This window comes from Cervus elaphus, chromosome 15 (assembly GCF_910594005.1).
Source record: "Cervus elaphus chromosome 15, mCerEla1.1, whole genome shotgun sequence".
Taxonomy (NCBI): domain Eukaryota; kingdom Metazoa; phylum Chordata; class Mammalia; order Artiodactyla; family Cervidae; genus Cervus; species Cervus elaphus.
This window is the reverse complement of record NC_057829.1, coordinates 75,098,860-75,229,854: the sequence shown is the minus strand read 5'-3', so window position 1 is coordinate 75,229,854 and position 130,995 is coordinate 75,098,860. Positions and strand designations below refer to the sequence as shown.

Genomic DNA, 130,995 nt, shown 5'->3' with positions numbered 1-130,995 from the left:
CATGGATCTTTAGAAACTTAACACTAATTCACAGACTTGCCCTCTAGGATCCATGTTTGGGTTGACTGGTTTTCCTTTTCAAAAACTTCATGGGGAGCCTTCTCTTACCCACTGTGCTACTTGTGACTTCTTCCTCGCTCCCTGACAAAGTCTCACAAAGTCTGATATCCGTGTAACTGTGCCAGAGGTGGAGTGAGTTTCATTTTCCTTACTGTCTATGATGAGTTAGTATAGACCTACAGGCCAGTCCTTCTCTCAGGTAGCCAGAGATGGGTGAAAGTAAGGAGCAGCAGAAGAAAAGAACCTATATAGTGATCTTGTCTGCTACTGCTACACAACTGTGCAACTGTAACCACATATCACTTTGTTCTCAAACGCCTATGTGCGCTTGGTGGGTACCAGGTACATCAGATACATGGCACACAGACAGTCACTTCCCCCTCTGTATGCATGCCAGATTCACTCATCAGGAAACTCTTCCCCTTTGACCTCAAACAAGGCCTCAGAAACATTATCAACACTGTACTTCAGACACTGTTTGAATCAGTTGGAATTAGCATATGAGCTGAAACCCATTCAGTTATCTGCAGGATAAGCAATTGGATTGCTTCTTAGACAGAATGACATGGTTGGAACTAATGCACTTCTCCTATGTAGCATTTATCATAGTGTGACTTCAGATTTTGGAATGAACCTCCTTCATCAGAATGAAACCTCTGTCAAGGCAAGGGTTATATCTGGGTGCTTGCTTAAAATTAAATCCTTAGCTCCCAGCACAGTAGCTAGCCAATAGTTGATTTAGAAAATATTTTTTGAATGAGTGAATGACACAAAGATGTTTTTTGGAAGAAGCCAAAGGACATTTCAAACTGAAAAGCAATTGCGCTCAGACACAAACCTCTGTTGAAGGGTATTATTCTGGATTTCTTTGTTGTTGTTGCTATTTGGTTGCTAAGTTGTGTCCAACTCTTTTGAAACCCCATGGGCTGTAGCCCACCAGGCTCCTCTGTCCGGATTTCTCAGGCAAGAATACTGGAGTGGGTTGCCATTTCCTTCTTCAGGGGCTCTTCCTGACCCAGGGATTGAGCCTGTGTCTCTTGCATTAGTAGGGGGATTCTTTATCACTGAACCACCAGAGAAGCCCTCTGGATTTCTATGTGAACTCAATTCAGTTTGGCTAGTTAGCATATAACAACCTGCTCAGATTCCTCCTGAAGCCCTAAAAATGTGTGTCTCTGATTTTCCTTCAGCCAGCTCTTTGCAGTCCGTACTAGTTCTCAGTACCTGGTATGATTACAGCAGTCTGCAGACATCTTTGTTTAAGTGTTTCTGAAGAGGGGATCATTTCCACATTGCATCAGAGTGGTTTCTGGTACAACTGTAGTGTATGTACCCACCAATGTTCCCCCTTTCCTCTAAGAACCAAATAGCATCCTGAGGTGGGGGAGGAAGTGTTTCAAAATCCTGCAGCCTGGTTAGCACTCTCCTACAAAATGCATGCTGGACGTTGTGATTAAATGTTTTAAATGGTCTCATGTACTAAATTCTAAGTAGTCCTGTTTTTCTGTTTTCCCTGACACTGCGTATGTGGATCCCATTTGTTTAATAAACTGGATGAACATGTGTTTAAGTCTAATTCACATCTCAGTGAATACATTGTGCTTTTCTGAACCTAGAGAATTACAATGTCTGTGTTCAACATTTGGGGAAAATTGAAAACTTGGGAAGTTACAAAGGTAGTTTCTACTATTCCTATAAAATAGGCACTCCAACTGGTTTTAAAGACTAAAAGGTAGGGTAATTCCTGGCAGTCCAGGGCCTAGGACTCCATGCTTGCATTGCAGGGGGCACGGATTTGATCCCTGATTGGGAAACAAAGATCTTGCAAGTTGCGTGGCATGGCTAATAAAATAAATACATTTTAAAAAAGACTAAAAGGCAATAGTTTTGATTAAACAACTAATAAATCATGGCAGAATTCCCATCTTATCATCTATCATTCATTATTTACAGAGGGGAATTAGAGCAATAAATTTGTGTTGCAGACTTTCTGTGTATGGTAACGGCCAAAAAAGAAAACCCTTTTGTTAGATTAATCAATCTTTTGATTAAAACAAAACCCTCTCATTGGATTGATCAGTCTTTTGATTTCTGAAATGAAGCTCTTTGCTTGTACAGCCAGAGGGAAATGGTAATGAAAATGGATTTCTTGATCAATAGCTGCAGAAAATGAAAGTGTTACACTCAGTCATGTCTGACTCTTTGTGACCCCATGGACTGTAGCTTGCCAGGTTCCTCTGTCCATGGGATTCCCCAGGCAGGAATACTGGAGTGGGTTGCCATTCCTTTCTCCAGGGGATCTTTCCTACCCAGGGATCAAACCCGGGTCTCCTGCATTATAGGCAGATAATTTACCATCTGAGACACCAGGGGAGCCCAATAGCTGCAGGGGGAAAGGCAAAAACCTTGAGCAATGTACACACATAGTTATAGTCTCATTGACCAGTGGCTGACCAGTGGTTTTCTAAAAGCCATAAACTCAGGGCTGTGATGGACCCAAGAAAAAGGGATTCAAAAATTCTGAAGTGCCTGTTTTTCCTTTCTTGAGTCAGAGTTTTCAGGGATGGAAAGTAGAAGTTAGATGATTTCAGAAGGTGCAGGTAGCTGGCATAGCAACCTGGGCCAGACCACATTGGACATCATTGGCCGCAGACATGAGAAATAGAGAAATACTAGGTAAGAGCTGAAGTGCTCTACAGACTACAGGGGTAGATACTTAATTATGGGGAGTTTTTTGTTGATTTCTTAAAATTTTAGTGAATGAATGGAGTCTGCATTATCCAGGCAATTCAGAGCCAGTCTGCAAAGACAAACTCAGTGCTGCCTGCTATGTGAAGCTATCTCAGATTTCCTTCCTGGGGACTATGAACTTCTGTTGTCTGCATCACATATACTGTATACTGCTGTGTGTATCTTGTCTTCTTAAACTGAGAACTTGTAGGTCTTTGTATTTCTGGCAAAACAACAAAAACAGTCATAATGGTAATTTATTGAGGGATTATGATGTCAGGTTCAGTGCAAGAATAGAAAGATAGAGATCAGGCCCAAAATCTGAGGAGGTCTTACAAACACTGAGAGAAGAGGAGAAGCAAAATGCAAAGGAGAAAAGGAAAGATGTATCCATTTGAATGCAGAGTTCCAAAGAATAGCAAGGAGAGATAAGAAAGCCTTCCTCAGTGATCAGTGCAAACAAACAGAGGAAAACAATAGAATGGGAAAGACCAGAGATCTCTTCAAGAAAATTAGAGATACCAAGGGAACATTTCATGGAAAGATGGGCACAATAAAGGACAGAAATTTTATGGACCTAACAGAAGCAGAAGATATTAAGAAGTGGTGGCAAGAATACACAGAAGAACTATACAAAAAAGATCTTCATGAGCCAGATAACCACGACACTGTGATCACTCACCTAGAGCCAGACATCCTAGAATGCTAAGTCAAGTGGGCCTTAGGAAGCATAACTACAAACAAAGATAGTGGAGGTGATGGAATTCCAGCTGAGCTATTTCATATCCTAAAAGATGATGTTGTGAAAGTGTTTCACCCAATATGCCAGCAAATTTGGAATACTCAGCAGTGGCCACAGGACTGGAAAAGGTCAGTTTTCATTTCAATCCCAAAGAACGGCAATACCAAAGAATGTTCAAACTACTGCACAATTGCACTCATCTCACACACTAATGAAGTAATGTTCAAAATTCTCCACACTAGGCTTCAAAAGTACATGAACCGTGAACTTCCAGATGTTCAAGCTGGTTTTAGAAAAGACAGAGGAACCAGAGATCAAATTACCAACATCTGTTGGATCATAGAAAAAGCAAGAGAATTCCAGAAAAACATCTACTTCTGCTTCATTGACTATACTAAAGCCTTTGACAGTGTGGATCACAACAAACTGTGGAAAATTCTTCAAGAGACGGGAATACCAGACCACCTGACCTGCCTCTTGAGAAAGTTGCATGCAGGTCAGGAAGCAACGGTTAGAACTGGACATGGAACAACAGACTGGTTTCAAATTGGGAAAGGAGTGTGTCAAGGCTGTATATTCTCATGTTGCTTACTTAGCTTATTTGCAGAGAATGTCATGCAAAATGCCGGGCTGGATGAAGCACAAGGTGGAATCAAGATTGCCTGGAAAAATATCAATAACCTCAGATATGCAGATGACACCACCCTTATGACAGAAATAGAAGAGGAACTAAAGAGCCTCTTGATGAAAGTGAAGGAGGAGAGTGAAAAAGCTGGCTTAAAACTCAACATTCAAAAAACTAAGATCATGGCATCCAGTCCCATCACCTCATGGCAAATAGATGGGGAAACAAAGGAAACAGTAAGAGACTTTATTTTCTTGGGCTCCAAAATCACTGCAGATGGTGACTGCAGCCATGAAATTAAAAGACATTTGCACCTTAGAAGAAAAGTTATGACCAACCTAGACAGCATTTTAAAAAGCAGAGACAAAGAGACACGTGCACCCCAATGTTCATCGCAGCTCTGTTTATAATAGCCAGGACGTGGAAGCAACCTAGATGCCCATCAGCAGATGAATGGATAAGGAAGTTGTGGTACATATACACCATGGAATATTACTCAGCCATTAAAAAGAATTCATTTGAATCAGTTCTAATGAGATGGATGAAACTGGAGCCCATTATACAGAGTGAAGTAAGCCAGAAAGATAAAGACCAATACAGTACACTAAAGCATGTATATGGAATTTAGAAAGATGGTAATGATAACCCTATATGCAAAACAGAAAAAGAGACACAGATGTACAGAACAGACCTTTGGACTCTGTGGGAGAAGGCGAGGGTGGGATGTTTTGAGAGAACAGCATCGAAACATGTATATTATCTATGGTGAAACAGATCCCCAGCCCAGGTGGGATGCATGAGACAAGTGCTCGGGCCTGGTGCACTGGGAAGACCCAGAGGGATTGGGTAGAGAGGGAGGTGGGAGAGGGGATCGGGATGGGGAATACATGTAAATCCATGGATGATTCATGTCAATGTATGATAAAACCCACTACAATATTGTAATTAGCCTCCAACTAATAAAAATAAAAAAAAAAAAAAAGCAGAGACATTAATTTGCCAACAAAGGTCTGTCTAGCCAAAGCTATGGTTTTTCAAGTAGTCATGTATGGGTGTGAGAGTTGGAATATAAAGAAAGTTGAGCACTGAAGAATTGATGCTTTTGAACTGTGGTGTTGGAAAAAAACCCTTGAGAGTTCCTTGGACTGCAAGGAGATCCAACCAGTCAATCCTAAAAGAAATCAGTCCTGAATATTCATTGAAACAACTGAAGCTCCAGTACTTAGGCCACCTGATGTGAAGAACTGACTCATTGGAAAAGACTCTGATGCTGGGAAAGATTGAAGGCGGGAAGAGAAGGGGATGACAGGATGAGGTGGTTGGATGGCATCACCGACTCAATGGACATGAGTTTGAGGAAGCTCCAGGTGTTGGTGATGCACATGGAAGTCTGGTGTGCTGCAGTCCATGGGGTCTCAAAGAGTTGGACATGAATGAATGACTTAACTGACTGAATATAATAGAAATTCATTTCTTATGTAAAGTTTCAGACCATTATTTCCAGTTGGTTAGTAGTCTTTCTGTGACTATCCACAGAACTGGGCTTCTTGCATCTCATGGCTCGGTTCTCTGAGACCTCAGAGATCTCTGTATTAAGCCAACAGATAGAAAAAGAGTATGGAGGAGCTCCAAGTGGGGATCTGTAAAGGTCAGGCCTGGAAAGAGCATACATCATTTCTACTTACAGTTTATTGACTAGAACTCAGTCACGTGGCATATAACTTCAGCTGTCTGCCCAGGGAGAAGAGAAAATGGATTTTGGTGAACAGATAGCAGTCAAATACATAGAGCTACCTTTGGGAAGAGTCTGTGTATTTGACTGTCTGTCTATCTGTCTATTTTTCTTTCTATCTACCTACCTATCTTTCTAGCTATGAGTGGGTTTTACTATTCTCATTTAGCAGATAAGAAGACTGAAATCTGGGACAATTATGTCACTTGCTGGAGTAAATGCTGGTGCTTGAATGTGACCCATGATTGTCTGGTTCTACAGTCATCACACTATATTTGCCTATTAGTGGGTTTATGCCAATATTTCAAGGTTCTCTATGTGCCCTGTCACCATTTTTATTTATGCCCCCAACATCCTAACTTAATTGCTAGAATAGCCTCATCTGTATTCCTTGATATCTGTCACCAGGCAAATTTTTGACAGATCAATCTCCTTAAGAGAGAACTCCAACCTTATCAATTTATGACCTGAAAATCTTTAATAAATGCTCAGAAACTATTGGTTAACTGACTGCCTAATGAGCACAAAGCAAAGGCCTTGGACTTGGTTCAAGGCCCCCAGTTAGAGGATTTTGGGAAATAAGCTGAGATTATGGACTGGGTCTTAGACAGTCCTACCTTCTGAAAGGCTGCTTTCATAAGCCCTGATTCTGGGTTGTTAAAGAATGACTTCTTTCCTGATCGCATTCTAGAAATGGTTAGGTATCTTACTCCCTGAAAATCTTCAGGTTTGGCAGACAGCGAGAGAAGAAATCACCTTCGGACATGCTACACTGTTCTTGAATCCACTGCCCTGCAGATCCTCAGTCAGTATCAGCCTTGGCACTGGTTCTATGCAGGGAAATGCTCACAGAAGGTTCCTGAGCCTGACTAGAGGCTCTGCAGAATGAACCCAGTGATGCACCAGGAAGAACTAGCTTATACACAGTGGTGGCAAATTTTCTACAAGGAAAATATTCAAAGCAGCAACTTGTTGAGAATGGGATGTTTTGGTGATGGGTAACTTACAGAAGACTGAAAAATCTCAGTTGTTCATTTTGAAGACTGAAATGGTTGATGCGGATTACGGGTAAACTGAGGTCTCCCTATCCTCTCTAGTTGTTTGTACATCTGTCCAGGAAATGGATGTGATGCTGAGATTCCCTGCCCTTCCTTCATCCCCTATGCCCACCTCTGCTTCCTTTAGCAACATCGCAAGGTTATGCCTGTCAACCCAGGCTGCATTAGAAGTGCCTGCTGGCGGCCATCTCCTGGGCTCTGGCCCAGCAGAACTGCAGACAGTGTGATGGCTTTTTGATGGCAGCCGACTGTGTGGGAAAAAAACATCAAACAAATCAACTGAAAAGGTCTCATTTTTCCTTTTCTCCCCTCCATCACTGAAATCTAAAGAGCAGGCAGGCCCCACAGAGATAATGAGAACCCGGTTCAGTAGAAAGACTACACACATTTCAGAGAGGCTTGGCTTTCTGAGCAAAGCAGGCAAGCCTCAGGCCTCAGAGTTCAGGCTGGTGAACTCTGGCCTTTAGGGGACAGAAGAAGTTGGGGTCCTGGGCTGGAGGTGTCATGGGGCTATCAGACCTGGCAAAGGTTTTGATGATCATCTGGCCAGAAGAGTAAATCTTGGCACAATGCTGCCACATCTCCTTCTAGTTCCCAAGACATTCTGGCCACCTGCTCCTCTGCTTGCAGAGCCCTGTGTAGATTCCCGGACAATCTCAGGAGAAGACATGATTGGTCAGCTAGTTCCTTATTGGTGGAGCTCTTTTGCTGGGCCAACTGTCTCAGTGGTTGCAAACTAGCCCATACAGTGACCAGTCTCTGGTCCAATCAGTGGAGATAAGAGAGTCAAGTTCAAATTGGTTAAAATATGGTGATCAGGCATAAGGCAATGTTGCCTTCCCTTTCCTTCAGAAGAGGGGTTATAAGTGGAAGGCCCTCAGATTGTTATGTCCAGGATATTCAACAGGCCCTTTAATGACTGGCTTCCTTATCTTCAAAGTAAACATGCTATTGAAAGGGATTTATTTTTGAAGCTGAGTGATGTTAGTTAGTAAGCTATTTTATAATATAATCCCAGCTTATAGTTATGCCACATTTATGAGGTTAGCACTATTATAAACACTTTTCATGTGTTGACAAATTTATTCTTTGCAACAACCCAATGAGGTGGATATGTATATTTATCTCCAGTGTACAAGTGAGGCTATTGAGACCCAGAAAGATTAAGAATCTTGCCTACATCACACAGTTAATAATGAAAGCCTAACAATGACCGTGTGCTATGTGACTCTGAGGGAGGCATTAACTAAAGTGCTTATGAATTCAATTCAATTTGTAAGATGAAAAGGAAAGCAAGAAATTCTGTAGGTCTTACTGGCAAAAGTAGTACTTAATAATGATCATATTGGGCAACCAATAAATATTTATTATATGAAGAAAATAGAAGAAGTGAACAAAATATAGACACCTTGGAATGGCAATACTTAGGTATTTAAGTGGTTATTTCTGTCTTTAATAATTTTATTATTGACCACATAGATCCAAGTCATCAGTTCTCAAAAGTTTTGGTCTCAGGATTTCTTCACGCTCTTAAAAATTGTTGAAGAGCTTTGTTTTTGTGGATTATGTCCATTAGTATTTTGCCATATTAGAAATTAAATCTGAGAAATTTTAAAAATATTTAAAAATGTATTTAAACATAATTTGTTGTTGTTTAATCTCTGAGTCATGTCCAACTCTTTTGCGACCCCATGGACTATAACCCATGAGGTTATAGAGGAGCTACACCACGTCCAAGGTAAGGAGCAGCAGCTGTGCTTTGCTGGAGCAGCCATGAAGAGATAACTCACGTCCAAGGTAAGAGAAAACCAAGAAAGATGGTAGGTGCTGAGAGAGGGCATCGGAGGGCAGAGAGACTGAAACCACAGTCACAGACAACTAGCCAATCTGATCACGCAGACCACAGCTTGTCTAAATCAGTGAAACTAAACCATGCCATGTGGGGTTTAGTTTAGGACGGATGGGTCATGGTGGAGAATTCTGACAAAACATGGTCCACTGGAGAAGGGGACGGCAAACCACTTCAGTATTCTTGCCTTGAGAACCCCATGAACAGTATGAAAAGGCAAAAAGATAGGACACTGAAAGAGGAACTCCCCAGGTCGGTATGTGCCCAATACGCTACTGGAGATCAGTGGAGAAATAACTCCAGAAAGAATGAAGGGATGGAGCCAAAGCAAAAACAACACCCAGTTGTGGATGTGACTGGTGATAGAAGCAAGGTCCAATGCTGTAAAGAGCAATATTGCATAGGCACCTGGAATCTTAGGTCCATGAATCAAGGCAAATTGGAAGTGGTCAGACAGGAGATGGCAAGAGTGAACATCGACATTCTAGGAATCAGTGAACTAAGACGGACTGGAATGGGTGAATTTAACTCAAATGACCATTATCTCTACTACTGTGGGCAGGAATCCCTTAGAAGAAATGGAGTAGCCATCATAGTCAACAAAAGAGTCCGAAATGCAGTACTTGGATGCAATCTCAAAAATGACAGAATGATCTCTGTTTGTTTCCAAGGCAAACCATTCAATATCATGGTAATCCAAGTCTATGCCCTGACCAGTAATGCTGAAGAAGCTGAAGTTGAACGGTTCTGTGAAGACCTATAGGACCTTTTAGAATGAACACCCCCAAAAGATGTCCTTTTCATTATAGGGGCCTGGAATGCAAAAGTAGGAAGTCAAGAAACACCTGGAGTAACAGGCAAATTTGGCCTTGGAGTACAAAATGAAGCAGGGCAAAGACTAATAGAGTTTTGCCAAAAGAACGCACTGGTCATAGCAAACACCCTCTTCCAACAACACAAGAGAAGATTCTACACATTGACATCACCAGATGGTCAGTATTGAAATCAGATTGATTATATTCTTTGCAGCCAAAGATGGAGAAGCTCTATACAGTCAGCAAAAACAGGACTAGGAGCTGACTGTGGCTCAGATCATGAACTCCTTATTGCCAAATTTGGACTTAAATTGAAGGAAGTGGGGCAAACCACTAGACCATTCAGGTATGACCTAAATCAAATCCCTTATGATTATACAGTCGAAGTGAGAAATAGATTTAAGGGACTAGATCTGATAGACAGGGTGCCTGATGAATTATGGACAGAGATCTGTGACACTGTATAGGAGACAGGGATCAAGACCATCCCCAAGAAAAAGAAATGTAAAAAAGCAAAATGGATGTCTGAGGAGGCCTTACAAATAGCTGTGAAAAGAAGAGAAGCTAAAGAAAAAGGAGAAAAGGGAAGATATACCCATTTGAATGCAGAATTCAAAAGAATAGCAATGAGAGATAAGAAAGCCTTCCTCAGCGATAAATGCAAAGAAACAGAGGAAAACAATAGAGTGGGAAAGACTAGAGATCTCTTCAAGAAAATTAGAGATAGCAAGGGAATATTTCATGCAAAGATGGGCACAATAAAGGACAGAAATGATATGGACCTAACAGAAGCAGAAGATATTAAGCAGTGGTGGCAAGAATACACAGAAGAACTATACAAACAAGATCTTCATGACCCAGATAATCACAGTGGTGTGATCACTCACTCACCTAGAGCCAGACATCCTGGAATGTGAAGCCAAGTAGGCCTTAGGAAGCATCACTACGAACAAAGCTAGTGGAGGTGATGGAATTCCAGTTGAGCTATTTCAAATCCTCAAAGATGATGCTGTGAAAGTGTTGCACCCAGTATGCCAGCAAATTTGGAAAACTCAGCAGTGGCCACAGGACTGGGAAAGGTCAGTTTTCATTCCAATCCCAAAGAAAAGCAATGCCAAAGAATGCTCAAACTACTGCATAATTGCACTCATCTCACACTCTAGTAAAGTAATGCTCAACATTCTCCAAGCCAGGCTTCAGCAATACGTGAACCATGAACTTCCAGATGTTCAAGCTGGTTTTAGAAAAGGCAGAGGAACCAGAGATCAAATTGCCAACATCCGCTGGATCATCAAAAAAGCAAGAGAGTTCCAGAAAAATATCTATTTCTGCTTTATTGACTATATCAAAGCCTTTGACTGTGTGGATCACAATAAACTGTGGAAAATTCTGAAAGAGATGGGAATACCAGACCACCTGACCTGCCTCTTGAGAAAGCTGTATGCAGGTCAGGAGGCAACAGTTAGAACTGGACATGGAGCAATAGACTGGTTCCAAATAGGAAAAGGAGTATGTCAAGGCTGTATATTGTCACCCTGCTTATTTAACTTATATGCAGAGTACATCATGAGAAATGCTGGGTTGGAGGAAGCACAAGTTGGAATCAAGATTGCTGGGAGAAATCTCAATAACCTCAGATATGCAGATGACACCACCATTATGGCAGAAAGTGAAGAGGAACTAAAAAGCCTCTTGATGAAAATGAAAGAGGAGAGTGAAAAAGTTGGCTTAAAGCTCAACATTCAGAAAACTAAGATCATGGCATCTGGTCCCATCACTTCATGGCAAGTAGATGGGGAAACAATGCAAACAGTGACTGACCCTATTTTCTTGGACTCCAAAATTATTGCAGATGCTGATTGCAGCCATGAAATTAAAAGACCCTTACTCCTTGGAAGGAAAGTTATGACCAACCTAGACAGCATATTAAAAAGCAGAGACATTACTTTGTCCACAAAGGTCTGTCTAGTCAAGGCTATGGTTTTTCCAGTAATCATGTATGGATGTGGGAGTTGGACTATAAAGAACTCTGAGCACAGGAGAATTGATGCTTTTGAGCTGTGGTGTTGGAAAAGACTCTTGAGAGTCCCTTGGACTGCAAGGAGATCCAGCCAGTCCATCCTAAAGAAGATTAGTCCTGGGTGTTCATTGGAAGGACTGATGTTGAAGCTGAAACTCCAATACTTTGGCCACCTGATGCGAAGAGCTGACTCATTTGAAAAAACCCTGGTGCTGGGAAAGATTGAAGTCAGGAGGAGAAGGGGATGACAGAGGATGAGATGGCATCACCAACTTAATGGACATGGGTTTGGGTCAACTCCGGGAGTTGGTGATGGACAAGGAGGCCTGGTGTGCTGCGGTTCATGGGTTCACAGAGTCAGATACGACCGAGCAAGTGAACTGAACTATTACTCACCAGGCATCCTCTGTCCCTGGGATTTCCCAGGCAAGAATACTGGAGTGGGTTGCCATTTCCTTCTCCAGGGGATCTTCCTGACCCAGGGATCAAGGCTATGTCTCCCGAATTGACACGCAGAGTGTTTACCATTGAGCCACCAGGGATGCCCAAATATAACAATACTAAACACTAAATGTTAGCATAAATAATGTATATTAATGAAAAGTGAGCATATTTTCAAAAAGAAAACAATTTCATAGCAGTTCTGTTTCAGATAGTCGTAAGTCTCCTTAATATCTAGCTTTGTAGAAGATCACTGGATTCTTGTAGCTGCTTTTGCATTCAGTCTTTTGTGATGTGTTGTTTTGGTTGAAATATAAGAAGATAATCTGACTTCACAGAGGTTTACAGTTAGAAAAGAGAGGAGTGTTTTGGTTTTTTCCATTTATTTTTATTAGTTGGAGGCTAATTACTTTGCAATATTGTAGTGGTTTTGCCATACATTGACATGAATTAGCCATGGATTTACATGTATTCCCCATCCCGATCCCCCCTCCTGCCTCCCTCTCCACCCGATCCCTCTGGGTCTTCCCAGTGCACCAGGCCTCAGCACTTGTCTCATGCATCCAACCTGGGCTGGTTTTCTGTTTCACTCTTGATAATATACATGTTTCGATGCTATCCTCTCTAAACATCTCACCCTCGCCTTCTCCCACAGAGTCCAAAAGTCTGTTCTGTACATCTGTGTCTCTTTTTCTGTTTTGCATATAGGGTTATCGTTACCATCTTTCTAAATTTCACATATATGCTTTAGTATACTGTATTGTCTTTATCTTTCTGGCTTACTTCACTCTGTATAATGGGCTCCAGTTTCATCCATCTCATTAGAACTGATTCAAATGAGTTCTTTTTAATGGCTGAGTAATATTCCATTGTGTATATGTACCACAGTTTCCTTATCCATTCACCTGCTGATGGACATCTAGGTTGCTTCCATGTCCTGGCTATTATAAACAGTGCTGTGATGAACACTGGGGTGCACGTGTCTCTTTCAGATCTGGTTTGAGAGGAGTGTTTTAATAGAGTCTTTAGATAGTTGTGTATATTCTTTTCTGATATAACACCAAAACTCGATGAATTGTAATTTCCTATAAGTTAGTTGCAACATGGGGCTTCCCTGACAGCTCAGTTGGTAAAGAATCTGCCTGCAATGCAGGAGACCCCAGTTCATTTCCTAGGTCAGGAAGATCTGCTGGAGAAGGTATAGACTACCCACTCCAGAATTCTTGCGCTTTCCTTGTGGTTCAGTTGGTAAAGAATTCACCTGCAATGCAGGAGACCTGGGTTTGATCCATGGGTTGGGAAGATCCCCTGGAGGAGGGAAAGGCTACCCACTCCAGTATTCTTGCCTGGAGAATTCCATGGATTGTATAGTCCATGGGGTCGCAAAGAGTTGGACACGACTGCAAAAGAGTCACAACATGGAATCTGAAACCTATAAATGAATTTTTTGTACTCTGCAACACTGAGTTCATTGGTCTACCTTACACTTCAAGAGATTTTTACTTATGCGTGATTTATAACATTTTGCATTGGTCTTTTCAAATATCTTAGTTCACGGAGTTTGCAAATTTTCCAGATGTTGACACATTCATTATAACTGTTTTTAAAAAATCACATTCATTAAGATCACCAACATCTCTTCTGAAAACTCAGTTGCTATCAAGAAGCTGTTGAGATCCTGATGGTGGATAGTAGGTTTTGGAAATTCTACTTTTCTAGCAGAAGTTCAACTTTTATCATTGGCAACAAATATTATCAGTTATTTCCCTGTAGTGATAAGCTCACTTACTTTGTTTTAGAGAAAATGCCTGCCAAAGATCCAAGTCTGAATAACTGTAGTTTGCCTGCCAGTTGTTCATTCAAGTAAAAGTGCTATTCCCTGAGAAAGTGACTAGTTCAGCTTTTCTTCAAAATAATCATTACACTTTGGTAAGTAACAGAAGTGCTTTATGCATGCCTCCCATTCTGTTATATACAATATTAATTTAATGTTAAAAAGTTAAGTACTTAAGTGTTGATTATTTAAATTAATAATTTTCACTGCTTCATTAAGTATAAATTATCCTTTAGTGAAAAACGGCTTTTTTCCAAATCTAGGAGAGTATTGCTTTGACAATTACAAAGACTTTTGATATTGTTGGGTGCTATGGCCTTGGTTCTTGCTAAGGCACCAGCATTATCCACCATTGTTTTTGCACTATTAGTGTAAATGTCAGCTCAGTGAAAAAAGCAATTAATGCCTTGGTATTATCGTGAAAAGGATTTTCGGTTCATTTCAGTCACTCAGTTGTGTCTGATTCTTTGCATCCCCATGGACTGAAGCATGCCAGGCTTCCCTGTCTTTCACAAACTCCCAGAGCTTGCTCAAACTCACATCCATCGAGTCAGTGATGCCATTCAACCATCTCATCCTCTGTCATCCCCTCCTTCTCTCATCTTCAATCTTTCCCAACATCAGGGGCTTTTCCAAGGAGTCAGTTCTTCACATCAGGTGGTCAGATTTTTGGAGCTTCAGCATCAGTCCTTCCAATGAATATTCAGGACTGATTTCCTTTAGGATTGACTGATTTGACCTTCTTGCAGTCCAGGGGACTCTCAAGAGTCTTCTCCAACACCACAGTTCAAAAACATCAATTCTTCAGTGCTCAGCTTTCTTTATAGTCCAACTCTCACATCCATACATGACTACTGGAAAAGCCATAGCTTTGACTAAATGGAACTTTGTTGGCAAAGTAATGTCTCTGCTTTTTAAAATGCTGTCTAGGTTGGTCATAGCTTTTCTTCCAAGAAGCAAGCATCTTTTAATTTCATGGCTGTAGTCACCATCTGTAGTGATTTTAGAGCCCAAGAAAATAAAGTCTGTCACTGTTTCCATTGTTTCCCCATCTATTTGCCATGAAGTGATGGGACTGGATGCCATGATCTTTGTTTTTGGAATGTTTTCACCTCACTTACTCCCAAAAATAGTCTTGGGAGCTCAAAACGGCCTGAAAAAAAAAATCCCTTGCATCATCATTTCCTACGCACTCTGAAGTATCAAGGGTGTGCTTTCACAATCACATTATTGTTTCTTGTTGACCGCTTCTCGCTCCCACTCTACTGTAAGTGCTGTGAGGGCAGGGGGTCCATCTCTGGATTATCTGCAGCCAAATTTTCATTATCTGGTGTCTTGCATTCAGCTAACTAAATATGTGTTAGATGATGACATAAAATACAGTGATTGCTGTCTAAGTCTCATCCCGACTGGGAGAAAGCAGCCCAGCCTGGGTACCTGAGCATGATGTAATTGTTCCAGAAGTGATGGGAGGGGCATGTTGATAGGAACGTGTGTGTGGTGGTTAGAGCCAGGGCACGAAAGTGAGAGAAACCAACTGTGTGTCTTTGGATACAATTCTTAACCTCTCTTTTCTCCTACCTCCTGCATTTGGGAAGTGATGGTAATCCCAACACCTGCCTCCAAAGAGTGTCATAATGACAAAATGAGAGAAAGTAGATAAAGACTTTGGCACCCAGTAAGCACTCAATAAATGGCAGTATTGCTGAAACATTATCACTGTTTCTCTAAGTCCTTGTAGGAGGGCAGTTTTATCTGGCACCTTCTTTTATGGAGCTCTGTTCCCTTCATTTAAAGGACATCTTTCACTGCAAAGAATGTGGATGGACCTAGAGTCTGTTATACTGAATGAAGTAAGTCAGAAAGAGAAAAACAAATATTGTATATCAATGCATATGTATGGAATCTAGATAAATGGTACAGATGAACCTATTTGCAGGGAGGAATAGAGATACAGATGTAGAGAACGGACATGTGGATACACAGGGGAAAGAGGAGGGTATGACGAATTGGGAGAGTAGCGTATATAGCTAGTGGGAACCTGCTATATAGTGCAGAGAGCTCAGCTCGGTGCCCTGTGATAAACTTGAGGGGTGGGATGGAGAGATTGGGAGGTTCAACAGGGAGGGGATATATGTATACATATAGGAGCTTCCCAGGCAGCACTAGTGGTAAAGAATCTGCCTACCATGCAGGAGACATAAGAGACACAGGTTTGATCCCTGGGTCAGGGAAGATCCCCTGGAGGAGGGCATGGCAGCCCTCTCCAGTACTCTTGCCTGGAGAATCCCACAAACAGAGGAGACTGGCAGTGTATGTAGTCCATAGTGTGGCAAAGAGGTGGACACGACTAAAGTCAGTCTCTCCCATCAGGAAGCTTCCATAAGCCTCTTATCATTATCCATTAGAGAGTAGACAGAATGAAAACCACAATCACAGAAAACTAATCAAACTGATCACATGGACCACAGACTTGTCTAACTCAATGAAACTATGAGTCACGCCGTGTAGGGCCACCCAAGACGGATGGGTCATGGTGGAGAATTCTGACAAAACATGGTCCACTGGAGAAGGGGACAGCAAACCACTTCAGTATTCTTGCCTTGAGAACCCCATGAACAGTATGAAAAGGCAAAAAGATAGGACACTGAAAGAGGAACTCCCCAGGTCGGTATGTGCCCAATACACTACTGGAGATCAGTGGAGAAATAACTCCAGAAAGAATGAAGGGATGGAGCCAAAGCAAAAACAACACCCAGTTGTGGATGTGACTGGTGATGGAAGTAAAGTCTGATCCTGTAAAGAATATTGCATAAGAGACTGGAATGTTAGGTCCACAAATTAAGGTCAATTGGAAGTGATCAAATAGGATATGGCAAGAGTGAACATCAACATTTTAGGAATCAGTGAACTAAAATGGAGTGGGTGAATGTAACTCGGATGACCATTATATCTACTACTGTGGACAAAAATCCCTTAGATGAAATGGAGTAGCCCTCATAGTCAACAAAAGGATCCAAAATGCAGTACTTGGATGCAACCTCAAAAATGACAGAATGATCTCTGTTTGTTTCCAAGGCAAATCATTCAGTATCACAGTAATCCAAGTCTATGCCCCAACCAGTAATGCTGAAGAAGCTGAAGTTGAATGGCTCTATGAAGACCTACAAGACCTTCTAGAACACACACCCAAAAAAGATGTCCTTTTCATTATATGTGACTGGAATGCAAAAGTAGGAAGTCAAGAGATACCTGGAGTAACAGGCAAATTTGGCCTTGGAGTACAAAATGAAGCAGGGCACAGGCTAATAGAGTTTTGCCAAGAGAACGCACTGGTCATAGCAAACACCCTCTTCCAACAACACAAGAGAAGATTCTACACATGGACATCACCAGATGGTCAATATTGAAATCAGATTGATTATATTCTTTGCAGCCAAAGATGGAGAAGCTCTATACAGTCAGCAAAAACAAGACTGGGAGCTGACTGTGACTCAGATCATGAACTCCTTATTGCCAAATTTGGACTTAAATTGAAGAAAGTAGGGAAAACCACTAGACCATTCAGGTATGACCTAAATCAAATCCCTTAGGATGATACAGTGGAAGTGAGAAATAGATTCAAGGGATTAGATCTGATAGACAGAGTGCCGAAGAACTAAGGACAGAGGTTTGAGACATTGTATAGGAGGCAGGGATCAAGACCATCCCCAAGAAAAAGAAACGCAGAAAGGCAAAATGGTTGTCTGACAAGGCCTTACAAATAGCTGTGAAAAGAAGAGAAGCTAAAGGCAAAGGAGAAAAGGGAAGATATTCCCATCTGAATGCAGAGTTCCAAAGAATGGCAATGAGAGATAAGAAAGCCTTCCTCAGTGATCAGTGCAAAGAAACAGAGGGAAACAATAGAGTGGGAAAGACCAGAGATCTCTTCAAGAAAATTAGAGATACCAAGGGAACGTTTCATGCAAAGATGGGCACAATAAAGGACAGAAATGGTATGGACCTAACAGAAGCAGAAGATATTAAGAAGTGGTGGCAAAAATACACAGAAGAACTATATGAAGAAGATCTTAATGATCCAGATAACCATGATGACGTGATCACTCACCTAGAGCCAGACATCCTGGAATGCAAAGTCAAGGGGGCCTTAGGAAGCATCAGTATCAACAAAGCTAGTGGAGGTGATGGAATTCCAGTTGAGCTATTTCAAATCCTGGAAGATGATGCTGTGAAAGTGCTGCACTCAATATGCAGCAAATTTGGAAAACTCAGCAGTGGCCCCAGGACTGGAAAACGTCAGTTTTCATTCCAATCCCAAAGAAAGGCAATGCCAAAGAATGTTCAAACTACCACACATTTGCACTGATCTCACATGCTGGCAAAGTAATGCTAAAAATTCTTCAAGCCAGGCTTCAATAGTATATGAACCGTGAACTTCCAGATGTTCAAGCTGGACTTAGGCAGAGGAACCAGAGATTAAATTGCCAACATCTGCTGGATCATTGAAAAAGCAAGAGTTCCAGAAAAACATCTGCTTTATTGACTATGCCAAAGCCTTTGACTGTGTGGATCACAACAAACTGTAGAAAATTCTGAAAGAGATGGGAATACCAGACCACCTTACCTGCCTCCTGAGAAACCTGTATGCAGGTCAAGAAGCAGTAGTTAGAACTGGACATGAAACAATAGACTGGTTCCAAATCAGGAAAGGAATACATCAAGGCTGTATATTGTCACCCTGCTTATTTAACTTATGTGCAGAGTACATCATGAGAAATACTGGGCTGGATGAAGCACAAGCTGGAGTCAAGATTGCCAGGAGAAATATCAATAACCTCAGATATGCAGATGACACCACCCTTATGGCGGAAAGCGAAGAACGGAGGAGCCTCTTGATGAAAATGAAAGAGGAGAGTGAAAAAGTTGGCTTAAAGCTCAGCATTCAGAAAACTAAGATCATGGCATCCAGTCCCATCACCTCATGGCAAATATATGGGGAAACAATCAAAACAGTGACAGACTTTATTTTTGAGGGCTCCAAAATCACTGCAGATGGGTGACTGCAGCCATGAAATTAAAAGACGCTTGCTCCTTTGAAGAAAAGTTATGACCAACCTAGACAGCATACTAAAAAGCAGAGTCATTACTTTGCCAACAAAGGTCTGCCTAGTCAAAGTTATGGTTTTTCCAGTAGTCATGTATGGATGTGAGAGTTTTACTATAGAGAAAGCTGAGCACCGAAGAATTGATGCTTTTGAACTGTGGTGTTGGAGAAGATTCTTGAGAGCTCCTTGGACTACAAGGAGATCAAACCAGTCAATCCTAAAGGAAATCAGTCCTGAATATGCATTGGAAGGATTGATGGTGAAACTGAAACTCCAATCCTTTGGCCACCTGATGCGAAGAGCTGATTCCTTGGAAAAGACCCTGATGCTGGGAACAATTGAAGGCGGGAGGAGAAGGGGACGACAGAGGATGAGATGGTTGGATGCCATCACTGACTCGACGAACATGAGTTTGTGCAAACTCTGGGAGCTTGTGATAGACAGGGAAGCCTGGCGTGCTGTAGTCCATGGGGTCGCAAAGAATCTGACATGACTGAGCAACTGAACCAAAAGTGACTTAGCACACACAGTTGATTCACGTTGGTTATAGTAGAATCTAACATAACATTATAAAGCAATTATACTCCAATAAAAAAATAAATAAAGGACATCTTTCTTCTGAACCCTTGGAGCTTCCACTGGATAGGCTCAGAGGTCCCCACGTATGTGGATTTGTGAGTCTCCTTTGCATGACACCTACACCATTGGGCGTCTTCAACAGTCTGGGAGCTTCAGACCTCAAGATACATCTAGCCCGCAGTCTAGTCTTTCTGACATTGAGTTCACTTGTAAACCCCATCCTAAGGGACCATTTATCCACCAACTCTGTCTTGTCAGCCCACATCTCCTCATGGGTTGGGAAATTGGGTCAAAACAAAAGAACATGCAGGGTTAGAACTTACAGGATGAATTTAGTCCAGATCCCGACTACCTCTCACTTGCAAGATTGGGACACCAATGAGCTGTCTTTCTGGTTTCATTACCATATGTTTTTACTGTCACTAGCTGTCTTTATGGAGCCAACTGATTTAGTGATTTTTGTGGTCACTGAATATTTCTCCAGCTGTGAGATATTTTATGGGAACATGTAGTGCAATAATATATATTTTTCCTTTGGAAAACGAAAGAGTAGCTCAGTAAGTTGAATTTGAGCAATTTGGACAGTTGCATGGTCAGGCCTGCACTCGTTTCAAGTACTGCAAATGCTGAATAGTTCTGTGGCTTCCTTCCCTGACCTTTGCGCCCTATGGCTTTCACTAGTTACCTCATACTATTTACACAGCTTTAGTTTTGGGTTTGCAATCAACCCTATTTTCTTACATCTTACATTGGATTAAAAAGCTGTGGACATCTATCCTCCCCAGTGGACTTAAAAGATGGTTAAAATCGATAGGAAATCCATTTGCAACTCTGTGCACACTCCATGGTATCCACAGGACATCGTGATCTGCCCTAGGTCTTGGGAAGACTGAGGTTCCTCCAACCCAGCCCCCATCCTCAGTTCGGTTCTGCTCTTTACTCTCTGTGCATCCCTGGGCAAATGACTCCATTCTAAAAACTGTAAGTTCACACACACTACAGAGATCACCATTTCCAACACTAAAGCTGGCCTTGTGGCTGGTGGTGTTTTTATCTTGTGGAAAGGCTAGACTGTTGTGCACATTACAGTTTATTGAATGTGCAAATAGCGATAAGGCTTAAGTAGTGACTCTGAGCTGGAGCTTGCACACTTGGGTTAGGTTAAAGTTAAGTTTAGGTTAGGTTAAGACATGGCTCTTAGCTTCCTCTATTGTCCTCTTCTTTCCAGTTTCTTACCTTCATTCTCCCTCCCCTTTGGCTTCCTTTTCACTTGTTCTTTCTATAGAAGTAAGATTTTCTCTTTGCAGAATATCTAGAAAGTCTATAAAATATTAAGCTGAGAAAATGCATAATTCTATCCCCTTGAGGCAACTCCTACACTATTCTCTATTTTCTTTCTTTTGTTGTTGTTATTACTGTTTTTAAGCTATGCATTTAAAAAACATCATTGAGTCTATTATTTATGAAATTTTGGTATCCTGATCTTTCTTACTTCTACTGTAGTAGAACCTTGATAATCTTTAGGAATGGATCTCAGGAACTTCTTTTTTATTTTTATTTTTATAATTTATTTATTTATTTTTTCAGTGGGTTTTGTCATACATTGACATGAATCAGCAATAGATTTACACGTATTCCCCATCCCGATCCCCCCTCCCACCTCCCTCTCCACCCGATTCCTCTGGGTCTTCCCAGTGCACCAGGCCCGAGCACTTGTCTCATGCATCCCACCTGGGCTGGTGACCTGTTTCACCATAGATAATATACATGCTGTTCTTTCGCAACATCCCACCCTCACCTTCTCCCACAGAGTTCAAAAGTCTGTTCTGTACTTCTGTGTCTCTTTTTCTGTTTTGCATATAGGGTTGTCGTTACCATCTTTCTAAATTCCATATCTATGTGTTAGTATGCTGTAATGTTCTTTATCTTTCTGGCTTACTTCACTCTGTATAATGGGCTCCAGTTTCATCCATCTCATTAGAACTGGTTCAAATGAATTCTTTTTAATGGCTGAGTAATATTCCATGGTGTATATGTACCACAGCTTCCTTATCCATTCATCTGCTGATGGGCATCTAGGTTGCTTCCATGTCCTGGCTATTATAAACAGTGCTGTGATGAACATTGGGGTACACGTGTCTCTTTCAGATCTGGTTTCCTCAGTGTGTATGCCCAGGAGTGGTATTGCTGGGTCATATGGCAGTTCTATTTCCAGTTTTTTAAGGAATCTCCACACTGTTTTCCATAGCGGCTGTACTAGTTTGCATTCCCACCAACAGTGTAAGAGGGTTCCCTTTTCTCCACACCCTCTCCAGCATTTATTGCTTGTAGACTTTTGGATAGCAGCCATCCTGACTGGTGTGTAATGGTACCTCATTGAGGCTTTTGTGAATTGCCGGCTTGAACTGTGGGAGAGCAGGGAAGAGAGAGAAAATTGACCGGCCCGAACTCGCTGCCGGCCGTTCGCGGAACGGGGGCACTGAGAGAGTCCGGAGAGGGGCTCGTAGACTGCGGGCTGGCCCGGACCCGCCGGAGGCGGGAGCAGGTCGCGGCGAGACACAGCGCGCAGGCACCCGACCGACGCGGGAGGGGACTGGGGCTGGGGCCGCAGAGGGCAGAGAAGGAACTTCTTTTTTAAAAGATATTTACTTACTTATTTATTTGGCTATGCTGGGTCTTAGTTATGGTAGGCAAACTCTTAGTTAGCATGTGGAACCTTGTTCTCAGACCAGGGATTGAACCCAGATCATCTGCATTGGGAACAGAGAGTCTTAGCCACTGGACTACCAAAGAAGTCCCCCACACCTTCTTGAATCCCCATTTTGATAATACTTGCATAGAATATGATTTCCCCAATAATGATAAGAGTAGTATCTGACTCTTTGCAATCCCATGGACTGTAGCCCTCCAGACTCCTCTGTCCATGGACTTCTCTAGGCAAGAATACTGAAGTGAGTAGCCATTCCCTTCTTCAGGAGATCATCCCCACTCAGGGATTAAACCCAGGTCTCCCACATTGTAGGCAAATTCTTTACCATCTGAGCCCCCAGGGAGGCCCTATTCACTTTCACCTTTTAAATAAAACTTCTCTATTTCACCAGCAATTGACTCTCTGTTTAAGGCACTTTCTACAACTTGTCATTAACTAGTACACACGTGACAATAAACTGCATTGCACTGTGACCTGTTGATGGGGCTCCACCACTAACTATGGAATCAGATCCTACAACCTAGTCCCGCACAACTTGAAACTCAATTCACATGACTAGAAAGAGCAAATGACTCCATGTCTTGGACTTTCAGGATCACTTGTGAATAGTTTCAACCTCAAATATTCCTCTGTGTCAAGGGTGCCCCCATCCCCACACCACTGAGTAGGAGAGGGGCAGTACCAGATTCTGTTTCTCATCTCTCAGGTGGAGTTGGGGAATTGGAGCCTTGGAGAATCACCTCACTTAGCCTCATAGCCATCCAGGGAGTGGGGGAGCACACATCTTTATTTTCCAGCTGGTGAAAGGGGTTGAGGTGGGGATAACAGCACTGTGACTGTAAACTACATGCTTGAATCTTTCATCAGGGTCCAGGAGAGGGTCCCTATCAAATGGCCACTGGAAAAATTGCAAATATCAACCTCTCCCCTGTGCCCCTGAGCTTATCCTGAGCAGGGATCAGAATTCTTTCCTTCGCATCACTCAAGCCCATGACTTCGCGCCAGGGCCTCCTTCTCTGAATACACTGAAACCATTATCCTGCTGGGCAATCCCTGTTTTTCTACATTTATGGTTTCAAGGGAGCCGATGGCGTCATCCCCATTGTCCCAGGCCTTTCGGAGCCCGTATTAAGTAACTCCTAGGTGGCCCTTAGAGGCGGCTTACACATTGCAAGTGAGAGAATGACCAGAAAGTGGCTTTTGGGAAAAAGAACAAAGTCAAGTCGGCAAGTTTGCGCTTGGGTTTCAGCTGTGCCTGTACTGCCAAGGGGGCTGTAGCTTCCACTGCTTTCCTTTGATTGTAGTCTACTGGTTTAATTAAAGGGAGGGAGGCAGCTTCATCCTTCAGAAAAGGAGAGTCTAGGGATGGCCAGCTTTTCAAAGATCTTTCTGCGGGACAATGCCAATCATTTTCTTGCTCAAACATATTTAATGGTTCCTTGTGAATTTCCAGGATCAAATAAAATCCCCAGATATCAATATTAAGGTCCCTCCTTGACCTCCCTTACCTTATGCTTCTGGTTTTATTTCCTTCTTTTCCATCCCTCTTAATAAATTAATCACAGTTCCTCCATTGTGTACCATGGACTAATAACCCCCCAACTCTTGCTCAAGTGTTTCCACTCTGTTGATAGTTGTTCCCTATTTTCTTTCCAGGGTCACTTCCCACTACTTACCTAATCTGTAACTATTTACAGAAGAGCATTCCCTAGATCACAGGTCATGAGCAGGCAGGCCATTGGCCGATTTAGCCAGCAGGTGATATGACTTGTTTGGCTCTCATAGGGCTTTATGAATTTGAGCCCACATTTTAAAATAAGAATTCACATAACAACTTAATTTTAATTTGCAATACAGTGCCCAGAGTGGTAGTGGTGCACAGAAGTGTGGTTGCAGAGATGCCCCTGCCCCCTGTTGACAGGTCACAGGCTCTTCAGTTGTCACTGCCACTCACTGAGAGTCTCTACCTGTGCTTCCACTTGCTTCTGCCTCTCACATTTCTATTTCCCGTCTCGACTCTGAAGGCATTTGTGTTTGCAACTCCTGCTTTAAATGAAATGATAAAAATTTGAAAATAACATATAACTAAGACACACTCTGTCCATGGAGTTCTCCAGACAAGAATACTGAAGTAGGTAGCCATTCCCTTCTTCAGGGGATCTTCCCACCCCAGGGATTGGACCTGGTCTCTTGCATTGGAGGCAAATTCTTTACCATCTGAGCCACCAAGGAAACCCAAGACACTCAGGATATCTTCTAAAGAATTACTAAACACCTAGAACATGATTTTGCAGACTTGGAGGAGATGTCTGGGTTGAGATCTGGGGAAAGCCTGAATCTTCCCATTCTGGCCAGGGCCCATCAGTACTTACGTGGGCAGACTATGTGGGATGAGATGAGGAGTATGAAAGGCAGAGAGGACTCCAACTCTAGGAGGTTGCCCAGTGTGGACAAGATTTGTCTAGCCTAGAAAGAGACCTAATGAAAGGTCCCAGGTTCTATGGTCTGTTGCAACATGGGAAAAGGCTGCACTTCAATGAGGGAGGCACTGGAAATTCATTGAAAGTAACTGTTATACCATGTCCCGCCCAAAAAGAAATCAAGTTGATGACTGGAGGCTTTTCTTGGTCAAAAGACAAATGGAACTAAAAGGGAAGGAACTGAACAAGGTGCTCCATTGTTTTTTTCAGCCCTCTTGGCAACAGCAGAGAAGGCAGATAAGCTTGATCTCTAGCCACCAATGCCAGTATTGGCTGTATAGAAAGCTGTGTTGAGAAAGATTCTCAGATTAGTAGAGGCAACATTTGGATGAAGTGCTGTGACTGATTAGTGATGTCTGCTATAAGAACTGCATTGGAAGTAATGAAATGCAGGACACACATTTGTATTGTTGGGTGAGTGAGTGTATTTGGTTGTCAGCAAACTATATCATGACCTCAATGGAGACAGAACACTTTACTGCAGAATGTGTTGACTGTCACTCTGCAGTTTTTTTGTATTCCTGCCTTTTATGTTTTTCCTTAGTATTCCAAAGGTTTTTATTTGTTTTCTTTTTAAGTGAAAATGCCACATATTTTGACTGTGCTGAAAGGAACTAAAGAGAACCAAGACTTTTATGACCACTCTGGGCCTGAGTGTTAAAAGGGTTTTCCTGGTGCTCAGATGATAAAGAATCTGCCCACAATGCAAGAGACCTGGGTTCAATCCCTGGGTCAGGAAGATCCCCCAGAGGAGAAAATGGAAACCCACTCTAGTATTCTTGCCTGGAGAATTCCGTGGACAGAGGACCCTGGAGGGCTACAGTCCATGGGATCACAAAGAGTCAGACACAACTGAGTAACTTATACACACACACCTGCTGGTTCTCAGGGCAGGGGTGACACAGGAGTTGGGAACCCAGCGCCGTGGTCAAGGTTGCTTGCATTGTGAGGCCTTCCTTCCTTGCTCTTGTTCCAGCCAGGAGTTTCTGGTTTTCATTTAAGGGAAGTCATTTCCTTCTTGTGCCTTGTATCCAACCAGTGTCAGCCAATAGCTGTCACCATTTTGGGGGTCTCAACCCTTCACCTTCCTCTGCCTCCTCTTCCCAACCCATCTTCATAGAAGCTCAAACCCAGAAGCTCCAGGTCTTGACGTCTCAGAGTCAGCTTTGCTCAGAGGCCTGAACAAGGGGCTTCATTCAGAGGCTGGAGGTACATTAGCCTGTGATTTGGCTCATGGGTTTGCCAACCTTTAAGAGGTCTTAGGACACATCTTTCGGGCATACTCCTGGGTGAACTTTTCTGGTGGCTTTGTTCACCAGATGCCTTCAGAGAGCATCTGGGGGAGCGGGGGAGAAGGAGGAAGGGGTTGAGGAATCAGGCTTACTGTGGATTCTCACCAGAGTGGCTGGAGGAGGGGGGTTTTATGTATTGGAACCATGGGGGCAACTTTATCTCTCCACCTCGGGAGGTTTGGAGGGGATGGAGTGGGAGGAGTGAGAGAGCAGACTTTCTTTGGAAGAGCCCCTAGCCTAGATCATTCTGGTGAAAACCCTCTTAATTACTTTCTGTCTGTCAGAGTCTAAAAGTTTCCCCCTAGTGCCATTCCTTAGCAGTAACTCCCATGCTTACCCTTTAAAAGACACTAGGGTTCATAGGGCAGGTTTCTTCTCAAATGCCCGGGATCAGAGAGAGATTGCTGGATTGAATTTTGACTCTCCCCACAGGCAATCTGAGTCCTCCCTTGGATTTCCGTTCCCTCACTTGTGCAGTGGGAGGATGGCGCTCAGAGATCCTGGCCCCACCTTCCTTTCCCTCTGCGTAAAATTAATTCTGAACCCTCCTATTTAGGGCAACAGGGGAAATCTCCATGCACCTTCCTCTTCTCCTCCCGCCACCAGCTTCCAGCACTTTCCACAGCAGAAGGTCCATGAAAATATCACTGCCAGCCTCTTGAAGGAGGAACACGTCACAGAAAGTCAGCATGGCCCCCTCCCCCCTGCCGAGTGGGTTGTGGACGTGACTGTTTGAGGCTGGAGGCAGGAGTGCAGTGTTTGACGTAGGAAGAACCGAGGCCTGGTGAAGTGGTAAAGAACAGGCTGTGTTAAGACTGCAGGGCTTGAAGACCTAAAGATCTTGTGTCACCTCGTCCTATTTGCAATTCAAATATAAATACTAAACAGCAAAATAGATATCAAGAATCCAACGCAGTTTTGAATTTTTAGTGTTCTTTTGGAAATACATTTTTTTAAAAAAAGCAAATTCTTTCAAAACTCTCTCCGGGGGTGGTGAGATGGCGGAGGAGGCGTGTGCATTGCCAAGGTCACTGTCACAGCCCTGGCCTCCTCCACAATTGCTGAGGAGTCCCCTCCCTCCTTGGCCACCACGTCCACATCTGACCCTGAAACAAGGCACATCTCCTGGTGTCTCCATGAGCAAAACAAGGAATTTGGAATAAGGTTTCTCTAAAAACACTTGATAGAGTCGATGTTTTATTATTTTACAAATAAATCTGGTGCTTTGGCTTGGTTTTAAAAGTCTACCGAGGGAGGAGGAGTCTGCCTTAAAACGAACATATGCAAAAAAAACCCAAAATGCCTGGCAGTGTTTTGTATGAGAAGCAGTCTGGTTTTCTGCAAGCCTATCCTATCTGCCCACTTGGGGAGGAGCTGAGGACCAGGAAGTGTGGTGAAGAATACTACAATACTACTCTTGGGTGTTTTTCTTTTTTTTTCTTGCAAATGGATACACTTTGTGGGGCAGGGTGGAGGGGAAATGTGTGAGAACATATGGAACATTCCAGTCTGGTTTCACCTGGCTCCTGTCCCAATATTATGAGAGGGATCTGGTAACAGTTAAAGCGTTGTTCCAAAAGGCTTTCTGTTTTCTTCTGCCTTTCAAAAAGCCCCCTTTTAACCTCCCAAAGTGGTGGGAGAAAGAGAGGGTCCTGAGGGAGAAGCTGACTGGTTTGGCCTGTTCCCTTGTCCCAGTGTGACCACCCCCTCCTCCTCTGTCCCAAGGCCAAAATAGAGAAAGGTGTGCATTGGCTTCCAAAAGAAAAACTCTTCTCAGGGTTGGGTGGGAGGGCAGGGGAGCTTTGGGGTAAAAGTGGCCATCTTCCAACTTCTGAAACAGCCTCCTGTGTTAGAAGAAAACATGAGAAACTGGAAGGAAGGAAAATGCGATTTTTATCCGATTTGTAAAAGCGCTAGAGGGTGAATGAGGGTGGTGTAGATGCGGGGGCTGGGGGAACACGGTGAGCATTTCCTCTTGGCTGGTTGCAGGGCCTCCTCTACACTGGCTGCTTCCACTTTTTCAGGAAGGTTGTGAGTGACTGAAACATGCAGGGAAATGGTGAGTTGGTTCAGCAACTGTGGTGCTGTCCTCCGGGAAAGCGCCATTGGAAGCTGAGTGTTATGCCTTCTCATTTCTTACAGATGTCATTTTCCTAAGGAGCCATCTGGGTAAAGTCCTCGGGCCTCGAGGAAGGTGGTCACCTCCCTGGGATGGTCAATTTGGGGGCTCAAAAATATCTAAGGAGCAGCATCTCTGTCTCTTACTAGTTAGAAATAAAACCAAATCTTTTTTATTTTTTTCCTGAAAGCAGATTGGATATTTCTGGAGACCTTTGAGAAGGCAGAATATTTACATGGAAAAGTGCTCATAATTCAATGCTTAGTGAAAAAGTAGGTTATAAAACATTAGGTATAGTATGATTACAAATTTAGATTGTACATACACATATATGTTATATATACACATATGTATATTGTATATGTATACACTATATAAAATGCTAACAGCTGTTATCTCTGGGAGAAGAGATTGTTATGGACTATATATGTTCCCCTAAAATTCCTATGTTGAAATCCTAACCCCTCCAGTGTGTTGGTATTAGGAGGTGGGCCCTTTGGGAGATGACTGGGTCATGAGGATTCAGTCCTCAGTGCCCAGAGAACTCTCTCCCCTTCCACCACATGAGGACATAGCAGAAAGATAGCCTTCTATGAACCAGGAAGTCACCCATCACCTGACATCAAATCTGCTAGTGCCTTGATCTTGGACTTCCCAGCCTCTCAAACTGTTAGAAATAAGTTTCTATTGTTGTAACCTACCCTGTCTCTGGTAGGACTTCCCTGGGGGTTCAGTGGTTAAGAATCCGCCTGCCAGTGCAGGAGACGTGGGTTTGATCTCTGGGTCAGGAAGACCTCCTGGAGAAGGAAACAGCAACCCTCTCCAGTTTTCTTGCCTGGAAAATCCCGTGGACAGAGAGGCCTGGTGGGCTACAGTCCATGGGGCCGCAAAAGAGTCAGACACTACTTAGCAACTGAACAACAGTCTTTGGTATTCTGATATAGCAGCTTAAACTGACTAAAACAGGGGTTGTGGGTGACTTTTACTTCTTTCCTATACTTTCCCATACTTCCCAATTGTACATAATAAAATGAATTGCTTTCCTATACTTCCCAGTTGTAAAACGAATTGCTTTCAAAATGTAAGCAGTGCCTAGAAATGGTAGGACTTCTGTCATCCTTGATGCTTAGTTGACTTGTGAGCTTTCTTTCCATGACAACATTTATAGCTTCTGGGTTTCCTTTCACACACTGTAAGAAGGATGGACCCATTCCCTACCTGCCTTCAACATCATAAAGGCACCTGCCTCAGGCTGTGGGATGTCCACGAAAGCACATCCAGGGCACAGAATGGAAATGTTCCCTTAGGATCCTACAGGCTGGTGCCAGGAGCATTTAATTTGTCAGCTGTCCCTGCTTTGGTTGCCTTTAGAGCTAATTCTTTTCAAGGTGAACTCAAATCTCCCCTCACCCCTACTCCCCACCTCCACCACCAGCTTTATATTTTAACGAATCTGTTTGCTTTTAGTAAGCTCTGACAGTCTCAGGCAGGCCTGGACCTGACAGAGATATGCAACCACAGGAGATTTGAGGGAGATTGTTCTGTCTTGTGTTTTTCAAATTTTCTCCCTCACAGTGGAATACGTGCATGGATTATGCCTCCTCCCCAGTCTTAAACAGCCGTAAAAACTTTTGACACTGTATTATGTCTCTGTGTGTTTTCTTTTTTCTTTTTTTTTTCTTTTTTTTCATTGATATGAATCAACCATGGATTTAAAAGCAAAACTAAGGTTTTATATAGCCACTTTAGAAACTTAGCATGAAAAATTAAAGTTGAAAAATAAATTAGAATAAAACTGGTATCTCAGGAGGATGAGTTGCTTGCCCTGTGCCTTTGGGTGTCCTCAGCTCCTGCCATATTCCTGCAAGGATACTGGTCCCTTAATTTGAGAAATGAGGGTTTGTAGCTACTTAATTCTATCTGTAGGGTGTGGAAAGTCTAGACAGTGTGTTCCCTTTGTGGGCGCTAGAGGGCTGAAGGCAGACCTTTCCTCTCCTTCAGGGAGAAATAGCTGTAAAGAAGATTCACTTAAAAATATTGGCCCGTTTTCAAGTAGCAAATCTTTGTTGTACCATTTTGCTGACAGGGTTTCTGTCTCTTTCCCCCATTTTAAGAAAGACTCTTCCCAAAGTAACTGGGAGCCATGCTAGAGGCAGGAGGTGAGGGAGGCCAACATATGTCTTCTTATCTTGATCTAATTTAACTTTCTCATCTTGATGACTGTGAAACTGAGGTCCAGAGAGGGGAATAGGAGGAGACAGGCACCAAAATTCATTTCTGTGGGCTGAGCACAGGACTGTGTAGTCATTTCCACACCAGTCTTGGTTACTCCTCACAATCCTATGAGTAAGGCGCCATCATTGCCATTTTTCAGATGAAAAAACCAGAGAAGTCACTTAACTTCCTGAAGTCACACAGCCCCAACATCAAACCTGAAACCTGAGATGTGCTCTCCTAGTGACCTGACTATACAGTCACAGTCTCTCCACCCACACACATTGTGATTCTTTAGCTCTGAATGCTCACAGTCTGCTGGAGGGATATCATATGAGTTTGTAACACACACTCACCCACGCACTTGCATCTGGAAACAATTAACTTTTAAATTAAATTGGGAGGAAGTTCTGTTGCTCACCTTCTCATATCCTTTCTTGGATAGGAACAAAAGGAAGGACAGAAGTGGGTGAGAAGCATAGAGACCTGGAAGGATGCAGGTGTGTGGTGTCATAAAGACTGTTCTGGAACATATTGTTAATGCATGCAGAGTGAGTGGGAATTATTGTCATATTTTACTTTCCTATACATTAAAAAAAAATACCTGTTTTCCAATGGGAAAGTCATCTGTCATTTGGCTGTGGCAGAATACAGGTTCAGTTCAGTTCAGTTCAGTCGCTCAGTCGTGTCCAACTCTTTGCAACCCCATGAATTGCAGCACGCCAGGCCTCCCTGTCCATCACAAACTTCTGGAGTTTACTCAAACTCATGTCCATTGAGTCAGTGATGCCATCCAGCCATCTCATCTTCTGTCGTCCCCTTCTCCTCCTGCCCCCAATCCCTCCCAGAATCAGGGTCTTTTCCAGTGAGTCAGCTCTTCACATCAGCTTGGAGTTTCAGCTTCAGCATCAGTCCTTCCAATGAACGCCCAGGACTGATCTCCTTTAGGATGGACTGGTTGGATCTCCTTGCAGTCCAAGGGACTCTCAAGAGTCTTCTCCAACACCACAGTTCAAAAGCATCAATTTTTCGGTGCTCAGCTTTTCTCACAGTCCAACTCTCACATCCATACATGACCACTGGAAAAACCATAGCCTTGACTAGATGGACCTTTGTTGGCAAAGTAATGTCTCTGCTTTTTAATATGCTATCTAGGTTGGTCATAACTTCCAAGGAGTAAATGTCTTTTAATTTCATGGCTGCAATCACCATCTGCAGTGATTTTGGAGCCCAAAAAAATAAAGTCTGACACTGTTTCCACTGTCTCCCCATCTATTTCCCATGAAGTGATGGGACCAGATGGCATGATCTTAGTTTTCTGAATGTTGAGCATTAAGCCAACTTTTTCACTCTCTTCTTTCACTTTCATCAAGAGGCTTTTTAGTTCCTCTTCACTTTCTGCCATAAGGGTGGTGTCATCTGCATATCTGAGGTTATTGAGATTTCTCCCAGCAATCTTGATTCCAACTTGTGCTTCTTCCAGCCCAACATTTCTCATGATGTACCCTGCATATAAGTTAAATAAGCAGGGTGACAATATACAGCCTTGACATACTCCTTTTCCTATTTGGAACCAGTCTGTTGTTCCATGTCCAGTTCTAACTATTGCTTCCTGACCTGCATACAGGTTTCTCAAGAGGCAGGTCAGGTGGTCTGGTATTCCCATCTCTTGAAGAATTTTCCACAGTTTGTTGTGATCCACACAGTCAAAGGCTTTGGCATAGTCAATAAAGCAGAAATAGATGTTTCTGGAACTCTCTTGCTTTTTCGATAATCCAGCGGATGTTGGCAATTTGATCTCTGGTTCCTCTGCCTTTTCTAAAACCAGCTTGAACATCTGGAAGTTCACGGTTCATGTATTGCTGAAGCCTGGTTTGGAGAATGTTGAGCATTACTTTGCTAGCGTGTGAGATGAGTGCAATTGTGCAGTAGTTTGAGCATTCTTTGGGATTGCCTTTCTTTGGGCTTGAAACAAAAACTGACCTTTCCCAGTCCTGTGGCCACTGCTGAGTTTTCCAAATTTGCTGGCATATTGAGTGCAGCACTTTCACAGCATCATCTTTGAGGATTTGAAATAGCTCAACTGGAATTCCATCACCTCCACTAGCTTTGTTCGTAGTGATGCTTTCTAAGACCCACTTGACTTCACATTCCAGGATGTCTGGCTCTAGGTGAGCCATCACACTATTGTGATTATCTGGGTTAAGAACTGCCATTAATCACCTTGCTTTCAAGGATTTACCTTTGGCCACTCTGACTGATTAAGCAACAACTTTAATCAGAATTCAGGTTTCCCAGTTTCCAGTCCAAAACTTGTGTAACATTATCACTTTTAAGATTTGGCCTGTGAGTGTTGATTTACATGATACTTGGACAGAGAAAAAGAATTTGGTCACCTAGGAGAACCCCAAAGTCTTTACCTGACACCAGTGAAATAAATAGTCTGTACTTTGCACACTTCTCTTCCTTTAGCTATTAATCCAGGTTGTCATTGTTTAGTTGCTTAGTCATGTCCAACTCTTTGTGATCCCTCCATGCACTTATAGCCACTCCAGGATCCTCTGTCCATAGGGTCTCCCAGGCAAGGATACTGGAGTGGGTTGCCATTTCCTCCTCTAGGGGATCTTACCAAGTCAGGAATAGAATCTGCATCTCCTGCATTGGCAGGCGTGTTCTATATCTCTGAGTCACCTGGGAAGCCCATTAATCCAGGTAGAAAATGGTTATTAAGGAAGTGTTCATTCAGCAGCAGTTAGATGGATGACTGAGCACATTGTACTGTGTACTTAGGGAGGGGGGTCTTCATCCACTCTGGGAATCTGAGGAAAGCTATAAATTCTTGTGGTAGACAAGTGAACATCCTCAAAAATATTTACAGACATTTTTAAAGGGTTATTAGACCTGCCAAAGTTTGTGCATTGAGGTCATGGATAAGGGCTCAACCTTGAATCAGATGGTTTCAGCTCTCAAGTCACTCTTAACCTGAGTATTTACGGCTTAACTGTGAATTTCAAAGCCCATTTCATCTCAGGATTGACAACAACACTCTAAATGAAGTAAAATGTGCTTCTTATTACAGTTCCCATGGTACTGAGAGGAAAGTTGTTCATTCTCAAGCTTTAAGAAAGAGGTTTTAAGCCAGGTGCCATGGGGGGGGGAGGCAAAGATGGACCTCAGACAGTCTCTGCCCCGAGGTGTCCTTGTCTCTGAGAAAGTATGGACAGTGATACTGAAACAGAGCAATTTCAAGGCCTGGTGAGTGGGACAGCTGGTGAGAGGGAGGGTACATGGTGGGCTCAGGTGAGAGGAGGCGAAGTTGATGTCAAATCTTTGCTGTTGGTTCCTGTGATGAGACTCAGAGCAGGGCTCATGTAGGGTAGGTGCTCAAATAATGTAGCTGTTAGACCTCAGCCCTAGGACCCAGCATCCAATATTCAGTTCTGTTCAGTCTCTCAGTCGTGTCCGACTCTTTGCAACCCCATGAACCGCAGCACGCCAGGCCTCCCTGTCCATCACCAACTCCCGGAGTTTACTCAAACTCATGCCCATCGAGTCAGTGATGCCATCCAGCCATCTCATCCTCTGTCATCCCCTTCTCCTCCTGCCCCCAATCCCTCCTAGCATCAGGGTCTTTTCCAGTGAGTCAGCTCTTCATATCAGGTGGCCAAAGTACTGGAGTTTCAGCTTCAGCATCAGTCCTTCCAATGAACACCCAGGACTGATCTTCAGGATGGACTGGTTGGATCTCCTTGCAGTCCAAGGGAATCTCAAGAGTCTTTTCCAACACCACAGTTCAGAAGCATCAATTCTTCATTGCTCAGCTTACTTCACAGTCCAACTCTCACATCCATACATGATTACTGGAAAAACCACAGCTTTGACTAGAGGGACCTTTGTTGGCAAAGTAATGTCTCTGCTTTTTAATATGCTATCTAGGTTGGTCATAACTTTCCTTCCAAGGAGTAAATGTCTTTTAATTTCATGGCTGTAATCAGCATCTGCAGTGATTTTGGAGCCCAAAAAAATAAAGTCTGACACTGTTTCCCCATCTATTTGCCATGAAGTGACGGGACCAGATGCCATGATCTTAGTTTTCTGAATGTTAAGCTTTAAGCCAACTTTTTCACTCTCTTCTTTCACTTTCATCAAGAGGCTTTTTAGTTCCTCTTCACTTTCTGCCATAAGGGTGGTGTCATCTGCATATCTGAGGTTATTGAGATTTCTCCTGGCAATCTTGATTCCAGCTTGTGCTTCTTCCAGCCCAACGTTTCTCATGATGTACTCTGCATGTAAGTTAAATAAGCAGGGTGACAATATACAGCCTTGACGTACTCCTTTTCCTATTTGGAACCACTCTGTTGTTCCATGTCCAGTTCTGACTGTTGCTTCCTGACATTACTAGAAATAATTACAGAGTGATGGGGGGGGGGATCATGGAGCCAGGGGGGCCTGGGTGGGAATCCTGACTCCACCACTGCCTGGGTATCCTCAGGGCAGTTCCTTAATTTCTCTGAACCCCTATTTCCTATAAGATCATTTGAAAAATTAGAAATAAGATGTAATACCATAGACATGTGGCTGCCTAACAGGTTAAGGTGTGTTAGTTTTCTCCCCTTAGTAACTCAGGGGCCAGGGTGATGTTAGTTCCTTCAACTTGGCCCAGCTTCCCAGGCAGTCACTCATTCCTTCCAACCCATTTCACCAGACAGCTTTAGAAAGGAGGAAGGAACAGGGCATCTGGAAACTAGAAGTTCACTCCCAGTCTTCACTCACTAGCTTGTGAATAGCTACTTAACACCCCATTCCTCAGTTTCCTCATCTTTAAAATGGGGATATGATATCTGTCTCACAGAGAGCTGTTCTGAAGATTAAATGAGAGACTGCCTGTTGCAAAAAACCAAGCCATTGTGTTGCAGTTGTTCAGTTGCTCCATTGTGTCTGACTTTGCAACCCTATGGACTGCAGCACGCCAGGCCTCCCTGTCCACCACCAACTCCCGGAGCTTGCTCAAACTCATGTCCATCAAGTCGGTGATACCATCCAACCATCTCATCCTCTGTCGCCTCCTTCTCCTCCTGCCCCCAATCCCTTCCAGCATCAGGGTCTTTTACAAGGAGTCAGTTTTTTGCATCAGGTGGCCAAAAGATTGGAGTTTCAGCTTCAACATCAGTCCTTCCAATGAATATTCAGGACTGATTTCCTTTAGAAAGGATTGGTTAGATCTCCTTGCAGTCCAAGGGACTCTCAAGAGTCTTCTCCAACACCACAGTTCAAAAGCATCAATTCTTTGGCACTCAGCTTTCTTTACTGTCCAACTCTCACATCCATACAAGACTACTGGAAAAATCATAGCTTTGACAATATGGACCTTTGGCCGCAAAGTGATGTCTCTGCTTTTTAATATGCTGTCTAGGTTTGTCCAAGGAGCAAGCATCTTTTAACTTCATGGCTGTAATCACCATCTGCAGTGATTTTGGAGCCCCCAAAGATAACGTCTGTCACTGTTTCCATTGTTTCCCCATGTATTTGCCATGAAGTGGTGGGACCAGATGTCATTATCTTAGTTTTTTGAATGTTTAGTTTTAAGCCAGCTTTTTCACTCTCCTCTTTCACCTTCATCAAGAGGCACTTGAGTACCTCTTTGCTTTCTGCCATAAGGGTGGTGTCATCTGCATATCTGAGGTTATTGATATTTCTCCCAACAATCTTGATTCCATCCTGTGCTTCAGCCAGCCCAGTATTTCACATGATATACTCTGCATGTAAGTTAAATAAGTATTGTCAGTGATCCACAAAAATGCCTGTTGACATCATGATGGTTTCACTGAGCCCAGGAGGAAATGTACAGACCAAGGCAAACTGGCCTGGCCTGTTATCTCTGAAGAGAAGATGAAAAAGAGATCAGATGGAGGCCAACGTTAATGATCTGGTGTACTCTCTCTTTCCTTGGACTCATCCAAACCAACCATGAGGGGCCCTGAAAGGGAGAGAATGAATGTTTGCCAAGAGCTTGCTCTATATCATGCCCTGAGGGAGGTGCTTTGTGTATATGAGCTTATTTCACCCCAAGAGGTCAGTATGCTTATTGCATTTCAGAGATGATCTACCTGAAGCTCAGGAGACCCTTTCAAGAAACTTGTAATCAAGATTGCCCTTGAGTATGACCGAAGATGGTCTGTTCAGAGGGAAGAGACAGAAAGCAGAGACAGGGCAAGTGGAAGAGGAGAGAAGATGCAATCCTGAATCTTTCTGGCATCCTCTTTACAGAGACTTAGATTTCACAGGAGATTAATAGTTTCAGAGCTAGAAAGGAGCATATGGAGATGATTAAGATTAGATGCTATTTTGTAAGTTGAAGTTCAGAGACTACAGGGGACTTGTGCAAACTCATGGCTATAAAGTATAGGAGGCTAGACTAGAATTTAACCCTCTGGACCCTGAATCCTGCCTTGCTCCATTGCTCCATCATTCCATACTTCTGTGTGTGCCTGCGTGTCTGACTAGGGAAGAAGAATCTGGAGAGGAAAAGCCTCTTTTGAGAGCATCATTCAAGGAGAAGCTCAGAGAGCACTGAAAACATATTAGACTTTTCAACATTGCTGAGATTATTGTTGGTAACCCTTGATGGGTTGTGTTTATGTCTAGGACTTCTTTTTCTGGGTCTGGGGTAAGTAGAGTCAAGTGGGCTCTGGGACAGTTGGCATTCACACGAGCTAAGAATGCTTTACTACAACTACACTTTGCTGCTTGAACATTATTAGTTGTGAAAGATGTTCTCTGGTCTCAGCACCTGAGTTAAACTTGGAACTGATAGTCAGGTCAAGGGAGTGAAATGCAGTATAGATACAGTGAGCTATGGGTGAGACCCACTGATTATTCATTCAGCACGTGTTTGTCAAGCACCTGTATTTACTCTTGCCAAACTCTGCTGTAGCCCTTTCTAATGGAGGGAGATGGTTATAAATGAATAAATAAAATATATAATAGTGATACAGAGAAGGTGACAGGAAGTTCAGGAGATGTGGAGTTTAGGGTAGGCCTCACTGAGAAAGGGACATTTGAACAAAGACTTGTGGGAGGCTGGAGAAGGAGCCACATTAGTGACTAGGGAGGAGTTATTTGGTGCAGAGGGAAGAAGCAGCACAAAGTTCTAGAGACAAGAGCCTTCCTGGCAGATGGAGGACTAGAGAGGGCAGTGTGGCTGGGTCAGTGCCTTAGGGACAAGTCACAGGATATGAGGTAAGAGTGGTTGGTACCAGGGGCCATAACATTGCAGGGACTTAGGGCTTGACCAGAGTGATAGCAACTGGGGTGGGAGAGAGAGTCTGATAATGAATGTATTTTAAACTTATCATCCAATGCAATTGTTGTTCAGTTGCTCGGTCATGTCCGACTCTTTGTGATCCCATGGACTGCAGTACACCAGGTTTCCCTGTCCTTCGCTATCTCCTGGAGTTTGCTCAAACTCATGTCTGTTGAGTTGAAGATGCCATCCAACCATCCCATTCTCTGCTGCCCCCTTCTCCTCCTGCCTTCAATCTTTCCCAGCATCAGGGTCTTTTCCAATGTCAGTTCTTCGCATCAGGTGGCCAAAGTATTGGAGCTTCAGCTTTAGTATCAGTCCTTCCAATGAATATTCAGGATTGATTTCCTTAATATTACCCCAAATATTAAATATGTGATGTGTGCTTTTAACATTCAAGATAAATACAGTGCGACTCTGAAGCACTCACCATGAAGATGAAGTGATAAGTTAAAAAACAGCTGCAATATGAGGTTGTGTAAGTTAAGCACCAAGAGGAGCAAATCACTAGGGGGAACCACTCTTGTTCTGGCCAAGGTCAGGATCAGGGACAAGGCTTTACTGAACTATGTAAAACTTTTAGCCCATGAGGAGCCCTGTTCTTAACAGAGGTATCTTGGTTAATTCACTTGGGGCCTGAAGGATGCTGCTTTACCCTCATCTATAGAAGGGTGATCGGAGAAGGCAATGGCACCCCACTCCAGTTCTCTTGACTGGAAAATCCCATGGATGGAGGAGCCTGATAGGCTGCAGTCCATGGGGTTGCTAAGAGTCAGACACAACTGAGCAACTTCACTTTCACTTTTCGCTTTCATGCATTGGAGAAGGAAATGGCAACCCACCCCAGTGTTCTTGCCTGGAGAGTCCCAGGGAAGGCGGAGTCTGGTGGGTAGGCGGAGTCTATGGGATTGCACAGAGTCAGACATGACTGAAGCGACTTAGCAGCAGCAGCACAGAAGGGTGATAATAATGACGATGGTTCATTGTTCTCCGAGTTTTCTCTTTTCCTTTCCTTTTTCTTCATTTCTTTCTTTTTGTCTTAAAATAACACAAATTTATTGTCTCACAGTTCTGGAGGCTAGAATTTCAAAAATCAGGCTGTCAGCAGGTGTACAACAGAAATTAACACAGCATTGCAAATCAACTATACTTCAAAAATTAAGAAAAAAAACCTACTTCTTTGATTTTGTGTTAAAAAAAAAAAAAAAAGATGTCAGCTAACCGTACTCTCTCTAAAACCTGTAGGAGAATCCTTTATATTCCCTGCCGCAACACCACCCCTGTTCTCCTCACATACTACCCTCCCTATCTGTCTCCTTCCTTGACTTAGGTTTGCCCCCAGCACATATCATTACTTAACATCTGATGTTCTTCCTAATCATCTGTCTTCCCCACCCTAACATCAGCTACATGAGAACAGATTTTGATCTTTTGAGTTTATTAGTATAGCTCCAGCATCCAGAAGCCTTTATAAGATGTTGTGAAAGTATCTGTTGAATGAATGAATGATGTAGAGGATGGGGAAAGCCTATACTGTCTGGCTTGTCAATATTCACTCTCTACTTTGTGGGCTCAACCCCAGTGGGGATTTCCCAGCCTCTGAGATGCCAGGACACCCCGCCCGCCCTCATCTTTCCCATCCCCAGATCTTTAGATGTCTCATCGTTTCCCTTCACACTAAAATTCAGCTACTTTGAATTTGCATGCCTCACACAAGGAGGTCAGTCAAAAGGGGCCTAGAGTTCAGGAGAAGGCAAACTTTACAAAACCTTTTTTTTGTTTCTTCCTGTCTGCGTAAAGGGCAGAGGCCTGAACAGAAGGGCTGATGGCAGTCCCGCCCACAGAAGGTGCTCACAAGCCTGCTGGGGGAGCCCCTAGAAAAGAGGAGTCAGAGGTGTTACCTCAGCTCACAGCTCGCTCTCAGAAGTGAGGTCCCGTTCCAAAGTCATGTTTCAGAATCTGAACACACCCTGTTCCACCTTCTTTCAGATTTTAAAAGCTCATCAAAGAAGGAAGACATAGAATCTGGAGGAACTGGGATGCATGTAGGCAGTGTGAATCCCTGCTCATCCATCTACCTCTCCAGGGCAAACCCTGAAGGGTGTTTATAATGTGCAAGGGAGTCTAGTAGAGATTTTGACACAACACACAGAGGGCGAGAGCTTTGTCATTTTCTCCTGCATGTGGCACTATTGCTTAAACATGCTAAGGCAGGAAGAGGCATAATAACTTAAGATGCTGGGTTGGTTAGGGACCTGAGCAGCAAGCAGTCTAATAAATTGGGACTGGTTTGTTCTAACTCTCTACTCATCTCCAACTTGCTGTGTGACCTTGAATGACATCCCTAGCCTTTCTGAGCCTTAGCATGATCCTCTGTGCAGATCATCCATTTGCAAATTACAATATCACGTGGTTTTCAAAGGCTGGGCTACTGCTTGGTGCCTGTATAAGGAGATGCCTGGGACATACAGGCCTTTGTGTACAGTGTGCCTGAGACCTAAAGCGGAAGTGAGAAGCAGCTGCGTGTCTGGTGTGTAAAGTTCTCAGTAGAGATGTAGACATCTTTTGCAAAAACTTCAGGCTCTGATGCTTCCTGGGGGTGTTGCAGATCTGAATACCCAGCTCAGTTCTCCCTTCTCAGTGGGGACACCTGTGGACTCACGTGAGGAAGCCAGACTCTGTCCTCAACCCTCTTCTCTGTGCTCACGTCTAATCACTGTTTTGAAGCAATTCCCTGTCCTAAATTTCCTCCAAGTCACCTACTTGGCTCCATTTCCCCGGACACTGTAGCCCAACAACCCCCCCCCCCATGCCCTGGCTCCTGCAACAGCCCCCTCTCCTGCACTGTCCCTGGTTTGTAGAGCAGTTAGAATGATGGTTGAAGTTAGACTAGGATATTGCCCATCCACCCAATGTCCTGCTGCGTAAGCCCTTCAAAGACTATTCACTGCTGTCCCGCCAAGTTCCAATTCTTCCCATGACCTTCACCGCCCTCTCTGTTCATGTCTCCAGCCTCTTCTGCCCCCCTGCACTTTATAAACTCAGCTACATGGAATCACTTGCCCCCTTTCCAACTCCTAGTCCTCACAAGGGCCCTGCTTCTAGCTGGGACCACTATCTCTTCCAGCTTCACTTGGGAAACTCCCATCTGATCCTTAGGCCACTCTATTTGGGAGGCACTTTCTCCCCCCAGTTTCCCTGACCCACTATCTCTGGCTTAGGCTGTGATTTCTCCTCCTGTGCTAACTCTGATTAACTGAAGGCATCCGCCTGGATGCTGGTTTGAGAAGGTTTTGGAGACCACAGTGAATAGAAAAGAGAGCAGTGAAGGGGTAAAGGCTTTTGCAGTGGAGGGAGGGGCATGGGTGCAGCACAGTCTTCACCGTGGGATTGATCTTCCCCTCTCCTGTCACCCCACCCCAGTCATGAAATCCTCTGACTGCTTCTGCTCACATTGATCTCAGTATCTCCAGATGCTTTTGCGTAGAACCAGAGCCACACAATTTGGCCCTAAATTCTTCCATAGTTGTGTTAGGTGTCATTTCTTCCTCCTAAGACTGGATGCTCCTAGGAAATAAGAAACTTTTTATCAAAAGTCTTCTGTGTTCCCATTCAGCAGGGCTGGAAAATAGTCGCTGAGACCTGGATGGCCGCTTGCAACCATTCACTCTGACTCCCCACTACCCTGTTTATGGACGCTTGTCCTCCCCACTATAAGACCCCATGCTCCCAGGACTCTGATCTCACCTCCGGCTGCAGCCTGTCTGTAACATGCTTGAGCTTCTCACGGCTCCCCCATTCCCACTGTTCAAGTTCAATTGAAATATCATCTCCTGAAAGACGCTTTCCTGACCACCCTGCTTCTTTGTGACTCTCTAGAAACTTGCCCTGCTTTATATTCTTATATGGTGTGAATATAGTTCTTTCTATTTCTTATGAAAGCATGTGTTGCTGTGTTTCCTGTTTTCTTATTGTCTGGCCCTCTTCGCCCCTGTGCCCTGCAAACACGAAGTCCCATGTTTTGTTTGTCTTGCTGTTACTGTGTCCCCAGACCAGGCACTGTCGTTGAATGTTCGGATGGAAGAGTGAGTAGATGAAGGAATGAATGAATGCCTGAGGAATGGGCTGTCTGTCATTGAGATGGAGCCAGTGGGGGCAGGACTGTTAATTTCCCAGGCCTTTGGGATTACAGCCTCTGCCTCTGCATATTCAGGAGAGTTGTAGATGGCCTTTTGCTTTCTGGGAGAAAGCAGTAAAGAAAGAGAGAGAACCAGAGAGAGAAGGGGATGGCTGCTGGATTTGAATATGGATGGGGCCATCTGAAGGGCAAAGGAGCTGTCAGCCCTCTTTCTGCTCGCCAGCTTCTCCTGCTCCTGGGAAGAAAGGAGGCTAGGAAAATGTCCCTTCCAGTGGCCATATTGGTTGAAAAACAATCCGCCATGTTTCACAACTGATGCACCAGAAAGGAACAGACATCCCTCTGTCGGGCTCTGAGCCTCGGACTTGAGAATCCCCTGAAGATGTTAAGAGGGTTTAATATTTCTCAGCAGAAAGTGCTTTTGGAAAAAGGAAAAGGGGAGTGAGGGAAGCTTTTTCCTGTATCCTTTTTGGTATAAACAAACCAGGCTTGTTCCTCTGGTGAATGCTTTTTTCTTTTTTTTTTTTTGGCTGCAATTTTCATTCGCAAAGCCTGTTGTTCAGTGATACGCAAGGCTGTCTTTCCTTCAAGACCAGGCAGCGAACTGCTTAACCTGAGATAGCTGTTTGTTTCTAGTATTTTTTACTGTGATTCTTTTGGAAAATGCAAAAAAGCAGAAAGAAGAAAATTAAAACAATCCATATTCCCAGCATTCAGAGAAATCTCCAGGCTTTCACTTCTCTCATATACATATTATTTACTTCTCTCATATATGCTTAAGAAAATTGGGAACATGTCATATACTGCTTTTTCATTTGACTATGCCATAAACCATCATGAATATTCTTATTTAAGAAATTTTGTTTTGTTTTCTTATTGTAAAATAATAATAATAAAATAACTAGAAAAAATAAAATGAAATAAAAACCCCAGGTAGCACAAAGAAATTTTAAAAATCTGTGGTTTCACAATTCAGAGATAATGACTATAAAATATATACCTAACAATCTTTAAAAAGATACTCCTAAAATATAATTAAGTCTAAAAGTTATTTGTAATAAAAATTCCAATAAAAATCGGGCCATGTTGCACATTTAGTGAGGCCAGGGAAATAATCTCTTATAATACGACCACTTAAAATTCAGTGTGTTTCATACATAACGTGATTATTATGTGATAGAATATGGAAGATACTATTGGCCCAGTGAAACCTATTTAAATCACCTTCTTCCTTGCTTTTCTCTACTATGGAACCTGGTACATGAAAGCTACTGTTTCCCTTGCTGCTGGGTGTGAAAGTGAAAGTCATTCAATCATGTCTGACTGTTTGCGACCCCATGGACTATACAGTGCATGGAATTCTCCAGGCCAGAATACTGGAGTTGTTAGCCTTTTCCTTCTCCAGGGGATCTTCCCAACCCAGGGATCGAACCCAGGTCTCCTGCACTGCAGGTGGGTTCTTACCATCTGAGCCACAGGGGAAGCCTGCTGGGTGTGGTCATGTTATTTATTTTCATCAAGAGAATGAAAGCAGATATCTGAGAAAGGCTCCTCTTCCCAAATAAAAAGAAAATAAAAAGAGAATACTTTTGCTGTTTACACTACCCTTTCTTTTTCCTTCTTGGAATGTGGATGCGATGCCTGGAGTGTAGCAACCATTTTGAAAATACAAGGACACATCTACAAGCAAGTAGAAACTGATGATAAAACATCATGATAACTTCTCCAGCTCTGAGCTGTCTACTTTTGGAATTCTTATCTAGTGAGAACTTGTTTAAATCTTTATTGTGAGTTTTACAGCCATTGTTTATGATTGCCCTCCTAACCGATTTGAAATTCATGTAGAATTCAGTATTAAATAAGTCTGTCCTTTATCTCTCCATGCTCCATGCAAAATTACCAACTCTCATTTTTGAACTTGGTGGGGCCATGTTCACAATAATATGCTTAATCCAGGAAGGTACCTATTCACATGTTCATTTCAGTGGGAGTTCATAACATCTGGCTATTTTCACTCAATGATTTCTATGTAGGTTTGTGACTTTTACGTCTTTAAACCCCCTTCAGTGACCAACTCACCATCCCCAAATCAAGAGCTGAACTTTATATTTCCGTGTATCAACTCATAGTACAGTGCTCTGTGAAACATAGATACTCAGTAAATTAGTGGTTTGATTGTCTGATTTTAACTCTCTGATCTCTTGGTTACAGAGTGTGTCAGAATTTCTGAGACTGTTGATTTAGAGGTCTTCACAGAATGCATGAACACAAAGCAATGTTTGTTTTCTAAAATGTTAAGCAGAGTGGTCAAAATGACACTACAGTACTCTTTCACTTAAGGAATATTTTCAGCTGCCCATTGTTATTACATCATCTATTGTTATTACATCATCCATTGTTATTACCTCATCTCTCAGTCCAGTGGTAAGATTAACCTTTTGAAAGAAAGGTTTTGTTTGAAAAGATCTGGAAATGATTAGTGAGGAGGCTATGGTTCTGCTCATGTCTGCTAACAGGAGGTGGTCAATTAGTTGAACTATGCTTGGTGATGTGGTCTCTTATAATTGAGAAGCTGGTGTTCTTGCCTGTCTGAGCAGGTAGTGGGTCATCAGGGAGTCTCATGGCAAGGTAGAAAAAGAGGGGAAAGGGTAGTATGGTTGCCCAATAAGTCTTCCAGTCACACTGACCTGAACTGTTTGTGGTTCCAAAAGTCACCAAGTGCTTGCCATGTAGTTCTCCTTGGCGTGTCATTGCGCAATGGTTGGGGGTGGGGGTGGGAACCTTGACCTCTGCCTGGCCACCTACAACAGCAGGATGAGAGCCAACTGTTCACTGAATGTCTGCAGTTCATGCCTTGTTTGCCTGGCTCAATCCATGTTCTTCAACCATGGGGAACAGCACAACCAGGAAGAACTCTCTTGAGAAGATTAATCTTAGCTTCCGCTTGGTAGGAGACTAGAGGTCTAACAGCCAAGGCCACTTGCTGACTGTAGGAACTGAAGGGGCTTTGACCTCTCAGCCCATCAGATGAGTCACTTGAGCAAGAGAAGAACAAGGACAGCCAATGACCGGGCTCCAGGAAGAAGTGCCAGAGAGGAGGGTGGAGCAGGAGAGAGGGCTCAGGGGTTAGTTGAAAAGAACAGAATAGAGAAATCAATTCTGTTATGCTCCTTCATCCCCCAAACTAACTTTCCTTAAGAAGTAAAAGTTCATGTTCAAAAGATTCTCCTTTCTTCAAAGACCACATTACATTAACATCTTAAGTCATTTTTCCTATAAGGCATCAGGAAAGGGTCCACAAGAAGTAAAAGAGGAAGATACTGGCTGGGGTAGATAGGATCATAGATGTTGGCACTTAAAGGGATTTGGAGGTCATTTAGGCCACCAATTACCTTTTCTGATATGGAGATGCTCAAGAGAGTGAGTGGTGTACCCAGGGTCATATGGGTTTAGGGTGCAACCTGGATGCCAGGCATGGTGAAACTTCCCCACATCTCTTCCAAGCCTCTTTCTATATTTCCAATGAGAAACAGCCCCCCCCCCCCCACTTCCCTCCAACCTCTGGGTTCTAATTCCTGTGCTCTGCAAATCCCTTCTCCTTCCCCTCTCATCCTCTGGCCACTGATGGCCTTCCTTAACAAGGAAAAAGGAAATAAATATAGAGCCCAGAGGTGGCTTGGTGCTTGAGGAGTGGTGAGTAAAGAGCATTACAGGGAAGTGAAAATTACCTAAGATTCAGGTTGCTGATGTGGCATCCAAGACAGGAGTGTCTCCATCTGGAGCCTAGACATTTATTTCAACAGGAGGAAGATCTTCTTAGCCTCACTTAAAGAAGAAGAAGAAGAAACTGAAGCACTGTGAGGTAAAATGCTCTGCTCAAGGTCTCCATGGTCACGTGTAACTGAATAGGGAAACTTGATTCACTGTACTGCAGCTTGTGACTTCAGCATAGAAAAGAACAGCTTAGTGCAGTGTGCGATATATTTAATTTATTTGCATTGATTCTGATGTCCCTGGGAGGTCAATAGCATTTTTCACACATGTATGGAACTGTGAAAGTCCCTGGATATTATCAGAGCTCAGGTACTTTGAGTCCTTGGAGAAACCAATGCTAAAGGAATAGATATGCCAGAGATTTATTAGGGGGATGCTTCTGAAGGATAAAGGGGGAAGGAGCAGACATAGGCAAGCCTTGGACCAGGATGCAGGTCTGAGCCCTGTGGCAGGAGAGGGGGAAGGTAATATTCGATAGGAAGAGCCTCGGACCACAGAGCAGCTTTGGAACATCACTGCTGAGCCGGTGAAAGAATGTCATAGCGGGTAGGAAGGGACTGGCTCTAGGGCCCCGCCATGCCCAGCCACTGGCCAGCAGTAGCCCAGCAGAAGTGCGGCATTGGTGGGAACACGGCGTGGTCCAAAGGGGTGGCACCTAGAGGCTGCCAGTCAACCACGCTCCCGCAGCAGGTTCTCCTGACGTCGCAGCTGAGCTGTGCACCTCTGTGGCTGCCATGATATGCAGTGTTTGCCTGCGCCCCCTGTGTCAGGCTCCATGCTCAGCCCGGAGGCTACAGGGATCTGAGGAACGTGGTTCCCATCCCTCGGAGCCCATTGTCTAGCTGGGAGGACCAAACATGCACACCTCAGCGAGGGAATGTGCATGAAATCGTGGCCAAGGCAATAACAACAGAAGAGTGATGGAGCAGTGTGAGACTGTGGGGGGATGGTGTGTGCTGGTGGTTCAAAGAGGGGTCCTCGGAGGAGAGCTTAGGATGTTCCCATTAAGCAATATGATAGGTGTGTGTGCCAAGTGTTCTGCATCATTTCAGCCTGCCCCACGCCCACGTGTTGCCTCCATCCGTTGACATTCACCGAGTATCTATCAACTACCAGGCTCCATGCCAGGTACAGCAATTAGGTGGATCATCAACAAGCTTACAATATTGAAGGGCCTTGTAGACTGATGAGTCTTTAAAAAAAAAAAAACCAATAGAGGCATGTGAGACTGTGTGTGGGGTTCCTAATGACTGGAATCCTGCTAATATACATGGTGGGGTACAAACAATGGACGAAGCTATTCATTTCATTACCATATATCTGTTAAGCTCTGTGAAGCATGAGGTAGTAGTGGGAAGTCTTTCCATTTATCACACACAAAAAATAGGAAAAAAACTACATAGAAAAAACATGAAAAAATAGAATAACATATCATATAATAGATCATCAACACACTCATAACACAGCTTCAACAATTATCAACTCACTGCAAATTCTGTTTCACCTTTAGCCTCATCCAGCTCCCACATCTTGTATTATTTTAGAGCAAATCCCTAACCTCCTATAATTTCACTGGTGAAATCTCTGAAGAATAAGGACACTGTTCTTCTTTTAAAACATATCCACAATACTATCACACATTTAGATTTCCTGAGCCTCAATTTTCTTATCTGTCAAGTGGGCATAATGATATCTATTCTGCAGGGCTGCTAGAGTTTTATATAGAGTGCTTAGCCCAGTAGCTATCTGCAGTCATGTTCATATTATGATGCGGAAGATCTCTGCTAGGCAATGTGGAGGAAAATTGAAGAACGCTAGAGCATGATTTCTGCCCCCATACTTTCCAGTCTAACTAGAAAAATAAGAAATGTATTGGTTGTATGTGTTTTCTGTTTTCACAGAATACACAGGAAATGATATTTCATGCATTTGGTTTTCTACCATGAAATGAAGTGACATTTTCGTATGTTCAGAATCTATTAATATGTCAAGGGAGAAACGCTTGCTTAAATAACTAGGTGACAAAAGACCAAACAGAGTACCAATTCTTGAATTGCCCGATTGTTCCAGAATTAAATTATATCACCTGATTTTTTTTTTAACATGTACACATGCAGTCTTTCTTTCTTGCACAATCTATACATAACATCACACAAACATACAAAATCTGTCTTGCACAGACACAGACCTTGCATCTTTTTTTGCACTTTAGATTTGGAGATGGCGGTAGTTTTTATTAGTTCCAATTATTGGCCTTTTGAGTTGAATTTTGTCAGTCTTTTCAGTTTATATTATTACTAACATTCTTATGTCTCAAGATCTGTATTAATTCCCTCAGCGTTTGGCCATTTGTATAAAACTCCCTGGACATCTATTTATCAGCAGGAAGTGTTTTTCTTTTGGTGGCAAACACTATTTCATGCTAATACCCTGATGTCTCAGAGTTTATACAAGTACAAAGAAGGAAAGGCACTGAATTCAATAACTTGGACTTTCTTTTCATTTTCTGTCAGCAGTTTTAAGAAATTGGTTTTTTCCCTGTAAGCTATTTGGAAAACAAGCAGTTTTTGTTTTCCGAATGTTACCAAGCTCCAAATAATATAAATTACAGAGGTCAATGCTTAGGAATCATGATGAGAATTAAACAACAAATAAGCAAACAACCTGATTTAAAAATGCTTAAAGGGCTTGAATCGACATTTCTCTAAAGAAGATATACAAATGGCCAATAAGTGCATTCCCAGCATCACTAATCATTAGGACAATGCCAATCAAAACCACAATGAGATACCATCTCTCACTAATTAGGATGGATACTATAAAAACAAAACAAACAAAAACTCCAGAAAATAACAAGCGTTGGGGAAAATGTAGAGGAATTGGATCCCTTGAGCACTGTTGGTTGGGAATGTAAAATGGTACAGCTACTATGGAAAATAATATGGCAGTTCCTCAGAAATATCAAACACAGAATTGTGACATGATCCAGAAATTCCATTTCTGGGTATAAACCCAAAAGAATTGAAAGAAGGGACTCAGTGAGATATGATATATCCCTGTTCGTAGTAGCATTATTCATAATGGCCAGAGACGGAAGCAATTCAAGAATCCATGGATGGGTGAATGCATAAACACAATGTGGTCTATATATACAATATGGTTCAGCCTTAAAATGGAAATTCTGACACATGCTACAACACAAATGAACCCTGAAGACATTAATGCTAAGGGGAATACAGTAGTTGCAAAGGGACAAATACTGCATGATTCCACTTCTGTGAGGTCCCTAGAATAGTCAGACTCATAGAATAGCACGATGAATTCTAGGGCCTGGGAGGAGGGGAGATGAGGCGCTGCTGTTGAATGGGTACAGAGTTTCAGTTTTGCAAGATGAAAAATGGTTCCACGTGGAGAGGATGTGATGATGTTTGCACAATACTGTGAATATACTTAATCCTACTGATCTCACTTAAAAATGACGATGAAGGAGGGAAAGGGGGGGCAATAAGGGTAGGAGATTAAGAAATTGTTGTTCAGTCAGTTGTGTCCAACTCTTTGTGAGCCCATGAACTGCAGCATGCCAGGCTTCCCAGTCCTTCACCATCTCCTGGATGCTCAAACTCATGTCCATCGAGTCAGTGATGCCATCCAACCATCTCATCCTCTGTTGCTCCCTTCTCCTCTTGCCCTCAATCTTTCCCAGCATCAGGGTCTTTTCCAATGAGCCGACTCTTCACATCACATGGCAAAGAGGATTAAGAAGTATAAACTATTATATTTAAAGTAAGCTATAAAGATATATTATACAACATGGGGAATGTAGCCAATATTTTATAATAACAATAACTTGTGAATTAATATATTGTACACCTGTAACTTATATAATATTGTACATCAATGATATTTCAATAAAAAATTTTTAAAATAGAAATGATGCTAACTGATATGCAATAACTATTTTACCACAATTAAAATATTTTAAATTCTACAGTAAAAATAAGAGTCATGACAATAATACTAATATAGACCTTAATATATGCTAGGAGCTGTTTTTAGAACTTTTTATAAGTTAACTCATTTGATCCTCACAGTGATCCTATAAGCACCATTATTATCCCCATTTTACAGATGAGAAAGCTGAGGCACAAAGAGGTAGAGTGGTGACACTGGGATTTGAAGACTGGCCATCTCTCTCCAGAGTCTGTGGTTTCAGGGACCCGATCCCAGGGCGTGGACACACTACCGAGGCACTGAAAAGTTCATATTCAAGGCAGGACTATTCCATCAACTGTTGAAATGATAAGAGGCTAAAATCAGAGTGCAAACTCTCTCCTGTGAACCAAAGCTTTCAGAAGGAGTTGTGAATGGATAAGGAAGCTGTGGTACATATACACCATGGAATATTACTCAGCCATTAAAAAGAATTCATTTGAACCAGTCCTAATGAGATGGATGAAACTGGAGCCCCTTATACAGAGTGAAGTAAGCCAGAAAGATAAAGAACATTACAGCATACTAATGCATATATATGGAATTTAGAAAGATGGTAACGATAACCCTATATGCAAAACAGAAAAAGAGACACAGAAATACAGAACAGACTATTGAACTATGTGGGAGAATGTGAGGGTGGGATATTTCAAAAGAACAGCATGTATACTATCTATGGTGAAACAGATCCCCAGCCCAGGTGGGAAGCATGAGACAAGTGCTCGGGCCTGGTGCACTGGGAAGACCCAGAGGAATTAGGTGGAGAGGGAGGTGGGAGGGGGGATCGGGATGGGGAATACGTGTAACTCTATGGCTGATTCATGTCAATGTATGACAAAACCCACTGAAATGTTGTGAAGTAATTAGCCTCCAACTAATAAAAAATTAAAAAAAAAAAAAAAAAAAAAGAAGGAGTTGTCTGGCCCGACTACTACCAGATGGGTTGGCTTGAGAAGCTGAGAGCCACGGCTTGAAGCTCCATGGGCAGATTTGTCAGGAGTCTCCACTGGACCTGAGAGGGTACGTTGTCAACATGTATTGTGAGCTTGGCACATGGTGTGCTCTCTTCTAAGAACTTACATATCTTAATGCAGCCAATGCTTACATCAACCCTATGAAGCACCTCTGTTTTAAAGATGAGGAGATAAGGGAATTTCCTGGTGGTCTAGTGGTGAGGACTCTGAGTGTTCACTGCTGTGGGCCGGAGTTTGATCCCTGGTTGGGGAGCTAAGATTCTGAAAGCTGCAGTACCCAACCAAAAAAGAAATAAACAAATAAAGATAGTAGAAGGGTGGAGTGCTTAAGAACTTGCCCAAGATCACATAGCTTGGTGCAGAAGTTAGGAGCCCTGTATCTGAGGTTAGTAGAACCATTTCACTGTGGACCAGTTTCTGCCTTTTGCTGGTTCTAGGTTTGGGCCAGGATTCTCTGATGTTTCCTTGTTTGTTGAAAATTCTGTTTTTGAGAATCTTAAGCCTGAGTGTCAGGTTCAGAAACCCTTAGGAAGCCCCATCCCAAGACCAGGTCCTCAGACAATGCCTGCAGCAGGGAACCTGCCCTGGTCACAGGAGCCAATTTCTCTGTTCGGCATTGCTGTTGTTCAGTGACTCAGCCGTGTCGGACTCTTTGCAGCCCCATGGACTGCAGCACGCCAGGTCGCCCTGTCCTTCACCAACTCCCAGAGCTTGCTCAAACTCATGTCCATTGCGTCAGTGATGCCATCCAACCATCTCATCCTCTGCCGTCCCCTTGTGCTGCCTTTAATCTTTCCCAGTGTCAGGGTCTTTTCCAACAGCTGACATCCATTCAGGCATCTCAGGACAGACTTATCCACAGCCTCAAGGAAGTTAAAAGAAAAGGCACTTGTTCCCTTCCAGGAAGGCAACGGAACACACATAGCTAAAAGCAAGGAGGCGTACATGTGGATATGTGTACACAGACATATATTCTCACAGATACGTATGAATATGAACTTAGGTGCATATATGTTATATATCACATGCACACAAATGACTTGGGAAGTGCTAGAAAAATCACTGAAGGAAGAAGGGGAATAAGTGGCAGCTTGTCAGAGACAGAAAAAAATGAATCTAAGAAAAGAGTGGTGACAAGAAATAGAAAGATTATGGGCTTTGGAGTCAGATGGACTTAGGCTCAAGTTCCTGCTCTGCCACCCATTGTGTGTGACCTCAAGTGAACTAATTAATCTCTCTGAGCTTTCCTTTTTCATCCTGTCAAAGTGTTTATTCCTCAGTGGTGTCTGACTCTTTGTAACCCCAGGGACTGCCCATGGAATTCTCCAGGTAAAAATACTGGAGTGGGTTGCCATTCCATTCTCCAGTGGATCTTCCCGACTCAGGGATCGAATCCGGGTCTCCTTCATTGCAGGCAGATTCTTTACTATCTGAGCCACCAGGGCAACCCTCTATTCTGTGAAATAAGGATACATATTCCTACCTTATGCATGCGTGTATGCTGAGTCATTAAGTTGTGTCTGACTCTTTGTGACCCCAGGGACTGTAGCCTGCCAGGCTCCTCTGTCCATGGGATTTTCTACGCAAGAATACTGGAGGTGGTGGCCATTTCCTTCCCTGGGGGAATCTTCCTAACCTAGGGAATGCATTGCCTGCATTGGCAGGTGGATTCTTTACCACTGAGTCACCTGGGAAGCCCATTTCCACCCTATAGGTTTTTGTAAAGAGAAAATGTGACAGGGAAAGTGTCTACTGGGACCTGGCCCATGATGCAGACTTTTCAAAGATAGCCCATCATTTTCCAGAAGTGGATCTTGCCGACGGCTCAGAGATTTGAGAGTCCTGTGACTAGTTTAGGTCTGCTTCCTAACCTTAAAGAGATTTTCTAACCCACTTTTCCTGACAGTGGTTTGCCTGCTAGGTACTGAAGTAAGTGTAAGTAAGTGTTAGTCGCCCAGTCGTGCCCGACTCTTTGCGACCCCATGGACTGCAGCCCACCAGGCTCTTCTGTCCATGAGATTTTCCAGGCAAGGATACTGGAGTGGGTTGCCATTTCCTTCTCCAGGGGATCTTCCAGACCCAGGGATCAAACCCGGATCTCCTGCACTGCAAGCAGATTCTTTACCGACTGAACTAATAGTCCTTTTCTGTGTAATGAGTTCTGCAGGTAATGGGCCCAAGGAAACCAAGTATAGTTGGCATGGTCTTGGTGCAATGAGTCAAGAGCCAGAGCCATGAGATGCCTGGTTGGTTCCAGACCTCTGGCATGCCCACAGCCCTGTCGTTCATGCCGTCATCCCTACGTCACCCCTACTCCCAGGTGAGAAGCACTTTGCATTGGAATCTCCACCTTGGGGGGAGGTGAGCTGTGTCCAGCAATTACCTGTGCTCACCCGGCCTGTTTGACCTCATCTCTCCCCCATAGAGATCTTTGCCCACCTGCTCCTCAGGGAATCCCTCTTGGGTGGTACATGGCTGGGCTCTTTGATTGGGACTGGACAGGGGATGAGAAGCTGGATGGATTCTCTAGCTCTGTCCCTGGTTGATATTTTTCCCACACTGGTGCACTCAGAACATCTGTTCATATTGTTTATCAAGTGACCGCAAGGGTTTGGATGAAACATTCCTGGCCATGGGACAAGCTGGGAACTTGGCCAGCCTTTCAGCTGGACTCGCTCCACATTCTTTCTGGTTTGCTTTTCTGCTCTTCTCTCCATAGTTGTCTTTTCTCTGCATCTTCAGACTCTCATGTTCTTTTATCCCCTTCTGCACTCCCTTCTGTGTATGGCCTCTTTATCACCCAGGCCCACCCTCACCTGCAGTGCTCCTTCCAAAGTTAATCCTTCTTCCCACCTGAATAACCAAGAGCTCTACCACTCTTGGTTAGATGTTAGGAAGAAAAGAAGCTAATCCAGCCTGTGTTTGGAAATCACGTAGCTGCCTTTAAATCAGCGATGGCTGACTCACTAGTTCTGTGCCTTTAGATAAGATATTTAATCTTCCTGAGCTTTAAGTACAAATTTTTTAAATGCAGACGATGACAACTATTTGTTGGCCTAATTTCCACTTTCTCCATAAATAATGCCAAATCTCTTTTTCTTTCATTTCTCTTCTTCTTCCTCTGTACCCCCACACCCTTGAGCTATGCATCTTGGAAGCCAAGTCTGAGTATATAAAAGAAGAATAAAGCCTGTTTTGTGTGAGAAGAGCTGGAGTAGAAAGAACAGAGAACTCAATTCTGGTCCATTTCTTTACTGGGTGACTTTTGGCAAGTTACTCAAATTTTCTTATTCTTTATGATCTTATCTTTAAAATGGCAATAAAAATGAAACCTCCCTCATCCCTAGGATTAGAGAGAGGACTACACCAGAGAGAATTGTGAAAATTCACGTGTTGTGAAAATGTACACAGATAGGAGGCTTAGCCACTGCTGTGCTATTCCACCTTCCAGTTAGAGAGATGTCTTTCAAAAGCTAGTTCTCTCACTTGCTTTGTTTCCTTTTATTTCCCTGGTATGAGATTGTGAATTTGAGGGAAAAAAGGGAGTGGAGATGTGAGCATGAATGTCCATAGCAGCATTATTTGTAACAGCATAAAAAGTGGAAACAATCCAAATGTCCATCAATGGATGAATGGAAAGACAAATTGTCATATATTCTTACAATGGAATATTATTTAGTAATAAAAAGCAATGAAGTGAACCTTGAAAACATCGTGGCAAGTGAAAGAAGCCAGTCACAAAAGCCACATAGTGTATGATTCCATTTATGTGAAACGTCCAGAATAGGCAAATCCGCGCGAGACAAAGTGGATTGGTGGTTGCCAAGAGCTGGTGGAGGTGGGAATGGAGGGCAGGGATGGGGAATGACTGCTAATGAGAAAAAATTTCTTTGGTGGGGGTGTGTGTGATGAAATGTTCTAAAACTGATTCTGTACAGCTGTGTGAATATACTAGAAATCATTGAATGATATACTTTAAATGGGCGAATTGCATAGTATGGGAATTATTCTTCATAAGACTGTATATATATGCTGTGCTTAGTCACTTCAGTTGTGTCTGACTTTTTGAGACCCAAAGGACAGTAGCCCGCCAGGCTTCTCTGTCCATGGGGAGTCTCCAGGCAAAAATACTGGAGTGGGTTGCCATGTCCTCCTCCATGGGATCTTCCCAACCCAGGGACTGAACCCAGCTCTCTTGCATTGCAGGTGAATTCTTCACTGTCTGAGCCACCAGGGAAACCCAATATATATAAAACAATCTTTTTTTTTTTTTTTTTTTTAAAGGAGAGAAGATACAATTTTGCTTTTCCTCCCCCCCCCCCCGCCCCCAGTCTGATATCTGCAGGAAGTTCCCTTGGGGAAGGTTGGGCTGCATGGGGCCCTCTGACTTGAGTCCATTTCCCTTGCACCATTGCTGGTTTCTCCCTTGTTGCCCTGGGAGGGGAGCCGATCCTCTGTGACAAGCCCCCTTTACTGCCCTGCTGTTGGCTCCATGCACTGAGGACTCTATTAAACTCCTGCCTCCTATGCTGTAACATTGTTTCATGAGGGTGGAGAACTCACCCCTGGTGTTCCTCCAGTGATAGATGCTGAATAAATATTGTTGAGTGAATGGCTGATGGGGAGGCTGGGGGAGGGGGAATGACTGCTAGTGGAAAGGGGTTCCTATGGGGGGTGATGAAATGCCCTAAAATCGATGCTGTGTTACTTACTAACAAAAGGGTTCTTGGGACTTCCCTGATGGTCCAATGGTTAGGACTTTGCCTTCCAACACAGGAAGTACGGGTTCAATCCCTGGTGGAGGAGCTAAGATCTGACATCCCTCTAGGTTGAAAAACCAAAACATACAACAGAAACAATACCGTAACAGATTCAGTAAAAACTCTTAAAAACTGGTCCGCATCAAAAAATAAAAACACAACAAAGCCAAAGAGGGTGCTCCTGGAGTTCCTTTAGATATTAACCTCTCATATAACAGTACTACTGAAGGGTTTGTTTATACCTCCTCAGGGCCTGTAAGAACCTCACAGTGGCCTGGAAAAGAGCTGGAGGGCCATTATTCACTCCCAGGCCTGTTAAGTGTCCAGAACCCACCCTCTCTCTATATATACCTCTGTGGCCTAAGCAAGCCCTGATAGCATTGGAAGGGGAGGGTGATTGGGAAGTCTGGAGGATGGAGAAAAGCTCAAAGTCACTGCTAACAAAGGGCCCCTAAGAAATGCCTGTGAAGCATCTCCAACACATGAGGATGAGTCACAGGAGTCTCTACCACCTCTTTGGGTCACGTGAGTTAAATATGCTCACCCCCTGCTGATCCCAGCTGCTCCCCAGCTGCAGGGAGGACTCTCTCGGGCAAGGTGGGAGCACCAGCGTGGGAAGCTGGGTGTCATGTGATCACGTGGGGTCCTCAGCTGCAGCCCCTTGGCCGGGTGCCTCCACTGAGAGTGAGGTTCCTGAGTTGCAAGCTTCACTTCCTAGTCAGAAAGCCCCGCCAGGCAAAGTCAAGAAGACACCAGTGGCAGCATCATTAAATTATAACAAGCCCTGAAACTCACTCCTGGGTGAGTGAGAAGCCTGGGTCTGTTTGTCCTTGCGGTGGGAAGGAGGTATGTGATTGGCCGGCTGGGCTCGGCCTAGCGGGCCTTATCTCTGGCTGGTTATTATTTGATCAAAGAGGGCTTCCTCCTCCCATGGTGTTTCAAAACTGCATTGGGAGAGTTTGTTGCCGCCTGGGGATTTTTTTTCCCAAGGTTACTACCGAGCACCCAAAGTCCTTCCATTTCTGGCCATACAAACAAGCACCCAGAGGAGATATTCTTTCATCCCTCACCCTGACTGGGGCAGTCTTCTCCAGAGTCTCCATCGGCTTTGCTCATCAGCTGCTTGGAAATAAGTCCTCAATCAGCACAGAGTCAAGGATATAGGTATTTAAACAAACAAAAAAAATTGGTGGCGGGGGAAGGAGGGGATTCTGGTTTCTTAGGAAATGGGACTGAAGTGGGAGGGCTGGGGGCAGGGCTGGGGTGGAGAACTGCCCGGGAAAGGCAAAGGACGTGGAGGAAGGAAGTAGAAGGAAAGAGATGTCAGAATCTTGGGATTCTATGGAAAGGCAGAGCCAAGGCATGAGATGTTTGCACCTGGAGAGGTGTGAGTGTGATGGTTGGCGATGTGCCATTTAGGTCTGTGTGCTTCTGTCCCCATGAAATCCTTCCAGGTCTAGCTGCTCCCTTGGCCTCTTTGTCATCCTCCTCCCTGGCTCCCTACTGAGAAGGTTTTGCACACTTGCTGAGAAATCCATTTGCTTCAGCTTGAAACATTGTCACATCTAACTTCAGAGGCGTCTCTTGGTGGTACCGATCCTTGGGATGTTGGCATCAGGGAAGGAAGAGTGGGCTGAGTTCCTTGTTTAGGAGAATTTGTTTCCCACTTTGTCTGGGATCTGGGTTTGATGTGCTTTGTCCATTCTTGTCCTCATCATAGTCCCACCTCAGTGGTGTTTTTCAAGCTTGAGATAGGCAGACAGAGTTTGATGTCAAAGAACTTCCTTGCTACAGATGAAAGCAGGGCCCTTGTGGTGTGAGCAGGAACTTAACCAACCATTCTTGGAGTGAAAATGAAAGAGAGTTGAAAGGATGGATTCTGTCTTGTCTAATTGTTAGGTTTATCTAGAGGTGGCTGAGGAGGGGGGATATGATGCAATAAAAACCACAAAAAACAATTTTATTTTGGCATTAAGTGGAAAAGAAGCCTTTTATGGTAGGTAGCTCAGTGGTAATGAATCTGCCTGCAATGCAGGAGACATGGGTTCGATCCTGATATGGGATCAGAAAGACCTCCTGGAGAAGGAAATGGCAACCCACTCCAGTATTTTTGTCTGGGAAATCCCATGAACAGGGGAGCCTGGCTGGCTATAGTCCCTGGGGTCACAAAAGAGTTGGACATGTATTAGCAACTAAACAACAAATGGTAAATGGTTATTCTTAAAACTGATTTTTCCCTACACATTTTTGATGAAGAAATAGCCATGCCAAGAGCATTGCCCTTCTCCTGTCTCGGTGACTGTCTTAATCTCCAGATGTTTCCATCTGTGTTGCCTTAATTCTCAGGCGTTTGTATCCAGTTGTCCCTGCTCTGTTAGCTGCTGTGGGAGGGTGTCAGGGCCTGGTCCCACAAAGCTGCCCCACACGATGACAGTTTTTCTTCCTGCTGACACTTGGTGGTTCCCAGGGAGTTTTCTCTACTGAGCCCGCTGGATTTCTTGAGACTCTTCAGAGTCACTGGTCTGAGAAGTTCATCAAAGTGAATCCTGCTTCTGCCTCATAACTTTCAGGGAAATGTCAAGAGGTAGAGGATGAGCCCAGTGCACAGAGTTATGATTCCTTATCCTGATCTAGCGCTTGACGTGGCAAGACCAGGCACCTACCCGGGGACTCTGGCTTTGAGCTGCTCTCTGTTCTCGAGAGACCCCTCTCCCTCCTCCCACCTCCTCTTCTCCAGCCATCTTGGGTGTCTGGTCCTACAGCATCACAGCCTGAAAAGCCTAAGCCAATGCCCACAGCTTAAGGGCATCTCCCTTGTCTGGTCATCTGGTCATTTTTGTTACAAACATAGTACAGCATGGGGGAAGGGCCATTCAGATCCACGGCCGACATTTGCCTTTTCCACTGACTATTTAAATTGTCTAAGCCCCTGTTTCCTCATCTGTAAAATGGTTCTAAGACTTCTCTCATGCGGTTACCTTGGTAATAAAGAATCTGCTTTCCTTAAACAGTGGTGTGTGCCTCCTGTGTGAGGGGCGTTGGGATGTAGTGGAGAATGAAGCAGAGGAAGCTCTCTGTCCTCAGGGAGGTTACAGTTCAACAGGGTGGGGGATGAGAGGTGGTAAATAAACAAACAAAACAATTACACAAATAAATAGATCGTCTCCATCTGTGATGAGAAAAAAGAACAAAGGACTTGATTCAGATGGGGGTGGAGAGCTAATGAGAAAGTCCTCTTTGATGAGCTGAATGATTCCTGAGACTGAGTTGTTGCACTCTGGTGTCTGACGATTCCTTGACCTGCAGCAGGATTGAGGCAGATGAAACAGGGGCCTCCTGACTCCCTGTCCAGTGCTCTTCTACCTGGCTGCCTCCACTGCTGGAGAGAGGCGGGGCCCAAACTCAAGGAGGACAGAGGAAGAGCTGGCCGGTCTCCTAGTATCCCTTTTTTCCAGCACCCTCACATCCTACTCCATCGCTGGCGCCCAATGTCCTCTGTCCCCTGGGATTGTTGCTATCAGCTGAAAATCCCTAACCCCTTCCCAGGGATGGCAGGGGTGGCTGGGGGTGCAGAAAACAGGTTCTCAGTGTCTTTCTCCCCCAGGTTCCTACACCTCCATCCTGGATGATTAACCCACCTGGGGCGGTCTTCTCTGGTGGTGAAATTCCAAGCACGGACAGGCTGGGAGGAGAGTGGGTGGGGGCGCGAGTACCTCGGGGTGGGCACATCATCTTCTCTGGCTGCCCCTCTTCCCCACCCGCCCAGCCTCCCAGGAGCACCATGTTCCTTTCCCACTGCACACAGTGTCTTTGTGGGCCCTCTGGCCGGGGCTTCACTGACAGCTCTTGTAAGGAGCTGGTTAGCATTTTTTCCAGACAAAGGCAGAAGTTCCGGGAGGTGACGGGAAGCCTGAGCCTGCAGAGAGTGATGAAAGGAAATGGTCAGTCTCAAGTTCCTGAAAGAACGGTGTCAGCAACTTCAATTCTTTTCCACCTTCCCACTGGGGACCCTGTGCCCATGACCTTCAGAAACAAATCAATTCTCCCTCCATCCCCTCTTCCTTAGCTGGGACTTCATTCTTTTGCCTTCAGTTGTCTTCTAGCCAACTCCCACCTGTTGCTCAATGGTCACAAGGCTTAGTAGGACCTCCCAGGGCCATCAGTGTTTTCGGCAGTGATGGCTGAAAGGAGCAGGCATGGCAGTAGGGAGCAGGCAGTAGGTAGCAGGCAGGAGAATTGATATCTTAAGTCATGTAAGTGAATTCACCAGGATTCAGGACTTCAGACCCTCTTTGGTGGGAGAGTCACAGAAGACTGGATGTTGAGAAAGGAAAAGAGATGCTACGCTGTAAATAATACACTAGACAAAGACCATTTCCAGCAAGACTTTAAATAGTGAGTGGTACCCCAAGGTCAATTCTCCCCAACAGGTCAAAAGCGGAAAATAGCAGGATGTTTGCAATGGGAAACTCACCTTCACCATTCAGTTCCCAGAACCAACACCTTCACTAATCCCATCAACGTGGAACCTAGTTCTTCAGCCCCTAGGCTGCATTTCAGATGTTTAACAGGGCTCCTGGTTGTTGCACTGAGTCAGCTAATGAAAATGCTCAATCATCACTCCTGGGCTCCTGTGTTGTCTCCCCACCCTATCCTCCCCTTCTCTCAGCACATTTGCTGCGTGAGTTTTGCATCTGGCTTCCATCCAGTGGCCGGTGGGGCTGGCAGGAAGTTCAGCTGAAGTTGGTCCTGTCTATTGGGTTTCAGCGTCCTGCCAGAAATCAGGTTGACTGGAAAAACAAAACAAAACAAAACAAAAAACACTCCCAAAATGAGTCTTGAAAGAAAGCAACATCTATTTCCCTGTGGGCTGGACTTTCTCTGCAGGGAAGGGGAGCTTGTTGTGGAGCTTAACCCTGGGAGCTCCTGGTAACAGTGTCAGTGATGTTTTTCTTTGAGTCAATTCCAGAATGTGACTATGAGGAACAAGGGTCTGGGAGAAGTGAAAACCTTGGAATTGAGAACCCTTCTCAGACTTGGCAGCGGGGAAACAGGAGGATCGAGCAGCAAGTGGGCAGGAGGCTGGCTGCTCCCACTTGTAGTCCTGCTGCTGCCCAAACAGCTTCAGAGACCAAGGATCAGACCTGAGCCATCGCTCAGGGGTCCCCTGGCACCTGACCCCCACCAAGCTCCTCTTGGGCACATTTCAATTCTTTTGTGGGCTGATATTCAGGATGAGTCTGCCAGGTAGGATGGAGGTGGAACCCCTTTCACTCCACCAGGTAGAAACTGCATGCATGACTAGATAATAGAAAATGTGCCCTCCAGATCCTCAGATCACGTGGGTCTTGAAGCAGCACTGTGTCCCCCTTGTGCTTTGCCATTGCTCCTTCCAGTGCCCCCTTGCCTCACGACCACATCTCATTAGCCCTGGGACTTGGGGCAACAAGGCACAGACACTGCTCTCAAGGAGCTCAAAGCCCAGTGGAAGAGACGGGTGATTAAGCAAGCAACGTACTGTGACAGTGCAGCATGCAGAGGGCCTCCAGAGGGCAGAGCAGCTTATTCTCAGGGAAACTGCTGTCCCCCCGTTTTCACCCCCTCACTCCTCCCTATCCTTGCCCTGGAGTATCTTCTCTGTTTAAGCTGAGTCTCAAGTCTCAAGCCTTTAAGCTGAGTGTCTTCACACAACTCCAGTGGCTGCTCACAATACCCAGACTCCAGACTGCAGATGGGTGCTGGTCTATGAGGTTTTTCTAGTCTATGATGACATAAGACCTGAGGACAAAGTAGCAGCTCTTTAAGATGTGGCCATGGATATCCAATTTGAGAAACTTCCCATTGTTCTGAGAAGCTGTCGGTCCTGCTTGTTGGGCTGTTAAAACATTTTTCTCTTTTATTACATGATGATGTTTGTAGATTGTCCATTTCTGCTGAGTTGAATTTTAATATTTTGGCTGGGCTGAATAAAAAAGCGATAGTTCAAGGTTTGGGAATCATTGCCCAAGAAGCTGCTCATCACTGAAATTAACACCTATGTCCAAACCCAAGCAGGAGCCCCTGGGCCGTCTGTCTTAGTATCTGATTTTCTAGTCTGCAGCAGAGTGGGAGAGCTGCTGTATTCAAATTCCACTCACTTCCCCAAGACACTTAGCCGCCTGTGGCAGCCCAGTCCTTAAATAGACTCTACTGTTTTCTTGGCGGCCCAGGCTTCTGTATGTTTAATGCCTTGAATATCCAATTTCTGGGTCAAACTCATGAAAATCTAAAAGGGAATTATCCATCTCAGAAAGCACTTGTGATGGAAATAAAAGCCATTAGTACTCACTGTTATCAGGATGTTTAATTTTTCATTAAAATTTCAAGATAAAAGTTGATCTTGCAGAATTGTGTTAACTGAGATCCCCATCTTCCACTGAGATGCAGCTTAGAGACTTACTGGAAAAGATGCTGGTACTCTAGCTCAAAGTTGCCTTTTGGGGGGCTCTCTGCCTACCTTCTTAGGTTAGGGGACCTTGGGGTTCAAGCATCTGCTCTGATAGATGAAGTCCTATATTGCACTTGGTTACCTGCCATTCCAAGTATTATCTAGGGCATTGAAAATCCGCCCCCCACCCCCGCCCCCAAGGCTTGATGCTTAGAAGAGAATTTCCACCAGGCAAACCAAATCCCAGTAATATTATACAAGTGGTAAAGTCCAAATTCTTGGACTGAAGTTGAATGTTAAAAGGTGTTTAAAATGAGTCACTCATACAAGGTTTAGCTAGTTAGCTTTAAGAAGGGCTTTATTTGACCTGTTTTGCAATGTGGGCTTTGCTCTGTGCTGGCAATTGCAAAGGAGACCCTCACATTTGGACTTAATGCTTCTTGGGGTCAAGGATATAACTTCTGTGTGTTTCTGGTGGAGATCCTCTTCTCCTTCTGCCCATCTCTCCCCTGGGTCCCAGCATGTCTCTTGACACATAAGTGGTCTAAAAATTGTTGATGGTGACAACGACAATGCAAATGACTAGTATGTTTTAGAGAGACTCAGTTTCTGGCAATTTCTACTTGACCTAATATGACCACTTAATCATTAATATTTTTAACTTGCCTATTTAATTATTAAAAGAAAAAAAAATTTTTTTTGACTTGATGATTGTGTTTGGTTTGCAACCCTCAGGAAAGGAAGGAGTGGGAGGATGAAGCTGGTGGGCAGTAAAGGCTTCCAGGTGAATACTCTGTGTTCTGAGTTCTGGTCTCCTAGTTCCAGAACCTCCCTTGCTGCTTATTCAGGGGATGATCCAGACTGAAGAGTTGTGGTCCTTTTGAACTGGTGCGATTATGTTTGGTTTACCTGGGCCATTATGCCACCATGAGCTTTCCTTCCCACTGAACCGGTCTCTCTTACCACAGGCAGCCTTCCGGCTGGTTAGCCTTGAGGTCTGGCAAGAAACAATTGTAGAAGGCTCCAGGGGATGTCATCAACCAGGCATATGATTGATGTATGGCCCTGGATAAGTCTCTTCATCTCTCTGGGTCATGGTTTCCTAGTGAATCACGTTTGGTTGGATTAGATTGTCTCAACCTTGGCACTATTGACGTTAGGGGTCATAATTTTTTGTGGACCCGTCCTGTGCATTGCAGGATGCTAGCAGCATCCTAGTGACTGTATACCAGTAGTACACCTCCACTCTTTTGTGACAACAAGAAGTATCTCCAGATATTTCCAAATATCCCCAGTGGGGAACTATTGGATCAGATGACATCTAAGTTTGAGAAACCACATTAGGAGTTGTTAATTCATCCTATTTTATTGAGATTTTATGTTCTGCACTGTATTAGTTTTTACAGCCTAAATATACTGGTATTCTAGTGCCATCTGCTTCATGAAAATCTGAATTAGAGTAGGAAGGTGTCTACACAGGCACTGAGGTAAAGATTGAAAAAAAAAAAAGAGCTAGAAGTCCTATTTGGGTTTTTCTTTTTTTTTTTTTTTTTTAGCTTTTATTGAAACAATGTTCTTTTTTAAAAATGTATTTATTTTTTAAGTGAAAGATAATTGCTTTATAGAATTTTGTTGGTTTCTGCCAAGCATCAACATGAATCAGCTATAGATATACATACGTCCCCTCCCTCTTGAACTCCCCTCCCACCTCCCTCCCATCCCAACCCTCTAGGTTGTTCTAGAGCCCCTGTTTGAGTTCCCTGAGTCATACAAATTCGCATTGTCTATCTTGCTAGCCTCATCTGTCAAATAGAAACTATACATTGTTGTCAAGACCTAATGCTTAGTGTATATAAAAGCACCTAGATCGTATAGACATTCAATAATTAAAATCATTCCTCTTTTCTCTCCTCCACCCCAAGAGTCAGCTCTGCACAAACCAGTAACTTTGCCAGCCTTGCTCTTCTGTTTCTGGGAATCTACCCTTATCCTACCATGTGCCTGCAACCTCCTCCCTGTCAAGTCAACATGGATATGTCATTTCAAAAAAGAAATTTTAACAGTTTGTTTCAAGGAGTGCTTGTATCACTAGACTGTTGACTTGGTCCATCCATAAAGGGACTGCCTCTCTTTAGCAAAGAGAAAAGATTCTCCAATAACCAGAGATCTGTAGATGCCATTGTTTGCTGTTGGTTTAGCACAAAAATGACTCTAAGGCATCGAGGATGACAGCACTTTGTGGGTTATCAGGACTCCTGGGGCCTGGATAAAGTCATGGGTTTTATCATCTTTCCTGGGTTTTAAGCGTCTCAAGACCATGCACTGAACATCCCTGGCAGGTCCAGCACTATCTCCTCCAGGAAAAACACCCTGGTATTTTATAGCCTGAATCAGTGAGAGAAATTGTGGTGCAGTAATAAAAAGTTAGGCAAGACAGTTTTTTTTTTTTTTAATTTATTTATTTTTTTATTATTATTTTTTTTTTTCCAGTGGGTTTTGTCATACATTGATATGAATCAGCCATGGATTTACATGTATTCCCAATCCCGATCCCCCCTCCCACCTCCCTCTCCACCCGATTCCTCTGGGTCTTCCCAGTGCACCAGGCCGGAGCACTTGTCTCATGCATCCCACCTGGGCTGGTGATCTGTTTCACCATAGATAGTATACATGCTGTTCTTTTGAAATATCCCACCCTCACATTCTCCCACAAAGTTCAAAAGTCTGTTCTGTATTTCTGTGTCTCTTTTTCTGTTTTGCATATAGGGTTATCGTTATCACCTTTCTAAATTCCATATATATGTGTTAGTATGCTGTAATGTTCTTTATCTTTCTGGCTTACTTCACTCTGTATAATGGGCTCCAGCTTCATCCATCTCATTAGGACTGGTTCAAATGAATTCTTTTTAATGGCTGAGTAATATTCCATGGTGTATATGTACCACAGCTTCCTTATCCATTCATCTGCTGATGGGCATCTAGGTTGCTTCCATGTCCTGGCTATTATAAACAGTGCTGCGATGAACATTGGGGTGCACGTGTCTCTTTCAGATCTGGTTTCCTCAGTGTGTATGCCCAGAAGTGGGATTGCTGGGTCATATGGCAGTTCTATTTCCAGTTTTTTAAGGAATCTCCACACTGTTTTCCATAGCGGCTGTACTAGTTTGCATTCCCACCAACAGTGTAAGAGGGTTCCCTTTTCTCCACAGCCTCTCCAGCATTTATTGCTTGTAGACTTTTGGATAGCAGCCATCCTGACTGGCGTGTAATGGTACCACGTTGTGGTTTTGATTTGCATTTCTCTAATAATGAGTGATGTTGAGCATCTTTTCATGTGTTTGTTAGCCGTCTGTATGTCTTCTTTGGAGAAATGTCTGTTTAGTTCTTTGGCCCAGTTTTTGATTGGGTCATTTATTTTTCTGGAATTGAGCTGCAGGAGTTGCTTGTATATTTTTGAGATTAATCCTTTATCTGTTTCTTCATTTGCTATTATTTTCTCCCAATCTGAGGGCTGTCTTTTCACCTTACTTATAGTTTCCTTTGTAGTGCAAAAGCTTTTAAGTTTCATTAGGTCCCATTTGTTTAGTTTTGCTTTTATTTCCAATATTCTGGGAGGTGGGTCATAGAGGATCTTGCTGTGATTTATGTCGGAGAGTGTTTTGCCTATGTTCTCCTCTAGGAGTTTTATAGTTTCTGGTCTTACGTTTAGATCTTTAATCCATTTTGAGTTTATTTTTGTGTATGGTGTTAGAAAGTGTTCTAGTTTCATTCTTTTACAAGTGGTTGACCAGTTTTCCCAGCACCACTTGTTAAAGAGGTTGTCTTTTTTCCATTGTATATCCTTGCCTCCTTTGTCAAAGATAAGGTGTCCATAGGTTCGTGGATTTATCTCTGGGCTTTCTATTCTGTTCCATTGATCTATATTTCTGTCTTTGTGCCAGTACCATACTGTCTTGATGACTGTGGCTTTGTAGTAGAGTCTGAAGTCAGGCAGGTTGATTCCTCCAGTTCCATTCTTCTTTCTCAAGATTATTTTGGCTATTCGAGGTTTTTTGTATTTCCATACAAATTGTGAAATTCTTTGGTCTAGTTCTGTGAAAAATACCCTTGGTAGCTTGATAGGGATTGCATTGAATCTATAGATTGCTTTGGGTAGAATAGCCATTTTGACAATATTGATTCTTCCAATCCATGAACACGGTATGTTTCTCCATCTGTTTGTGTCCTCTTTGATTTCTTCTTTTTTTTTTTTTTAATTTTTTTATTAGTTGGAGGCTAATTGCTTCACAACATTTCAGTGGGTTTTGTCATACATTGATATGAATCAGCCATAGATTTACACTTATTCCCCATCCCGATCCCCCCTCCCATCTCCCTCTCCACCCGATTCCTCTGGGTCTTCCCAGTGCACCAGGCCCGAGCACTTGTCTCATGTATCCCACCTGGGCTGGTGATCTGTTTCACCATAGATAGTATACATGCTGTTCTTTTGAAACATCCCACCCTCACCTTCTCCCACAGAGTTCAAAAGTCTGTTCTGTATTTCTGTGTCTCTTTTTCTGTTTTGCATATAGGGTTATCGTTACCATCTTTCTAAATTCCATATATATGTGTTAGTATGCTGTAATGTTCTTTATCTTTCTGGCTTACTTCACTCTGTATAAGGGGTTCCAGTTTCATCCATCTCATTAGGACTGGTTCAAATGAATTCTTTTTGACGGCTGAGTAAAATTCCATGGTGTATATGTACCACAGCTTCCTTATCCATTCATCTGCTGATGGGCATCTAGGTTGCTTCCATGTCCTGGCTATTATAAACAGTGCTGCGATGAACATTGGGGTGCACGTGTCTCTTTCAGATCTGGTTTCCTCAGTGTGTATGCCCAGAAGTGGGATTGCTGGGTCATATGGCAGTTCTATTTCCAGTTTTTTAAGGAATCTCCACACTGTTTTCCATAGTGGCTGTACTAGTTTGCATTCCCACCAACAGTGTAAGAGGGTTCCCTTTTCTCCACAGCCTCTCCAGCATTTATTGCTTGTAGACTTTTGGATAGCAGCCATCCTGACTGGCGTGTAATGGTACCTCATTGTGGTTTTGATTTGCATTTCTCTAATAATGAGTGATGTTGAGCATCTTTTCATGTGTTTGTTAGCCATCTGTATGTCTTCTTTGGAGAAATGTCTGTTTAGTTCTTTGGCCCAGTTTTTGATTGGGTCATTTATTTTTCTGGAATTGAGCTGCAGGAGTTGCTTGTATATTTTTGAGATTAATCCTTTATCTGTTTCTTCATTTGCTATTATTTTCTCCCAATCTGAGGGCTGTCTTTTCACCTTACTTATAGTTTCCTTTGTAGTGCAAAAGCTTTTAAGTTTCATTAGGTCCCATTTGTTTAGTTTTGCTTTTATTTCCAATATTCTGGGAGGTGGGTCATAGAGGATCTTGCTGTGATTTATGTCGGAGAGTGTTTTGCCTATGTTCTCCTCTAGGAGTTTTATAGTTTCTGGTCTTACGTTTAGATCTTTAATCCATTTTGAGTTTATTTTTGTGTATGGTGTTAGAAAGTGTTCTAGTTTCATTCTTTTACAAGTGGTTGACCAGTTTTCCCAGCACCACTTGTTAAAGAGGTTGTCTTTTTTCCATTGTATATCCTTGCCTCCTTTGTCAAAGATAAGGTGTCCATAGGTTCGTGGATTTATCTCTGGGCTTTCTATTCTGTTCCATTGATCTATATTTCTGTCTTTGTGCCAGTACCATACTGTCTTGATGACTGTGGCTTTGTAGTAGAGTCTGAAGTCAGGCAGGTTGATTCCTCCAGTTCCATTCTTCTTTCTCAAGATTATTTTGGCTATTCGAGGTTTTTTGTATTTCCATACAAATTGTGAAATTCTTTGGTCTAGTTCTGTGAAAAATACCCTTGGTAGCTTGATAGGGATTGCATTGAATCTATAGATTGCTTTGGGTAGAATAGCCATTTTGACAATATTGATTCTTCCAATCCATGAACACGGTATGTTTCTCCATCTGTTTGTGTCCTCTTTGATTTCTTTCATCAGTGTTTTATAGTTTTCTATGTATAGGTACTTTGTTTCTTTAGGTAGATATACTCCTAAGTATTTTATTCTTTTTGTTGCAATGGTGAATGGTATTGTTTCCTTAATTTCTCTTTCTGTTTTTTCATTGTTAGTATATAGGAATGCAAGGGATTTCTGTGTGTTAATTTTATATCCTGCAACTTTACTATATTCATTGATTAGCTCTAGTAATTTTCTGGTAGAGTCTTTAGGGTTTTCTATATAGAGGATCATGTCATCTGCAAACAGTGAGAGTTTTACTTCTTCTTTTCCTATCTGGATTCCTTTTACTTCTTTTTCTGCTCTGATTGCTGTGGCCAGAACTTCCAACACTATGTTGAATAGTAGTGGTGAGAGTGGGCACCCTTGTCTTGTTCCTGATTTCAGGGGAAATGCCTTCAATTTTTCACCATTGAGGGTGATGCTTGCTGTGGGTTTGTCATATATAGCTTTTATTATGTTGAGGTATGTTCCTTCTATTCCTGCTTTTTGGAGAGTTTTAATCATAAATGAGTGTTGAATTTTGTCAAAGGCTTTCTCTGCATCTATTGAGATAATCATATGGTTTTTATCTTTCAATTTGTTAATGTGGTGTATTACATTGATTGATTTGCGGATATTAAAGAATCCTTGCATTCCTGGGATAAAGCCCACTTGGTCATGGTGTATGATTTTTTTAATATGTTGTTGGATTCTGTTTGCTAGAATTTTGTTAAGGATTTTTGCATCTATGTTCATCAGTGATATTGGCCTGTAGTTTTCTTTTTTTGTGGCATCTTTGTCTGGTTTTGGAATTAGGGTGATGGTGGCCTCATAGAATGAGTTTGGAAGCTTACCTTCATCTGCAATTTTCTGGAAGAGTTTGAGTAAGATAGGTGTTAGCTCTTCTCTAAATTTTTGGTAGAATTCAGCTGTGAAGCCATCTGGTCCTGGGCTTTTGTTTGCTGGAAGATTTTTGATGACAGTTTCGATTTCCTTGCTTGTGATGGGTCTGTTAAGATCTTCTATTTCTTCCTGGTTCAGTTTTGGAAAGTTATACTTTTCTAAGAATTTGTCCATTTCATCCAAGTTGTCCATTTTATTGGCATAGAGCTGCTGGTAGTAGTCTCTTATGATCCTTTGTATTTCAGTGTTGTCTGTTGTGATCTCTCCATTTTCATTTCTAATTTTGTTAATTTGGTTTTTCTCTCAGGCAAGACAGTTTGAATCTGCATTTTTCCTCTCCATTTAGACCCTGACCAGGGGCTCTAAGACTCATGAAGATAGTGCAGTTCTCAAAGAAAAAATGTTCAGGCTCAAATTCCAACTCTGCCAAATACTCTCCAGTTGACCTTGGGCAATTTATGTTACCTTCCTGAACCTGAGCTGTCATACCGGTGAGTCTGCAATCAGAAGGGTTTCTCCTCATAGGGATGTTGTAGGAATTAAATACGAGAACATATGGAAAGCATATGGCACAATTCTGGTAAATACCAAGTATTCAATAGAAATCAATTTTTATAATAGTAGAAAGGATCTTAAATATGAATATTAATAACAATACATATAGTAGATGTTAAACAGACAAAAAGATGGATGAAAAGGTATAAAATTGACTTGCTATGTTACTGATAAGAAAATAGGCTCAGAAAAAAAAGAGAGTGGGAAGAGGTACCCAGGACATCTTGTTAATGCAGATCTTGCATCTCTAGATTCCCCTTCAGATGCTGGTTCTACCATGCTGGAGGTGCCTTTCTGTGTTAGAAGAAAAAAAAGTATCAACAACACTTGTTCAAGATGGCAAGGCAGGCTTCACTCAAGACCACTGTGATAAATATAGAGACTGCTGTAATGGGATTTTGCAGTAGGGGAGAGAGACTGGGTTTAATTCCAAGTACAGCCTGAGCAAGTGGGGATTTATAGCTAAGGAGCAGTTTGGGGGTCAGTGGGTAGAAAACTGCCAAGAGGAAACATCAAGGATGAGGGGGATTCTGGGTGGACTGACCTAATAGGATTCTTTGCTGAAAGTCTAAGGTGTCAAGTATCACTTGGGGAGATGGCAGAGGATAAGGAACCTAATCAGAGGTCAAAGGTGGGGACTCTGGTTAAACTGACTCAGCAGCATTCTTATGAGAATTGTATTTTACAAGAAAGTACACATGCAGGCCTCGGAGAAGAGAAGGTTCAGGGCCCTGACTAAGGTTTGGATCTTAGTCATTCTTCAAACATTTAAAGCCCATGTTTAGAAAATTGCATACAGACTGAGGAAAATTCACCTATTGGTCTAAGATAAGAATCATATGTTAAAAAAAAAAAGAATCATATGTTGTTTCCAGAGGGATTCTTTCTTCAGGGTAAGAGAGAAATGAGTATTTTATCCACCGTGTTTCTGATGCCTTAGGGCTGCCCGAGAGGAAAACTGTGCAGTGAGGAGGCTTTGTCCTCCACGGCTCCAGCCCACACCAGCCTTTGCCCACGCACCAGCTAAGCACTACAGAAAGCACCTTTGTTCCTGCCTCCCATCTTCCCAAAGTTCAGCTCTCACCTTTCAACCCAGGCTCAAGGTTCTGGTGAGTTGATCTTTTGCTTTCATGCTGATATTCAGTTTCGAGAGCCACTCTGATTAAACAGCTGGGCACCCAGTATGTTCACCTCCTCAACGAGGCTTCAAGAGATGTCTCTGGGTTGGCTCCGACCTGTGATTCACGTCTTTCACCTCTTGCCAGTGAACTCAGACATTTGCCTGGGAAGAAGAGACTGAAGTTTTCAGGCTCAGTGGTGGAGAGAGGAAGAGTTTTAGCAATCAGGGTGCCTTGGCTTACTCTGTCCTTCAATCTTGCCTACCTTGGGCCTGCTGGGATGGAGGGTATGTGGGTCTGTTCGCATGTTGGCAGGTGAGATCACCTGTCATTACAACATGAATGGGACCGTGGTTCAAACAGAATACCTTGCTGTTGTTCAGTTGCTCAGTCATGTCTGACTCTGCGACCGCACGGACTGCAGCACGCCAGGCTTCCCTGTCTGCACCAAACTCTCCAGTTATCTTCAGTGATGGTTATAATTCAGCTGAAAAGTTGAATCAGTAGAGTCACAACTCCCACCTGAATTTCATTGTCTATTTTGCCTTTTTTTTAAACTTAGTTAATCCACTTGCTGTCTTTCTTATTTGACGAGCACACAGTGTGATGTTTTTATTTTACTCCCCTCCTCCTCTTGTGTTGAATCCCCTTCTAGGAAAGCATAGCTAGAATTATGACATAAAGGAGGGATCTGTGAATCATAGGCCAAACCCTTCCCCCGCTTGTAAACAGAGTTGTGCTGGCACGCTGCCACATGCCCTTGTTTATGTCTGTCATGGTTGTTTTCTACAAGAGTCCAGTAGTTGTGATAGGGACCCTGCAAAACCTTAAATATTTATGATCTGACCCTTTACAGGAAAAAAAAAAAAAAAGCCTACTGATTCCTAATTTAGAGAGTCTGCGTTGGAGCTAAATACACCTTGGTTCAAATCAGGTCTTAGTTACTCACTCGCTTTGACATTGGAAAAGCCTCATCACCTCTCTGATACCTAATCTGTACCATGGGGATAAGAGAGACTCACCTTGGAGAGCCGCTGTGAGAATTCAGTGAGATGGTATTTATAAAAAGTTGCAGCTCTGTGCCTGGCACAGAGGAAGAGCTCAATAAATGTAGCTGTTATGATGATCATTCATTCCTTTAGCCAACAAGTACATGTCTAGTGCCTTCTCTGCACTAAACCTCGGGTGCTGCAGCTGTGACCAAGGCATAGATGATCCCCACGCTCGTGGAGCTTACATTCTAATGGGGAAGACAGACAATATGAAGAAAACAAATCAAGAGGTTATTTCCAGCTAGTGATGAGTGCTATAAATAAAGCAGGTGACAGGGCAGGGGACAGAGTCAGCTCAGTTGCTACCTGAGCTGAGACTTAAACATAAGAATGAGTCAGCCATGCAAATATCTAGAGAAGGAATGTTCCTGGCGGAAACAATAAATACAGAAGCCCTGAGCCAGGGGTGAGCTTGGGAGGGTCCAAGAACAAAGTGATGGCCTTGGGGACGGGGGCACAGTAAGCAGGGGGTGGTGATGGTAGAAGACCAAGGAGCAGAGGTCAGCACAGGTAAGAATATGTCATTGCTTGGAGACCCTGGGAAGACGGCTTTTAGAGGCATGGATGCAATCTAAGATGGTAATGGGGCAGAAATGTAACCGAGTCCTTGGCCTCATTCTGTGATCTTTGTTGTAAATATATTATTCTTCCTTTTGGGTTTCTGGCATTCATCACTGTTAGAAACAGGAGACGCGTAGGGGCCCTCGTCAGCTGGAGTCAGGGTGGCAAACCCATCTCACCACCCCGGCTGGGCACACCAGCCTCACTCGGGCTTTTCTCCTTACAGTACCCTTGACTCACCCCAGAGGTCTTCTGGCCGATGCTATTACCTCTTCGAAATCATTCTTTATCAGGAGACTTGAATACTTCTCCAGGTGGAGCACTTAAGGTAAAAAACAGTTAGTGTAATTTTAATACCCCCTAACAAATTTCCCACAACTTAAGACAACCAGATAATCATTTGGTCCCTATGGTCACTCAAAATTCACAGCTCAGTTCCCGTAATTAGCATTTCTTTTGTGTCTGAGCCAAGGAACAGGGGTGAAGAGCCCCAGTGATAATATTTTACCTGTTTGAGGTTGAAAAGAAAGCTGTGATACAATCAGATAAACTGCCTTGAGTTGCCAATAATAACAGTCATACAGTCTTTGACAGTTCAAAGCCCTGCTGCATGTGTGGCTCACGTGAAGGCAGAAGTGTGCATTTAGTTTACCAACCTCGATTCACTTGGGGTGACACCTCCTCCCTCTCGTGTTCTCTTCTTCATTCTCCTCCTCCTCCATCATCTTCATCCTCATCAAAACCCTTTATTTATTGGCCCCCTTTTCCCCTGGCTAACAGTTTTACAATGTGCAAGTATGTGTTTCTGTCTCATTTTGTTTCAGACATTGTTAAAAGAGCAAGATATGAAGGCGGCTCTCTTCCAAGCCATGCTTTCAAACACTGATTCTTAAAATCTGGGGTCCGTGAATGACCATGGATGGGGGTCATGAGCCCCCTGAAATGTAATAGAAACTTTTTACATATACAATTTTTTAAAAGGAGAAAGTCTAGAGTTTCATCAGACTCTCAAAGTGTTCCCTAATTCTAAGAAGTTACTAACTACTGCTTTAAAGACTTTACTGACTCAATCTGTAGTGTGAGTTTCAAAGGAAAATTCTAGAACTTTTCTAAGTGGAAAAGGGAAATTTGTAGAGTTGGAGCTGGGGAAGCTGGTGATTCTCAAAAATCACATTAATCAAGCCTGATCTGTGAAAGCAAGTGGGATTGATAATTGGATCAAGTGCAGCCTTCCTTCTAGAGGACCTGCACATTTTCCTGGGAATTCTTATTATGACTGCAAACATTATATAGTTCTCATAGACATCGTCCTAGAGCCTTATGGATTTTAACTCTTATTCCTCAGAGTAACTCTATAAAGTCTGTACAGTTATTAGTCTCGTTTTACAGATGAGGGAAATGGAGCAAGCACAGCTTAAAACCATACATTAAGTTTTATATTCAGCATCCCAAGACCCTTCATTGTTCTGGATAATATAGTTTGTCCAGCTTTAATTAATAGCTCAGAATAATTATAATTTTGGATGTGTCTGAATAGAAGCCATGTTGTAACCATGAAGCCCAGGACTCATTAATGACAGGATTTTTAAAGGTGGCAGCTCTGGTTTCATAAATAAAAACAGATTGCAGGTCACGTGCAAAGGTGAGCCAGCTGACTACTCTACTTAATTTGAATTTAGCTGAATCACCATGGTTTATAAAGTGTGGTGACTGACCAAGTAGATAATTTTATTATTGTAGCTATTATTATCACTAAGAAATTTCTGCTGTGTACATAAGGCATACTATCGCCCTGCAGAGCTTAAAGATAGCTAAACCTTATCTTTGGGAGGCTAAAGTTCTTTCATTCCAGGAGTTACTTAGTTGATGGGACTTTAGATATAATTCACCCTTTGCCTAGATTATATTTACTCAAAAATTAATGAGCAGGTGACTTAGAAATTTAGATGGCCCGTTCTTTAAGAAAATCACTTATAAATAATCTATAGGAAAATCAACATTGTGGATATTAAGGTCTGTTTAATCCCACCTGTAGCCTCTAGTGGCTACTAGGAATTCTACAATTCATGTATGTGGGCTAAATTTACACACAGAAGTAAGGTAGGAACACAGGGCTAGAACAGAGACCCTCTGGGAAAAAAATATTTAACATAGTTTCATAAAGGGGGAAATGTTTTGCCATCTTCTAAGCAAAATTTAATATGCAACAGGAAGTCATCTTAATTGAGTGAAGGGTCAGACTTAATCCCACACCAAAACAGCAGAATGACAAAGTGGACCTAGGAGACAGGATTTCAACCCATGACCCTCAATTATGGAAAGCCTGTTGTTTAATACCTTACTTCATGTTGAAGGTCATCCTTGTAACAAATTTCAAATATTTTATGGAGTAATATGATGATGACCAGCAGAAAATATTTGGTTAAAGCCACAGTCAATTGTATTATGCTTATTGGGGTTTCACTTTATATCAGGTAATTTAGATCACTGGAAACTGGGTTGATAACACTCTTTACTTTGGACAGATTTTCTTTTGGGAAAACTGTAAGTTAAAAGAGAAAAAAAAATTCATGAAGAGGACAAGGAGAGACAAAACTACTCTGCATTTATTCTTTTTTTCTAATGAGTTCAAAGTCAGCTAGAAACTTATTAAGTCTAATTAGAGGAAAGATCAATTGTAGTTCAACTAAGGCTCATTTTTAGAACACTTTTAAATAAATTTACTTTCATTAGTTTTGGGGACATAGATGTTCTAAGATTTTCTTTTGGGAAAGTTATTCTCCTGGGTATTTTCCTTTTTGACAAAGACTGATTCTAGGAGAAGAAAAATAAAAATAAGTCTGTCTCCAGTCATGTCTAGCTTTCCCTTTCAAGTGTTTTCCAGTCCCTTCCTTCAAGCGTATTGGGCACTTGCGCACTTTGCCTCTCTCTCAGCTGTGGCGTTCTCATCCATGGTGGACCACCTCCCCTGTGTTGCTGGTTACCCGAGGATCTGGGCCTCTGTTCCCCCTTGCATTATGTTGTTCCCACTACTATCGCTCAGGAAGTGGGTGTAGGAGAGGAATGGGAAATCTGCTTCCTACCTTCCTGTCAGACTTGGGTATATGCCTTCCCCAAGACACATGAGTCCTGAGCCCCCAAAACTCTAGGTTCATATATCTCTCCTGGAATACTTCTGTCCCTGGAGCTATCTGTGTCCAGGACTCTTTACCATTGTAATAGCCATTCACACCCTCTTTATTAATTGTTGATTAATTGTGTCTTGTATTTAGACATTTAACAAATAGATCTTAAGCATCTGTTTTGTATAAGGCACTATTAGGTGCTAGGGATAAAAAGGAAGGGGATGGGAGATGTTAAGATAGACATTTAAGAGGGAAAGATGATGGCTAATTATATGTGGCTAATTCTACAATTAATTAATATTCATTAAAAACTGTGATAAGTTCCCTAGAGAAGAAGTGTATGACAGGGGACCTGCCTTAGTCTGAGGGTCAAAAAGTTTTTCATGAGGAGGTGAGATTTGAACTATGTTATATGAAGGATGAGTGGGAGGAAAAAGAGGGCTGTGGGGGAGACCACTGCTGGCAGAGAAGGTAGTTTGTGCAAAGAGAGGGCTGAGTCCCTTTTTCTTAGGAACTGAAAGAAAGTCATGGTGACTGAAGTCAGAGAAAAAGAGGGCAAGTGGGAGGAGATGAGGGTGGTGAGATTAACAAGGGTGGAATGTGCCAGGCACTGGCAATTCTAAAGGAATAGTTGAAAAGATTTTCCTCAGTTGGAGTGGGGATCAGGCAGAGAAATGGAGGTGTTTGACACTGTCTGTGTTGTCTGTGTTGTCTACATTGTTTCAAATGTACATCCTGGTTGATGTGTGGCATGTTCGGGAGGGTGATGGGTAGAAAGCAGACATGAGGTATCCTAGTTGTTAGCTGTTATGCTTCCAGGGAAGGTGGTGAGGTCCTCAAATAACACAGTTCAGGTAGAGAGGAAAATAAAAGGAGATGAGTTTGAAAGCTGAGATAAAATTGTCAGATGTTAGTATCAGATCGAATGTGGGAAGAAATTAAGAACAACTCCTAGGTTCCTGGTCTGCTAAGGACAGAGTGTGAAATGAGAATGAAGAAGGGCCTTGAACTAGCAAAAGATGCCAAGAAAACATATTCAGGTGGGTAGAAAGCAATCCAGCAGGACATGGGGTTGGTTGTGAAAGCAGAGAAAAGGCTTACACCGAGAGCTTGAGCTTGCTCAACAAGCCATCACTATTCAAGAATCTGGCAGCAGGTTATGCAACAGTAGAAAGGTCCTGGCTAAGTCTGGGCAAGCACAATCTAGCCCAATTAGGATCCCTCTTTCAGAAGACAAGCTGCTTTGTTTTCAGTCAGCAACTCAGCTCCACAAACCATCTTGGATCATATGTTCCAACAACCAACAGTGGTTTTCAGAGAAGTGGTCTTTAGCAATATTTAGGAAGAAAAGGTTTTCCTAAAAGACATAATGTCTTCAGAGGTGCAATTCTAAGCACAACGAAGACAAACTTTTAGAAAAAATAGTAGAGGTGAACTTATTTGCAAAGCAGAAATAGAGACACAGATGTAGAGAAAGAATGTATGGACACCAACAGGGAAAAGAAGGGGGATAAATTAGGAGATTGGGATTAACATGTACACATGGCTATGCATAAAATAGATTTCTAATGAGAACCTACTGTATAGCAGAGGGGGGAAGAAAAAACCTAATTGTAGGGTATACGTTAAGTCAACCTAAAAACTGCATTCTAATACACAGTAGGTACAGACAAATACTGTTTGATTCCACTTATATGAGGTACCTAGAATAGTCAAATTCATAAAGTTAGAAAGTACACTGGTAGATGCCAGGGACTGGTGTGGGGGAGTAGGGGGTGGGAAGGGGGAATGGGGACTTTGTGTTTAATGGGGACAGAGTTTCAGTTTAGGAAGGTAAAAAATTTGGGAGATGGATGATGGTGAGAGTTGTACAACACTGTGAATGGACTCAGTGCCGCTGAAATGTCCTGTTAAATATGGTTAAAATAGTTTTATGTTCTGTGACCACAACAAAAACATTTCTCAAAAAAGACAAACTTTTATTATGTCATATAGGGTAGTTCTGGCCTGTTAAAGGCTCCTGAATCTTTTCATTCCAGACTGGGGCCTTTGCTTTATCCAGCCCAATCAAAAGCTTCACTGAGATTGTTCTGATAGCCACTAGCATTGTTCATAAATGTTTAGTTACCTTGTTTTGGGCACACGGTGGGATTACAATTCTTCACTCTCTTGCTTACATATGACGCTTTATCTAACAAAATGGGAACAGAAGTGATGTCAATTAAGACCTAGTGCATGGTTCACTACACTCTCTGGTCCCAGCCTCAGCAATCCAGGAAGCACGTGTCAAGTTGGAGCCTCCTTCAGTGACTTTATAAGCCCCTGTAATAACCCACAGTTTCCATGTAGCATAGGCAGATAATCTTTGGTGTCTCAGGACTCTGAGACATTTGTTACTAAATTGCAACCTATCCCATCCTGACCAATACCATGATGTTCTCCCCAGAACAAAGTAACCTTAATGGCTCAAATGAGTTTGGAAGCTTTCAGGACAAATATTTGCAGGATTTAGGCTCAAAGGAATAGGATATCTCTTTTGTCTCCGGAATCTATGCAAGAGGAGACCAACAACAATCATAATAATAGCTACTATCTAGTAAATCTCACCACTTGGCAGGCAATATGCTAATTATCTGTATACATTATTTCATTTTACCTCAAAGTAACCCAGTAAGTAAGGGAATGTTAGCAAATCCACTTAAAAATTTTTTTAAAAATTTATTTCGAATTGAAGGATAGTTGCTTTACAATATTGGTTTCATTTCTGCCATGCAGCAACATGAATTAGCCATAGGTTGATATGTACATAGTCATATGTAGCAAATCCACTTTTTAAATGAGAGAATAGGGGCTCAGAGAGGTTAAATAACTTTCCCAGGTTCACACAGCTGGGAAATGGCAGAACTCTGACTGGAACCTAGTAGCTCAGTTGGTACAGAATCCGCCTGCAATGCAGGGGACCCTGGTTCGATTCCTGGGTTGGGAAGATCCGCTGGAGAAGGGCTAGGCTACCCACTCCAGTATTCATGGGCTTCCCTTGTGGCTTAGCTGGTAAAGAATCAGCCTGCAGTGTGGGAGACCTGGGTTTAATCCCTGGGTTGGGAAGACCCTGGAGAAGGGAAAGGCTACTCACTCCAGTATTCTGGCCTGGAGAATTCCGGGGACTATATAGTCCATGGGGTCACAAAAAGTCGGACATGACTGAGTGACTTTCACTTCACTTTCATGACTAGAACCTAGGTGGCCTGTCTTCCAAGTCCTGGCATAACTCTCAGACATTCTGCTGGCAGGACTTGGGGTTAGTCCACTGATATCCCGACTGGCAGCAGCTCAGTTTTTAGGCCAAACCCCTCTGAGTATCACTATCCTCAGCTCCTTCATGGAGTGGGGTTTAACATGAAGATATGCTTTTCAGATCTGGGATCTGGTGGCCCAGTCCTAACTCCTAAGCTCTCATCTACACTGACTAAATAACATATCAGTTATACGTTTGAGCTCTAGAATTGGAGGGATCTGATTTCAAATTGGGGTTCTTCCACATACCAGATTTACCTCTCCCCTCAGTTTTCCCATATGGAAAGTGGGGATTTATAGTTCCTAGCTCATGGGGCTGCCAGGAGGATGGGCACTTTATTTGCCTGTTTGCTTTCAGATCCAATTGCCACCCTTCTCGACTCTACTCATTGTCTGGGGAGAGGCTGGGGGAGTGAGTGGGGTAGGCAGCCCCTGCACCTTCATTCCTTAGACTCCCTTGCAGTTTACTTCAGCCAATAGGAGCACTGGCAGGTGATGGGAAGCCAGAAAGGGGTAAAAGCCAGGGAGAGTGGCCCCCTCTTTCTCCAGGGACATCTCCAGTGTGATTTCGGCTCCTCTCAGGCAGCCTGTCTCTCCTTGGTCCCAGCTGTTGCCTAGTTGGTTCTGGTTCCTGGCTCTGTTAGCACCTGGCTTTGTCACTCTAGCCCCAGGGAAGGTAGTGATCTTCTACTGCTACGGGCTGCCTCACTGTCCCCTTTGGTCCTTTCAGTTCTTCTAAGAACTTTCTGAGCAGAACTCTATTCAAGTTTGTTAGTGGCTGTCTGGCACGGGCTCTTTTCCACACTGCACTGTGACTGATACAAAGAATTGATTGAGGTCATGCCTATGAAGTACTGAAAACAGTGCGTGGCATGTAATAATTGGCCAGTGAGTGGCAGCTTACAAAATGTACTGACTTACCTCTTACCTAGATGCTCTGAGGCCAATTTGCACCAGGCAGGCCCCTGCTTACCCCAAAGTTCCTGAATCAAGGCACATTTCTCTCTCCAGGCTGTCTGAGTCCAGAGATCCTGTTTTGATGCATTCTTCTCTAATCTTGATAGAGTAAAGGGCATGTGGATTCCTCCTCAACATGTGTGACACGTCATCGCTTTCTTTCTAATTTTCCAAACTTCTGACTATGGCTTAAAAAGCCCTATTCTATCTGGCCCCTTCTGTCTTCCCAACCCCTCCCTCCACCACCTTCCCCCTCACTCCCTCCAGCCCGCACTGGCTTTTGTCCAGTCCTCTCTGCCAAGCTCTGTCTTCCTTCGGGGCTTTGGCAGGTGTAGTCCCCTCTTCTTGGAAAGCTCTCTTCTGGTCTTCTTTCCCATCCTTCTCACACCCTCCCCTCAGCGTAGCTGCTCCTCACGTAGAGCGGCCCTTCCCATCACTTTATCTAATATTGGTCTCCGGTGACCAGGTGCTGTTGGAGCTTCACTGCAGCCTCCATGCCCTCCCCCCACCCCCACTCAAGACAAACCTCTCCCTCTCACCCAATCTAGCTTGATTGCACAGGGGGATCAAAGGGCCCTTCAGATTTTGTCTTCTTTCAGGAACAAAATGACCGCTAGTGGCACTGACTTAGGCTCCTTCAACAGAACTTTGGGACTTAAACCACAGAGCCTGGCTACACTCCTGAAGAAGGAGAAATAATTTTCCTTTCTTAAGAATGAGCTAACAGTTATAAATTGGGGGGGGGGGGGGAAACCTAACTGGGAAGCTAATTCCTTAATTACCCAGCTCTAGCAGTTACTGATCCAGTGTCCCACTTCCAACTTTAGAGCTGATGTCCCGCCCTGAGGCCCTACATCCATAGTCACTCAGTCATGTCCGACTCTTTGCGACCCTTTGGACTGTAGCCCGTTGGTCTCCTCTGTCCATAGGATTTTTCAGGCAAGAATACTGGAGTGGCTAGCCATGTCCTACTCCAGGAGATCTTACCAGCCCAGGGATCCAACCTGCATCTCCTGTGTCTCCTGCATTGCAGGAGGATTCTTTATCTGCTGAGCCGTCAGGGCCTGAGGCCCTGCTAGTGACCAAAAGCCTGGAATCCTACCTAGTTTCTGCCTGCCTTCCTTCCTGGGGTGGGGGTGGGCCATCAGCCCTGTCAAGCAGAAGCTTGAAGGCTTCTGCCAAGCTTGAAGGAAGCTGCCAAGGAAACTCTCCCAGAAGCTAGACTGCCTCCTGCCTGGCTTATTTGAAGTTTTTAGCTGTCTATTGTGAAGCCATTTTCTGTCAAACTGAAGTACTGGTTCTGTCATAAATGTGGTAAATGTGAATCGGGGAGGGGGGAGGGCTCCCATTCTTTTTTTTTGTTGTTGTTGTTTTAAATTGATATTTTCTTTTTTTTTTATTTTTCTTTTTTCTTTCTTTTTTTTTTTATTAGTTGGAGGCTAATTACTTCACAATATTTCAGTGGGTTTTGTCATACACTGATGTGAATCAGCCATAGAGTTACATGTATTCCCCATCCCGATCCCCCCTCCCACCTCCCTCTCCACCCGATTCCTCTGGGTCTTCCCAGTGCACCAGGCCCGAGCACTTGTCTCATGCATCCCACCTGGGCTGGTTTTCTGTTTCACCATAGATAATACACATGCTGTTCTTTCGAAACATCCCACCCTCACCTTCTCCCACAGAGTTCAAAAGTCTGTTCTGTACTTCTGTGTCTCTTTTTCTGTTTTGCATATAGGGTTGTCATTACCATCTTTCTAAATTCCATATATATGTGTTAGTATGCTGTAATGTTCTTTATCTTTCTGGCTTACTTCACTCTGTATAATGGGCTCCAGTTTCATCCATCTCATTAGAACTGATTCAAATGAATTCTTTTTAATGGCTGAGTAATATTCCATGGTGTATATGTACCACAGCTTCCTTATCCATTCATCTGCTGATGGGCATCTAGGTTGCTTCCATGTCCTGGCTATTATAAACAGTGCTGCGATGAACATTGGGGTGCACGTGTCTCTTTCAGATCTGGTTCCTCAGTGTGTATGCCCAGAAGTGGGATTGCTGGGTCATATGGCAGTTCTATTTCCAGTTTTTTAAGAAATCTCCACACTGTTTTCCATAGTGGCTGTACTAGTTTGCATTCCCACCAACAGTGTAAGAGGGTTCCCTTTTCTCCACACCCTCTCCAATAAATGCTGGAGAGGGTGTGGAGAAAAGGGAACCCTCTTACACAAAGGAAACTATAAGTAAGGTGAAAAGACAGCCCTCAGATTGGGAGGAAATAATAGCAAATGAAGAAACAGACAAAGGATTAATCTCAAAAATATACAAGCAACTCCTGAAGCTCAATTCCAGAAAAATAAATGACCCAATCAAAAAATGGGCCAAAGAACTAAATAGACATTTCTCCAAAGAAGACATACAGATGGCTAACAAACACATGAAAAGATGCTCAACATCACTCATTATTAGAGAAATGCAAATCAAAACCACAATGAGGTACCATTACACACCAGTCAGGATGGCTGTTATCCAAAAGTCTACAAGGGCTCCCATTCTCTTCTGGCCTAAGGTACTTTCTAAATGGCAGGCTCCAAGGTCACATCCATTGCCATTCCCCAGGGTGATACACTAGCAGGAACTATCTGTCATCACTCTTTCCCTTCCACATACCTGAGTTATTCTAGCAGCCAGGACTGTGCTTAAAAATTAAAGATGAGTCAGGAATGCAATTTGTTGCGAAGATCCCCTGGAGTGGGAAATGGCAACCCACTCTGGTATTCTTGCCTGGAAAATTCCATGGACAGAGGAGCTGGTGGGTGACAGTCCATGGGGTCGCAAAGAGTAAGACATGAATGAGCGACAGAACATGCAACAGAAAACAAGATTTAAGTGGCTTAAAAACCAGTCTTGTGTGATTGGTAGTATGGGGTTTGGATATTAAGTTGCAGAGAAAATAGGGAAAAGATTGAAAAAGAAACATGCCAACTCTATTGGTTACCTTTTACCAGGAAAGAAACGCTTTTCCAGAAATCCTCAAGTTTGATTTTCTCTTAGGTGTCATTGCCCAAAACTGGATCACAAGACCACCTTGGCTGCAGGAACAGTCAGAATATTAGAAAGCAAGATTATCATCATTCACTATTTTCTCAGGGCTGGACAAAAGATCACCCTGAATAAAATCAGGCTTCTAATAGCTGGGAACCTGCAAGGAATAGATAGCAGACAGACAGGTCTCAGTGTTTGCCCCAAATCAACAGAGTTCTAGAGGCCACAGTCTACTGAACTTGATGCTGAGTTTTGAATCTTTTGGGACACAACAATCAAACAGGAGTTTGTCTTCTAGACGGTCTCATCTTTGCTGCCTGGCAGGCAGTAGGAGTTCTATACATATTTATAAAAAAAGAAAATGAATCTAGAGGAAACCAGATGATGAGAACAGCATGGATTCAGTAAGAGTAAGACAGGACAAACTTTATTTCCTTTAAAAGTTTCTGATAGAGTAACTGTTATATCTGAGATCATGGAATGTCATATATGTTTTATAACTGAATTTTGGCAAGTCAGTCGACATTGCTTCTCATAATACTCTCGCAGAGGAAAAAAAGCACATGGTATAATTTGACAGATGGAGCTGAAGCAATACTTAGTGAAACATTTATAGCAGTAAAATATCTGTCTTAGAGGAGAAGACAGGTCTCAACTCCAACCACTGATCTCAAGGTGGTATTTCAAGGAGTGAGTCCCAGCCTTTATAAGGGGTGTTCTCATCATCATTCAGTTCAGACTACTTTCTAATTTTCATTCTTATTTGTTCAAACCATGGGGGGTTTTTTGGTCTGCTTTTGTTTTTTTAAAACATGTTAGTTTCCAAATATTTGGGAATTTTCCAGGTATGTCTAAATTAATGATTTCTAATTCCCACTGTGGTCATATTATGTTCCATGTGATTTGAATCCTTATAAATCTATTGAGTCTTGTTTTATGGCAAGTTTTACTAAAACACGTTCTGTATTCACTTGAAAAAATGATATTCTGTTGATGGATGCAGTGGTCTATAAATGTCAACTAGGTCAAGTTGGTCGATGGTATTGTACAAGCCTTGAACATCTTTACTGATTTTCTGCCTACTTGCTCGGTTATGGAGAGAGAGGTTGAACTGCTGTTTATAGTCATGAATTTTTCTATTTCTCCTTGCAAGACTGTTAGTTTTTGATTCATATATTTGGAAGCTCTGTATTAGATGCATAAATATTTAAAATCATTTTACCCCTTGTTGGATTGATTCCTTTATCATTATGACATGATCCTCTTTGTTTCTGGTAATATTCTGTGTATTGAAATGTATTTTTTATGATAGTAATATAGCTACCCATATTCTTTTGATTAGCATTAGCATGGTACATTATTTTTCAATTGTTTAACCAATTTGTCTTTACATCTAAAGTGATTTTAATAGATGACATACAATTGGTTCTTTCTTCTCCATTCTGACAATCTTTGCCTTTTAACTGAGGTGATTACTTACATGCATAAATTTAAATCTACCATCTTGCTATGTGTTTTCTCTTTATCAATACATTTTTTCCCCTTTCTACTCACTTACAGCCTTCTTTTGGATTCGTTGAGTGACTTGTTAAAAATGATTCTCCTTTATTTTCTTCATTGATGTACTAGCTACAACTCTTTATTTTGCTTTTATGGCAGTTGTTTTAAGAGTTGGAGTATACATCTTTAACTTATCACAGTTTACCTTCAAGAGTTGGGTTGGCCACAAAGTTCGCTTGGGTCTTTTTCGGTTTTCCACATCTACTGAACACATTCAATATTTCCTCTACTTTCTTGGACTTACAGAATATAGTTGTAGGTATTTTTTTAGTGTCTGTATTTACCAATTCTATCACCTCTGTCATTTCTGGGATTCTTTCAATTTATTAACTTTTCTGCTCACTGTGGTTCATTGCTTCCTGCTTCATTTTGTATGCCTGATGACTTTTGATTGGAAGGACAACATTGTGAATTTTACCTTGTTGGGTGCTAAATACTTCTGACTTCCTATAAGTATTCTTGTGCTTTGTTTTGGAACATTTTGTCTTTGGAAAGTTTGATCCTTTGGGGACTGCCTTTTATTTGTTAGGTAGGACCAGAGCAGTGTTTATTCTAGGATTGATTTTACCCCACTACTGAGGCAAGGGGCTTCCCAGGTGGCTCAGTGGTAAAGAATCTGCCTACCAATGCAGGAGATAAAGGAGACACGGGTTGAATCCCTGGGTCAGGAAGATCCCCTGGAGGAGGGCATGGCAACCCACTCCAATATTCTTGCCTGGAAAATTCCATGGGCAGAGGAGCCTGGCGGGCTACAGTCCATGGGGTCACAAAGAGTCAGGCGCAACTGAGAACTGAGGCAAGACTTTCTGAGTTGCAAATTATGAGATTTTCCAGTCTAGGGGCCAGGATCAAGCCCTGTATTCTGGTCCCGTAGGTTTACCGGGCATCTTTTCACTCTGCTTTGTGGGAACAAGAACACCTCTCTGGTATTCTTCTCCCAACTCCAACTGTTTTGGTCTTCCTGGTCTCCTGGTTCTAGCTCCTCAACTCAGAAAGTCTGCCTAGCTCTTCCTGGATAGCTCTGTCTGCACTATAGCCTGGCAACTCTTTCTGGGCAGTAAGCTGAGGTGATCACAGTGCTTAACTTTGTTCGTTTCCTTTCCCTTATGGAGCACTGCCCTGCACAGCCGCCTTTTTTAATGTATTTTGCTTGTTTTGTTTTTGCTGTTGTTGGGTTAGCAGGAGAGTAAATTCATTTCTTGTTGCTCTGCCTTGGCTGGCTAGACTGCATCTGGGTTACTATAAATTATTGCTGCTCTATTGATGAAAGACTGCCAAGGTTGTCACCTGTTTCCAAAACAATCCTCATTAAGTAATCTGTGCTTCACAATCCACATCTCCTTTCGGTGCAGTAAACTCTTGTGCAACGGGTGTTACAGAATAGTTGCATACAAATGAAGTCTATGTAAGACAACTAATTTTCCCCTCTAGCTTACATTTTCATTCCTGTGATGCTCTACTTCATTTCACATTACTTTAACAGTGACTTCAAATCCTGTGACTTTCCTCTATTTTCTTCCCTCCTTTTCTTTCTTTCACATCAGAGGCCAGTAATCTGTACACAAATTTCATGATATTTGGGGATGAGAGTTTATCTTATTCTAGTCAACACTGGTCTTGAATACTTAGGTGTGTGCTTGGGGCGAAGGTGTGTGTGTGTGTGTCTGTGTGTGTGTGTGTAGGGGAGTTGAATAAAAACAGGGCCCTTGACTTTAAGAAGTTCAAAATCTTTTTTTAAATGAATAATCACTCCTGCTGTTTTGAATTGTTTTGGGATGGATTTATAATCAGTAGAAAGTGCAAGGGAAGTGATGCTTCTTTTACTTCTTGTTCCTCAGCTTCAACGAGTATTTACTGAGTGTTTCTTATAAGAATACATTGTAGTGTTACCTGAGAAACAAGCACAAGATTATGATGAGCTCATAATCTTGTGGAGAAACGACAGAAACTGATAGAGACCCAAGGTGTGGCACCACAGTAAATATGTGAGATGGAACTTGGCGGTGTGAGTATACAGGGTGGACGAGATGAGGGAAGGCTTGGAGACTGAGATCAGCAAAGAACTGTCAAACTTAGGGGAGAGTGGTGTGAGCACAGTTAGGACTACCAGTGCCCAGGGCTTGATGAGGGAAAACCAGAGAGGCTAAAGGAAGGGGCTCCTGATGGAGAACGGTGGGGAAAGAAGAGGCTTTTCTGTGAAAGTCTTAGATGCTAGGCTTAGTTATTTGGACTGTGGGGAGCTCTGCATGGTTTTTGATGGGTGGACAGAGACAGAGATTGTCTGGCAGAGAGGGTGAGGGTTCATGCATGTAGAGGAGGTGGGGACTGATAGCAGAGGCGCCAGGACAGAGATTAGGCCTTAATCATCTTTGTATCTCCATCTGCTGCCCATGTGGGTGCTCAGTACAGTCCCACTCTTTTGCTACATTGTGGACTGTTGCCCACCAGGCTCCTTTGTTCATGGGATTTTTCCAGGCAAGAATACTGGAGTGGGCTGCTATTCCCCACTCCAGGGTATCTTCCTGACCCAGGGATTGAACCCATGTGTCCTGCAATGAAGGCGGATTCTTTACCTGTGAGCCATCAAGGAAGCCCATCACCCCTCCCCATCTGCTAGTTCATACTTCATGCCTCTTGCTGAAGTGCAGGTAAAAGGTTATCTTTTACCTTTTATCAATAAATTATTAATCTCTTTATAACCACTGTCCTTGTCAATGGCAAGACAAATATTGTGGAAAAAAAAAAACAAACACTTCATGCTCTTTGCTATTTTGTTTCAAGGACTAAAGGCCGGGAAATGTGGACTCAGGTTCTTCCAAGCCTTATTTGTTTCTATTTGAATTCCTCATTTTCTTTCTTTAGGGAAAAGGCACTAAATCCCTGTTCGGAAAATTACACAAAAGGGCCATTTCAGTCCCCACCTCTCTCATGCCCAGTAAGTTCTGCAGTCTTACAAATCTCACAAAAAAGACGGCCCACACCTATACAAGTAAACTCAGCCGACCCACGTGCGTGCTCCCAGGAGAGCCGGGCGGAGGTGCAAACTTTCAGAGGAGCAGCGTTCACGCGACGCGGACAGGAGCACACATACTCACGTGACTCCGCGCCCAGGCGGAATCGCTGCACGACTAGGCAGCACACGCCTGGCCACACACAACACAGACACGCTTGCGAGCACCCCTGCTACTCTCAGATCCGCACCCGCCCTCCCCCCCACCTCGGTGCGGTGCACTACGCCCGAGTCGCGCGCACCTTAGGTCCCCAGCCCTCGCCGCCCGGAACTGGCCAGCTGTGGGCTGCGCCCGTCACTCTCGTGCTCCCCCACCCCCCCGTTGCGTCATCAGGGCGCGACGCCGCAGCAGCGCCGGCTGAGGCTTGAAATGCTGGCCGCTGCAGAGCTATAGCCGGCGGAGCTGCGGGTGCGAGCGGCCAGGGCGGGAACGGGCTGCGGGAGGCTGCTGGGGCCGGGAGCGCCGGGACAGGTGTGTGGTCGCCCTCTCGCCGGACCCAGCGCGGCTCCTGCCAGCTGTCCGGCGGCCCGCTCGCCTCGGCGCTCTCTCTCTCGAGCTCCCGCCGGGTCTCCCCCTGAGCGGTGGGCCCGGCTCGTGCAGGCGTGGGGGTCGAGCTCGTTCTCTCCCGGGGACCCCGGGTTGCGGCAGGGCTTCCCCCGGGCGGGAGGTCCCTCTGGGCTCAGTCCCTCCGAACACCCGAAGGGGACGTGGAGACATTGACTTTGGCGTTGAGGCTGCAGGGGTACGCCGAAAGCAGCTGGTGAGGGGACAGTCCCTGACAGATGACCACTGATTGAGCTGAGCACTGACTGGGCGTCAGACACAGTGCCAGGCGCCCTAGGGTATTATGCAGAACTCCCGCAACCCAGGAGGTAAGATTTATCATATCATGCCCATTTGCCAGGTGGGGAAACCAAGACATGGGAATTAACCAACTTGTCTAAGTTGTTGTTAACCCATCTTGGTTGGTGACCACAGATGGTGAACAGAGGGGGATTCGAACTCGGATGTATTTGGCTTCAGAGTCGGACGTCCTGCCTCTCTCGCTTTCAAAACCCACAGTTGGCTCCCCTCAGCGCATAGCCTGGCTTTTCTTTTTGCGTGGCGTGGGGTCGGGGCACTTTTCAACCTTGCACAAACGTGTGGAGGGAGGAGCGAAGTGTGGGCTTCTTATTGGCACAGGACTGTTTCCCGCTCTCGTCCTCCCCTCATCACTGGGACCAGCCAAGTCTTCCTTTTCCCAGGCAGCCACCGGCTCCCCCTGTCGTAGCTACATTCTGCACCTGAAACTAATAGCTGAGTTTTATTTTATAATACAGAAGAGCTTTCATGCCAAGTGCACTGATTTACTCTTCCTTCCCCTCGCCTATTTGTTAGATTGTTACTTAGGTAAAATTGTTATAGTGTAAAGTTACTTAGGTAAAATTGTTATAGAATGTGTATAGTTATCCCGAGAATTACAGTTACCACTATAAATCCAAAGGGGGATTGTAAAGAAATGGGAATCTGCCCTTCAAGGAACTCTGTTAACCTGGACATGAGTTTTTAAGGTTTTAAAGAACTAATTTAAAGCCAGGTGAGAAATAGTCAAAAGCTGAAGTAATTTGAGGATTAGGTTAGAAAATTCTTATATTTTAATATCTTTTTTTTTTTTTTTAGCAGTTCACTGTCAGTGAACGTTTTTTCTGAGGGCGAGAAAAGGCTTATTGCAAAGATATGAAAACTTATAAATCAGATATTTTAGAACAGTGTCTTCTTGTTTTATTAGAGCTTTGTAGGTGTATTAAAAGTGCAAATACCATTTCATTTAAGGCAGCACAAGAAAATAAAAAGCTTGATTCAGTTTAAGTGAGAAATGTTAGAGGTGCACTCATTACCTTTGTCTATTTTACATTGCATGGTATATATGACCCCAAATTCCCAGCACATAATTTTTCAAAAATTATCTTTTGTGTGCATACATGTAACTTTAAGTTAATAAATGCATATTTTCATCCTTCTAGGAACTATTCAGTTAACACAAAGGAAATAATTATTTTTCACATACCTGAAATAGGGTGATAATTACCCTCGTGAATTCATAGCTGTTTTGTTCATGAAGTCTAAAGATACAAATGTTTTTTTAAAATCCAAATTACTTAACTGAGTTCATATATATACATCAAAGTCCAGTTTTATACAATGACTAAGAAGTCCTCCTTAGTTCATTTGACATCCTACCCTGAAGCAAAATAACATAGAAATCAGAATTTTGAGTTCTGCTATTTACTGTCTGGATCCCTCATTAATTTAAATGGTATACATTTTTTATAGCACATGATTCGGGAGTTACGTTGTGTGACATGGATGAATCTGCATTGACCCTTGGCACAATAGATGTATCTTATTTGTCAAATTCATCTGAATACAGTATTGGTCGGTGTAAGCATGCCACCGAGGAATGGGTAAGTTTAAGATACAGATTAAAAGCATTCAGCCTAAAGATGTTCTTCTCAGTGTTAATGAAGGTAGATATACTGGAAGCATAAATTCAAATAGACATTAAGAGCTACAGAAACTGCTTCCACCTCTTTGAAGGTTAGTTTATGAAGTCTAATATTTTAAAATTCTTATGGTATTATGTTATTGGGAAGAAAAAAATGGGTAAGAAGTATAAAGACAGTGATTATGTTAAAAGCAAAACAGTTTTGCAGAGGAAAAAATGCCTGTTTGTTCTTTTGGGTGGTGTAATTTTTTTTTTTTTTTTTTTACTCTTTGAATCAGCCATGGATTTACATGTATTCCCAATCCCGATCCCCCCTCCCACCTCCCTCTCCACCCGATTCCTCTGGGTCTTCCCAGTGCACCAGGCCGGAGCACTTGTCTCATGCATCCCACCTGGGCTGGTGATCTGTTTCACCATAGATAGTATACATGCTGTTCTTTTGAAATATCCCACCCTCACCTTCTCCCACAGAGTTCAAAAGTCTGTTCTGTATTTCTGTGTCTCTTTTTCTGTTTTGCATATAGGGTTATCGTTATCACCTTTCTAAATTCCATATATATGTGTTAGTATGGGTGGTGTAATTTAACCAGATTTTTTTTTTTATTCTGTATCTGTTTTCCATATTTACATTTCAGAAGTGTGAATTTTGTAGTGGAAATAAAGTTTATTTAAATAATTGAAAATAGGAAATTTCAGTATGAATCCCAATCCAAAAGGCATTTTTTGGTGTTTTTTTTTGTTGTTGTTGTTGTTCTTATATTGTTTTCTTTATGTCAGTATAACATGGCATGTTTTCAATATTTCTTCAGATATTTCTTCAGTCTGCTTCAGAAAGTGTTTTTTTGGGGGGTTGGAGTTTTGGGTGGTCTTTGGGTTTCTTTTTGAGAATGTTATATCACTGGATTTGAGCAACTGATGAATTCAAAGTTAAGAGAAAATTATTTAGACAGAAGAGCAGAATTTGACCCTAATTGGATAGTGTGGCTGTAATTTCAATTTCAGACTTTAAACTCTCTTGTTAGGATAAAGGAATATTATATAAGTTGACCTTGTTTTTCATTTAAAGTGAATTATTTTAAGCTATATTATAACAAAATTGCTTACTCTTAAGTAAGGCTTTTATAGTTCATTTGTAGGAGTGTGTGATTTAAGAGGGACGGAGATGAACTGTTAGCGTAGGGCTCCAGGGGTCTGACTTTATTCCTCCTGTTACTGTCAGAAGGCTGTCTGACCTTTTACAACTTAATGTTTAAACCTTTGAATGCTGTTTTGAGTGTTGCCAGCTATTGCTATTCTTAGGTGCTCAGCTTTTGCTTATGGTCCAAGCTCTGTTCCAGGTGTCGGTCATGGACAGAGTCCTTGGAATGAAAAACAGAAGCGCAGGCTACCAAAAGGAAAATGTGTCAGAAATTTCTCTTCTGTCTCAAACAGCTGAGTTTTAAGAGATTTTAGAGTTGTGAGATCAAGTAGACAAGTAGAATTTTCTTGCCATTCACACACTGTTTTTCCTTAATATTTATTAGGGTGAGTGTGGTTTCAGGCCGACTGTCTTCAGATCTGCAACCTTGAAGTGGAAAGAAAGCCTAATGAGCCGGAAGAGGCCCTTTGTGGGAAGATGTTGTTATTCATGTACCCCTCAGAGCTGGGTAAGAATGTTACCTCTAATGCCTTTGTTGACCTTTAATAACAGAGTCTGTCCATGGAATTCTCCAGGCGAGAATACTGGAATGGGTTGCCATTCCCTTCTCCAAGAGATCTTCACAACCCAGGGATGCACTGTAGTCAGATTCTTCACCACCTGAGCTACCAGGGAAGCCCCCCCAAAACAGTGTGAAATATGTGACATAAATTTCCAACTTTGTGTAAACTTTATTTTTGCTTAATCTTAATGGACTTAATGCATTTTTAGAACTTAGGTCCACGTTTATAAACCAAATATCCCAAGTAAAAATGTTGACTTAATTTTTCTTTCCATTTGTTTATTCAGTAAAAACTGGTCTAATAGATGGTGCCAGGCAAAATTTTGTTTTGTTTTGTTTTTGTCTTAGTATGACTTTAGGGGGAGAGTAGATCTTACTTTCAGATAACTCTTCCAAAGAGTTAGTGGGATCCTTCATGTAACTTCAAGACATTGAAATGTAGCACTGAACTTTAAAATACTAGCAAGATGAACGAGAAAGAGAAAAAGAAAGCGAGCGTGCATACACATATGCACATACACACGCATGTGAATGTGAGTGGGACAGAAAAAGAAATGAAAACTATGGCTTTACCATTTTGCTAAGCGTCTATTCCCACAGTGGAGAGGGGTACAAGGGGGTTTCTTTTGATTCTGTGATAATGAAGGATGGTGACTAAAATGTGAGCATGAAGATTTAAGAAAGGGTGTGATGGGTTTGTTGTTTGTATTTTGGTGGAAAAAGCCATGCAAAATCTTCCACATTACAGTATAGTATCTGAGTTGATTGGATAAGTATGCATCTGAGGGCATTTTACCAGAAGTATGAGCTGGTACAGGAATGTAGACGCTAATATGGCTGTGATCTCCTGCAGCAGAGTCATCTGGATGGTAAACTGTCTCTGGGATGCGCTAGTTATTAGAACGTTTAAGTGCTGTTTATTAACCCTGCCATTTATTGAGGTTGCTTATGACCTGTGTGAATAACTACTGGTGCTGTGTGAGTTCTCCACTTAGGGTTGGCTGGGCAGGAAGTAGAATTTCTAGCCTGGCATGAGGAGTTTGTTAATCTGGGAGAGATTTGTTTAACAAGCAGTTTATGTTAAATATTCAGGTCTGCTCAAGAACATCACAACAGAAATAGTGTTCCTCTTAAATCACATGTATCTTGTTGAAATAGTTTGGTGGACGTGAAGGATCATGGAAACTTCTAGTCTAGAAGTAAGGCCAGTTCTGATTAATAGGCCAATGGAAATAAAGATTTAAGTAGAAGGTCATGTGGCTTTTCTTTTTAGATCTGGCATCTCATCTAATTCTAATTTTGAATGGTTAAAAGATCAAAACAATACTTTAATGTGTTCTTCAGTCAGAAATTATTTGGTGATGGTAATGGTTTGGGGTGGGGAGAGATGAGTGGTAAAATAGATAAATGATTTTTGCTTCAATGTAGTACCTGATGATGCTGAACTTGATTGTAAGTTCTTCCATGGCCTGTTTATATAGAATAATTTTGTTTGATAGTATTTTTATAGTGATCTTCCGCTACCTTTTCTCTGAAGTCCTATTTCTCTAAAGAGATAGCACTTAAGTATTTTGACATCTTCTTTTGTGGGTACATTATGCTTTCTCAGCATTCATTTGTGGAAGGTTTACCTTTTTTGCCTACATTGTTAAAGTTATGGACTTATCTTTTTAGTGGAACTGTTTCTGGATTATCTTCCAAGATTACTCACAAAAAGGGTGACCTTTAGTCATACATTTTCTCATTAAGTAGACAATAATTTTAGGGGACTAGAAAGACCACATACTTTAAAGCAAGATCTGGGGTTGACAACTAAGCTTCTGCCAGCCTCAATTTCCTCCTATAAAATGGGGATATGGGTTACCCTGAGGATGAATGAGATAATGTATGTTATAGTCCTCAAGAATTACTGTTATTAGAGTAAATGATTTGTCCTTGCCAGGTCATTAATATATAAAAGAAATATATGTGTGTACATGCTGAGTTGCTTCAGTCCTGTCCAACTGTTTGTGACCCCATGGACTGTAGCCTGCCAGGCTCCCCTGTGCATGGGATTCTCTCAGCAAGAATACTGGAGTGGGTTGCCATGCCCTTCTCTAGGGGATCTTCCTGACACAGGGATTGAACCTGCATCTTTTACATCTCCTGCATTGGCAGGTGGATTTTTTTACCACTATAACCACCCGGGAAGCCCAAAGAAACATATATAAATATATAAAAATAGACAAGTAATATTAAAAGTAAAAACTGTTCTTATATTCACAAAAGTCCAATTATTATAATTCTCCTTATTCAGATGAGGGAATTGAGGAAAAGCTTGCTGAAGGTCATGTAGCTGATCAGTGGCATAATTGGGATTCATCTCCCTCCTCCACAGCTAGTCTGATTATGATGGAATGTGAAGATATTTGCTTATGATTTTTCCATTCTTCCAATTGTACCTTTTCATATACTTCATAAAGCCTTTTACTACATTAAGAAAAGTTTCAAAATCATGCTCCTCTTAATCTCTAAATAAACTTAAGAATATATTAGCAATTATGAGCAGAAGTCATTTCTCTGACAGCCACAGATAAGATGTTGATTTAGAATACATTATTATCCACTCAGCTAGTAAAGTGAGTAAATTAAAACCAAAATTGGCTGCAAAGAGAGTTCCTTAAAAGAGACTTCTAATGTCTTTTAATATTAAAATACCATTAAACTGAGAAAGGCAAAAAAAAAAAAAATGAGGATAATAATTCTTATGTGTCAGGATTATTGCAAGATTCAGTAATCTCAAAATAATACATGGTACTTAGCATAGACTGAGCAACTTTCACTACTACTACTTAGCATAGTATTTTTGTATTTTGAAAACAATGAAATCTCCAGTATTCCTTTCAGTGACAAGCCATCATGACTTTAACTCTTTCTGATTGAGGGTGGGGGTACTTGGAAAAGGGAGAGGCACCATTTCCTTTACAAGATGCTGAAGAGTAGTTTTGAGTTTGTGACCTTTGAAAGCTAAAATGTACTTTTCAATAAAACATTTTTTCTTCATCTCAGATTTTTGAAAGTCCTCAAGAACTAGTAATTTGAGTCCTTCACCAACAATCCAGTTGTATATTTATGTCTATATTTATTTTGTTTTATATAGGATAAATTTTTCAACCCCAGTATCCCGTCTTTGGGTTTGCGGAATGTTATTTATATCAATGAAACGCACACAAGGTAAAAATAAATTTCTTATACTTCTAATGCATGTCAAGAGAAAGACTCCATAATAACCAACCAATGCCCTTTAAGATGAATCTCTTTTTCTTTTTTTCAAGAGTTAATAGGGTATTAACTTCTAACATATGATACTTTATCTAAAAATTGAAACCTGAGAGACCTACTACTATTCCACTGCTGTATTATATAATATTTTCATGAGACTGTAGATATTACTTATAGGTTTCTTTAACTTATTCATATATTGATGTTGCTGCTGAAATGTGTCAAAATGTGATAGAGATTTGTTGGAGGAGAGATGTAGGTTTGAATGTCTTATGATAAATTATTATTTTACACCTAAAAATGTAACTTTCTGAAATCTACCTAATCTATAGAGTTTTGGAAGGTATTTTCTTCTATTGAGTGAATATTCTTTGATTTATTACTGGTTTAAGTCTTAGAATTCTTACTTCCAAATCCCAGGCATTAGAGTGAGAGAAAAAGAGGCTTTATTCTCAGTGGATTTAGCCTTGGGGATGAGGAAAGAGAGTGAATGTCTGCAAGACAAGAGCAGAGCGGGAGCCAAAACCACTACCAGTCCTTGTAGTTCCAAGAGTAAATGCCTGGAGGCTCAGGAGATGAGGAATACATGAAATTTCGAGAAAAAACTGGTCCAAGAAGTCAAATACTTAAATTTTAAGTCTTTCTCATGTTACTGCTCATATTTTAATGATGTTTTTATAAATGAGTATATACTTGCATAGATGTTAGCTAAGTTTTTTGTTTTTTAATAGAACTAAAATCAAGAGATGTGGTTTTGCCAATTGTGTGCTGCCCTTCCTTTCCTCTCTCTCTCTTGTTTTCTTAAGTTAAAAGGAAAGAGCAATTTTTTTTCCCCTTTGGTTGACATGATTAAAATCCTAAGCAAAAGAATCCCATTCAGTCTCTTCTTTATGTAAGTAGATATTTTACATACAAAACTGAGGAGTTCATTTGTTGTCTTCACTTGGAGGCAGGTAAGGAAAAAAAAAACCATGAGAAACACACACACTTTTTAGTATGTTATATTGACTAGGCAATATGAAACTATTCCGTGTAATAAGCTACCTGTACAGGTGGATTGGCTATTTAGCCCTTCTCTGTGTTGTAGGGAGCAAAGCCTAAACAGTTTTCTGCACACGCACACACTGCTTTCAGTCTGTTGCAAAGGGATTTCATCAAGAGTGTGGACTTTGTACATTCCAGTAATAATTTTGAAACTGTTTACTGAAAGATTTTAGAGTTAAACACTTAACATATTGTGCCAAGTTGTTCAGAGAACTGAGACAAAGGAAAGGAGGAAGAAAAAGAATGCCAGGCAGGAGAGTTGAAGGAACATGTGATTCATAAATAATTCTCCCCCAATTTACTTTCCCTTGATTGAAGACTTTCTGTATATTTTCAGAATTAATTTGTAATTGAAATCTTCTACTGTCTGTATGGATATCTTTATGGAGGAAATGATAATAAGGAATTATATTATCATTACAAATGGTTTCAAATCATCGCATAATGAAATCTTATAGCATTCTTATTCCGAGATCCCTGTCTTTAACCCCCATTCAGATAACACATAGTCATTGTCACTGCTGGAAGTTTGTCCTGTTTCTTAAGTATGTTGAATGTGTTTTATAAAAAAGCCAAAAAGAAAAACACAGCAAGAAAACTCTTGCTTCTGGCTTCGTAAGACCAGAGTACAAGTATTCAGACTGTTGTCTAGTTAACCTTGACTTCTGTCAACTTATCAGCCTTATCAATTCGAGAGTCAGCGATCACCTTAGAAGAATTATTGTAATGACAGCAAAAAGAATATTAGCCCTTTTTGGTAGGAAAAGATTCCCAAGTTATTTTTTATAGCCCGTAGCTATAAGCTATATAGCTTGTATATAAAACATATAAAAATATATATAAAACATATAGCTTGTATATAAAACATTCAACATATTTGGTTTTTTAAGTGATATTAATAAAGTAAGATGCTTACATTTCTTTTGTTTTTATATTTGGATTATTAGTTTGCAGAGCAATACTATTCAAGCATTGACACACAAATTCCAAGTTTAAATTTTAGCTGAGAGTACATGAAAGAAAAGAAATAAAACTGTCTTCATAGCGTCCTGAACTACTTACTAAGGAGAATTTGCAACAGGAAAACCCTAAATCTCTGGAACAGGTGAAATGAGGATTTGTTTTTACAAAAGGGAAGCCTCTGTATAATAGGTATTCCTAGAGTCCTTCTCTGCTAAACTCTTTGCGTGTTGCAGGCACCGAGGGTGGCTGGCAAGACGTCTTTCTTATGTGCTTTTCGTTCAAGAGCGGGACGTCCATAAAGGCATGTTTGCCACCAACGTAACTGAAAACGTGCTCAACAGCCGTCGGTAAGGGCGGGATGCTGTTGTAAAGGGGAAGGGCAGGGATGGGTGGTGGGAGTGGGGAGGGGATTTCCTTTATTAACCTTTAGTTTCTCTGGGACTCTGTCCCAAGAGGAGTTTGTGTTTCCAAACATTAAATGCTCAAGCTCCAGAAGAAAGCAAGGAAAAGCAAGAGAACAGATGGTTTTGGTGCCATGTGGGAAGAGCAGCCTGGTTCTATGCATGAATAATTGAATGGGGTTCTAATATGAAAGGCGAGTTGGAGCTCAGATAGGCAAATATTTCCAGAGTTCTCTGTTAAGTATTTTGTAATGTGAATATTGGGGACAATGCATTTCCTACTTTACAGCCAGAAGAGAAGCTCATTTCATATTTCTGTCAAATAATTGTTAAGCACATAGGCACAGATTCTTTTATTAGAAAGTCATTATTAGAAATTTTAAGAGAATAAGGTAATTGTCCTTGCCCTCAGAGGATCTTGATTAAAAACTGGAGAGACCTACTTGAACTCTGATGGAGTGGGGAAATCATTACAAAGTTTAGCCATTAAACTGTGGGAGTTTGGGTGAAGGTTGATCTCTGTTCCACCTCATTGTTGTGGCCCATGTTAGATACCTATCTGGATTTGGGGAGGTGGAGATGAGAGTGGATTGAAAAATGCTTAGAGATGCAAGCCCTGTGGTACAGTTGTTACGGGCTGAGCAGTAGTGGCATGTAGTAGGTACTTTGATAGTTATAGAATGAACGAGTGAATAGTTGCTCATGGTGGTGTAATAACTACGTGAATTACTTGTGAAAGCATTCCTGGCCATATTGGTATAAATGCTGTTCAAGGATAGACTTAGGGATGGTGTATCAGTGTGCTGTGGAATTGGTCTTTTTGTAGTAATGATGTAGATCTAATGTAGAATGATGGGGAGTTTTGCTATACATTATTCTAAAATGAGCAGCAGTGTGAGGAAAAAAACACTTGTTTGAGAAATTCCTTTGGATTATTCTATATTCTGTTTTCTAGGTAAAGCCTGTCAAGTGTGTTTCATTTCATCCAGATGTTTTGACTCGTAACTAGGATGTTAGAAGTTATTTTTAGGAGGTTGAAACCTCATGAATTCTTCCCTAAGTTTGTGGAAGATTTACAAGACTGGATTAAGTCTTCCCTTTTACCTTATAGCTTACTGGTTTGTGCTGTTTAAATCTAAAGCTGTGCCTTTTATTTTTTTTTCCTTTATTTTTATTAGTTGGAGGCTAATTACTTTACAGTATTGATTCATGTCAATGTATGGTAAAGCTGTGCCTTTTAAAATTACTGACTTGATTTGAAAAACACTTGTGACTATTTTTGTTCACCTTCAGTCCCTCCTAGAGAGTTTTACAGATATCCCACTCATAAAGCCACAATGTAAATGAATAATAAGTAAAAGAAAAAATCATGTTACTTTGGCAGTGGGTTTGGGGTACCTCTGAATTATATGTCTAGAAGGATGATCTTTCTTTTCTTCCCTTCTGCCAGAGTGTAACTGTGTGTCCCTCACAGCATAACCGGAACATTCAAATTAACATAGTTGTTACCTAGTGAATTTGAATTAAAGTTTTAAATCTGCCTTCAAGCTTCCTCAGAGAGTCATTGATTTAGGAATATAATATACTTAATATTTAATAAACAGCCAAAGAAAGCACTTCTAACTTGAGTTTATTCTCTTTAAATGTGTTATCACATTTAAAAGAGAAAGTATATTTTGCTTTGTGATTTGTATCTGTAGTTTAGAAGATAATACAGACTGTAGCATAGAGCCAGTTACATTGTCTGTCTTTCCATTTTGAAATCAGAGTACAAGAGGCAATTGCAGAAGTGGCTGCCGAATTAAACCCTGATGGTTCTGCTCAGCAGCAGTCAAAAGCTGTGAATAAAGTGAAAAAGAAAGCCAGAAAGATCCTTCAAGAAATGGTTGCCACCGTTTCACCGGCAATGATCAGGTATTAAAAGGCAAAAGCAAAAAACTATAATCAGGGGTCATCTGGTTTTGAGCAGACAGGACTGAACCATTGGACTTGCCTAGTATAATGCTCTTGGTCCAAAAGAGGTTTTTAACATATTCTGATGTTAAAAACCGACTCCTCTTTATATTCTCATTTAACTCTCAGGAGGAGTAGCGCTTGGGATGCTTCAAGGTACCTCAGTCTCTGTCCATTGACAGCAGCCATTGTATTACTGCTGCTGCCTTCTATACTAGTTGTGAGTTAGGTTTCACATGCTCATGTCTTTTTATTTTCTTTTAGTTTCATTGAGATATAACTGAAAGACAGCACTGTGTAAGTTGAAAGTATACAGCATAATGATTTGACTCACATCCACTATGAAAGCCACAATGAGTTTACTGAACATTTATCATCTCATACTGATACAAAGTTAAAGATATAGAATGAAATTTTTTTTCCTTGTGATGAGAACTCTTAGGATTATTCTCAACAATTTTCATGTATAACACACAGCAGTGTTAATTAATATTATTGTGTTGTATATTATATCCCTAGTACTTATTTATCTTATAGCTGGAAGTTTGTACCTTTTGACTGCCTTCATCCAATTCCTCCTCCCCCCACCACCTTTGGTAACCACAAATCTGCTTTCTTTTTCTGAGTTTGCTTTGGATGTATAACTGGTCTACCACATCATGCTAGTTCCTGTCACACAACATAGTAGGTCAGTAATTCTGTACATTTCAAAATGATCACCACTATGAGCTTAGTTATGATTTGTCAACATACAGATACTATATAGTTATTGACTAAATTCCCCACACTGTACATTTCATACTTGTGACTCATTTATTTTATAGTTGAAGTTTGTACCTCTTAATCTCCCTCACCTATGTCTTACTTCCCCACCCGCCTCTCCTTTAGCAACCACCTGTTTTTTTTCTGTATCTGTCTTGTTATGTTTATAGTTTGTCTTGATGTTTAGTTTCCACATGTAAGTGAAATCATACAGTATTTGTCTTTCTCTGTCTGACTTTTTTGACTTAGCAGAAGTCCAGCCATATTGTCACAAATGGCAAAATTTCATTCTTTTTTATGTCTGAGTAATAATCCATTGTGTGTTTTTTGAGTGTGTGTACATACCACATCTTTTTTATCCATTTATCTATTGATGGGCACTTAGGTTGCTTCCACATCTTAGATATTATAAATAATGCTGCAGTGAGTATTAGAGTGTATATATGGCTTCTAATTAGTGTTTTTGTTTTCTTCAGATAAATATCCAATAGTGGGATTGCTGGGTTATGATAGTTCTATTTTTCATTTTTTGAGAAATCTCCATGTTGTCTTCCATAGTGGCTGCCCCAATTTAAATTCCTACCAGCCATATACAAGGGTTCCTTTTTCTCTACATTCTCCCCAACACTTGTTATTTATTGTCTTTTTGATAACAGCCATTTTGACGGGTGAGGTGATAACTCATTATTGTTTTGATTTGTATACTCCCAATGATTTGTACTGTTGAGCATCTTTTCATGTGCCTGTTGGCCATCTGTGTATCTTTGGAAAAATGTCTATTCAGATCCTCTGCCCATTTTTTAAGTGGATTGTTTTTTGTTGTTGTCTTGTTTGAGATTTTTGTATATTTAGGTATTAACCCCTTATCAGATATATCTTTTGCAATTATCTTCGCCCATTAATAGGTGGGCTTTTTGTTTTGCTGAGAGTTTTTTCACTCTGCAAAAGATTTTTAATTTGATGTAATCCCATTTCTTTATTTTTGCTTTTGTTTCCCTTGCTTGAAGAGACGTATCCAGAAAAATATTACTAAGACTGATTGTAAAGTGTATATTGCTTATATTTTCTTCTAGAAGTTTTATGGTTTCAGGTCTTAGATTTCAGCCTTTAATCCATTTTGAATTTATTTTTGAGCGTGGTGTCAGAGAGTAGTCCAGTTTGATTTTTTTTTTGCATGTAGTTGTCCAGTTTTCCCAGCACCATTTATTATAGAGACTCTTTCCCCCATTGTACATACTTGCCTCCATTGTTATAGATTGGTTGCCCATAGAAGTTTGAGTTTCTTTCTGAGTTCTTTGTTCCATTGATCTATCTATCTGTTTTTGTGCCAGTACATGCTATCTATCTTTATTGCCGTAACTTTGTGGGATAGTTTGAAATCAGGGAGTGTGATGCTTTCACTTTCATTTTTCTTACGATTGTTTTGGCTATTTCAGATGTGTTTCCATACAAATTTTAGAATTGTTTATTCTAGTTCTGTGAAAAATGCCTTTGGCATTTTGATAGGGATTTCATTGAATCTGTAGATTGCCTTGGATATATGGTCATTTTAACAATATTAATTCTTTCAATCCACAAACACAGTATATCTTTCCATCTACTTGTGTCATACTCAATTTCTTTCATGAGGGTCTTAACGTATTTCCAAGTATGGTATTTTACTTGTTTAGTTAGATTTATTCCTAGGTATTTTATTCTTTCTGATGCATTTGTAAGTGAGATTGTCTTCTTAATTTCCATTCAGATAGTCTGTTGTTAGTGTATAGAAATGCACCTGATTTCTGTATATTAATTTTGTATTCTGCAGTTTTACCAAATTCATTGATGAGTTCTGGTAGTTTTTGGATGGCTTTAGGATTTCCCTAGTGTCTTGTCATCTGTACACAGTAATGGTTTTACTTCTTCCTTTTCACTTTTGTTGTTGTTCACTTGCTCAGTTGTGTCCCACTCTTCGTGACCCCATGGACTAGAGCATGCAGGCTTCCCTGTTCTTCATTATCTCCCAGGGTTTGTTCAAACTGTCCATTGAGCCCCAGCCATTCAACCATCTCATCCTCTATCACCCCTTCTGCTCCTGCCTTCGATCTTTCCCAGCATCAGGGCTTTTACCATTGAGTTTGCTCTTCACATCAGGTGGCCAAAGTATTTTTCAGCTTCAGCTTCAGCATCAGTCCTTCCAATGAATACTCAGGGTTGATTTCCTTTAGGATTGACAGATTTGATCTCCTTGCAGTCCAAGGGACTCTCAAAAATATTCTCCAGCATCACAGTTTGAAACCATCGATTCTTCAGCACCCAGCCTTCTTTATGGTCCAACTCTCACATCCATACATGACTACTGGAAAAATCATATCTTTGACTATATGGATCTTTGTCGGCAAAGTGATGTCTCTGCTTTTTAATATGATGTCTAGGTTGGTCACAGCTTTTCTTCTAAGGAGCCAAGCATCTTAATTTCATGGCTGTAGTCACCATCTGCAGTGATTTTGGAGCCCAGAAAAATAAAGTCTGTCACTGTTTCCATTGTTTCCCCTTCTATTTGCCATGAAGTGTTGGGACCAGATGCCATGATCTTTGTTTTCTGATTGTTGAGTTTTAATCCAGCTTTTTCACTCTTCTCTTTCACTTTCATCAAGAGGCTCTTTAATTCCTCTTCGCTTTCTGCCATAAGGATGGTATCTTCTGCATATCTTGAGGTTATTGAGATTTCTCCTGGCAATCTTGATTTCAGCTTGTGCTTCATCCAGCCTGGCATTTCACATGAGGTACTCTGCATATAAATTAAATAAGCAAGGTGACAGTATACAGCCTTGACGTACTCCTTTCCCAATTTGGAATCAGTCTGTTGTTCCATGTCCTTTTCTAACTGTTGCTTCTTGACCTGTATACAGATTTCTCAGGAGTCAGGTAAGGAGGTCTAGTGTTCCCATCTCTTGAAGAATTTTCCACAGTTTTTTGTGATCCACGCAGTCAAAGGCCTAATATAGTCAGTGAAGCAGAAGAAGATATTTTTCTGGAGCTCTCTTACTCTTTCTACGACACAGTGGATGTGGGCAATTTGATCTCTTTCCCTCTGGCTCTGGGCTTCCCTGGTAGCTCAGATGGTAAAGAATCCTCCTGCAATGCAGGAGACTGAGGTCCAGTCCCTGGGTCAGGAAGATCACCTGGAGAAGGGAATGGCCATCCACTCTGGTATTCTTGCCTCGAGAATTCCATGGATAGAGGTCCCTGTCGGGCTACAGTCCATGGGGTCACAAAGAGTCAGACATGACTGAATGACTTTCACTTTCCTCTGCCTTTTCTACATCCAGCTTGAACATCTGAAAGTTCTCGGTTCACATACTGTTGAAGCTTCACTTGAAGAATATTGAGCATTACTTTGCTACCATGTGAAATAGTGCAGTTGTTCTATAGTTTGAACATTCTTTGGCATTGCCTTTCTTTGGGATTGGAATGAAAACTGACTTTTTCCAGTCCTGGGGCCACTGCTGAGGTTTCCAAATTTGCTGGCATATTGAGTTCAGCACTTTTCACAGCATCATCTTTTAGGGTTTGAAATAGCTCATCTGGAATTCCATCACCTCCACTAGCTTTGTTCATAGTGATGCTTCCTAAGGCCCACTTGACTTTGCATTCCAGGCTGTCTGGCTCTAGGTGAGAGATCACACCATTGTGGTTATCTGGGTCATGAAGATTGTTTTTGTATAGTTCTTCTATGTATTCTTTGGAGAAGGAAATGGCAACCCACTCCAGTACTCTTGCTTGGAAAATCCCATGGATGGAGGAGCCTGGTAGGCTACAGTCCATGGGGTCACAAAGAGTCGGACATGACTGAGCGACTTCACTTTCACTTTCTTTATGTATTCTTACCACCACTTCTTAATATCTTCTGCTTCCGTTAGGTCCATATCATTTCTGTCCTTTATTGTGCCCATCTTTGTATGAAATGTTCCCTTGGTATCTCTAATTTTCTTGAAGAGATCTCTAGTCTTTCCCACTCTATTGTTTTCCTCTATTGCTTTGCATTGATCACTGAGGAAGACTTTCTTTCTTATCTCTCCTTGCTATTCTTTTGAACTCTGCATTCATATGGGTATATCTTTCCTTTTCTCCTTTGCCTTTAGCCTCTCTTCTTTTCACAGCTATTTGTAAGGCTTCGTCAGACAACCGTTTTGCCTTTCTGCATTTCATTTTCTTGGGAATGGTCTTGATCCCTGTCTCCTGTACAATGTCATGAGCCTCCATCCTTAGTTCTTCAGACACTCCGTCTATCAGATCTGATCCCTTAAATCTATTTCTCACTTCCACTGTATCATTGTAAGGGATTTGATTTAGGTCATACCTGCATGGTCTAGTGGTTTTCCCTACTTTCTTCAATTTAAGTCTGAGTTGGGCAATAAGGAGTTCATGATCTGAGCCACAGTCAGCTCCTGGTCCAGTTCACTGACTACTAAAATGTTGATGCTCACTCTTGCCATCTCCCGTTTGAGCACTCCCAAGTTACCTTGACTCACGGACCTAACGTTCCAGGCTCCTGTGCAGTGTCTTCTCTACAGCATCGGACTTTACTTCCACCACCAGTCACACCCACAGCTGGGTGGTGTTGTTGCCTTGGTTCAGCCTCTTCATTCTTTCTGGAGCTATTTCTCCACTCTTCTCCTGTAGCATGTTGAGCACCAACTGAACTGGGGAGTTCATCTTTCAGTGTCATATTTTTTTGCCTTTTGATACTGTTCATTGACTAGATGGACCTTTGTTAGCAAAGTGATGTTTCTTCTTTTTAATATGATGTCTATGTTGCTCTTAGCTTTTCTTCCAAGGAGCAAGCATCTTTTAATTTCATGGCTGCAGTCACCATCTGCAGTGATTTTGGAGCCCAAGAAAATTAAGTCTGTCGCTGTTTTGATTGTTTTCCCATCTATTTGCCATAAAGTGATGGGACCAGATGCTGTGATCTTCGTTTTTTGATTGTTGAGTTTTAAGCCAGCTTTTTCACTCTCTTCTTCCACCTTCATCAAGGGTCTCTTATCACTCTGGATTTCTTTTGATGAATTTGTGGGGGAGAAAGTGGTCTCCCTGTCCTATTCCTCCACCGTCTTAGCTCCCTCCTCCTTGGATTTCTTTCATACTGTTTTCTTTTGTGATTGCTATGGCCAGGACTTTCAATACTGTGTTGAATTAAAGTGGCAGGGAACTGCATTCTTGTTATGTTCCTGATCTTAGAGAAAATGCTTTCAGCTTTTCACTGTTGAGTCTGATGTAAGCCATGGGCTTGTCATTTATGGCCTTTCTTATATTTAGGTATGTTCCCTCTGTATTCACTTTGTTGAAAGTTTTAAATTACAAATGCATGTTGGATTTTGTCAGGAACTTTTTCTGCATCTGTTTAGATGATCATATAGTTTTTTTAATTCTTCAATTTGTTAATGTGATGTACCACATTAATTCTACAGATGTTGAATCATTCTTGCATCCTGGGATAAATTCTGCTTTTCATGGTATATGATGCTTTTAATGTACTGTATTGTTGAATTGGTTTGCTAATATTTTGTTGTGGATTTTTGCATCTAGTTCATCAGTGATACTGGCCTGTGATTTTCTTTTTTTGTGATGTCTTTGGTGTTGGTATCAGGGGGATGCTGTCCTCTTAGGATGGGAAGAATCAGAAGTGTTCCTTCCTCTGCAATTTTTTGGCATGGTTTGGGAAAGATTTGTGTTAACTCTTCTACAAATGTTTGGCAGAATTCACCTGTGAAGCCACCTGGTCCTGGACTTTTGTTTGCTGGAAATTTTTTTTTATTACTGACTATGTTTCATTACTGGTAGTTGGTCTGTTCATATTTTCTATTTCTTCCTGGTTCAGTCTTGGGAGATTGTACATTTCTAGGAGTTTGTCCATTTCTTCTAGGTTGTCCATTTTGTCAGTATTTGGATATAATTGTTTGTAGTGATCTCATATGACCTTTGTATTTCTGTAGTGTTGATTGTAACTTCTCCTTTTTTATTTCTAATTTTATTTATTTGAGCCCACACTCTTTTTTTCTTGATGAATCTGCACATGCTTATGTCTTAAAGGGAGTGATTTGTATTCAGTAATGGGATCACTCTGCTCACCTAACTATTTGCTTGACTGTATAGCTTCTGAAGTTTAAAGTGTGCAAGTAGAGTAAAATATGAGATTTTAGTACATGATAAATGGATGCGTCTATGAGTAGTGCATATGTAAAATCAGTTCTTTAAGTCCACAATTCAGATGTACACATTCACACATATACACGCACATGTGCTCATAACATGAAGTCAGTTACAATCAGTCTTAGGTTTTAGGTTCAAAAGTTTGGGTAGATAGCTGTCAAACTATGTATGTGTATATATATAAATATGTGTATACATTAAAAACTTTTTAAACTTCCTTTCAGACTGACTGGATGGGTGCTGCTGAAACTGTTCAACAGCTTCTTTTGGAATATTCAGATTCACAAGGGTCAACTTGAGATGGTTAAAGCTGCAACTGAGGCAAGAATTATGTGAACCTGTCATTCTTTCTTCTCTACATTTTGCAGAGTGATTTTGGAATTCTTTGGGGAATGTTTTTTTGTATACTCTTGTCCAGTCCCACACATTTGCAAGTTTTCTCCATGTGAGATAACTACAGTAGCTTTGTATTTGGGGGGACAGGTGGCGTAAAGAAGGACCTATCAGCAATATGCAGGATTCCTTCTGTAAGTTACCTTGCAATAATTCTGAAAATCAAATAGAACAATCCTTATTTTATGAATGAGGAAATAAAGGCATGTATAGATTAAAAAACTGTCCCAAGTTATGGCCAATAGGTCATTTCTCTAGAATTTCAAACAACCTTGTGTCCAAAACCTACATTCTTTTTATATAATTAGGGCTTCTTCTCAGAAGATATATGACGGTGTCACCTTGAACTCTAGATTGCTCTCTTCCTTCCCTGATTATTTTTCGTTGTTGCAGTTGTTGTTAGCTAGGTAATAAATAATTGAAATATTAATTGCCACTCTTATTTACTGAAAAATGTTTTTATAGAATGAGTCGCTAATTAGCTAGTGTTTGAATGATTCTAACCAAATGTTCGAACTGTGATTCAACTTTTCATTTGAATTTTAAATTTGGCATTTTTCCTTTTGCTAGATGAATTTGCCGCTTATATTTCTGCCAGTTCATAGATCACACATTGACTATCTCCTGCTCACTTTCATTCTCTTCTGCCATAACATCAAAGCGCCGTACATTGCTTCAGGCAATAACCTCAACATCCCCATCTTCAGGTAAGATTACCTTATTTTGGAAGTTAAGGTATGAAGATTATGTTTTGAATTTTTATTTTTTTATTATAACTTTAGATACATTTTATTGTAACGAGGACACTAGGAATTTTAGCTTTGTTTTAAAAGAATGCATATTTATTGTGGAAAATTTGGAAAGTAGAAAAAAGACTCAGCAACTAACACTTAGATCAATTCTGACTGTGTCAGTTCAGATAAAAGATGATGAAGGCTTAAAGAAAGGTATAATAGTTCTCTCAGAGAAGCGGTTGTAGATTTGAGAAGTGTTTAGTCTCAAACTTCAGAGCACAAAGCATCGCTCAGGTCAGCTGTGTGAGGAATAGAGTGAGAAGGATGAGTGTGGAGAGTGACCCGAGGGGAGGAGGCTGGCGGGTCGTTCAGGCAGGGCCTCGCAAGGGGGCGGTCACTGCTTTGCATGCCAGGGAGTCTGATCCTCAGCCGCACAGTCCAGGGAGTTCCTTCCTAATCCCTCGGTTCAGAGTTCTGTAGCTAATCTGACTCACGTGACTGAAGAGAAGCCATTCATACATGCAGTCAGCCAATACTTGCCCACATGTGCTCCAGGCAAGGGTGAACAAGACACATAGTTCTTGCTTTCAAATAGTTCATATGAAACAGCGGGGAATATAGACAAACAGCTAACTCTAATTCACTGTGAAATGATGCTACAGACTTTTCCAAATATCATGCTTTTCCAAAGATCAGAATATCTATGCTTTTTCTCATGGGTACCTCTTCCCAGTATCAAGGAACCTGGAAAGCTGGATTAGAAAGTCATCAAAAAAAATGTTTCTTTTTTGAAAGGGAGCTTCCCTGATAACTCAGTTGGTAAAGAATCTGCTTGCAATGCAGGAGACCTTGGTTTGATTCCTGGGTTGGGAAGATCCACCGGAGAAGGGTTTGACTACCCATTCCAGTATTCTGGGTCTTCCCTTATGGCTTAGCTGGTCAAGAATCGGCCTGCGATGCGGGAGACCTGGGTTCGATCCCTGGGTTGGGAAGATCCCCTGGAGAAAGGAAAGGCTACCCACTCTAGTATTCTGGCCTGGAGAATTCCATGGACTGTATAGTCCATGGGGTCACAAAGAGTTGGATATGATTGAGCGAATTTCACTCACTTTTTCGAAAATGTGTTTAGGCATAGACTGAGCATGAAGAGGGCTGTTTCACCTGGGCTCTAGAGAAGCCTTGCCCATAATAGTTTGCCTCTTCTATAATCAGAACAACTTATGTACTCATTCCCTCCATGTTGGATTGGTTCTCAAGGGCGATCTCTGGGAATTGCTTAATAAACACTGATAATTTCTTCCCTTTTCATGACCTCTGTGCCAGTTAGCTTACCATTCCTTCAGCTATGACAGACTCTAAATAATCCGACCTGTTTATTTGCAGTGTTCTTTTGTTACATGTCAGCCTGTACAGTCACAAACCACTTTTCAGGATGGGTTATTTTTGTGGATGGTTCATCTCCTTAAGAATTTGTTCTGCAAAGTTTAACTTTCAGAGAGTTAAGTTAACTGTCAAAGATGTTAAGTTCCAGGGATATCTTACTGTCTTCCTTATGCTGACTATAGAAGGTGCCAAAACTGTGTATTAATACTTATATTAATATCACACTATTTGAACAGAGGAGGAGGATCTGAGATTGGAAAGGTTGACAAGTATTGGAAAATTTCAGCCTACTATCAAAATAATTAATCAATTTTGTAGGCAGAGATGTGGGGTTGTAAGAATTGTTTATTCTATGTATGCATAAATGAAGCAAATTTTTATTTCATGCTTTGAGAGGATGGTTATGCTTGGTTCTAGTTTGATAAACTTATCGTTATCTCACTGGGATACTCTCTAAGAAATAACTTACTTGAGAAAATTTCCCCAAAGGAGCTTTTGTAATATCACATTCATCTTGAAGTGAATGTACCGTAGGAAAATTTGGGAATGTCTATGAGTTGACTCATTGAAAAAGACCCTGATGCTGGGAGGGATTGGGGGCAGGAGGAGAAGGGGACGACAGAGGATGAGATGGCTGGATGGCATCACCAACTCGATGGACATGAGTTTGAGTAAACTCTGGGAGTTGGTGATGGACAGGGAGGCCTGGAGTGCTGCGATTTATGGGGTCACAAAGAGTCGGACACAACTGAGCAACTGAACTGAACTGAACTGAAAGATCAGTGTCTTGAGACCCTGGACAGGGTTTTAAAATTGAGCAGTATTTTATAATCCTCTTAAAATCTGTACCAGCACCTCTGCAGGGTAATGTATCATGGAAACTCCTTTTGGCATATAACAGATAAAACAGAGCGTCATTATACACAGTGACATTCTGAAAGCTCATGCATAATGTAAATAATAGAAATTGGTCATCTATATGGATAATGTCCATATTTTCATAATCAGCAGCTCAAAGAATACCTGTGGCTTATATCCATGCTGGAATTTGAGTCTTCTTTTTACATTATTTTTAAATTAATGCATTCTTCAATTTATAGTACTTTGATCCGTAAGCTTGGAGGCTTCTTCATACGACGGAGGCTAGATGAGACACCAGATGGACGGAAAGATATTCTCTATAGAGCTTTGCTCCATGGGGTATGTGTGATCTCTAATTATCCTTCAAGTTGTTATGGTAGCGATTACAGTAGAAGAAAGAGAGATTTGATTGAGATTTTAAAAAAACCGTTGTCTGAGTAATTATTTCAGTGATTATGGCTTGGGTATGAGTTTGCTAATTACTTTTTGTTATCATCAAAATATAACATTGTAGGTGCTCTTTTGCTATTATTTGTGTAAAATATTTGGTCTGCAGTGAAGTTTTAAGGATTTGTTGTTTTTAAGATTTAACTTTGCTGAACTTACTCTAAGTTCATGAGTTCGTATTTTCCTTTCTTCTTACATTCCAGCATATAGTTGAACTACTTCGACAGCAGCAGTTCTTGGAGATTTTTCTTGAAGGCACACGCTCGAGGAGTGGAAAAATCTCCTGTGCTCGGGCAGGGCTTTTGTCAGTTGTGGTAGATACTCTGTCTACCAACACCATCCCAGACATCTTGATAATACCTGTTGGGATCTCCTACGATCGTATTATTGAGGGTCATTACAATGGTGAACAACTGGTAAGAAGACCACCTGCACAAAAGTCATCTTGGCTTTTTTAGCCTTTTGCTTTTAGATAAGTGCTTTTCGAATTAGTTGAGAATATTCTTGGTACTCTCTAATTTTATAACGCATGGTAGGCTGGGCTTTCATCTCCTACAGCAGCCTGATTGGTAGTGCTAACGTGTCTTCCTGCACTTGGAGGAATTGCCATGATTAGATTAATCAACACCAGCCTTAGTCATAGAGTTGGGAAATGAAAGAATACTTGATACTGAGTTACCATCTTTGCCCTGGGAAGGGTATATGTGGCTTGGTCTAGTCAGGGCTTATTGCTTATGTGTAGAGTTTTAAGTTAAACCTGAAGAATTGGTGGGATCATGTTGGCAAAGCAGCTACAAGTTATTTTGATAAGTGGCAGCAATTTTTTAATTGAACTTTCTATTGAACAGTTACGAAAAGAATGCATCCATCATACACATGTAGCTTGAATTAGCACAAAGTGAACACACCTACATAATCGCACTGAAGTTGAGGACCCTAGAAACCCTCCTTATCCATTCTCTCATTGCTGTCCCCTCATGGGTAGCCGGTTATCTTTACTTCTTACAGAATAGATTGGCTTGCCTGTTTTTGATCATTATATAAATGGAGCTATGTAGCATGTGGACTTTTTGTCTCTGGTTTCCTTTGCTCAAGCAACAACTTAGTAGGATAGTTAGAATTTGTTCATTGTCATAGCTGTGTAATATTGCAGTGTATGAGTATACAATTTGTCTATTCTACTGTTGAAAAAAAAGTTTGGTTTTCCGGTTTGGGCTGTGATCATTCTTAAACCTTTCTCTTGATGACCATATGTATGCATTTTGTTGAGTATATACCCAGGAGTGGAATTGATGGATCATAAAGCATAGGTACATTCAGTTTTGTAGATGCTGCCAAACAGTTTTCCAGAATGGTTTTACCAACTTACTGTTCTTCCCAGCAGTGTGCAAGTTCCAGAGGGATTTAGTTTTGTTCTTATTTAGTGTGGAAGTCCTGGTCATGGTACTTATTTCAAGCTTATTGTTCAAAACATACTGGAAACTCAAGTACTCCTAATAAATAATAAAGAGATAGACGTGGATAATTATCTGTATCTCTCTTGTGAGACCCCCTTCTGTGTTGCCTGTGTCCATCCTGAACATATGCTCCCTCACCCTGATGGGGTCTCCTGATGTCATATCTGAGTCCCGTGTCCATTCTACAGTTGTCATTGTGTCTTATGCATGTTAAATATTCAGGAAACACTCACTGAATGAACAGTTGGCTTACAGGCCAGGGCTGAATTTGGTGTTTGGTTGCTTAATGTTATATATTTGGACCATCATGATCATCAGATCACAATAGGGTGGCCTCTTTGTTTTTATCTGAGAACCGCAGAACAGATTTTCAGGCTATTATGTCATCTTTATCTTTCAGTAGTTTGCAGTTGTATTTTTGTAAATGAGGTAAACAATGCATTAAAAGAAGTTAAATGTTTCCTTTTTCATTGGCCAAATTACCTTCCCAGTGATATCATTACATCTTTTAGCATCTTTGAGTGCTCAATATTTTCTGGCAGGTCTCAGCAAATGGATATCTATTTTCCTTCTTCATTCATTATTTTTCCAGACAAACCTTCAGTTTCCATAAAAAAAAATTCATAAACTTTATCTTTGGATAATAATATTTGTGTATTTGTTAGCTTTACTGCTTACCATACTATTCTTTCAAAATTGCAAACTAGGGAAAACCCAAGAAGAATGAGAGCCTCTGGAGCATAGCGAGAGGCGTTATCAGAATGTTACGAAAAAACTACGGCTGTGTCAGAGTGGATTTTGCACAACCATTTTCCTTAAAGGTGAGTGTCAGTTGAGATGAAGCTGTGTGGCAGCATTGGTCTAGCTCAGTGTCGGAAGATCTGGACTCCAGACCAGCCTCTGATACCCCTTCTCCATGTGACTTACAGCCTCAGTTTCTTCTTTTGTAGGACAAGACTCTGACAAGAGTAGTATTTCCTGAATTTTTCCACCGAAATATGCCTGTTGACAAAGGAGACTAAATGTCTGTCTTTGGGAAATACCAGTTTCATAATTTTTTGCTGCCTTTTATAATTCATGAGAATTTTGCATATTGCTTTATATATATCAATATTTTGTATGTTATGTTTTAAAATTGCCTCTAGGAGACATTTTTAAAAACATGCCTCACAGCTGGGTAACACTGATGGTCCAGGGTGATGCTCTGTTCTACTGAGTGGAGTCTAATGCCCACATATTCAGAGCAAGAGTGCCATCCTCACGGAGAAGCCTGGGACTGGTGGGTCTCTGAGGTTCTGTAGTTTTAAATTCTTCAGATTTTCAAATTGGCAAAGGAGAAAGAGAAGGATGGGGAGTTGGGAACTCAACGATAAGGCACAGAGATCCTGCCTCTCCTTCTGTTCCGCTTCTTGGTTTTATTTTAAGGAAATCTGACTGCTATGCTATTTGCTTTCTGGTTAGGGACCTTGTCATTTCTTACCACTTTTTTTTTTTTTTTAATACTGCAGAACTTCTCTTGTTTTTGCTTTTAAATTGAGATTCTTTTGAATATAATATGACCTTCGGGTTGTCAGATTGCCTTTAAAAGGGTATGGTTGGTCAATTATCACTGTTAATAATATTGGCAATGCCAACTAATTTCATGAAGATGTGAGAAAAGTTAAATTTTGCCCTTAATTTTTAAATGATTTTGCTTAACTGTCATCCTGTCTTTGGAGCTTCAGTTCTTAGATTTCATGCTTAACAACATTCTATGAGTCATTCTGCACTTCTGAAATTAGTTTAGGCTATAGAAAGTATTTCTCATGTTATATATCAATAGTATGGCTCATTTTATTAAAAACTCCCTTTTTACTTTTTGAAGATGAAATTACATTTTATACATGTTTATGGAAGTGAGACAGTGGGAGTAAATGATTGTATTTGATTTTTCCAGGAATATTTAGAAACCCAAAGTCAGAAACCTGTTTCTGCTCCACTTTCTTTGGAGCAAGCACTGTTGCCAGCTATACTTCCCTCAAGGTAAGATTTATCACCAGATGGTCAATACCAAAATTAGATTGATTATATTCTTTGCAGCCAAAGATGGAGAAGCTCTATACAGTCAGCAAAAACAAGACTGGGAGCTGACTGTGGCTCAGATCATGAACTCCTTATTGGCAAATTCAGACTTAAATTGAAGAAAGTAGGGAAAGCCACTAGACCATTCAGGTATGACCTAAATCAAATCCCTTATGATGATACAGTGGAAGTGAGAAATAGATTCAAGGAACTACATCTGATAGAGTACCTGATGAACTATGGATGGAGGTTTGTGACATCGTACAGGAGACAGGGATCAAGACCATCCCCAAGAAAAAGAAATGCAGAAAGGCAAAATGGTTGTCTGATGAGGCCTAACAAATAGCTGTGAAAAGAAGAGAAACTAAAGGCAAAAGAGAAAAGGAAAGATATACCCATTTGAATGCAGAGTTCCAAAGAATAGCAAGGAGAGATAAGAAAGCCTTCCTCAGTGATCAATGCAAAGAAACAGAGGAAAACAATAGAGTGGGAAAGACTAGAGATCTCTTCAAGAAAATTAGAGATACCAAGGGAATATTTCATGCAAAGATGGGCACAATAAAGGACAGAAATGATATGGACCTAACGGAAGCAGAAGATTTTAAGAAGTGGTGGCAAGAATACACAGAAAAACTATACAAACAAGATCTTCATGACCCAGATAATTATGATGGTGTGATCAGTCACCTAGAGCCAGATATACTGGAATGTGAAGTCAAGTGGACCTTAGGAAGCAGCACTATGAACAAAGCTAGTGGAGGTGATGGAATTCCAGCTGAGCTATTTCAAATCCTAAAAGATGATGCTGTGAAAGTGCTACACCCAATATGCCAGCAAATTTGGAAAACTCAGCAGTGGCCTCAGGACTGGAAAAGGTCAGTTTTCATTCCAATCCCAAAGAAAGGCAATGACAAAGAATGCTCAAACTACCACATAATTGCACTCATCTCACACACTAGTAAAGTAATGCTCAAAATTCTCCAAGCCAGGCTTCTATAGTACGTGAACCATGAACTTCCAGATGTACAAGCTGGATTTAGAAAAGGCAGAGGAGCCAGAGATCAAATTGCCAACATCCGCCGGATCATTGAAAAAGCAAGAGAGTTCCAGAAAAACATCTATTTCTGCTTTGTTGACTCTGCCAAAGCCTTGACTGTGTGGATCACAACAAACTATAGAAAATTCTGAAAGAGATGGGAATACCAGACCACCTGACCTGCCTCTTGAGAAATCTGTATGCAGGTCAGGAAGCAACAGTTAGAACTGGACATGGAACAACAGACTGGTTCCAAATAGGGAAAGGAGTACATTAAAGGCTGTATATTGTCACCGTGCTTATTTAACTTATATGCAGAGTACACCATGAGAAACGCTGGGCTGGAAGAAGCACAAGCTGGAATCAAGATTGCTGGGAGAAATCTCAATAACCTCAGGTATGCAGATGACACCACCCTTATGGCAGAAAGTGAAGAGGAACTAAAAAGCCTCTGATGAAAGTGAAAGAGGAGAGTGAAAAAGTTGGCTTAGAGCTCAACATTCAGAAAACTAAGATCATGGCATCTGGTCCCATCACTTCATGGCAAATAGATGGGGAAACAGTGGAAACAGTGTCAGACTTTATTTTCTTGGACTCCAAAATCACTGCAGATGGTGATTGCAGCCATGAAATTAAAAGACGCTTACTCCTTGGAAGAAAAGTAATGACCAACCTAGACAGCCTTTTAAAAAGCAGAGACATTACTTTGACAAGAAAGGTCCATCTAGTCAAGGCTATGGTTTTTCCAGTGGTCATGTATGGATGTGAGAGTTGGACTATAAAGAAAGCTGAGCACTGAAGAGTTGATGCTTTTGAACTGTGGTTTTGGAGAAGACTCTTGAGAGCTCCTTGGACTGCAAGGAGATCCAACCAGTCCATCCTAAAGGAAATCAGTCCTGAATATTCATTGAAAGGACTGATGCAGAAACTGAAACTCCAATACTTTGGCCACTTGATTCGAAGAGCTGACTCATTTTGAAAATACCCTGATGCTAGGAAAGACTGAAGGCGGGAGAAGGGGACAACAGAAGATGAGATGGTTGGATGGCATCACTGACTCATTGGACATGAGTTTGAGTAAACTCCCTGAGTTGTGATGGACAGGGAGGCCTGGCACACTGCATTTCATGGGGTCGCAAAGAGTCGGACACGACTGAGTGACTGAACCGAACTGAACTGAAGATTTATAGAAGTTTTTTATACTGATTATCTGTTATTTATTATATCGGGCTTCCCAGGTGGAGCCAATGGTAAAGAGCCTGCCTGCCAATGCAGGAGACATAAGAGATACTGGTTCCATCCCTGGGTCAGGAAGATCCCCTGGAAAGGAGCACAGCAGCCCACTCCTGTATTCTTGCCTGGAGAATCCCAGGACAGAGGAGCCTGGCAGGCTGCAACGTCCACAGGGTCGCAGTGAGGTCGGACATGACCGAAGTGACTCAGCACACACAGATTTCTTATATTGCATGGAAAAAATTGGCTAGCTTTGTTAAGGACATTCATATTCTTGTTTTTACTTCCTCACTTGAGGAATTTTTCTCTTGGTCTAGTAAAGGATCTTGAAATAATGTGTTTGTGTTTTAGTTTGAAGGTTTTTGATTATTTGGATCTTAAAATCTTTTTGATTTTGTGACTCACATATGAGTTCTTATTTGATTTCTGCTTTTGAATGCTTGAAATGTTCTTTTTGGTATTAGTTTAGCCTATGCATATTGCACATTCATGTAACATGTAAGAGTTTCTTATGTGAATTTTCCAGAATTCAAATCAAATGGTCACTTAGAGAAATATTAAGCCTTTCTTTTTATATGTTCAGATGTTGAATTTTTGAAATGGTTTTAAAATGGAGCATCATGTTTTATGCATTCTTTCTGCCAGTGAGTTCTGAAAGTGATGTACCAACAGATTACTTAGTTATAAATAAATAACATGTTGTGTTCAGGAGAGTGTCTTAAATATAATGAGGTATGTGTGTGCTAGTTACTCAGTTGTGTCCAACTCTTTGTGACCCCATGGACTGTAGCCCACCAGGCTCCTCTGTCCATGAAATTCTCCAGGCAAGAATACTGGAGTGGGTAGCCATTCCCTTCTCCAGGGGAGCTTCCTGACCCAGGGATTGAATGAACCCGGATCTCCTGCATTGCAGACAGATTCTTTACCATCTGAGCCACCAGGGAAGCCCATAATGAAGTATATTTTGGAGTAAAACAACTCATAGAAATAATCTATTTGAGGTTTAAATTTAGAATATGTAGTAATTTAAAGTATCTAATACATTTGTATCTCATGTCACTTGCTTTGTGAAAGATTGGGGTTATAGAAGTCTAATTAAAAAAAAAAAAACAAAAAACTTTTTAGACCCAGTGATGCTGCTGATGAAGGCACAGACATGTCCGTTAACGAATCCAGAAATGCAACAGATGAATCCTGCCGAAGGAGACTGATTGCACATCTGGCTGACCACATTCTCTTCAGTAAGTAGAATTCCACTCTTTCATTCCAAAATTCAGATTCAGTGTGATGCAGTGCGAACCATACAGGTTTTGGAATCTGCCAAAGTTAGATTCTACTTCTGGTTCTAGAACTAACACGCAGTGGGTACTAAGTAAGTTATGAGAAGGAAGATCATGCTGAGAGGATTTGAGATAACTGAATGAAACATCTCACATCTCACACAGTGCCTAATAATTAATAGATGCTCATGAATTAGTCTCTTTGAACCCATTTGTGGTACAGCTTCTAGGTTTATGGTTGCACGTCCCTTTCCCTTGTGACCTCGTGATCCTTTTTATTTGGTAAATATTGTGTGTCTTTTGCATGTAAAGCTTTATTCTGGCTGTGGGGACTACACATTGAGTCATTGGCTCTGTACCTAAAGAGGTTCTGCTCTTCTCAGTGGGGCGGTTGTACACTAATAATGCAAGTGGGAGTGAATCAGAGTGGAGCGAGTTACATGCAGAGTTAGCCATCCTTAAGTTGCAAATAGCAGCATTGTTATTATGTTGTAGAGGCTGCTTTAAGATCGGAAGCACAATAGCTTGGGATTTCTTTGCCCTTCCCTCTGTCTCCTCCCCATCAGATTAGGCCCTCCGCACTTCCTGTCAGTGTGAGGGCATCCTCACCTCATCTTGCTCCTTTCTGTCTAGCTGCTGCTGCTACTGCTTTATGCTGGGCCAAGATCTTCTTTTCTGACGATGTCTGATGGAGTCTCTGTTTAAATCCTGGATGCTGAAAATAATACATCCTTAAATGTTGAAAAACTGGAAAGTAAAGATAAAACCCGCTACCCAGATGACCAGATGGGTTGCTGTCTAGTCTATAAAAATATTTTTCTTTTGCAGTTTTGTGCTGTTTTCCATTTATAAAACAAGTATTATGAAAGCTTTTTAAATATTCTTTTCAAAGGCCAAATATGTACGGTACTGGGGACTTTTTTGTTTCTTAAACACTGGAGATAACTTTAATTATAAGTGAAGTATTCCTGAATTCATTATCATCTCAGAAAACCCACAAATGATGTCTTGTCTTAGATTATTCCATAGATGTTCTCATATTTGATTTATATGATTGTAAATTTCTGCAAGTTTGGAATATTGAGTTATGGACTCTAGTCATTCTCAGATGTATGTTTGTCCCCTTCCTTCGTGTCTCTGACCTGCCTCTGGGCCAGGTTGGAAAGAGGAAGTTAAAAATCGAATTCTGGGTTGAGGGTAGACCTATCTTAGACTGAATTCTGTTATGTGAACAACGATCTCTAATGAGTTTCCACTGGTCCAGAGCAGATTGTGATTTCCCTTTGGTGAATCAGGTATAAGAAATACAGTAGAGGACTTTTGTAGTTTTAAATGCTCCTAATTAAGATACTTTTTTTTGTTTGTTTTTTAAAGATTTAGGTACTTTTAAAAAAGTTTCAGCTATATTTAAAAAGTGCAACTAAAGATTTGTGTTTGCCTTCCAGCTGCTAGCAAGTCCTGTGCTATTATGTCAACACACATCGTGGCCTGTCTGCTCCTCTACAGACACAGGCAGGTATGTCTGCGGTGTCGCTGGAGTTCAACAGAAAGCAGGGAGATGCTTTGGCAGCTTTTCAGATGCTTCTTCACTGATAGATTTGGTTCCCTTCCAGCTAGTCCTGTGAGTGACAGTGGCTCAGTCGTGGCCAACTCTTTGCAGCCCCATGGACTGTAGCCTGCCAGGCTCCTCTGTCCATGGGATTCTCCAGGCAAGAATACTGGAGTGGGTAGCCATTCCCTTCTCCAGGGGAATCTTCCCAACCCAGGGATCAAACCCAGGTCTCCCGCATTGCAAGCAGATTCTTTTCCGTCTGAGCCACCAGGGAAGCCCAGTCCTGTGAGGTGAACAGTAAAATAATCTGAGGACTCTGCCCACAGGGGCTTAGAACCCAGTGGAGGAAGACATCTATATGAAAAAAGCCTCAGGGACTGTTTTATCAGACATTAAGGCATTCTTTGAGGAATACAGTTAACGGAAATAAGGCATGTCTATCGACACATAGAAAGTATTCTGATTGCTAATGGTTTCCAAGCTATTTGACTTGTATTTAGGACTTGCGCTCTGCCTTCCTACAATACACTTGTCTAAGCCCTGTGATGGGAAAGACTGTCTCTGTCACAGTCATGTTCTGAACACCAAATGTAGTGCCAATATATAAATACCAGCTAAGAAATTTGAGAAATTCTTGCTAAAAAATAAGTACTGCTTCTTTTCAGAAGGTGGCTGCTTCCATTTGAGATCTTACATGCTCACATCATGTTTTGTGGCTAGAGTATGCTCTGGACATGAAATACCTTGGCGTTCCTGGGGGACAGTTTTTAACCACTTTTCTAACTTTTTTTACACTGGTGTTCTCACTTTTTTTTTTTTTTTTCCCTGACAGCAGACTTCAGGAAAGCCAAGGCAAGGGGGAAAAAAAAAATCCTTGGGGCAGTCTCTCTGTCTTTTGAGAAGTGGGTTTTGTGTTCTCATGAGACCACTTCTGTCTGTTTTTATAGGGAATTGACCTCTCCACATTGGTGGAAGACTTCTTTGTGATGAAGGAGGAAGTGCTGGCTCGTGATTTTGACTTGGGTTTCTCAGGAAATTCAGAAGATGTAGTCATGCATGCCATACAGCTGCTGGGAAATTGTATCACAATCACCCACACCAGCAAGAACGATGAGTTTTTTATTACTCCTAGCACAACTATCCCATCAGTCTTTGAACTCAACTTCTACAGCAATGGGGTGCTCCACGTCTTTATCATGGAGGCCATCATAGGTATGTCAGGCCCTGAAGTATTTTCATGGCCAATCAAGTGGCCAAAAGCACGTGATGGTGTCTACTTCAGTTTGGATGATCGTCCCTTGTTTCAAGGAATGTGTTACTATAGATTTAGTTTTGAAATAAAAGTGTCATCTGCTATTTCACTGATTATAGCTTATTTTTATATTTACTACTCAATGAGTAGTAACTGAACTACTGTATACATAGTGTTACATGATTTACCAAGTAGGAGAAGTCAAATGTCTTGCTGCCCAGGAGCTGAAAATCTAGGTGAGATGAGACATGCATGTGGCCGTGAAGTGAGTGGAGGGAACAGAAGAGAAAGAGAGCGGAGGTGATGGAAGCTTCTGCAGAAGGTTTGACAGGGTTGGGATCACATGGAATCACAAGAAGTAAATTCTGACGGGATTTACTTAAATTTTTCCAGTGAACACAGATAATTATTTTGGATGTATCAACGATCTTTTGCAGCAGTGCAGTCAGTCTGAGCCAATTGAGGTTTTTCTTGGAAATCTAAGGCTGCCAGCTTCGCTGATGCTTTTACTTTCTCAGCCTGCAGCCTTTATGCAGTTCTGAAGAAAAGGGGCCCAGGAGGGCCCGCGTCTCCTAGCTTGATCAGCCAGGAGCAGCTGGTACGCAAGGCCGCCAGCCTGTGCTATCTGCTCTCCAATGAAGGCACCATCTCTCTCGTAAGTGAAGACTCTTTAGTGTCTCCTGTTCTCTTATTCTTGAGCATCTTAATGAAAATGTAAAATGCTTTCCTCTTAGGGAATTTTTGGTCTATTACTGAAGCTGTACATCCTCCTCCTGGGTCTCGGTGACCACCTGACCACTGTGTCGTTACTGTCTTGGTTTCTTCTTGGGGTCACTGCTCCAGGGACCCCCTCCTGTGCTGTGATGACTCCAAGGGCTCAGCGTTCTCCGTCACTCAGATCCAGAGGCGCAGAACCTCTTCTCATGCATAAGCCACAGGGTCAGGGGTTGTAAATGATTAACATGCCCACCCGTGGGTGTAAGAAACCTAGAAGTTGAGTGTCAGAAACAGTCTTCACACACATCGCTCAGCCCCTCCTACAAATGGGGAAGCTAAGGCCCAGCAGAACTAGTGAGCATTTATGTTATATTTAAACACTTGTAGACATTTATAATGAGGCATACCTATTAAGCAGTAGAGAGATTTTTTTTCCCTCAAAGTCATCAATAAATAAAATTCTTATTTTAAAGTCTGTTGTTTTCCACTTATGGGAATGTGTTCTGGGACATTTCTGAGTACAGGTGTTGGGAGTACAGCCCTCCTCCACAGCACTGTCTGTATATGTTATATTTGTGTCCTGTTGTGCAATCTGTTTTGCATGAATCTGGGGGGGCAGGATGGGAGAGAAAAGGGTGGATAAGGCTCTCAAGGTTGACGTTGTCTTTCACTTGGGTTTTTTTTTTTTAATTACTTGAATACATATTGCATTTCCTCATCCACCACCTTTGTGTACAGCATTTACTGTAAGATAGATTTTGCAGGGAAATTATCTTAAAAAGGAAAAAAATAGGTGTAGGGGCCGGACATGTGGCCCTTCTGAGGCCACGCTCTACTGGAAGGGTGGGGGTCGGGGGGACCCAGCTCAGGAGCTCCGTCTGCAGGTGGTGCCTCACGGGCGCTCTGCCACTCAGGTAACCAGGTCTCTTCTCAGACTTTGTCCACAGTGTGAGCTTGTCAAGAGGGTGGTGTCAGAAATCTTAGTGCTTGACTAATGGAAGGAGGCAGGTGATACCTTGGGAGTATTTGGCAGCCACTTTGTACGCTATCTTTAAAAAAAAATAAGTGGAAGACCATGACATTTACACTGGAATGCCTTTTCTTTGCAGCCCTGCCAGACCTTTTACCAAATTTGCCATGAAACAGTGGGCAGGTTTATCCAGTATGGCATTCTTACAGTGGCGGAGGTAAGAAGACGAGCTTGCCTCTGCTTGCCTTTAGTTTCTTGTCTTCATTGTCTTTTCTGCCACCCGCTTTACCAATGATTCCATTTGATGTGTGTATGTGTGTATACATATATATAGAGAGAGAGAGAGAGGGAGAGAGAGAGAGAGAGTGTCATGTCAAAGATGAGATGAGAAAAATAGGGATGGAGAGAGTAAATGTCTTTTGGAATGGTTGAATATTATTTTGGTTCCTTTTATATAACTGGTGTTGCATAAAGTATATCTTGACTTGGTTCCATGGCATCCAGAAGCCTGTGTTCCAAGATCAGATCTTCTGCATATCCATGTGCTTGTAGCTTTCATGTGTGCATTTTTCTTTTTTGAGATTTTGTTTTAATTTTGGCAGCTTTCGTATAAAGGATGTGGCCTGGGAAAATAGATACCAGTTTAGCAGAGCTGATGGTACTTTAATTGACGTGTCTGGTAGCTTTCACCCTCACTCTTTCTTTTCTTCTTTCCTCCCCTGCTGTCTCCCAAGTGATTTTGGGTTTGGAGAGGGTGGTGGATTGAGGTCATGAACAGCTGGACAGAACAGAGTAGGGCAGGGCATGAGAGAGGACGACCTTGGGGTCCAGCCAGGCGGGTGTTTGTGTGCCTGTGAACACTTATTAACTGTTGGTCATCTCCCTGGCATAGCAAGATGATCAGGAAGATATCAGTCCTGGTCTTGCCGAGCAGCAGTGGGACAAGAAGCTTCCGGAACCTTTGTCTTGGAGAAGTGATGAAGAAGATGAAGACAGCGATTTTGGTGAGGAGCAACGAGATTGCTACCTGAAGGTACTTGGGTGAAGAATCTGGGTGGACACCACAGTGCTGAGTTGAGGCTCATGTTGCCAGAGATTGACAAGGTGCTTAAAAATTGGGACTCTGCTGACGTACTCAAAGCACTCACAAACTGGCCGTGGTACTTTCTGCCCAGTTAAGACACTGAAATTGAACTGAATTTATACCTGAAACGGTTCAGTCTGGGGTATAGATAAATGGAAGAAGAGACAAGAGTCTCAGCTTTCAGGAAGATGATGTCATAGATGATACCTTTTGTGACCCTCTCACCAGAATGCATGGGTGCAGACCGGTGGCCATCCCTGCACTCACTGCTGAAGAGGCAGAGGTTCTGTTCAGGCATCACCAAGGCAAGGTGGTGCGGTGCCAGGTGAGGGAGAGTAGTTCACGTTTCGCTGCCGCTGGCCTGGCTGCTCTGCTTGAGTCGTGTTCCGTCTTGCCATCGCTCCCAGAATTTCATGCATCAAGCTCTTTGCCTTCATTTAAACAAATCCTATCAGAAAATTTGATTTTTGAAAGATTGATTGTCCCTCCTTTAGAAAAAGTGATTTTGTCTAGTTTGTAATTTTAGCAGTAGTAATAATGACCCTTCTTTTCTGAATACCCTAAGTGGATTACTTTCTTTGCAGTGGGGTAATACACACACACACATATGCATGCGTGCATGCAGAGGCACACACAGGCACACATAGGCATACAGAGTCAGGAGAGTCCAAGTGACTTTTGGGATTTTTTCCTTTTAGGTATTATTAGTTTCAAAATGGGGCAGTAATCTTGCCCCAGGGAGGCTTATCTGAATGTGGATGTTTTTTTGAGGGGGCACTGAGAGCCCCCACTGCCCAGAGCACCCCATCACCAGCACCACCTTTTCCTGCAGTGCTGGACTGTGGGCCAGAGACCACGGGGGACTGACAGGCCATGAGGGCTGGGAGGGACTGAGATGATGCTAGGGGTCTTGGCATGTGGCCTTTCGTGCACGTGAGTGACTGCTGAGCCAGGCTTCAAAGCCTGGAGGGTCCAGCCTGGGGACCAGCCATTTTCAGTGATGACAGGATGTCATAATTATGTCATTCAAGGACAACCGTTTTTTTCCAGGCAGCTGTTCAATGAACGTAAACCTCAAATACCATGAAAGTCAGCAGTTACAATAAAGAACACATTTCAAAACCAGCAGTCACCTCCAGGCGCGATTCTGAGCCCACGGAGCAGTAGGCTGCTTCTGTGTGGGACAGTGAGGGACCATCTTCTCGGGCTGCTGGTGCTCCAGGGGGGTGCCTCTGTCCCCCCACGACTGGGCCCCCCACTCTCGCCCCCCCAGGTGAGCCAGTCCAAGGAGCACCAGCAGTTCATCACCTTCCTTCAGAGGCTCCTCGGGCCTCTGCTGGAGGCCTACAGCTCTGCCGCCATCTTCATTCACAACTTCAGCGGTCCGGTTCCCGAGCCTGAATTCCTGCAGAAGCTGCACAAATACCTGATCACGAGAACGGATAGGAGGGTTGCTGTGTACGGTATGTGTGCCCGTCTCTTGGCTTTTTTTGAAAGCTATGTCGTTTTTGATTACGGGAATCTGCTCATTGCAGATAGTTGGAAAAAAAGAATGCAAAATTATCCTGACCTGTCACTCCATGGATTGCTCCTACTGCCTCTTTGGCTGTGTTGTATAAATTGAATTACACAAATTATATACTCAAGTCTGGCATTTTTCTTCTAATATTGTAAGCAAGATTCATACATGCTGTTGCATGTAGTTGTTTATTCTTGTTGCATTGTAGTATTCCATTGTATAAATATCTACCACATTTTATTGATTCGTATCCATCACTGATGGATATTTGGGTTTTGCAGTTCAGAGCTCCTCTGGTGCTGCTGTGAACAAGTTTGAGTGTGTCCTTGGGTGAACAAATGGACTCATTTATGTTGGCCTGTCTAGGAGAATTGCCTGTTCGCAGGGTGTGGTGTGTTTGGCGTTAGTAGGTGTGGTCCAATGGTTCCCGAAAGCAGAACCCTGAAACTCCCAGCAGCAGTGTGCGCCTCTGTTGCCCCACTCCTGGCCGGCACCTGGTTCTGTCTCTTACGAGAGAGGTGTGATTGGGGTGGGAGTAGCATTCTCTAGTTATGCTTTAGGACTGCAGGTACTTTGAATCAATAATTTTTAAAACCCTGAGGGATCTAGAGATAATCGATCACTAGATATTTATTTAGAGATAGCTAGAACTCTACAGATTGATATATAGAGAGATCTATAGCTACATCTATAGCTGTATCTCTAGATGGAGATCAAGACCTAGAATCACCTCACTTTAGAGATGAGGACACTGTTCCAGATCATGCAGCTAGTTAAAGGGCAACCTGGGTTTAGAATTCCTTTTTTCTGACCTCCGGGCTTGCGCTCTTTCTGGTTTCACTGCAGTAGGAGTCATCTATGCATTCCCGCACAGTTTAAAAGAACTACATTCTGGCTCATTTGAGTCTGACAAAAAGCCTTCAAGATGGGTGTTTTGGGTATTTCTCTTTCCCTTCCTCTTCTCTCTGTACTTCCCTGCCTCCTCCCCTTCCTCCCTCCCTTTTTCTCTTCCCTCCCTACCCCTCTCTCCATTTCTCTCCTCCCCCAAAAGATGACAGAGTAGATTTAAAGAAAGAGCAGACCCTTTGTGGCCTCCTACACTCTCTTCCCATGGATATTGGGGTTTTCATTATCGCTGGACCTAAACATTTGACAGGGCCCAATTCTTTCTCCACAGCCGAGAGCGCCACTTACTGTCTTGTGAAGAACGCTGTGAAAATGTTTAAGGATATCGGGGTGAGTGTCCACCGCTTATGTACAAGAGTGTGTATTCACTTCTGTCCTCTCTGTTTAGATCTAGTCTGTCTGAGTCACCTTTGTGTTGGTCTGGACCCTGAGAGAAGCAGTTTCTGCAGGATTAATCATGCAGGCATTTCTGGGGATTGGGAGGAGAAGGGGCATGTTGAAGGTGAGGCCCCTCCGCAAAGATTTATTTGAATGTTCCAAAATTGTCCTGGTTTTCATCTTCATCCTAAATGAAGGTGTCCATGTGTTTCAAGATTCTACTACAATTTTGGTGGGAATGTTAATTATGCCATATGATTTTCAGTTATTTTGTTGTATTTTTACCAGTATTGCTAGAAGTATCCTTGGGTATCCTTTATCTTCACAAATTACTTGGGACACGAGTTCCATGGAGGTACTAGTGGTCTTTGTAAGGAACTATTCTGTGACTGTAACATAAAATTTAAAATCTAGTACACTAGTAAACCCCACACCTGCCCCCATAGTCTCCCACCCCCATAACCTTTCTACCCTGTACTCACACACACACTACACATACATTTTCTTAAAGCCTGGATATGGCTTTATATGCCTTACTGCACATCAAGTAAGGGTTGATGACAGAAGTGTCTCCCCACCCCCCTTGCCCTTTTTCATTTGTCTTTAATTTAATCTAAACTTTCTCTCTAGGTTTTCAAAGAGACCAAACAAAAGAGAGTGTCTGTTTTAGAACTCAGCAGCACTTTTCTACCTCAATGCAACCGGCAAAAACTCCTGGAATATATTCTGAGTTTTGTGGTGCTGTAGGTAACTTCGGCCACCTCTGGCAAGTGCAGGGCGCGGGACCCGTTCCTCGTAGGCTCTGCCTGTGGCACGAGAGTGGACGGCGCCGTCGTGTGGTCGGGCCTGACCTGTCCTGACGCGACCTCCTGGAAGCCAAGTGCCTTCTCCCCTCCATGATCTGTGATGGCTGGACACTGAGGTGACACACAGCCTGCAGATCACACCATGGGGGCCCCAGCCTCCATTTGCAGTTCATGATCAATAGGTTGCAAAATGAAATTTTGGAGTTTATTAAAGATTTACATTCTAAATGTAACTGTTAGGGACTTACTACTGTGATGGACACACAAATGTAATTGATTCTAAAACTGAATTGTGTTTAGTACACTTAATGCTGTCAGGTAATTTGTTGGTATGTGTTCCTATTAATGCTTCCTTTAAAAGTAATTGTGTCATCCATTCACTGTTTTTTGTTTTTTTTTCGGTTTTTTTTTGCTTTTTTTTTTTTTTTCAGTTTTATCTATGTCAATTGTAGCTAACTGTTAAATGGGAACATTTTTTTTTCCTCGCAAAGTGCTTTACAATGAATGGGCTATTCACACATAGGTGTCACTGTGCTTTCTGTTGCAGTCAGGTATAGAAAGTGTTTTAAGAGCTAAGTGAAAACACAATTTAGGTCAGGAATAGAGATAATCTGACCAATCAGCTCGTACCAGGAGATAAATTTGGCTGGTGAAATTCAAGATACACTTGGCCGGAAAACTGACTTTGAAAATGTTTGCTCATGTGAAAAAGTGCCATTGAGTTTTAAATGACCAGCAAGTATTTAGGAACAACTCCTGTTTTCTGTCTGTATCCCTTCCCTGCCACCCCTCCCCCACCTCCTGCCTCAGGTAGTACCTGCCTGTCAGGTACGGTTGTTTCTTGGAGATAGCAACTGTCCTAACTTATTAGCTTGACCTGATTGCCTGTGTTCGTGTAAAGTGCTCTGGCTGCAGACTCATGACCCAGGCCTCTTATGTCCTGCAGACTGGTTGTACACTTTTGAGTGGCTGGTACCCACTCAAGTTGGGCAGAGTACCACCTGTGGGTTGTACATCACATATGTGATGGCCCTGCAGACTGGCAGATGGTCAGAGGCATTTGTAGATTTTTTTAGCTTTGAGAAAAAGAAAACCATGGTTCTTTAAAAATATGCATGGGTTATTTTCCTAAACCCTGATGCCATATAGTGGCAAATAATTATGAAAAATTGTTCGTAATAGGTAGGTGCCTTTTTTGTGAGCAGGGATCATAATTGTTCGCTAATTGTGGTAATGATGGTGATTTCTTAAAGATCATGTAATATAAAATGTTTTCTAACAGCTGACTGTTTCTTCTTCTCTCCGTGGTATTAAGGAATTAGGAATTTTTCCTGACAAATGCTGCAGGTAATCTTTGAATTTAATAGAAAGGTACTGAGAATTAAGTTTGTACTTTTATCAGCTTGGATTTTAAACACTAATAATGTCTTGTGAATATTCTGTGTGTGTTGGGAGAGGGAAAAATACTGATCGGTATTTCACATTGTATGAAATTTTTGAAACTCGGAGCAATAATGCCATGCTGTTGTGATTTTCTTCCACTCTTCTCAAATTCCGCATTTAAAACATGTTTTCTTTATAGGAGCTCACATCCCATTAAGCCATTGCCAGTGTTGGCAGCGGCTCTGATGTGGAGTGGGGTCTTCACTGTGTTACATTCCATTTTACATCCTAAGTAGGATTGAGCTCTGTGTTTGGGGAACAGCCAGGGAGGCTTATTGATCCCTTGTGTGTTCCTTATCTAGGTAAGCAAACGTTTCACTAGTCTTTTTTACTCATCCATGAACTTACAGACTAAGGGTTACTCAGACTAAGTCAGGGCTGGGACTGACCTCCCTGTGGCCTCTGCTGCCCCTCCTGTGACTTCCACTAAGAGCTGCTGCCTCACCAGCCTGCGTGGGGAGCAGTGGCTTCTCTGGCTCTCTCTTCCCTTTCAGTGGTTTGTTTTCTAGAAATCTAGTCAGATGCTTTGGGGAATGCAATGTATGATTTGCTAGCTCTCTCACCACTTAACTCACTGTGAGAATAAATATGCATGCTTTCTGTAATTAACTGGTGCTTTGAAAACCTTTTTTAAGGACAACAAATCTCAACCAAAGTTCTGCTCATCCAGACAAGCTCACCCTCGAGTTAATTTTAGCACAGCTCATTCTTTAGTGCCTCGTTACTGAACAAACATCCATCATCCCAGTAAGGCTTCCAGATACCACTGTTTTGCTAAAAGATTTATTCTCCTTGTTCTCCAAAAGCGAATGGCTTTCACGTAAGATTAAACGAAATAGGTGCTTGTAAATAATTTATTACCGTTTACTCTATTGCATTTCTGTAATACTGAAATGCATGCCCTCCAGGGGAAGACAGACTGTGAGTCGAGTTAAAAAGCAAACAAAAAGACCCAATGATAAGCAATATGAAGCTACACTCTTTCAAAATGAGAAAGTTCTAAGTAATTCAAAAGAGAAGAAGGAACTTTCGCTCTTAAGAGAAAAGCAAGGAAGTAGCGTGAGGTGTGTAGAACTAGTAACAGAGAAAGGACTACGAGTCCTCAGATCTGTGAAGTCTCATGAAGTCACAAAGGTGAGTGGGGAAAACGCATCAGGGACCTCAGTGAATGTAAACTCAGATTGTTGAATTTCCAATCTGAGGAGCAAACCATTTCCCAGAGTTCTCCATGTATATGAGCGCTCTATGAGATGTTCGTAGGTGTTTTGTAGAAAAAGTGTTGCTGGTAAAATTAATTTGCACATGAACCCTCATTCCTAGAAACTCACAGTGCACTTTAGCACAGTAACGGCTCAGGGCCCGCTGGTACCAAGTTTGTATTAACCCAGCATTTCCCAATCTGTGTGACCCCAGAGCCTTTTCCACCTTCTGAACACCCCTATGGACCTCTCCTGAGGTTCACAGAAAACATTTTGGGAAACACTATGTTATGTATTTCTTTAAGAGGACAAGACAGTAACTGCCAGGTGATACAGAGGCATATCTGCATGCATTTTGTACGATCAGATGTTGTGTTTAATGGATGTACACTTCCTCCCCTGGAGACAATAAGCACAGAAAACTATTGTATAGGTGGTCAGAGCTCTTCAATGAAAGATCAGCCCTCAATGTGTCTGGGTTTTTAACTGAAAGGAGCAAAATTAACACTAGGATTAATTGGGGTAAAAAAATAAGATTTTAAGTCAGACCTAGCAGAAGATATTGCACAATCAAATGCAGCTTTTTATCCACAAATAGTTCTAGTGTTTAGAAATGATAGGACCTACCACTGAGGTTTATAAGACTTAATTGGATGTAAATCTGTTTTTTAAAGCACTCTTTTTAGGAACTTGAGACTTGGCATCTGGCATTTCAGTTTAATACAAAATGATGGCATTTGAAAGAGACTCTTGACTTTATTTCTAAACATCTAAAGTTCTGAAATGCCTTGATGGAAGGTGTTAAACTGTTTGCCTGTTGTACAAAGAAATGTTAGATTGTTGTAAAAAGATTGATTATAAAGTACTGTCAAATAGCATGGTGTGATGTTGTGAATGAAACTGATTTGGAAATGTGGATTGATCTTTACACCTGTTAATATATTGTAAGAAGCCCAGAGGTGTAGCTTTGTTTTAATAAATCAAAAAGTGAATATATTCTTGATGTCTTGTATCTGTAGTTAAAAGTTCCTTGCATAATTCGTTATACAAACACGTCTTGTTTGACTTCACGTAGACCATGATTAAAATGCTTATAGGAAACAATCTTAAATAAATTTGTGAACCTACAGTGCATGATTTTATTATTGAGCCAGAGCTCTTCAAATGTGATCAAGTATTTGGGTTTGTAGATATCTACAGCTTAGCTGCTGCCCTTCTCAGTAAATATTCACATCACAGAAATATTCTTTGGGTGTCTGTGAATATTCCTTTAAACATGGTGCTTCTATCATTTTAATATGTTTAAGTTTATAAAAATATGAATGGAAGTCCAGGGTTTTTCCCACTAGTTCATAATAGTTGCTCAAAATAGTTTACTTTTTTGACAAATAGGACAAGTTCGTTATTGGAGCACTGTTTTCTGTGGATGCTTTGGATTGCTCAGATGCAGCCTTCTGTCGCCAGTGCGCCCCCTGGAAAGGGTGTTCAGTGGGTGCCTGGCAACACCATCCATTCCCTTGGGCGCATGGCAGCCCATGATGGAGCTGTGAGCCTGGGCAACACCCAGGGCCATCCCATCTGTGCTGTGCCAGCCCCTCCATCTGAACTTTGTACCTCGGCCCCTTTGGTTTCCTCTGGGGTGTTGTTGCCATGACTGTGCCCTCACCCTTGGGTGTACTCGTTCTTTCCTTTGCATTAGCAACTTTCTTGTTGCTGCCAAACATGGCCTTCCCTTGATCAAAGCAAAATGCCCACTTTTACAGCCACTCGTTGTCTTTAACTGGATATTAGTTTTGAAGCCTGGTCTTTTCATGTTTAGTCCTGTATTCACTAATTTTAGTCCTATTTATTCCCTTTTTAAGCACCTTACAGCCTGTCTGGTACACACACAGCTAGTAAAATTCTAACCTCCAAATACAAAGCATTATGTTGTCCACAGCACCTGTGATGTCCACAGGATGGCCATTATTAGCCATCTCTGTAGATGCCAGCATAGCTCCTGCACTTCGTGACTTGTACCAGAAAGCTTGGCATCTGGATGGTTCTCAGCCCTCAATCTGGGAAAAGGAAGACTTGTCAAAGTTGTGTTCTGTGTGTGGATTTTATATGGCCTTTCAGATCAGTTTTTATTATTTTTAGAGAAAAGGAATATAGCAGAAAGAGCATGGGGTCTGGGGAACAGAAAACTTAAAAGGATTTACTCTGGCTGTCTTGGCACATGCTGGAAGCCTCTGAGCTAGTCACCTCGCCCCAGTGAACTTGGGTATCCTCTGTGTTGTATAGGGACAACTGGATTTTGATGAAATGAGGTAGAATGAATGCAGAAGTGTTTTGTAAGCTTTAAAAGTGTTGGCAACTGTGTGGTATTTGTTTTCTTCATTTCATATGTAGGGTTTCCCTGGTGGGTCAGATGGTGAAGAATTGATCTGCAAAGCAGGAGACCTGGGTTCAACCCCTGGGTTGGGAAGGTCCCCTGGAGGAGGGCATGGCAACCCACTCCAGTGTTCCTGC

General features: G+C 42.1%; 1 protein-coding gene and 2 long non-coding RNA genes across 6 annotated transcripts; 1 reads left to right on the top strand and 2 right to left on the bottom strand.

The window, feature by feature from the left end:
* Positions 1-56,370: 56,370 nt before the first annotated feature.
* On the top strand, positions 56,371-129,480 carry GPAM (glycerol-3-phosphate acyltransferase, mitochondrial). Of its 4 annotated transcripts, none has more exons than XM_043926010.1 (22): positions 56,371-56,508; positions 70,224-70,392; positions 89,323-89,453; positions 91,018-91,140; positions 94,334-94,407; positions 96,696-96,809; positions 98,631-98,777; positions 105,998-106,094; positions 106,737-106,873; positions 109,384-109,483; positions 109,795-110,007; positions 111,756-111,869; positions 112,985-113,070; positions 116,504-116,619; positions 118,104-118,174; positions 119,158-119,422; positions 119,981-120,117; positions 121,289-121,366; positions 122,042-122,182; positions 123,507-123,696; positions 124,930-124,988; positions 125,667-129,480. In XM_043926010.1, exons 3-22 carry the CDS (start codon positions 89,352-89,354, stop codon positions 125,781-125,783), a joined length of 2,481 nt encoding a protein of 826 aa, XP_043781945.1. In that variant the 5' UTR covers positions 56,371-56,508; positions 70,224-70,392; positions 89,323-89,351; the 3' UTR covers positions 125,784-129,480. The 4 variants fall into 4 exon arrangements, with proteins under 4 accessions (XP_043781945.1, XP_043781946.1, XP_043781944.1 ...); XM_043926009.1 differs by lacking the exon at positions 56,371-56,508 and adding an exon at positions 72,241-72,342 and having other exon boundaries at positions 70,379-70,392; XM_043926011.1 differs by lacking the exon at positions 70,224-70,392 and having other exon boundaries at positions 56,382-56,508.
* LOC122709014 lies at positions 59,151-59,972 on the bottom strand. The gene is made up of 3 exons (XR_006345384.1): positions 59,819-59,972; positions 59,459-59,658; positions 59,151-59,260 (listed from the first exon to the last, which is right to left on the bottom strand). It is a non-coding gene; the product is annotated as an uncharacterized LOC122709014 (long non-coding RNA).
* Positions 69,294-72,634, bottom strand: LOC122709013. The gene is made up of 5 exons (XR_006345383.1): positions 72,523-72,634; positions 72,255-72,336; positions 71,424-71,641; positions 70,368-70,888; positions 69,294-69,577 (listed from the first exon to the last, which is right to left on the bottom strand). It is a non-coding gene; the product is annotated as an uncharacterized LOC122709013 (long non-coding RNA).
* Positions 129,481-130,995: the final 1,515 nt, after the last annotated feature.

What these genes read in the sequence shown, in the direction of transcription:
- GPAM (XM_043926008.1), top strand. Translation starts at nt 87,857, where the DNA reads ATGCAGAACTCCCGCAACCCAGGAG. An exon ending in AACGTGCTCAACAGCCGTCG is followed by an intron (nt 96,810 to 98,630) that starts GTAAGGGCGGGA and finishes TTTTGAAATCAG; the next exon opens with AGTACAAGAGGCAATTGCAG. An exon ending in ATTACAATGGTGAACAACTG is followed by an intron (nt 110,008 to 111,755) that starts GTAAGAAGACCA and finishes ATTGCAAACTAG; the next exon opens with GGAAAACCCAAGAAGAATGA.